This window comes from Hyalella azteca, unplaced genomic scaffold, assembly GCF_000764305.2.
Source record: "Hyalella azteca isolate HAZT.00-mixed unplaced genomic scaffold, Hazt_2.0.2 contig13225, whole genome shotgun sequence".
Taxonomy (NCBI): domain Eukaryota; kingdom Metazoa; phylum Arthropoda; class Malacostraca; order Amphipoda; family Hyalellidae; genus Hyalella; species Hyalella azteca.
This window is the reverse complement of record NW_025943154.1, coordinates 582906-727084: the sequence shown is the minus strand read 5'-3', so window position 1 is coordinate 727084 and position 144179 is coordinate 582906. Positions and strand designations below refer to the sequence as shown.

Below are 144179 nucleotides of genomic sequence, written 5' to 3'. Positions count from 1 at the left end.
TTATAGTGCCAATCATAAGAAAGTACACACATCGCACCAATATTCAAGACCTGCACATTTAATACATAAACAACCTCATGGAAAACGATCGTTTGCGCAACGAATTCGATTGAAAAGATCCTCAGCTCATCACATGGCTCGGGCGGTGGGCAGGAGTGAAGCCAATCAAAAAACAGACGACACATCTCACCAATATTCAAGACCTGCATATTTAACACTTAAACAACCTCATGGAAAACGATCGTTTGCGCAACGAATTCGATTGAAAAGATCGTCAGCTCGAGCGGCGGACAGGAGGAGTGAAGGACTCGACTGGGCGCTGGAGCCGCGACCGGAGACGATGTTCAGCAACAGTTCAGGCGGTGCCCTGCACTGCGCTGGCCGAGGCCATAGCCCTACCGTGACATGGCACTACCAGGACGGTCGACCTGTCCAGGAGGTGAGATCAATATCACCGTTATTATCAAAATATTCGTTTATAGTTATTAGGATGTATTATATATCATAATATATAAGGAAAGTGCACGAAATTCCCTATATTTGTATAGTTAGGCAGAACTTGAATTGAAGACAGGACGATTGTATTTTTAAAATATAAATTCAAGATTCATTCAAATCAATTTCAATTAGAATAACCTTGTGTAATAATGTTACGAATCATGACATACCACATACTTCAACTTCGCAAGGAATTTAAAAGCAAAGAAAACGCCAAGAAAATTCACCATATCGATATTGAAAATGTTTCGGAGTCCAGCTCCATCATCAGTTCGATTAAACTAAAAATGAATAAAATCATCTTATAAGTCAAAATTCAAAGACAGACCTAAAACCTAAAGAAGACCTAACATTATATCGAAATAATCAGGACTAGATTGGAACAACTTAGTCCTAGGGGTACGACAAGAATATAAAATCCTAGCGATTCACTATTTCCAGACTATATGAACTAAACGCACATATGACTTATAAAATGATTTTATTCATTTTTAGTTTAGTCGAACTGATGATGGAGCTGGACTCCGAAACGTTTTCAATATCGATATGGTGAATTTTCTTGGCGTTTTCTTTGCTTTTAAATTCCTTGTGAACTTGCGATATAAGCAGACTGAAGATATAAGTACTTAAATACTTCAATTTTTCGTAATATATTCAAATGCACCGGCATATAATCCACGTTCATACGAACTATTAAAAAACAATTCTCATAAAGAATTTAAAAAATGTCATCGAAATTCATCATATCAAACAAAAATCAAAGGAAAACATTTTTTAAGGAGAATTCCCATGTGCCATATTCTTTGTTTTTAAATTACTTTTTAATTTACAATTTAAGCAAGTAATTTATTTTATTAATTTCCACCAGATTCCCGGCGTGGTCGAGATTCTCGGGAATGGTTCGCTGTGGTTCCCGGCATTCCCAGCTCAGCGGTTCGACGCGTCGGTGCACAGGAGTACCTTCATGTGCACCATCGCTGATACTTCCGGTGCGCTTGTATCGCTACCTGCGCGCGTCGTGGCTGGTCAGTCATTAATTAATTTTAATGATGATTAATATAATTATTATTTATATGTTTATTTCACTTGAGGGCTTGAACAGCAAATTAATGAAAATTCAGAATACATGCATGGCACAAAAATTCACCGGAATTATGTAGAAAAAGTGCCGGAGTTTAGCTTCATTGATAAGTTCGCAAATTTTAGAAAATCGTAGGGGTGGTATCATATATCATACGGATTGATGTGTCATGAAGACAGTTAAAATGAATGAATATAATATAAAAATCGCCTTTATGTTCATAGTGCAAATGAAGCCGACGCTGAAGGGATTAAAATTCGTCTAACAATTCATCCTTCCATTCATTATCCCAAGCGCTAAGGAATCACTAAAATTTTACAGTAAAAACATATACCAGTTCTTCCAGAGTTATACTTTTCCATATTATACCGACTGGACGATCAGTGTTCTATAAATCTATACATTGATCATGTCAATGGTCAGTGTCAATCGAATAAATTGATTGTCAAAATTTATTCTAAAATAAAACTTCTATCCTAATGAATTCGAAAGCCGTAAATAAAATTTAGAATCGCACTGCGCAGCACCTAACCTCTTTGTTGAGAAATTTTAGTATTTTGTCGCTGCATATAAATTATTTGTACGATCTATAGTGGTGGAAGAGCCGTAATATTTTATTTTAATTAATTCGAAAGCGTATATTAAATTTACAATAGTACTGAGCAGCAATTATTGACGTCACCAGATTGTGACGTCACTATCTATCTATGCAATCTGTTTTTTCTGTAATAATTACAACAGAATACTTAGTACTAGACATACTAAAGAAATAAAATAAACTACCAACCTTCTTATAAGCATCGAGGGTCTCGTGGTTGACAGCACCTAACCTCTTTATTGATAAATTTTAATATTTTATCACAAACTATTTGACCGATCTATTGTGGTGGTAGTGGTGGAAGAACCGTAATATTTTATCCTAATGAATTCAAAAGCCGTAAATTAAATTAGGTATTGCGCACCACCTAACCTAAATGTTAAGAAATTTCAATATTTTATCACAAATTATTTGCACCAACTATAGTGGTGGAAGAAACATAAAATTTTATCCTAATGAATTAGAATACCGAAAATTAGATTAAGAATCGTACTGCGCAGCACCTAACCTCTTTGTTGAGAAATTTTAATATTTTTTCACAAACAATTTGCACGATCTAGTGCTGTAACCTCTTTGTTCAGAAATTTTAACATTTTATCGCTAAATAGAATTTTATTTGCCCGATCTAGTGGTGGAAGAGCCGTACGAAGTGGAGCCGCAGGACGCGGTGGGTCGAGTGGGCGGGTGGGCGGTTCTGCGGTGTGTGGCGCCCCACCACCTCACCCACGTCGTCGCCTGGGTCAGGAATACGCAGGTCATCCTGCCTGCGCTGTCACCAGGTGAGCAGGTCATCCTGCCTGCGCTGTCACCAGGTGAGCAGGTCATCCTGCCGGCGCTGTCACCAGGTGGGCAGGTCATCCTGCCTGCGCTGTCACCAGGTGAGCAGGCCATCCTGCCGGCGCTGTCACCAGGTGGGCAGGTCATCCTGCCTGCGCTGTCACCAGGTGAGCAGGTCAACTAAGCAATGCTTGTGCGATGAGGAGAACAATTGAATACTCAATGTTCTCGTAAGGAAAATGAACATGAATTAATTATCTCAATGTGACTAATTCTAAGTCATGTTTTTTATTTTCCGCAATGTGATCGCATTATTTGTCCGAGTAATTTTTATTTAATAGTGTCGCGGATGGAATTGATGATTTTAGGAATTTGTCATATCTCAGCGGGGTTAAATTCAAGCCTTCATTCGTTGCAGGAAGGAAATAAAGGGAAAAATAAAGGAAAGATTTCCTGGTGGCTCCTTTTTACGTTTCAATAAATTTCTACACGGTGTTTAAGTTCAATTTTGACAATCAAATAATTTATACATTATTTTTTAATACACACTATATAAGAAGAAATTTGATTTTAGTAATTCGGAATGGAACATTAAGTCGGAACTATTTTTCTCGCTACAGCTTGATTAAATGGGTGATCTATAATCGTTGGGAATATAATGCTTCGTTTTTCCGGATACAGAAATAACCTTTGCAATTTCGTACTCTGCTCATCCCGAACTGATACCAAATTACGGCCGTTTTGGCGCCGGTCTCCCGTTGATACGGCCGTGTGGGCGCCAGTCGGCCGTTGTTATGGCAGTGTTGGCGCCGGCAGGCCTTTGTTACGGCCGTCTTGGCGCCGGTTGGCCGTTGATACGGCAGTGTTGGCGCCGGCCGGCCTTTGTTACGGCCGTGTTGGCGCCGGCCGGCCTTTGTTACGGCCGTGTTGGCGCCAGTTGGCCGTTAATACGGCCGTGTGGGCGCCGGCCGGCCGTTAATACGGCAGTGTTGGCGACGGCCGGTTGCAGCTCACCAGCAGTTAAGAATTTTTATCCATGCAGCAGATGTCCTTGAGTACAATCACAGTAATACGAGAGACTTTGTCCGAATATCGATCCACTTTTTGCTTTGCTTCCGGGTCAATCTGACCCAGTTTGGTCCAGCAAATGGTCATATCAGTGCTATTTTCGCTCTCTGCCAGTACCGCGAGTAAGAAATTGTGCCATTAGTTGGACATTTCGATCCATTCATTTTCTGAGTGTGTGCTTTATAGAAAATAAAGCGATGGCTTGCAGAGATAGAGTTTTGCGCGTCAAAAATACAAAGGCGTTGTTACACGAACATAAAAAAAATGATTTCGGATCTGATTCATGTTTTCTCGGAAAAAAATGTTATTGGATGGAGCAACGTGCCGTATCGGAATATGGCTTGAGTGCTTTTCGTCATAAATTGCAGTTATTGGAGAGAAAGATTCTATTGACTTGTATTAGTTTGTGAATTTTAGCATCACCGTACGCATACTTTCTTTCTAAGATACATTTTTTTCGATATGTTTACTGTCAAATTTTTGAGAAAAAATAACTCGGATTCCTACCACAGCTGACCACAAATTTACTTTTACAGATTAATTTCTTTCATCTTCGCTCTAATTGAAGCCACATTAAGCGAAATAAAACTTAAAAAAACACTTAAGTAGCAAAAAACTTTCCCTTGAGGATCTTGGGTTTTTGTTCAGATTAACATAGTCCTACACTCAGAGAAATAAGTGAGATTGTCCAAAAAGCGATGCACATTTTACTTTTGTGTGGATTATCTTGAACCAGTTGAGCACTGCAAAAGTTCGTATCATTGCTACGCGACAAAATTATGTCACTTCTTTATGCAGATAAAAAACGAATATACAAAGCGAATGGTTATTAAAATTTCAGGGGTCGTTTGCCAAAAACTGACGACAAAATTGATTTTGAAGTTAAAATTGGAACATAACGAATTCAATTTCTGAAAAGTTAATTAAATTATGAATCGCACTATGCAGCCTCTGAACCTCCTCTTTGAGAGATTTTAAGATTTTGGTTGCTGTGCACAACTTATTTTCACGAGTTATTGATTAAATGTTTTGATTTATTGCTGGATCGAAATGAATCCAAAAGCAATTCTGAACTGCGAACCAAACGAAAAACTTGCTGCCAACAACATACGCGACTGAGCAGTGATCGAACAAGTTGTGAAATTAATTTATATTTGAACTGCGATAAACGATTTAAATCTGTGCTGGACCCAGAAATGGACATTTATTGTAACAGAAAAAACCTCCTGTCTTTCCACACGGAATTAAAAAAAATACGTTAGATCAAGCCAGTTAGATCGACAGTAGATTATGCATAATCGGCAATAACTCGACTCTTTCTGTCAGAAACTTTTCATGGAGATGAATTGTGATGGCATAAGATAACATATGATAACATATTTTTATTTTTTCGTTTCTGCCAGTCCCAAACTAATCAAACTGTGACAATTAATCACCCATACGACATTTGTATGGATAACGGTTAAATTGATGTGAGACAGGGTGCTGCGTTTCATATATCTTCAGTTTTAATGTAATCTATACATTTTAATACTGAACACCTCAAAATTATCGTTCCGAGAAATATCTTCTCTCACGATTTCGCAGCCTCATTGCGAATAAACTTATCATACGAATAATGTTAGGGGCCTCGAGGAAGTGAATAATCATCTTTACAGATCAACATTAGAAGTGTATTGAAAATGGTGAAATAAAATTTGTATGAACCACACATTATCTACTAATGTAGCAATTTCCTAACATTTTCTTTTCATACAAGAGATAAAATGAAGTTATTCGGCCTCAGGCTTTCTTTTTCCGGCCGTGAGCTACGCATGCTCTGCTCGCCGCTTTTCAACTACTCTTAAAATAGAGATTTAAGATTAAGCATAATTTGTAGAAAAAACTTATATGTGAACATAACCTACGACTTCAGGACGATCAACAACTCGAGCATTCCTGTAGGCTGGTGCGTTCAAAATTTCTAAGCGGGAGAGGAACTTTTTTAATTTATATTTTGTTTAAAATTTCATACCGAAGATAAGATGACAATATATCCTTTATAAGGCCCTGCAATTGATTATCGATTGCTCAAGCGATGCAAACTTTGTAGGAAAACTTTACATTCTAAGTTTCGTGATGCTCTCGAAAAGTATGAGTGAAGAGCAAAGGGCTTTTGACGAGTTTGCATAGGATCGAGAGCGATACTTTCAGAGATGTTCCTTCAAAAACACGCTTGTTTTCGGCCGTCAGTCATAAACATGTGATGCTTCAGTTCTTGTTAGGCACAGAGCAACATCTACATAATGCTACAGGCCACCACATTCACACGAATATGGCTGAAATCTCGAGGTAAATCCTGCACAAATCAATCGGAGCAGGCACCCAAGTGCGGTATATACAATTATACCAATTGGGTGTGTAAAATGCATAACAATAGACCAGCAGGCGCTGGATTGCACAACTTACACCACAACAGACCAGCAAACACGAAATTTTATGTCATGCACAACAATAAGCCGTCAAACACTATATATTGCACCTTAATGCTTAACACATGTTACAATAGACCATCAGACACTATACACCGCATTAATGCATAACTTGCATTAGGGTACGCACACAGTGAAAGCAGGTTTGCCCGCGCGGGCAACCTGCTCAAACCTGCCACAAGAATGAACATAGGATAAAAATGTAAGTGTTCACAGTGAAAACCTGTACGAATAGGCTTCTGTATTCTATGGTTTCAGGCGCCAGCCTGAGCAGGTAACCAGCACGCTGGCAACCTGCTTTCACTGTGTGCGTACCCTTACAGTAGACCATCAGACACTATACTACGCAGTAATGCATAATTTGCATAATTTTTCAGACACTATAATACGCTTCAATGCACAACTTGCATTACAATAGACCATCAGACACTATATTGCAACTTACTTACAATATACAATACTTACTTACAATACTTACTACTTAACTTACACTATAATAGACCCCGGCAGACCTACAGACCCGCTGCGTGACCCCTCTAGCTGCAAGCAGCTCAGCTCCCAGGCAGTCTCCCACATCTGCAATATATGGAGCGCTCGCCCCTCTAAGCAGCTTACCTGAATAAGCTCACTAGCGTAGGATTGAATCCAGGCTCCTAAATGCCCTCGTAGTCGCCAAATCTACAGCCTGCGCTGAGAAGAAGTCCGGGCTCATGGACGTCTCAGCGCATGAGAATGATTGCGCTGCCTTAGAGGCTTTACCGGCCTGAGGTCATGAAATGTTTTGTGCAGCCAGGATAAGGTTAACAGTAACTAGGTTTTGTTGACATTAATATCATGTATAGGTTATAAATAGGTTGACCGGCCACAGATCATGAAATGTTTTGTACAGCCAGGAGGAGGTTAACAGTAACTAGGTTTTGTTTCAATTAATATCGTGTATCGGTTATAAATAGGTTGACCGGCCAAAGATCATGAAATGTTTTGTGCAGCCAGGATGAGGTTAATAATAACTAAGCTTTGTTGAAATTAATATCGCGTATCAGATATGAAAAGGTTGAAATTTATTTATATCGAGTGATTTTGATTTCTTTGCTGAAATATAAGAAACTAGACTTTGAAACTAAATAAACTATATCAAAATATATATTATTTTATAAGAGACAAATAAGAGACGAACCCCAAAATTACAGGCCGGTTACATTAACATCACACGTAATCAAAGTATTTGAGAAGGTTGTTGCCAGAAGGTTGGTGCAGTACATGGAAGACGCTGACCTTTTCAACAGAAGGCAACACGGTTTTAGACGAAATCGTTCCTGTTTACCTCAGTTACTTCAAGGGATCTAAGAGAGGGGGAGTTCACCCTGGAGACCTTCAAGAAACCGCTAGACGTGTTCCTGAGCACAATTCCAGATCGACCTCCCCTGCAACACTACCAGCGGAGAGAAGCAAGCAACAGCATCGTGCATCAGATGGCCCAAATGAGGGCGGATGAACGATAATCAGAGGCGGCGATCCATCGTGGCCTGGGACTGCTGTGTCCCAAACAAATACTAAGGATACTAAGGATTTGGCCAATGGGTATGGGTTATACTGTAATTGACCAATTTCTAAGTTAAATATCTTTGGACATGTAAAACATTTTATCATATTTACCCATGAATCACACGAGCATCATTTGATTTTGTGTTAATGCTTTACCTTGAGCGATTTACATTAGACAGGTTCATTGAGATAGGAGCAGACAAAAAACTATTTGATGAATTCGTTGAGAAGTACAAATTTTTCATGATGTCGCTCCGGAGTTAGTGGTTTTTCACACATTATTTAATTAAGCTATCTTTAAATTATAATATAAAGAATTATGTACTTTTCGTTAGTTCAAAGTGGTCTGGGATTAAAAATGAAACCGAAGTAGTCTTTGGTTTACAATTAGGAGCTGCTGAACTAATGAAAGTTGCGCATTAAATACAATCAGGTTTACGAACCTGCATGGTTTGACCTGCTGTTAGAACACAGACAAAAAACATTGCAAATGACCGCGTTCCCTACTATACACATACAAACAGAAGAGATTAGATTTTTTAATTAAAATACAGCTTGTATTAGAAAACATTTAATTAGAATACATTTTCTGTATTAGAATACAGGTCGCATTAGATTTTCTTCGGAATAAGGTTGCATTATTAAAAAGTTATATGATAATATAGTTTTCGTTATTGTTTTAAAATAATACGGACTGCATTAGTAATAGTTTTAAAGGAGACAGGACCCTTTGGAAATTGTTTTATTAGCAAACGGATCGTATTAGAAATAGTTGTAAAGGTATACGATTCGTATAAGAAATTGTTTCATTAGAAAGTAATTTGCCTTGGAAATTGTTTTAAAAAATACGGGTTGAATTTTATATTGTTTCAGAGGAATACAAGTCGTACCAAAAATGGTATTGATAGAATACGAGTACAGTTAAAAATTGACCCATAATAATTCTATAGGTATAGCTATACTTTACGTCTGAAATATAGCTATACTTTGACTATGATAAAATGAAACTAAATTGCGAAGTTCTTAATATGCAGTTGACAAATCATACGAAATTTCAAATTTTTTTATCATATGAATTTGTTCACAGATTAATTAGGAACATTTAATATTTGATCTTCATGCTATTTGAATCGAAAAAATCCCTATTGTTTGCAATGGCTTCGTAAAATAAAATGACGCGTGTAATTGAATTCAATGCACCCGACTGCATCCCATTCACTGGTGGTCATTAATTAAAATTGTGCGTCAGATACGGCGAAACTGCGTACCCTGTAAATTATTTTCTATATATTTGGTCCTTCATTAATTGGAACATGTCTGTTTCTGTCCGTAACATATTTTGTCTGTTTCTGTCTGTAACAAATTTTGTCTGTTTCTGTATATAACAAATTTTGTCTATTTCTGTCTGTAAAAACAATCCGTACTTCCGTACTTCATTAGATCGTATTTCCCAATCTTGATTTTGAACTTTGACCAAGAGTTCTTCAATCCAAAAAGCATTATTTTTTTATTCGGCAGGAGCGGCTCACTTTCTGTGTGCCTACAGCCAGCGAAGCGGACGCTAAACTTATACTCTCCACTTTTGATTCGGCAGGAGCGGCTCACTTTCTGTGTGCCTACAGCCAGCGAAGCGGACGCTAAACTTATACTCTCCACTTTTGATATGCTGCTGCTGTATAATCACGTACAGGGGGGTTTGAGGTCAAAGTTTTCACTCGAGCCGTTTTTCCCAGGAGCTCAAACGTATTAACTGCTGCACGAAGTCTCGCAGATATCCACATAAGTATTTACTGCTGTACGAAGTCTCGCCAAGGCATTAACTGCTGCACGAAGTCTCGCAGATATCCACATAAGTATTTACTGCAGCACGAAGTCTCGCGAAGGCATTAACTGCTGCACGAAGTCTCGCAGATATCCACATAAGTATTTACTGCAGCACTAAATCTCGCCAAGGCATTAAATGCTGCACGAAGTCTCGCAGATATCCACATAAGTATTTACTGCAGCACTAAATCTCGCCAAGGCATTAAATGCTGCATGAAGTCTCGCAGATATCAACATAAGTATTTACTGCAGTACGAAGTCTCGCGAAGGCATTAACTGCTGCACGAAGTCGCGAAGGCATTAACTGCTGCACGAAGTCGCGAAGGCATTAACTGCTGCACGAAGTCGCGAAGGCATTAACTGCTGCACGAAGTCTCGCAGATATCAACATTTATTATTATTATTTAAGTATTTACTGCTGTATGAAGTCTCGCCAAAGCATGAACTGCTGCACGAAGTCTCGCAGAGGTGCACTGAGGTAAGGGCGCTGCAGGTTTCAAATTAAGGGACTCGGAGTCGCGTTACAATTAAGTCGACGAAGCTCTGGCTCAAGCGTGGACGTCAGAGCGTATAAGGTGCAAGACAACGCCGGGCTAATGCTCCATGCGCCTAGGCGCAGCGAATGCTTCATGCGCCTAGACGCAGCTAATGCTCCGTGCGCCTAGGCGCATCTAATGCCCCATGCGCCTAGGTGCAGCCAATGCTCCGTGCTCCTCGGCGCATCTAATGCCCCTTGCACCTAGGCGCATCTAATGCCCCGTGCGCCTAGGCGCAGCTCTGGAGGAAACGGATATTGAGATGCATAACATCTCGTCTCGCGCCTCCGGGCTGGTCGTCGGGTTGCAGTTGAATATAATGGGACTCGTGCGAAACGCTGACATAACGCATAGACGCTGCAAATTTGAACGGAATGGAGTCGTGCGTAGGTTCATATGTTGCTTGGATGCAAGGCAAGGCAATATACTCGTCGCTGTGTCCTGGACCATGTCAAATGCGCGTGAATTCTCGTTACCGTGTTGTTGTCAGACTGAGGTCTCATCGCAACATGTATTAATTTCAGTTAAATTTAGCTCCTAGGTCTTCATAAGCCTGAGATTGCACACCGTGGCATTGCTTCAACTGAAGCACACGTACAAATTACATGACATATTATGGTCTATACTCTATTATAATTGGATATGAGGTCCAAATGTAGTTTGATAATTTTATCTAACATTGCAGCATCAAAGAGTTAAACACTTTCAATGCTGACCGTATAGTTATGAGCATCTCTATCGCTTATCCAACAGTGTGTTAGTTTCAGCCAGCCAATTACAAATAAATCGAATTAAAACTTTAAAATATCTCATTAATATTGAGTTTTATTGTTGCTTTCGAATCAAAGCCTCCTGAGTACCTCGAGAAAAACTACTTTAAATTTTAGCCGATGAGCATCTAAAACTTGTGTATAAAAATGTGTATACCAGTTTTACATATAATCTGTGGGCACTTTAGACATTTAAAATAGATTTGTTATGCATTTCATTCATTTCTATGTTTATTTTTAAATTTTAAAAATCCAAGAGAAATGGAACTTCAAGATTTCAATACCACCCGAAGACAATCGTTTCTCTCAATTAATTAAATAATCATTCCATATTCCATGCAAATGCATCCCGTGACTTGTCACACCCATCTGTATTTTTACTTATCGAAAGTGCATATAAGGAATCATTGTGTGAAGAATTTTGTTCAATTCTCCACTCGATGCGAGTAAAAATAATACTGGTCACGAATAAATTGATAACCAATTTAAAGGTATCCATGCGTCAGTGTTTGAATGCAATTAAGTTTATTGATATCTAATTTATTTCCGAAATGAAAACTAACCTTGGCACTTTCGAAATGAAAACTAACCATTAACACTGAGTAAAAATAATCCTGTTCATTACTCGGTTTTTCGAGCTCACTTTGACAGCGCCGGCACAGCTCGCGCTCACTTCACCACTGCAACCAAGATGAAGGTAATTCAGCAGGCTTCTTTATTACTGTAGGCAAGATGAAGGTAATTCTGCAGACTTCTTTATTACTGCAGCCAAGATGGAGGTAATTCTGCAGACTTCTTTATTACTGCAGCCAAGATGAAGGTAATTCTCCAGACTTCTTTATTACTGCAGCCAAGATGAAGGTAATTCTCCAGACTTCTTTATTACTGCAGCCAAGATGAAGGTAATTCTGCAGACTTCTTTATTACTTCAGCCAAGATGAAGGTAATTCTGCAGACTTCTTTATTACTGAAGCCAAAATGAAGGTATTTCTGCCCAGCGTCATTCCACTGAGCAGAAAGCGTCAATCATTCCTCTAATGCATCTCCTGTTTGTGCACTGAAGCACGCGATCAAGCAGCCAATTTACCCGGCAATGTTTGTTCAAAATGCGATATTGATTAGAACTTGCAACTTGCGAATCAAAAATATCACGAGTCGCTAGTTTAGGCAAAGTTTACCGACATCAAAGAGCGACCCGAAACTGAAATTGCGCTGATGTTGCCCGTCGCTTCCATTGCTCGCTCAAAAAACTATGTAAGACTTTGTCCCAAAAGCGATGCATTTTTGCACTTGTGAGGACCATCCTTTCCAAGTCTGGCCCATTTAAAGGGTATATCAGTGATCCGAGTAGTTAGTATGTCATTATTTGGAATTTGAACCATTTATTTTTCTGAACGCAGTGCCGTGTTGACCAGCATTGACAACTGCAGGAGCTGTGGCCGCTTGCCAATTCAATCATTCAGAAAATTCATAAATAATTTGTATGACGTCCAGTAACAACTGATAAATAATATTACGTGCATATTATCCCTAGAATTTCTCACGGACGGTGGGTAGTTTTACAAACGATAAAGTATACAGCATTTGTCCCTAAGATACCTCGACTGATCTGTCGCATCATTAAAGGGCACATCATAACTTTAAAAGTCATGTTTCGTTTCCTCTTCAAAGTTATTCCAATATTAAATAAAAAGGTAAATTAGGCGTTTCATCATTACCATAATCGATGTCGTTCGGATAAATAAAGCGGATCTGTAATTACTTTACGGGGCTACGTTGTCATAAAACCATGCAACCGTTACAAGTAATATGAGGTATTACTGTAACCCTGCAGCCGTCTTTAAGTAGACCAGAGTATTACTGTAATTAACCCTGCAGCCATCACAAGTAGGACGGGTATTACTGTAACCCTGCAGTGTCTTAAGTAGACCAGAGTATTACTGTAATTAACTCTGCAGCCATCACAAGTAGGACGGGTATTACTGTAACCCTGTAGCCGTCTTAAGTAGCACAGTAATATTTTAGACGAGAACTCATTACTGCGTCATGACCCTCGAAATCATCAAGTTGTGTTCAAGTGAATACATATATTAGTTACGCTGTTCCTAATCTTCATCCTTATAGGATAATAATCCTAATCCTTGTAGGAGTCCTCGCCCGAACTATCAAGTTATATATGAGTTATATGAGGCTGTTGAAGCTTTAGGTTGCTGAGCTGATGAGGCTAATGGAAACACTCCTTAAGCGTGCTTAGCTTCAGAGAGATTAACTATCAAAGTTCCCTACATTAACATGAAATTTAAATATTATGTAGTTCGATGTTAATTATTAATCATTTATGATTATATCTGTATATGAATATAATTTATTATTTATTCAATTATTGTTAAGGTTACTTGCTTACAGGTGAATGGATTTCGACATAAATCGATGCAAATGAATTTGAAAGAGAAAAAGAAGAAAAATATTTTGCTTTATTTAAATTATTATCCAATCTGTAAATTCCCTATAAGGAACGTAAAGTACGAATTAGTTTATCAAATACAAACGAGTTATTTACCTTTCATATTATTCTAATACTTTTGTATCCGTTTTGCATAATAATTACGTAGACCGATCTATGCACGGAACTGCACTGGCTTTCAATAATAACTTTTGAAGAAATCCAATACGATTTGGGAAGATGGATGGACACGCAACACAGTTTCCCGTCTGTAGCTAATTAGGGGATCTAATTCTCTAATAATCTTATAAATAATAAGTATGAGAAATATTTTCTTATTTCATATGCATAGAATATACCTGAACCTATTTTGAATATCAAGTGAGTTTGAATCTCAAGCTTTTTTCTCACTTAAAAATCAAGTGAGAAAAATCGCCACCTGGCTTGATAGAAAGTTGGTCAGATTTGGTACTTATCAACATCTTGATTTGTAATAATTACAATTCAACAAAATATTATCAACAATATATTATTTAATTAAAAAATTTCATTCTTTGAATTAAATTTTCTTCTCTTAATAATCATGTTCAATTTCCCAATTATGAAAATAAAAATGTCATTCCTTGAATTCAATGTTATTTTGTTGAAATTTCCAATCATAGTTTTCTCCCCTTGTTCTTCGTACACCATTGCATTTGAAAAATCTTCCAAAGAATTAAAATTATTCCAAGCTCCTAGAATCACCATGGTTCATCATGAAGTCCTTAGAATCACCATCATCCGCTTCATTCTCCATCCATATCATTATTCCCCGCCACCAAAACACATCATCACACTACCGTGCAAATATCATCCTCATCATCACACTGCCGTACAAATATCATCCTCATCATCACACTGCCGTACAAATATCATCATCATCATCATCACACTGCCGTACAAATATCGTCCTCATCATCACACTACCGTGCAAATATCGTCCTCATCATCACACTACCGTGCAAATATCATCCTCATCATCACACTGCCGTGCAAATATCATCGTCATCATCACACTACCGTTCAAATATCATCCTCATCATCACACTACCGTGCAAATAGCATCCTCATCATCACACTACCGTGCAAATATCGTCCTCATCATCACACTACCGTGCAAATATCATCCTCATCATCACACTGCCGTGCAAATATCGTCCTCATCATCACACTACCGTGCAAATATCATCCTCATCATCACACTACCGTGCAAATATCATCCTCATCATCACACTGCCGTGCAAATATCATCCTCATCATCACACTGCCGTACAAATATCATTATAATAAAGCTAAACCCAGGCTGTGGCTGCTGTTCTAATTGCTTCACTGTAAGCACAGCTAATTTGTTCGCCCCACCTTCATTGTTTGACCTGCACCATTGTTTGTGATGCAGTCGTATTGTGTTGCAACCTTGCCTGTGTTACCTCCACACAATAAAGCAGACCTGCTACCATAATAATCTATGCCACACGCACCTGCACTCATCATTATGGTATCTGCCCATAAAGCAAGAGGCGGCTTAGGCGCACAAAATATGGTTGTTTGTCATGCAGCCATAAGGAGCTTGCAGATTCTAGAGGCTCCGGTTTGTTATATCAGGTTGGGGATTAGGATGGGAATGTGTAGAGTTCCCGAGGATTTTCTTTTGTGTCATCTTGCATTCAGTTGTTTTTTAGTTTCAAAGGAGCCTTATATAAAACTGAGCTCTTTACTGAACTAAACTATTGAATTAATAATTATATTATATATGTAAAGTGCGGAACTGTACTGCCTTCAATACTCTCTGCTGGATCCTATCAAGGCTTATATTTAGACAGTATTAAATATAAATTATTATAATATAAATACATTATTTTTCGTACGGCGTGAAATTTTTTCTTAATTTCGTAATTTGTGCGTACGTTTCGTAACTTTACAAGCAGGTTAACCCAGCGTTACCAGACGAGATATGCCTCCTGCAATTTGAGAATCTCATTGAGAATTCTGTTATTCCAATCTTAGTCAACATGGAACTCAACATCGCGAATCCTGTCATTCCAGTGACGTATTCCGGAACGTATACGTTTCCTGGGGCCATACTTTCAAAACTCGCTAAGTGAACGTAAGTACTTACGCTCTACTTTCTTGTCTATGATTGGTGTATTTTGCTTGAAAGGCCGTCAATGATTGGCTGATGAACTTACGATCTCATAAGATTTTTTGAAAGTATGGGCCCTGCGCAATATATTTCATAGATTTAAGAATCACGTTATCCTGATCACTTTTATTCATTTATTACTTGAGTTCCGTCATTAGTAGGTCCGTTAACGCCAATGATAACGTAGATACGATGTAAATACTATTTTAAAAGAAAGACACTTTAAAACACCTCACCTCTGTTTGAAATTTTAAGGCATCTGAACTTTTCCTTTCTGAATAAAATATTCACTTACAAAAGTTAGAATCACCTTTAAATATTTTAATCCACCTTCCCCACTCCCACTTTTGAATGTCTTTATATTTTCAGTGCAAAACTTCAAGCTCTCGCTCAAAACAATCAGCATAAATATTTCATAGATAAATGCTATACGAATGAACATTTCATTTTCATGACATATTATAGCCATTTCCTGATTTTATTTATTGTTAGTAATCAGCGACATCAATTATTTTATTTATTATTATCCGAAAACGCGAGAGCCCGTGCACTTTTTGGAATTACCGTCCTGCATTCATTCCATTGGAAATTTCCTGCATTTATTTATACAATGTGTAGAAGGTCTGCAATTTACCGAATATTTAACTATTTTTCGAGCACTCCGAGCAGACGACGGCAGCCTAGCCAACGAGATGGCAGCCGTAGCAGTGCAGTATTGTTCTCTTATTGTGGCACATCAACGAATAATTCTGCTGCTTGGGACTCGGCGCAGACGATGGCAGGCCGGCCAACGAGATGGCAGCCGTAGCAGTGCAGTATTGTTCTCTTATTGTGCCACATCAACGAATAATTCTGCTGCTTGGGACTCGCTCACAAAGACCTTGCTGGCATAAAAGAGCCTCCGCGCTTTGGCCCGCCAAGCTACAAATAAAAACGACGACCTGTGCGCCCGACAGCCGCCATGAGAAACGTGCGCGCTAACAAGAAGGTAATCTGCAGTGCGCGACGCTGCTCGCGGCCCTGCCTCGGTCGGAGTCGAAAATTTTTTGCGGAATTTTATTCAGAAATTCAAAAAATGCCGACTGAATACAAAATTTAACTAAAATTAGCAAGAATTTGGTGATTCTACGGTAAAATGAAAATTTAAAGTAAATTATTTAATAAGCATTCGGAAATTCTAACATCGGATTATAAGTAATTGTTACAGTAATGTACAGTTAGATTAGTAATTGTCAACATGTGGACTAAATTCAGAGGCATATAAATACTTTGCGGACGAACAGGAAGTTATAGTACTCATACAAGAACTTAACGAGTTTAATAAAGTTAGCATTGGATCTACTTGAAGATAACTTGAAAAATTTATTTGTCATTTACATTTAAAAAAATTGATGTGATTACTAATGCTAATTAAACTAAACAAAACATGAAAAATCTTCATTTGATCGAATTTTGTGAAATATTTGGGTTTGTTCATTTTTTGAAATTTCAAGAGTTTAGTGTACGTGGGTTTAAACGGTGCTGAAATTAATATTTATAAATTAAAATCTCAAAGCCTAAACTGTCATGTTCTGAAATGAAAATTACCATTACTTCTCTGTTGAAATTGATACTTTCGAATCGGTCAAATTTCACGCTAAAACTAATTAACAATTTCAACAATTTCACGCTCTCAACTCCTCGATTTATCGATATTTACTGAAAATTTGTTATAAAATATTAAACTAATATTTTCATACAGCAGAGTTCATCATTTTTAAAGTTTGTTTTCTGACAACATGAAAGAATGAGTCCGACGTGTTACAACAGAATTCTAGGTATCTTACCTGCTGAAAATATTATACCTTACACGGAACAACAATATTTAACAGCCAGGCAAAAAAAGTTCGCGACAGGCCGCGTCAACAAAAAGTTTGCATAAGGAAAGCCTTTCAAAAACTTCAATTATAAGAATTTTTGAGGGCTCCTCTTGATGACATTCTTTATAGAATTATTATCAATAGATTCTTGCTACGCATCAAACAGTTTTTTAACTATATAAATGCCTCGTGCTTCTAACACTTATTTATGTTAGCTAATGGTATCGAAGTGAACGTCTTTGAAAGATTTTTTTTTTAAACGTAAGTACTTCAGTATACTTCGAACTTTTGTTTTCATCGTACATTAGAACATCATAAGTTAATTTAAATTTTATTTCATATTCTTGCATTTAGCACAGGTGCTCAACCGTGATCTAGTTGAAGGAAAGCAGGTGAACGCATTGTAAGTTTAAAAAAGAGGTTAAAAATTGTATATCTACTTACAATATTATTTTGGCAGATGCACAGATTCGGTTACAATTTTATTAACAGTTTAATCGTTAACATTAAACGAATAGAAATTTATGTTTCACAATTTCTATTTTTGATCATTTAGCAATCAGAGCTTAAATTAGCCTTATGTATGCTTCATATTCTACTACACACACTGTGAATAGAACAGTGGACAAAATCAGATTTTTTTTCCATGTCGTTCGCTGGATTTCAAGTATTGGTTCCGTGACAACTAACGCGCCGAAAATGACCGGAGAAAGTTAAGGCAGAAGAACTTTTGATGTACGGAGACGTCCAAATGTAGAAAAAATATAACTCAGTACTCGCTGCAGTCAGTGACAGAGAGCGCATTTTCTCGTCGACGAAAACTTGAGGTCACGGACGGACGGACGGACAGACAGACAGACGGACATGGCGAGCACAATAGTGAATTTCTTCCATAAATGAGAAAATGCGCTAAAAATTAGCAGAACTTATATGGGTATATGGACAAGCATAAGTGTACAAAAACGCAGGAATTTTCCTGTCGAATGAAAAAGAATATACTGTACAAATTAATAATGGCCTAGAAGTATAAAACGTTTAATTTTCAGAAAACCTATGATTATATGGGAAGAATGTTATAATTTATTCATAAGAATGACATTATTTATTGATATGAATGTTACTATTTATTCTGGGTTGATATTGGTAGTATCTCATTTGCTATCGAATGAGAAATGACCGGATAGTGTCTCAGGATAACTGATGCTGGATAACTATTTCGGAAGTTCTTGGCAATGAAGTTCTGAACGATGGCGAACGTGGTTGGCTTATTGAATATATAGAGCGAACACCAAGCCCACATACTTTTGTTCCCATTATGCTGGATGATTTCAAAAAATTTTCGGCAGTGAAATTCACTTGATTTGCAGCTGTTCATTGGATATTACTCGACCCAGACAGGAATCCAGAGTTTCAGACTGAAAAAAAAAGAATAAAATGAGACGGATTAACGATTGCTATTTTTATAAAAAAATATAGTTTGTTTCAAACCTAAGGCTTAAATATTTTAAAATGTTTTAGTGCAGGCGACTTTCGCAGATTCTTCTCATGAATTCGGGACCACCAATTTTCTAAGCTGAGATTCTTGGAGGAGAGCAACTCCGTTGCAGATCTTCACAAATGCAAGATTTATGATCCTATCTGTCATCGTGAAAATACACTGTACATATGTTACATTTCATCATTGGCAAGCCCTCAAATGTAGAATTTTCTACAACGTTTCGGTTGATCAAAAATTCAAGATCACGTTTTGGTCAAGACAGAATTTTCAGGTTTTAATTGTATCAGTTTTGGCGGGTACATTCAGTATCACTAACGGCAACCCTTCGTTGGCAATATCGTTTCTATCCTCGTAGTAAACATTGTTATTAAGAACTATTTACTGTAGTCTGACAATTTCAGAACATTCTTTGTATTTTTAGCGCATTTTCTCATTTATGGAAAAAATGCACTATTGTGCTCGCCATGTCCGTCCGTCCGTCCGTCTGTCTGTCTGTCCGTCTGTCCGTCTGTCCGTCAGTGACTTCACGTTTTCGTCGACGAGAAAATGCGCTCTCTGTCACTCACTGCAGTGAGTACTGAGTTATATATATTTTTTTAATTTATCTAAATTTGTTGTCCGGTATATCTTTTTTGACTGTTGATGGGACTTGGCATTTTTATCTTTGGGGAATGGCAAGGAATTTAACCGGCGATGAACATCGCCGACCAACGTTACTCATAAATTTCAGGTTAGGTGCTGAATTTAAACTGCATTCTGGAAAATTTAATGAGGATTAATTTCTTGTTACTGTATGTGTATAAAGAAAATCATTTTTAATGAAATATTTGTTAATTTTCAACGGGAGATAATTTGAACATCATTTAGCTAGTGTAAGCTGGAATTGAATATGTTTGTACATGAGTTATACAATATCATTTCCATGACAATCGGTTCAGAAAGTCATAGTTTCAAATTAATAAATTTTAAATTGAAGTAAAGTTATTTTCTACTAAATGTTATTTCCGACGAAAAAAGAATAGTTTGAATCGATGTTAGCTCACGTCTTCATGAAAGCAAGCTTGTATTTGCATCAGTTGTTTTAATCGAAATAATAAGTTTGTTTATAAAATAAGCCCGCAGCTAAAGCTCAAGTCTGCTGGTTATATTGTTTACATGGCAGTAACTTGCTTCTCGATGTTTGCGAGCTGTTAATATATTCATATAATACATATTTATAAACTAGTTATTTATATAGCTACTATGTAAATAAATAGAAACTAGTTAACAGATACTTTCTATGCTTGGTTCTCATGGAAGACAGTTAGATGAAAGTTACTAGGACTCTACCATTTTCTAGGACTCTAGCACTATAGGACTCTACCATTTTCTGGGACTCTAGCACTAGGACTCACTAAAGTCACTCCCATTTTCGCTTTTTCCGCAATTCATGCAAGACTCACTATTTTTAGCGCATTTTCTCATTTATGGAAAAAAATGCACTATTGTGCTCGCCATGTCCGTCTGTCTGTCCGTCTGTCCGTCCGTCCGTGACCTCAAGTTTTCGTCGACGAGAAAATGCGCTCTCTGTAACTCACTGCAGTGAGTATATATACTGAGTTATATTTTTTTGCTCACCTTTTCTCGAGGCAATCAATCAAAAGGAGTGGGATTTCCTTCCCAGGGAGAATATGCAGATAAAATATAATGTATCTATGTGTCCATCTGAACGCTTTTAATTTCAATACCTTGATATCATTTACTCCTGCGGAAGTTTAAAAGTGTGAAAGCAATCGGTGTCAAAATTTCGAGAAAACAATAATTTATCAAAAAATTTTCGTTTAGTTATAAGCGGGTAAAATCGATGAGAAACACTTATTGACAATTTTATATCAGGCTAACTCATTATTTCAACAATTCCTCGCAATTATCACCTAATTGAAAATAATTAATATCAGCGAAGGCCTATAATTTTATTTTCAATATGCTACAGAGCGTAGTCATATATTATACGTAAATCTAGTAAAATGATTCTATTGAGATAACTGATAACACTAATTGATCATATGCGGACTATTGTCGTACATAATAATCTTCGTCGTTATTAAATGCAATAATACAGTTTATTAAAACACTTTCCATAAATCATCTGCCTCTATATGTCAATAGACTGAGACCAATAAGAACATTAGCACGTCGTTCCAAGTAAATGCTGCAGCCTACTCGGTCGAAATCGTCCCGGCCGATTGGGAAGCCATTTTTCGAATGAAGTTGTTCAATAAAAACAAAGTTTGTGTTCAGTTCTGGTCAAAGCAGCGATTCTTACCCGTAATTTTATCTGTAGTTGTGTCAAACTTGGGGCTAGCGTTTCAAAAAACCCTGTCAAAAATTTCTCTGTACAGCCAAACACAGGCCCTATTATCAAGCAACAAACATTGAAGGTAAAGTTTAAGCATAAAACAACTGCGGGTTTGTAATGTAGGAAGTTTTGCGTTGGGATTTGGCGTCACACTTTCGATGAAGTCTTGGAGTTTCCAGACAAAAAGTTGGTTGTAATAAGCGCTGAGGAAGTTGCCAACAACGCTCCTAATTAGCAGCTGTAAAAAAAATCCCAACCAGTAATTCCAGCTCATCGGCTCAACTGTGCCTGTAATTGAAGGTTATAGAAATCACGTGTGTTTTATACTGCCCCTTCTTTTCCAGTAATTTCAGCTCATCGGCTCAACTGCGTCTGTAATTGAAGGTTATAGAAATCACGCATGTTTTATACCGCCCCTTTTTTTAGCCTGGAGTAAATTGCAAATTTGCAATATTGTGCGCGAAAAATTAATTAATGGCTAACCCGGATTTTAACATAAAAAATGTGTTTAGAAGTATTTTTTAATAACAGTATGAACAACAAATGGCTCAATCTGATCTTTAATTTTACGTTCCAGTGCTTTTTATTAAATTTTTTCCTATAATGTTGTTTCTTTAGCGAATATTCTTTCAAGACGTTAAAACTCTCCCAGAAGTGAATATAGAACATCTAGTCTCTGACTCAGTTTATCTAGCCTTCTCACTCTCCCAGAAGTGAATACTGAATAGAACATCTAGCCTCTGACTCAGTTTATCTAGCCTTCTATCTCCCAGAAGTGAATACTGAACAGAACATCTAGTCTCTGACTCAGTTTATCTAGCCTTCTATCTCCCAGAAGTGAATACTGAATAGAACATTTAGCCTCTGACTCAGTTTATCTAGCCTTCTATCTCCCAGAAGTGAATACTGAACAGAACATCTAGTCTCTGACTCAGTTTATCTAGCCTTCTATCTCCCAGAAGTGAATAGAACATCTAGTCTCTGACTCAGTTTATCTAGCCTTCTCACTCTCCCAGAAGTGAATACTGAATAGAACATCTAGCCTCTGACTCAGTTTATCTAGCCTTCTCACCGCCTAAATCTGAGCTGCATTAGAGCTTTTCGGTCACATCGAAGCCTCTCGATCACTTCACACGGCAAAAGCCTCATACGTCACGAAGATTTTCCAGGATGTGGGGAAGCCAAATATGAGAGAGTGCAAGCGTGGTATCGGCTTTCGATACGCCGGCGAGCGACTTACACCCGAGCTTTTGCCGGGGCTTCACAAATGCAGGCTGTTGATTTGTTAGTAACTTCCATATGGCTGCAAAAATATGGTCTCGACTTCTTTAGATTTTAAGAACATGACATGGAATGTTGTAAGCTTTTGAATAACTCATATTACTCAATTTTAATACAAGTTTATAATTTAAAAATACATCAACAAACATATTAAAATGCAGATGAACCAATGAATACAATTTTATAAAATGTTGAAAGGCTAATTGTAAAATATAAGAATTAAAGCGGCAATTTCTATTACTTCTTACTTCAGCTGAAATAAATTTATAACATGATCACTGAAAAATAATTTCTAACAAGAAAACCCTCTCATTGAATGCTCTATGATACAAATGACTGTAGCGGTGACATAAAGAAGAACACTCACCGTGGTCACGGTTACGTATTCATTATAATGCCTTTAAAAAGCCCTAAGTGGATGCATGCAATGGATTCTTTGAAGTTCTCGTCAACTGCGAAGCTGAGCATCTAAATTTTAAAGCACCAAAGAGAATATATCATAGCTTATCATTAGTTCATATCAACGTATGTTCATATGTCATATCATCAGTTCATATCATCGTATATGTTGTATACGAAGCTGTTTCCTAGTGATTAAATCGTACACTTTATTGAAAATTTATCACATGACAAATACAATGATGCTGCATGTGCAATTTTTATCTGCAAAAGGCGCATTTTAAAGTTAAATAACACTAAAAATAAATAGCCTCCACTCAATTTTATTTCCACGATGAGTTCTCTTATAAACTTTTACGAGCTCCAGCAAAAATTTCCATACGGGAAAGCTATGATAGGACAATTTCAACGGTAACTAACTAATGATATCTTTTCGATTATTCAGTGTGATTTATTTTAATTTTTCACCATGAGCCGTTATGTTTTAAATACAGTTAAATTAGTCTCATTTATCGCTGAGCATGAATTGATGATAAACAAGATTTCCAACAAAATTAAGTTAAGTATTATTTAAAATTAATTATATTTAATTAACAACTTCGATCACTATATTTTGACAAGATCGCAACCAATCACGCAACCAATGCACAAAACTTGTATACTTAAATACTTAAACAATAAATACTTAAATAATTAAATACTTAAATACTTCCATATCTAAATATCTTAATATTACCGGCTTCCATCATCACTCGTTATGAGCCCAGACTCAGAAATTCCTATGATAATCTTCAGTCCTATGCCTGGCTTGCTTCTGCTTCGGGCGCTCCAGCCTGCGCAGGACGTTTGTCCTGACTGCCGTGAATGCCTTTAAGCCAAATTCTTGGGAGTTTATCTAGAACAAGAAAATTCCATGACTTCCATGATTTTTCAATTTAAAGTTATTAATCATTCGCAAGCCATGGCTAAAATTTTGTGATTAATATAGCATTTGAATTTTTATTTTTAGATTTATAATTGTTTTTAAACTTTGATATTTTATTTTTAAATTTGGCGTTATAGTCAAATATTGGTTAATTTGACACCAAGATTTTGTTGTGAACAATACTATTTAATTAATGTTTAAATCTGAAGTCTGTTAAAGCCATCCCATTCTCGTTCCTTAGTTTTTGTGATCACTCATAGTCTTCGTTGTCTTTATTTCAGTTATAAGTGCACGTTTGCTCTTAATTTGTTTAGAAAAGGGAAATTCCTATGGAATTTATAGGACCTTGTTCTATTGCGTGACCAACTTGACTTCATTGCTTTTTCTAGATGATAACTAAACATTTCTAAATGTGAGGTTAATTTCTAAATTGAAATTCTTACCTTTGTCGGAGTCAGTCTCTCATTAATTTACCTGCTTTTCTTTATTGGCTTCTTAATTGCCTCTTAAAATTGCAGCTTAATGGCAAGGATTTTAAGGTGGGTAAAAGCTGGAACTTTGCCGAGTACTTACGATGATATATTAAATCGTGCAATTAAAGTATACTCCCGTGTATGATTTAAGCTTAAGCTTACATGGAACTGCATTGCAGTGAACACGTCGGGACATACAGGGATTAGGACGAGATCTCTAATGTATTAATTTTGAAATATTTATTGTGTTTTCTGGTGTGTATTCTTCATTGATTTAGTTTGTTCTTTATACATTTGATATTATTGTATATATTTCGCCGTTCGTTTATATCATACTCATACTCAAATAAAGTTGTTGTCAATGGATTTAGTCTGCTCCACAGCTATGTTGGACCGAGTATACGAAACGTAATACGCATACTTCATCATAGGATTATGCTTTAAGATTTATTACGTTCCTGCAACCAGTTATAGGAGTTGTAATACTCATACTTCATCATAGTTATACACTATAAGATTTATTACGTTCCTACATTTATGTTAGACTAGTGTATAGTAATCAGGTTGCACAATTGATATTCTCAAAACAGAAGTTAAAATGCAGTTTATTACTCGTATTTTATTTTTTTTCTAATCTTAGCTGAAGCTTGAATATGATCAGTGTCCGGTTTTTTAATAAATAAATGGCATTATACAAAAGTAAATGTTTTTGTTTCTATGAAAATAGACAATGAAGACTCATTAGAAATTTCAGTTTCTTGTCGAGTTGTTAAGATAGAGTTGTTCGATTTAAGTTGTTAATTTTAATTTGATTTTCGTCTTAACATTGGATTTTATGCATTCTGGTTAAGTGATATGATAATAATATGGGCTTGTCCGTCGACGATATTTTTAATGTAATATAGAAGCTCTATTAATATGATTGTTGGTAGTACAACACATTGAATTACATAACTGGGATTTTCAACTTGTGACAGTTAATTATCTTTCATCATGTTTAAGAATCATTGCATTTGATCGACTGTTGAAATTTATCAATTATTTTAAAATACATCATCATGAATAGAGCTGATCTTATCATCCTCTTACACTAGCAACATTTTACTGCATTCATGAATTTTTTTGTCCATTTAATTTGGGAGCATTTTTCAAACTTGTGCAAGCGTCAGGATAATTTTTGCGTGCATTAGTCCCGTGTTTTGCGGCAGTTTGCCGGATATGTAAAGGAGTTTTTATCAACGCTTTGTTTTTTATTATAGGCAGCGCGATATGTGGAAGTGATGGCCGGCTGTGGAAGTGTTCAAAACTGGCATAGAGCATGAATAATGTAGCCTTATATATAGCTGCTGCATCATGATGCTGCTGCTGCAACGATCTAATTTGTTCTCAGCTGCTGCAGCAACACTGTAATGCTACATCTGTGTTCTCAACTGCCACCATATCACTGTAATAATGCTACACCTTTGTTCTTAGCTGCTGCTGCTGTAACGCTGTAATGTTACACCTTTGTTCTCTGCTGCCTCGGTATCACTGTTATAATGTTACACCTTTGTTCTCAGCTGCTGCTGCTGTAAGGCGGTAATGTTACACCTTTGTTCTCAGATGCTGCAGCAACACTGTAATGCTACACTTTTGTTCTCAACTGCTGCTGTAACATTGTAACGCTACACCTTTGTTCTCAGCTGCTGCAGCAACACTGCAATGCTACACCTTTGTTCTCAGCTGCTGCAGCAACACTGTAATGCTACAACTTTGTTCTCAGCTGCTGCAGCAACACTGTAATGCTGAACCTTTGTTCTCAGCTGCCGCGGTAACACTGTTATAATGTTACACCTTTGTTCTCAGCTGCTGCAGTAACACTGAGATGCTACACCTTTGTTCTCAGCTGCTGCAGTAACACTGAGATGCTACACCTTTGTTCTCAGCTGCTGCCGCAACACTGTAATGCTACACCTTTATGAACTGTTATCCCAGCTCCTATCCTCCGTCTATAATAATTCGGCGATTAATCCCCACCTTCCATATTGTCACCATCTCCACAATCTATATTTTGCATCTCCGCCATATCTGACCGGTAGACTTCGAAATTCAGAGTCGAGTGTCCAGATTGAAGATTAAATAAATTCACTCTAGTGCCACAGTATGATTGCAAAATTGCTGCTATAAAAACACCATTCCGATGAAGATTAGAAATAGACATTTTATGATTCACACATTCGTAGACTACATACGTAATTGAATGAAGATTTACTAACATTTTAATCGAAATGCGCAAACAACATGTTTAATAAGTTCATATCTTAATGAAGATGTTCATTAGCCAAATATAGCTTGAAATCAATACCATATCATTTTACAATTCTATGGATAATCCAGAGAGACGGGCTTCATTTAGTTTGGATTCAGAAACTGGGATTAAGTAAATGTTGCTTGATCGTTTGTTGAAAAGTGGTTTGCAATCAATGCTAAATTCTGATTTACGTAATTATAGCGAGGTACAGATAAATAAATAATATTTTCGTAGCCTGTACGTGCAGTGACAATGCGAAGATACTGTGAACATCAGCATTATTAATATTTTTGTAATACTTAGCGCATGGGCTGCTTATTCTAGTGCATTATCTCCATTAATTCTTTGATAACATCCCTTACACTTTACATCCTCGGTGATCGTTAACACCAACTTCATTTGATTTGCAGTGACGACCACCAATGTTGAACCAATGCACTTCTTTTCAATAATTCTTTTGTAGATTTTATCGGTCAAACTAAAGCGTTGTCTCCGTTTCATTTATGAACCAATGCACTTCTTTCATTCATTCCCTCCAATTCATTTATATGAACCAATGCACTTCTTTTCAATAATTCTTTCGTAGATTTTATCGCTCAAACCAAAGCGTTGTCTCCAATTCGTTTATGAACCAATACACTTCTTTTCAATAATTCTTTCGTAGATTTTATCGTTCAAACCAAAGCGTTGTCTACGATTCATTTCAGTAACTCTGCATATTTCGTCTCACTGAAATCCAATACAGAATACATTTGAAGCTAACGCCGTGCATTTTTCGTCACGAAAAGCTCCGTCTGTCGGGCGCAAGTGGCATTAGAGCAAAAAGCGTCGACGTGCAAACGGTTGCTACTACAAACGAACCTCGTTTAGAGATCAAACAAAGACAAGCAACAAACCCTCTGACAATTCTGTGTGCCCTCATTTATGCCCTCGCAGTTCACCCTCGTGTCAGCATGCAAAACCTTTCCCTTATTCGCAAAAATAATCAAGACGAGAGCCAGCATTGCCAGGGAATTTACTGTTGCTCCCTAGCACGTGGAAAAAAAGTAACGAGCCAGACTTTAATGGAGAGAAACTGCCGTGAACATAAAGCGTTTTATAGGAAAAATCTTGACGCACAACACACCTAGCGTGTAAGGAATGAGAATACTTTTTACGTTGCACTCAACTGAAGTCTTTCCAGTTTTTTGAATGAAGTATGTGGAACTTGTTCTTTTCAGCAAGTATTAAAACAACAAAAAAAGAAGAATAGCAGCAAAAAATGTAACAACAATTAACAGTTTAATGACAACAACGTACCATCATGTTACTGAATGGACGGAATAAATACAAGTGTCGGCTGACATTCATCATGTCACCTTTCATTTGATACATTTTGTTTATATTGCATCTCAATAATATTATTCATGATGGCCATTACGCCTAAGCATAGTATTTCATCATTAGTGCATTATAATTAATATTTATATAGCATAGATTAACTCAATGACGATTGAAGTCATAATAAATATTCATCTCTTTTCACGACGCTGCACCACAAAATTATATAATGTTGAGTTTCAGCCAGTTTTTCTCAAATGTTCTTTCCAATTACAGGAGACGTTAACATTCCCACATCTTGTTCGCCCTTTGATATTATGCCTATTTTTCTCAATTAATTTTTAGCGCATTTTCTCATTTATGGAAAAAAATGCACTATTGTGCTCGCCATGTCCGTCTGTCCGTCCGTCTGTCTGTCCGTCCGTGACTTCACGTTTTCGTCGACGAGAAAATGCGCTCTCTGTCACTCACTGCACTGAGTACTGAGTTATATTTTTTCTACAGACGAGAGACACGTGATGCTCCCAGGCGGCGAACTACTCGTGTCGCCTGTGGTGGCGGGCGACAGTCGCGCGCTCTACGCCTGTCGCACCCGCGACGCTGTCACAGGCGACACGCGCGTCTCGCCTCGCACAGCTCGCATCGTCATCGCCGGTGAGTACGGCAATGTTGGGGCTTTTATACTCTTGATAATAATAATTAATATAGTAATAGGAAAGACAATAAGAAGAATAATAATAATAATGATAATAATGATGATGATTTATCGTCATTTCGAAATCGAGAAATTATTATCGGATAAATTTTCGCACTGCATTTATCTGCTCGAAGTTGGAGCGCTACCCTGCAATTTTTACGAAATCTTTGCTTGCTGATTTCCCACCAAAATCTCAAATAGCCTCAGAGAAGAATAATATTTAATCCAAAAACTGATACGGTGTTATAAAATTTCAAAACAAGAAAAGCTTTGATTAGTCTCAAGGGATAACAATTAATGTCATACATTGAGTACAGGGAGTTGATTTTTAACGCATTTTTATTTTTTATGTCCTGAGGTTTCCAGGGAAACATTTTCAGTCAAATTGTTCACATCTATTCAGGAAACTTGCATAACCTATTTTTTACAGTGACGGTATAATACCTTATAAGTTTTATTGGAAATATCATTCCTTTGATTTCGACAATGTTACCTGGTGCGAGAAGCAATGATGGATCTCAATGATGCCAGCATCAAAGAAACGATATGTTCTTTTGAAGCGCGCCGGTGTTCGCGACGATTTCGGCTCCGAGAATCGAAGCTTTGACACATTCTGTATGCATGACAATATTTCCATGCATCGCGTGTCTTCATTTTTAATTGCATTTTATCATTTGTGGAAAAATGCACTATTGTGCTTGCCATGTCCGTCTGTGCGTCTGTCTGTCTGTCCGTCTGTGACTTCACGTTTTCGTCGACGAGATAATGAGCTCTCTGTCACTCACTGCAGTGAGTACTGACTTATATTTTTTAAATTATATGTCTTCTTGAAGAAATATGTAGGCCTTGAGTCTATTTCCATGTCACAAACCATTTCACTCTCTGCGTTGTAAAATATGAAATTTTCTACCTCGTACCGTCAGCCATGCTGCTCTTGATCGTATTACTGTATATGACTATCTACTACTTGTGCATAAATGAGTGAAACATTGATTTCAAAAACGTCACTAATGTTTATAATTGAGAAAATGTGCAGAGTTTTTAATGGACTCTAAAATCTGAGGAATTGCCATTGCATGCATCTTCATATTTTTTCCCTGAATAATGCGAACGTCAAATGCATGTTAGAATTGCTGCATGTTTTAAGAGTGAACGCCGAGTCATGACTGCCTCCACTCACTATTGATGTCTTCAGTGGCTTTTAAAACAGCATACAAATCGTGTACTGTAAAACTCGACGCAAGGTTCTAGATGCTGCCAGACATATTCCTGCTAAGTGGACTACTAAGTCTTGTGCTAATGAACTTAATAGCCTGAAAGCTACTTAGAGAATTGCGTAAATTTGCTCTCTATGTGGAACATCAAACAAACTTCAGTTCTTTTATGATGTAAGAGTCCCACACGAAGAGCAAGCTACTCTTGGCGCAGAAATTATTTGTAGAAAATTAACGTAAAGATGATACGATGCTTCTAACCACTGTCAGGTTGCGCTCATACTAAGAGTGAAGGTGATTTGAATTTATAGTAGTGACTTTTGCCTCATAAATATTACAATGCAACAATATTTATGAATTTCATGCGAATTGTATGTAAGTGAGTAGCTTGCGCAAATTTCATTTTCGTATATGTGGAAGTATAAAATCGAGCTCAAGCAAAACAATTTATGTTAATATTTTTCTTTGTTGGAATTAACTCCAGTTCAAAAGTCTTGGGAATACACCAGGTATAAGGGAGAACTTTGAGTACGTTTTAAAACGAGCGTCGAGCCGAGAGCCGTCCATGTTGCTGGTGCAATATCAGAGCAAAGTTCATTAGGAGCCGACACGACAACGCTGCCGTGCTACCAAGTCTCCAGCATTAGAAATATTTGCCTCGGGCCCACAAAAAGCTCAGGCAAGGAATGCTGCTCGAGTGTTTTGTTGTGAGGCGCGGATTAAGTTTCGTTAGCGGAGAGCCCGGCCTCATTGTTTTCTGCCCTCCGTCGATAAAGAAATCTCAAATAAATCTTCTTGACATGCAACGCCGGGAAAAATGAACTAAGAATTTCCAAAGATGTCTATTGAATTTCAAGAGAACGGCCGTGTATTTTACGAGCTAAGGAAAGAGTGCCAAGTATCGCGCTTCCGAAGTCGAGCTCAGCTAGAACTTGTTTGTCGTACATCCTTTCTCGCTGGTTAGAACTTAAGCCTTTAAGACACTGCAAATAAACAAGCCAAATAAAGCAGAGGCTTTGCGCTGCAGTCTTAAGACTTGCACTATAAAACATCGCAACTCAAGGTGTTGTGTGACCAGTCCTGCGACCAGGGTCGTAAATAACGAATTTGTTCCCGCAAGAAAATGGAAACTGAAAGTTTCATAGAATTGTAATATGGCAGCCCGCACCAACGGAACACATTTTACACTTTAAACTTTAAAGAACTTCTAGAGCAGAAGTTCTCGCGCATGTTCACTACCGACTCTGTTGCTGAAATTTCTTCGAAATAAAGAGTTTTTACCGTGTTTCTGTACGAAAAATAATTAGTCAATGGCTAACGCTACGTTTCCTGTTCACTTCTTTTGAAAACTTACAATTTTTGAATTCTCATACTACAATAAATGCTGAGTCAGATATTCAAGCCAAATTATTTTATCTGAAAATTCAACTTTCGAGGAAACACTACAGGTGCTCGTTTTGTGGAACCATCCCTGAGCTATATTAAATTAATGATTACTAAATTTGGACGACCTATATTAAAACATGTTTATAAAGAATCCAGACACAGTTTAGAACTGATATGAAATGAAGCATACTAAATTGACCCATGCAGATAAGAAGCATCACGTATTAATAATCGATCGATTAATATCACGATCATCGATTAATATCACGTATGCGCTGGCCCCACAATCTTGATAGAAACGCTGCAGTTTATTCAGCTATGAACTGTAGGCACTGGCGAAGCGGTCACATTCGTTCAGGCTGCCAGGCAATCAGTTTCGAGATTTCGGTGGATCAGCCAACGATTTCGAGGTCTGCAGTTGTCAGAGTTCACGAGAAATGCAAGAAATTCAGCCCCCGTTTTGTCCTTTCACTTTAGCCTTTTTGTGGCAGGTAGAAATTTTGAATAAACTTAAACTCCACATAAATTGAAACGAAATCAACTCTTCGGCAAATAACGATAAAACAGTGCACGCAAAAATATTCGCAAAACACAAAATAACTTTCCTGTTTTTATGCTGAACTTTTTTCTGAATTTCTTTCTGTTCAGAATAAACCTGCATAATAATATAAATTCAGGAAAAAATTCGTATTCAGAAAAAATTCGTATTCAGAAAAAATTCGTATTCAGAAAAAATTCGTATTCCGAAAAAATTCGTATTCCGAAAAAATTCCTATTCAGAAAAAATTTCTTTAGAGACAATTCGTGGCAGGAGCCACGACTTTCTATTTATTTTTTCTGTTGGCTTGTGATTGAGCTCCTGCCTCGGCGCATTTGCTAGCAAGTCCGGGCTAAGTTGCCCCGATATTTCCATGGTCACGAATGGTCTCCTCATAAGCGCTGGCCTCCCGTATGATGTATTATAAGCAGGTCAGGCTCTGCCCTTTTATGCCTTAGCGGCGCACGAATCATTGCTCTTCTCTGGGAAAAGGAAAAAAATAGAGAGGCAAGACGCTGCCGAAAGTTCCATTTTGAGCGTAATTCTCTGGGCATTAACGGACCATCACTCATGCGGTCATCCAAGAGAAGGGTGATGCAACTGTGGTGGTCTGCTGTGGTGTGGTGAGGGCTGTGGTGATATGGTGCAGTGTGGCACCACGGTCCAGAAAGAGTAATTGCTGCAGAGAGCAAAGAGCTTAACTAAAGGAAAGAATAAGAGTCGAGCACCAAGGGTAAGACCAATTCCCTATGGTGCAGAAAGCGCTACAGTGGAAGACTGCATGCAAGACGAGCCGGAGTGTTTGCTTATTCTGCCTTTACAGATAAGTGAATAGTTCCTATAAAAAACTTTGTACAGCTGTTGCATCGCATTACTAATTGTAGATGGTTAATTCTAAAGTTCAAGAAACTTGTCGTGATTCATCAGGTGGTTTTTGGAGTCGATAAGGTCTGATTTTACACAATACTCGAATAAAAATCTATTTGTGAGACAAATTCAAGCTTTTGATAAGGTCTGTTGACAGATGCTTCGAAAAAACTTAATGTAGAATGAATGAATGAATATATAGTACTTTATGCATCTCGTTACACAATTCTTAAAACTCTGCAAAGGGTATATCGCAATCAACGTAATCACTATGAATTAATATTCTTCATGTCGATGAAAGATATACTTCGAATAGAATTAATAACTTTTAATTCGTTCTAATGGATTGTCTTTGTAATATGCCCGACAAATCTGGGGATCAAACCTTTTTTATGAGATTACCAGGCCGCATCACTAGCAACTCGACTATCGAGACTATGCTGGCTAAAATTTAAATGTTGGCTTTATTTTTCCCACAGTGTTTTACCGCCAAATTTGTTTATATTACAAGCGATTGTTAAGAGTTTAACAACTCATACGAATGATGACATACAATGTGGGAAGTCATACGGTGTGTGAAGGCGTATACGGTGAGTGATGGCATACAGTGAATGATGGCACACAGCGTGTGATGGCATACGGCGTGTGATGGCGTATACGGCGTGTGGTGGCATGCGGTGAGTGATGGCATCCAGTGTATGATGGCATACAATGTGTGATGGCATACAGCGTGTGATGGCATACGGCGTGTGTTGGCATACGGCGTGTAAAGGCGTATACGGTGTGTGGTGGCATGCGGTGAATGATGGCCTACAGTGAATGATGGCATACAGCGTGTGATTGCATACGGCGTGTAAAGGCGTATACGGTGTGTGGTGGCATGCGGTGAATGATGGCCTACAGTGAATGATGGCATACAGCGTGTGATTGCATACGGCGTGTAAAGGCGTATACGTTGTGTGGTGGCATACAGTGAATGATGGCACACAATGTGTGATGGCATACAGTGAATGATGGCATACAATGTGTGGTGGCATGCGCTGCATGGCAGCTATCGTGGAGCGAGAAGCGTGCTGCTGTCGCTCGTGAGCTGCCGCGGCCGTTCTTTTGTCGTCACTCAATTGAAGGTAAACACGACGCCCGTAGCAGCCGTCCCGACTGGAGTGGCTTGCCTAAACCTGCCCAAGTTTACCCCCAATATTGAAATGGTGGGAGCGAACGTCAACACCAGGCCGTAAATATTCTAGGACATTTCATTTCTAGCCGGAAAAAATAAAATTTGATTGTGCTACACGTGTGCAGGGTTATCACGATACGAAAACAGAAAGAAAGGAGTGTGTCATCCGGTCGAAATTCGCATGAAATGTAATGTTTCCACACTGTCAAGTCAAGGTTGACACCAGTGGTGCAAAAATATGCAAACAATACACGAGTTATTTACATATAACGGGGAACTAGACGTCGGTCTGCCGCATCATTCTTGATTTTTTGTTGAAACTTTGTACTCATGAGGAGTAGTTTTGAAAATAACATTGTTTTTAACACTGCATGCTATAGCGGATTAAATGAATATGAATTTGAGTTCAAAATTAAACTATATTTCTGCAATAAGCCATTAATTATGGTAACACACTAGTTACGCTCAAACTTTCCAATACCCAAATCATGTCCCGCTAAGATCGTGAAGCGAATTTTCATTCAGATGGCATATCAAGCATTCTTGAAAATTTAACTCAACATTGATGGATAAATTGTGTCAGGAAAAAATTGCTTCATGCTTCTTTAATTATAGAATATCTATGTTTTATAATGTCTTCTAAAAATGAAAGTTGAATGCTAAGTCCCGCTTCCGTAGATCATTTCAAAAGTTCAATGTAGCTTCTCAAATTATTCTGCGTTCAAATGGTTTGAGATAATAAAAAAAAAAGTGAATGAACATTTGCATGAGCATGATTGTCAAAAACCTGTAGTCATCATCAAACCTGCAGTCGCTTAACCTACTATTATATATTTAGTGACCAGTTGAAAAAATTTCAGTGCACCTATATTATATATATAAAGAATTGGTAACCCAGACTAAAACTGTATTGCAGTAGTCAGAGAAAGCATGTCACACGTTACGATGGTGTAAGGCTCGAAGTTCTTGCATTGAATTTGTGTGCAATTAGCCAGTTAGTGTTCAAAAGAAACAGGAAAATACTCTAATTAATTCATTGCTGAATTTCAACGATGACATAATTCACGTTTATGTAAACTATACTGAGCTGAACACACATACTCTTTCGTAAGAGTAATTAAGCTTCAAATTAGTTAGTTATTATTTGCCAACATTGACACTTTCAATCATCGCCAATCTAATAAAGCCTGCCAATCTAATAAATATAATGGCTTCGTTAATAAAGCGTTCAGCGTTGAGTACATAAACTTTCAAATTTATTTGACAAACAAAAATAAAAAGGGTATGAATGCATTCTCCACAACATTTACTCATGCAAATGTAACGAAAACTTAAAGGAGAGTAAGACGCCCGAGGAGAATATACGGCTTCTAGAAAATTCAAAGTTGAGGAAACTCACTGTCATCAAGCGCGTATTTTTGAGCAAGTAAGCTGGATGTTTTTGTCCGTTTTTTTACGTAGCCAAGTTGTGTATTTTCGAGATGGTTTTTGGCGAGCATTGAGCTCTGTTTTGGTTGCCATCTCATCAACTTTGCGGCCGTAGAGTTTCGGTTAGCTGTGACTGGCTGCAAACCGTAGCGCATCTCGTCTCTCGACACACTCTCGCCGGGCGTAGAGTTTTGGCACTTACCTTGATGAAATAGTCGCCCCACGGCCGCCTTACAGACGGCCGCCTTTCTGTCATCGCCTGGGAATATGCATGCAAACTCCCGTCGGAACAAAAGTGACTGGTTTTTATCCGGTAAATAATTTGTTTGCTGAAAAGTTCGCGATGTACTTCCTGTCCCTTCCTGTCCTTCTCCCACCCCATCCAGTCTTTTTCTCCGCCTGACCACATCCTTTTCTCGCTTATTTCTATCAAAATTTAAACTGTACGTCCTTGCCAGGAAGGCTAAGGAACTAACAGCGTAATTTTTGACAATATACAGACATGAATAATGATCAGTTTTGGAGGAAAAAAAGGTTCAATCCTAATCCAGAAAATCCTAATGTTCAATCCTAATCCTAATCCCTTTTGGACAAATTTCTGCTGCATTGACGGTTATTTCAAAGTGTATTGCTATCAGCTCCAGGGTGAAAGGCAAACTTCGCTGCAAAAATAATTTAGGCTTCGGTGAGATATGAAATTTGGTTGCTTATTACGCCGATTTATCAAGGAATCTTCTATTGATGTATCGATAATTCGTAGGAGAAACAGGTGCGTAGAATGAACGAATTCTTTGAATGTAAATATACGAGATATTTTATTATAGTCTACTATTTTGAAACTTTTAATGTTAACTTTCAAAGCCTCTACCCACGGTAATTGAAATGACCTCTACACGAACACGGTAATTGAATCCATTTAATCACGACTTGTCTAGATTTGGTTCTTGTCAGATCTAAATTTAGAGCCATTCATTCCCCATTTGAATTTGGATATATTACTCTCTGGCTCCTGGAGGCTAAATTGAAAGGTTGTCATTAGTAAATTGGATCGAACAAGACGTCTGACAGTGGACGCTCCGACGCGCGTTACTGGCCCTGAACTTACGTACCAAGCCGACCCAACTTCAGTAACAGTGCAAATTAAATTGACTGTCAAGTGAACGGGAGACTTGCCCTCTGCGTGCCATCGAATATAGCATAATAAACGTGTCTTTCTTGACATTTTGACGTAAAAATATCATCAATGTGTGTGTGTAGAATATAGTGTATTGTAGTTCAAATCTATACAAGATATGTTAAAATACTTTTACTCGATACTTTTATATCTGGTATCCTACTATACTGGGATACTTTTGGGAAATTACAATCATAACCAAAACGTTGGAATTACATTTTGGCAATACGTAAGGGGTACATCATTATCGAGTGAAATTAATTCACTAAACAAAATGTTCGTCTGTACAAATCTATTTCCTCCATCACATTGCTAAGTTGAAAACAAGAAATTGCTATGCTACAGCAGACGAAAATAATAATCCATCAACAAAAATCAATTGTATTTTTATAAAAGATCTAACACTCGATATAATTCACGATGAAACTTCAACTTGATGGTCAAATCTTTCTTCAAAATGAACAAATTTTCTATTGATTTTCCTTCGCGCCGATTACGGCTGGAATCGCGTCGCCAGAGCTTGATAGTAATATAATAATATGCATTTAAGAAGCATTTTTTAAAGACCGTGTACACTTCTAAAGATGCCGGTGTCTCCGATGTTACACACGTACAATGAATTTCTTATTATATTTTTAAATATTAAAAAATTACATTTTGTAATTTTTTAACTGACTCATGCATTGTGTTCGATTTTACGCAAGTGTGCAAAATTTCCGATCGAGTGGACAGGTAGAAGTGTGTTAAATATCGTTTATAAGATTTGTAGCAGACGAACAACAAGAAGTAAAGTAAAAGCGAAAATTTGGTAAAATAGAGAAGAACCCGCTTCATGTGAAAAAAAATATCCGCGGAATTTAATATATTTTTAATAGCACATTACTCTAAACAAGTGGTTAGGAGAAAAGAGCTTTAGTGGGTAATTATTTTTAAAAAAAGCCAAAGGATTTATTCGTATGATGCTTCCCAACTCGGCCAGAATTAGTATTCATGTCACCATCCCCGTGGCGCTCATCACAAGTCTTTGTTGCTTCTTCCATTTAACCTCACGACCGTAGAAATTGCGCGTTAATTTTGTCGCTTAAATGCCCAATGCTATACGGAGCTCGGCGTGCCTAATCGTCCGCATCTAATTCACTTCAAATGTACAACCCAAGTTCTTTTTGAACGTCGCTGCATAAAGGGGCCTGTAGATCTGGCCAGTAGACGAGACCCAACAATGCCTGTTTGTGAGGTGCCGTCCTGCAGCCTCGTTCTGTTGTCCTTATCACGCATCCGGAATGAAGATATCTCTTAAAAATTCACAAAAATGTTGTAAAAAATTAAAAGAAATAATGAGCTTAGAATTTTGTGAGTATTTTTATTTTATGCTAATTTTGGCCCAAAATGATGCTAAGTAATTATTATCCAATTAATCATTCAAATATTTTGAAGAATACTAGTTTAGTTTGAGATGCAACGAATATTTTGAACAATTTCAAGCCTCTGTGTTTAGACTCGGTCGTGTAGTGAAAAAATTTTATGTTGGCAGTTTTTCTATTGTGGCTGTCGAGGCAATGTATTCAGGTGCTTTAAAAAAGAAGTCACGGCATTCATTTGTTTTAGGCCTTTGTTAAGGGCTGGACTACAGGCAATTGCCTCGTACAGTTTAGGTCGCAGCTTAATGAACTCTCCGCAAACGACATCACCTTTCCATGCGATGGTCACAGCGAAACTATTCCAGCTTTTGCTTAGCGTTCCCAGTGAGCGCTTTTTGTTAGAATGTTCCGCAAGGTGAAATGTGAAACGATATCTTCCTGTCCCTAGAAGGGATTTAGATCGCAAGATTTTAATTCAGCTAAACTATTATATACGTGAACATCAATTTTTCTACTATGCGATCCTTATAATCCTATGCAGTGAACTCAAATCGCTCTTGAATGAGTGACACCTAACTTGATGCCAAAAATAATATGTAATCGTATTATCTACGTTAGTTTCTCCTAAGTATAAGCACGAAGATAATTATTAGCTTCAGCCCAAAAAAATCTCGCAGAAGTCATGAATATGGAGAAAAATATCTCGCAGTATTAGACACGCCCCTATAAAAACTACGCGTAATCGAATTAGGTGAGGATTTTTCCAAATACGTACGTGGATATGCAATTTTTTCCCTTAATTGGGTCATTCTGACCCACTTTATCCAGAAACAGAAGCGTACAGTGCTACGTGGAAAAAGTGAGTCGCTGTATGGAACTTTTGACCCGTAGATTTTTCTACGGATGCTCATCCTCTACTCGTGGATATGAATGAGCGGCGACGAGCGCTGCACTCACGGCTCATTAGGAGCTGAAATGCAGCGCAAAATGCGATGGAAATCTCACTCAATATTTGCATTGATTTACTTCCTATAATTTTGCGAGCTCGTCCCTAGAGTTTCTATGATCAATTATGGAGTAGCTAATCAGGCCCAATATTAATTTATGCAAGCAATTAAAACCTGGATTAAAATAATAAAATGAACATTTATAATAAAGTCAGCGACGTAAACAAATCCAATTCTGCATATAAAGTTTTCGCCAAATAATGGAAATTGAATTTCTGCAAGCGATTGGAATTCAATCAGTTAGAGCAGTCCCGGCTAATTTCAATTCGGGTTAAATTTCAGGCATGTTAGCGAGAATTTAGTTGCACCAAAGCATCAACGATTATGCAATCAATTTCCAAAATTTGGTTTTGACAATTAAAGAACTAAAAAAACATATTAATCTACAATCGCAATTATATTGAGATGCTTCGAATCGCATGCCTTACCCACCTCAGTTTCCTACTCAAACATCAGCGAAAAAGATATGCGCTGAAGCTAAAGGGTTTCTTAAGACTCATGTTCACGCCCGCATGACATCACACTGGCTTGGTTAGTTACTATGGGATTCCTTTACTAAGTAGGTTCGGCCCAACTCAAGTCGTACAGAAGATCACAATCTAAAGTTCTCAGTGCTTATTCAGCTATTAACTTGGAATAAATCCACAGTATTTGAACTATTTAAGACACATGCAATTATGAAAAAACATAACTCAGTACTCACTGCAGGGAGTGATACAGAGCGCATTTTCTTGTCGACAAAAACGTGAAGTCACGGACAGACGGGCGGACAGATGGACGGACAGACGGGCAGACAGACGGACATGACGAGCACAATAGTGCCTTTTTTCCATAAATGAGGAAATAGAAAATGCGCTAAAAACAGGTGAAAAGAGATGATCATCTTAAAAACAACCTCTCTTTAATAAAACCCGTGCTACCAAAGATAACATCTCACTAATATACGCTCATGAGAGGAACTTTCCCATGTGAGAACTGAGCACGGATTTCATGACGAATATCCGCTCTCTGACATCCCAGCTACGTGAAGTGAAGTATTAAAATATTAGGAAGTCCTTCGTTATTCATTATTACCAATTCGTCCTAGAAAGTTGCTGATTTCAGCTCAGGTTCGATGTTAGGGAAGTGCATTCATCAGAATTCACCGATACGCCAAGCAAGAATAATTCAAAAGACAGCTAGCACGGAACTGGCACGGAGCATTTATGAAGCTGTGGTCTGTAGACCATATATAATACAGTTAGATCAAATGAGTATATTTTCGTTTGAATTCAATATACAGTGCACCATTTAGGACCGTTTACACTGTATCACTTATCCACACACTCTTGCAAATAATATTAAAATCCAAAACAGGTGATCTTCTAGCCTGAACTTTGCTTGCCTCGTGACTTGCTTATCATCTCCGGACTCATTCCCTCAAGCACAGCCCGAGGTGGAAGGCGTGATCTGTATGCTGGAGCGTTACTCGGGATCTGATTCTATCTCATGTCCGTGGCTTCATCTTTCCACCCTTTCTGGGCCCATACTTTCAAAAAAGTTAAGAAATCGTAAGTTCATCAGCCAATCATTGACGGCCTTTCAAGAAAAATCCACCAATCATAGACAAGAAAATAGAGCGTAAGTACTTACGTTCACTTAGCGAGTTTTGAAAGTATGGCCCGTTTGGCCATGGATGCGCGAGACGAGATGGCCATGGATGCGCGAGACGAGATGGCCATGGATGCGCGAGACGAGTTTGGCCATGGATGCGCGAGACGAGATGGCCATGGATGCGCGAGACGAGATGGCCATGGATGCGCGAGTTGAGTTTGGCCATGGATGCGCGAGACGAGATGGCCATGGATGCGCGAGACGAGATGGCCATGGATGCGCGAGTTGAGTTTGGCCATGGATGCGCAAGACGAGATGCACGGCTTGCGCTCCAGCGTAACTTGCGTCCCAGATTCCCAGCGTTTATTTGGATGCGCGAGACGAGATGCAGGGCTTGCGCTCGAGCGTAACTTGCGTCCCAGATTCCCAGCGTTTATTTGGTGCACGCGTAAGACGTCAAATTAACGTCAGCCATGCAGGGGTTGCTGCTGTCTTATGGGCTGCTATCGACCCCTGGCTGCACTTGCCCAAAACTAGCGACTCACTCCGCACAACTTTCTGACCTACTGCACCAGCCTGGTGCCAATCTAGCAGAAGCCTATTGACCGAACTTACTATATTCCTGCTCCTATATTGCAGAAAGTTACTAATATTTAACGTGATGCTTCTTTATCCTTAATATTGATCCTTCGCTTTTATCCTATATGCTTCTCCCTTGCGTCAATGTGCTTTCATTGTGCATGGTAAACCCCTATAAAAATAACTAATTTTAAAATTTCATTAACAAAGTTTAGAAAAAATTTAATTAACTTTTGCTCCTTCTTTCGTTTGGAGTCTTGAAACACTTGACCAACAGCAAAAATAGCAAAGCCGAAGGGTGATCAAGCTGAGAGAATCATTCTGCTTATCATTTGCTTTCCTAACTACCAAATTCCTCCATAACAACGAGAAAATGTGTAATAACCTGATGCTTGGATTTGTTTTAGGATCGAAATTCTATTACTCAAAATGGACTCCTGGATCACTCATAAAAATTAAGGTGTCATATATAGTAAAAATATTGACACACTTTCTTACCCACTGCACGAACAGAAAGCAGAAGTCGCACTAGCACACGACATTTTGCCGGGTCAAAGTGAGTAATTGCATGACACATACAAGGGCAAAAATGTGCATTGCATTTTGGACAAAGACTGGCTCATTTTGTTGAGTATCATTTTGAGAACAAATTTGAACAAATTTGGAGCTTTGAAAAATTGCTGCAACATGTCGAAATTGAAAACAAATCTTAGGTACGCCATAAAATACTAGTAATATGGATATAAATCGAGAAATATGTAATCTGTCGTAAATTATCATTTAATAATAAATACTTGGTATTCAATAATCATTCATTTTCCCCGTATGTTGTTCATCTCAATATCCGAAACGTGTTGAGATGTTATCAAACATGTACGTATATTCAGCTACGACAGACGACGTATCGAACATATAGCTACGACAAACTACATATCGAACAGGTAGCTATGGCAGACAACATACCAAACATGTATAGCAATGACAGACTACTGTAAATTTAATTAGAAGCAACCAGTCAAAAGTCATTCAAGTGCGTCGAACGTATTTCCGATCACGGCGCTCGAACACAATGCTGCTTAGTGAAAAGTATCAATTTTGTCATCGTTATTAGATGCATCGTAGAATCGATTTCCAATACAAGCGTCAGGGCCGTGAGCAGCGACTATGACGAGCGTATGAGCAGCGGCGGTAATAGAGTGGTGCAGTATTGGAAATTGGTTTGTTCTGGAGAATTTGGCAGTAATTGAGTAACGTAGTAATATTCGCAAATTTTTTATACCGAATTTTGGCAGTGATAAAGTGGTGCAGTATTGGACATTGGTTTGTTCTGGTAAATTTGGGTAGTAAACGAGTAATAATAATATTCGTAGATTTTTTATACCGAATTTTGGCTGTAATAAAGTGGTGCAGTATTGGACATTGGTTTGTTCTGGTAAATTTGGGCAGTAATTGAGTGACGTATAGTAATATTCGTAGACTTTTTATAGCGAATTTTGGCAATAATAGAATGGTTTAATATGGCACCTATATATGTTCCTAACGAACCATGTCAGTATTTGAATAGCGTCTTTCAGATTTTTCCTATAGCAAATTTTGGCACTAAAAGAATCGCTTACTATTGAATCTAAATTTTTCTTAGAGATTGTTGACAGTTAAAGAGTCGTGCAATATTTAATCTAGATTTGTGCAAGCAAATTTCGATCATTGCTACGATGATATATAAATTTATGTATAGACGATAAAACTTGGGTTGTTTCGCTCTTCGACAAACAATTTTGGTGAATTTTCTTCGAGAACTGAATGTTATTCTAGCTCGCTCTTTAATTCCATATTGAATATCAATTTCTCTAGTTGAGATCTTCCGAATAAGAATTTCAGAAGTTTCAAGAGTATTAAGGCAACGGTATATTACATTAAGTGATTAAGGCTCACATGGAAATATTTTTGTCGTTGTTACTTGTTTGTAAAAACAGCAAAAACTGCATTGTTTGTACCGATGAATTATCCGCTCGTGCTGCTTTGGGCCGTTCAGGTATTGAAGGATTTTAAAGCAATATGATTATAATTTTGTAAATACTATCATCCATTTATTCATATTACGTCGGTTCGGAGTACGGCTTAATACGATATTTTAAATTTGTTAGACGCTATTACAAGCCATTAAATACAGTATGGTCTACATTCAGTTCAGTTATTAATATTATTTTAACATGACACACTTTTAATACGACACACTCATTTTTGATTAAGTCCGGAGTTGTAAGTACACATATTGCCGCTTTGAGAACAATTAAATCGCAGTTTTATGACGTGTGTACACGTGGTCTCAATTCAATCATCCACACCGACTCCCATGCACCAGATCACCTTCACATTTTGTAGCGTCATATGAACGGAAGGATTCCAATAAGCGGATGGCCAAAATTCCAGTTTCTAGGGATTAATTACGAGTAGCTATTATAAATAACTGCCTGTTTTATGTCACGTATCGGTGCTTTATTAGTCACTATACAGACTTGCTGCAAGCATTCTCAATATTTCTTGGAATTTATATATAAGAAATTCTCGTATTGTGCGAATTCTCATTGCAACGCCTCATGGCACTCACCAAGCCATGAGTTCGATTAAATAATTCTCCTCTGATCCCTTCTCCATTTAATGAAGTTCTTTATTCTTCACCTCTCTTTCTCACTGAATGAATAAAAGTGAGTTAGACTAGGAATTTTTCAGTCTTCTTCAACTGCGTCGCGCATTCAACGGCCCAGTCTCTTCAATGGCTTCAATTTTGTAGGGCTTGCCGCTTCTGAAGAGCGAGCGCCAGACTTTCAGCCTTCGCAAATTAAGTACAAATGAATTGCATCTTTTTCAATGCGTTCTAATGAGGAAACTGTAAATTTTTTATTCTGCAAATTGCCTCAGTCATTTGAGTATGAGAAAATTTTGTCATCCCCTACTTTAATATTTTATAGTTATTTTGCAAATTTAGTGCTTATTTAGCCAATATATTTTTGTTTCTTGTTGCTTCAAAGAAGCTTTAAATCTATTTACATTTTCACGCATTCCAAATGTATTTGCTGCATTAAACGCTGCAACGTTTCAACATTAATTGTATCCTATTACACTATTATTTTAAATTTCTCAATTTAAGGTAATAGTGTCTAAATATTTAACTAATACATTACAAATATTGGTTTTCAGACCACTTCCACTTGAAAAAATTTGGTTTTGATGCCATAAGTTCACGTAAGAAGCAACGCCAACAGGAGGCGTAAGTGTGAGACCCAATTCCTACACGAGACGTCAGTGTAAGACTCAATATAAGGCGTCAGTGTAAGACTCAATACCTGCACGAGACGTCTGTGTAAGACTCAATGCCAACCTATACGAGATATCAGTGTAAGACTCAATATCAACGCAAAACGTCAGTGGAAGACTCAATACCTACACGAGACGTCTGTGCATGTAAGACTGTATCAGTGTAAGACTCAATATCAACACAAGATGTCAGGGTAAGACTCAATGCCTACACGAGAGCTCAGTGTAAGACTCAATATCAACACAAGACGTCTGTGTAAGACTCAATGCCAACCTATACGAGATATCAGTGTATGACTCAACATCAACAAAAAACATCATTGTAAGACTCAGTACCTACGCAATTCAAAATAATTCTTTCCACTAAGGTATATTGCTCCGAGTTTCGCTCCAATACTTTAGTACTGCAGCAAAATAAACTCATACTCCGAGTTTTTATTTTGGTTTCGCGTCGAAGGCCTCATTCAATTAGAGCAGCGAGCTTCACTATAGCAAAGCCTACACTCGGTCCAAGTTTTATATCGATATCATTGCAAACAATTCGTAGACTAGAATATTTCTCACAGATAAAAGCCAATTCGTATTAATTGCTGATAGTTGAAAGAAACATGTCCTGATACGGAGCTTCTATAAATCTTTGGTTTTATAGAGACTCCATTGTTGCTTTCAAAAATTTTTAGGAATTTTTATTTCTGGCGTTTATCATCAAAGAATGAGTTGTCTACGGAAGTGGAGCCGTTTGGAAGAAGTACATTGTTTTACAGGCAAGGAAAATATTCACCGATAGATATTATTGTCTTTCATGTTGTTGAATGGAAAATAGACAGTGGGTTTTTCTTTTGTGAGAAATAACCGATTAATTTTGCAGTGTTAAATACTAAGGGAAAATGTAATTGAGATATAACTTGGTTCGTAAAAAATGCACTGCAATGTTGTTCAATACCTCTCTGCTAAATTGTAGTTGTACAGTAAACATTAGTTCAGTCCATCCAATGCTTATGATTGATTTTTTTAAACTTATCATTTGTATTGCAGGGTGCAACAGGCAAATACTAAAAAATTCATGCATAAATGTTGCAAAAATTTTGAGGAATATTCACGAGAGATAGAATGAATATATGATATAATTTTCGTCTATTATGAGACGAACAATATGAAGCAGAACAAAATCAAATCGAACAACATACATCATAGATAACACACAGCGTTCTTAATGCATATGTAATAATAACATGTGATAATACCTCATCTTCTGTCAGCTGAGAGTTAACTCTACCCCTTCCTAATAATTGAGAACTTTCCTGTTTTTTTTTTACATTCAGGTTGTTGCACGTTCAGTCAAGAGACTTTGAAAATATTTATTCAAGAGATGGAGCCCTTTTTTCTGTCCTAAAATGGCATGATTTAGTCTTAATTTTTACCCATAGCTTTGAACTTTAAATCTAGTTTGACAAATCGAACTTTCAGGGCATTTTATCAAATTAATTCCAGATAAAATTAATTTATTTTAAACAAATAAGTAAATAAATCTAATTTAGTGATATAAGGTCCCCTTCTTGATTTTAAAAGCGATCTTACAGGTCTAAGGGAAAATTTATCCCATTTAACTGCTGAATATTTTTACGAATTGTACTGGTATTCGTCTGACGAACCAATGTGAATTCCATTAGCCGGCTGAACTCGAGTTGGATTTTACGGGTCGGATCAAATGATTTTTAAAAACAAATTAATAAATTAGAGATCAGTATAGAGTATAAACTTTTGCCAAATTTACTATCGTATTTTTTACCTTTCCATTTCATAGACTTTAACACGGAACATCAGTTCAATCATTAAAATATTCTTTTTCATGTGAAAACTCACAGATGCTGCGATTTTTTACTTTTTTCTGAAATGTTTATTTTTCGGCTACTCTCGCTCTGTATTTGTGGAAGTTGGAGCGGCAGCGTTGTTTATTAGAGCGTTAAATTTATTGCTTTATAGCCTCGTGTATCAAGGAATTATGGCCGGGAAAGCACAGGCGTTCAGCAGCTATGAACACTCAATGAAATGATACTCCCTCGATTCGAGTGTCGTTAGCAGTGCGATTTTTTAGTCAAAGTTAATAGGATATTTCGGAGGATTTGTTTGTTCGTTCCTATTATAGAAATTCATATGACAGATAGAGACATTTGTGAGCTTTTTAGTTAAACTTTTTTCTGTTTTATTTCATCGATTCTTACTAATTGGTTCATTATTACAATTATTTTGACTCAGCATTTTAAACCACGATTGCTGAGTTCGAATTCAAGCCTCAGATAGAATTTGGAAATCATTCACCATATAAGCATAATAATTCAAACATATATTGATCGTTCTTATCTATTTTTTATGGAAGCTATATACGTTGAATATCTCTTTTCATAGCTCATCGCCTGGAGTCCAGTTTTAACTCAATTTTCTATTCCTTTCACTTATTCTCTATTTCACTCATTAACTTCTATTCACCCATGCATCAGCTCACGATGTAAGCCTCATGAATGACGTTCACTTGCCTTTCATTATCAACAATCGTGGTCCAGTATAAATCATCCGTCGACTTCACCTTTAATTAAATGCAACTTTACTTTTAAATAATGGCCATCGCACCAAGGCGGCTTTGTGATACAGATTAAATTGCAACGTCCGCCCATCCAAAGATTTTTATCATCACGTAACATAACGATAACTAAACTGTGGTTATATGCAGTGTCTTGCCACCATACGGGCACGTAACTATATTCCTACAGCGCCGTACAACCACACGGTCCCGTAACTATATTCCTACAGCGCCGTACAACCACACGGGCACGTAACTATATTCCTACAGCGCCGTACAAACACACGGTCACTTAACTATATTCCTACAGCGTCGTACAACCACACGGTCACGTATCTATATTCCTACAGCGCCGTACAACCACACGGTCACGTATCTACAGCGTAGTACAATCAAACTACCACGGAACTAGAAACGCGTAAAAAATAACATAAGCGGCAAACTATAAGCGCCCGTGCTACGTCGTATCGGGTATCTGCGCGTGCGGTACAAAGAACTGAAACAAAATTGCCTCTGTAATCGCGATAAATTTGAACCGATGCTAAATTTGAATTAATCGCGCCCGAAGCGCGGTTTGCGTTTCACAACGTAAAATCATTGGTACTAGAAATTATTGATGGCAGTAGACATTTAGACATTCGTGTCTGTTGCCGTACAATTTGGACAGCGCTGCACGTATAACCTCGTGTTGGGTGACCCATGTCTTCCCTTTTGTTGGGTCAGCGCCATTTCGGGATTCGATTTTATGGCGATATGGCGATATCTTCGATATATGGCGATATGGCGATTTTTATGGCGATATTTTTTTTTATTCGATTCATTCACATCGCGCTGAGTCGGTGCACCTTCACATTGTGCTGCTGAGTCGGTGCACCTTCACATCGTGCTGAGTCAGTGCACCTTCACATCGTGCTGAGTCAGTGCACCTTCACATCGTGCTGAGTCGGTGCACCTTCACATCGTGCTGAGTCGCACTACACTCATGAGTCGTGCAGACATCACATGTGCTGCCATCATTACCGGCTGTGTTACTCCATTACCTTATTCTCGGCGCCAAATAATGTCGTGGGCCAACATATAACATCTATACGACCAGACCACATTATACGCTCCCATTATCATAATGTTGGTGCAGCAAAACGGCGCGCACTGCTGGCCCTGTATTGTTGATCTTCTACTGATGATATCTCAGTTCTGCGATAACAGTTATACTTTACGGTGAACTTGCTGGCTAATTACTCGCATTGACTTGATGGCATGTACCCTTATAAATAAAAAAATTAAAAGAATGATATTCAACGCTGCATGATTTTGAGCTGCAAGCTCAATAAAAGGCTAAACGGCTTACATCGGTTTCGATGAAATATAAATAAGGTTTTTATATTATATATTATTTTCAAAATCACGAACGGATTCTGGGCGGTGGTTCCTTAAAGCAGAAAATATGCTCCTACACGTGACTCAGGATATTGCTTGCACTCAGAGATGAGAGTGGGTCAAGACAACCATTTGAACGCGGCAACAGAAAATAAAATAAACTCTTAGTGGTCAATGGGTCCTGAAAAACCAAGTGGGCGTGTCAACGACTTGGGCAAAATTGTCCTCACCCAGATAAAAGGACCAACTCTCCGTGATGAAGGTTATCCTGATGAAGGTTATGAAGGATATCCTGATGAAGGTTATGAAGGTTATCCTGATGAAGGTTATGGAGGTTATCCTGATGAAGGTTATGAAGGTTATCCTGATGAAGGTTATGAAGGTTATCCTTATGAAGGTTATCCTGATGAAGGTTATGAAGGTTATCCTGATGAAGGTTATCCTAGCCATGAGTCGTAATGGGTCGAGAATCATCTCGACCCATTCATGTCCCTGAATAAACAAATCTCATCCGCGTGTATTGCAACTACACATGTAAAAATATACCGAAGATGCTCCGACGAGGCTATCAATTTTATATTACATTATGAACGGAATTAAAAACAAAAATTCAATGTCATTTCAGCTTCTGATTCGATGTTGCCCTGTGGGCCCAATTAGAAGCATGGAAGCCGAGCCCGAGTATATATCACAGACCTTAAATCAGCCGCTGTTAGGAAGCTGGTGACATTCGAAATGCCCTCCCGTGGGGCGGCCTCTGAAATGCCCTCCCGTGGGGCGGCCTCTGAAATGCCCTCCCGCGGGGCGGCCTCTGAAATGCCCTCCCGCGGGGCGGCCTCTGAAATGCCCTTCCGTGGGGCGGCCTCTGAAACGCATTTCAGCTTGGAGTGACTAGTCACGAAATTAAGAGTTTTTTAACTTCAATATTTACACGAAACTGTGAGTAAATATGCTTCGGAACTATTAATAAAGGCTCTTATTAAAGAATATTTCGCTCTTTAGGTTCCAGCTCCAGTAGGTGGAGGAGTGAGGGCGGCGGAAATGGAACATCCACGAGCCGCGATCCATCATCGTGTTTTGTGCGTCAGACGTGCGTCAAAAGATGGAAATAACTGCTCTGCTATCATTGATTCTACCCGTATAACAGACACAGATTTTCCTGTGATTATTAGGTGGAATGTGTGATTTACTGACTGAAAAGGCAAGAATAAATTGTTGATGGGAATGTAGATTTATGGCCCGTACAGTAAGTTCACGTACTAGCTTTGGTCGCACAATTTTGAAAAAAATTTCAGTCATTCACTCAGTTTTCTTATATAATTGAAATCTTGTACGGATCATAAAATAAAATAGTTGTTTACTAGACTTTCTAGATTGCTTAATTAAAATAGTAAATAATTCAGTAATTTTGTACCTCTGCCAAGAGCAGAAAAAATTGTACATTTTTTGTGGCTTATTAGCGAGTGTTTCGGCAGGAGCAGGTTCGAGATGATAGCAAGCGATGTTATTACGAAACTGGAGTCATGAAATATACAATTAGATATCATTATATATTATTCCTTCAATTCCTATTTACCCGGAAAATAATTTAATTCGCTTATTCACGCTCAAATTACCCATAAATAGCGAATGAAATGAGGTTCGTGTCCAATTTTTGCACAGCGAGTCAATTACGAAACAATATGAACGAGTTTCACCAATGTTTTAAAAGTTCCATGTAAATGATTGTCCACCGCACTCGCAGCAGTCACGTACAAGGGTCACTAATAATGACACTTTTCAAGCCCGAACAACTAGAACTCGACTGCGTTGAATTACATCCATCGGGGCACCGGAATTTGAGATTCAAACCACACTCCGTAGATATTTTTGACACTGACTGTAATTAAGCGCTCAAAGGACCCAAAAATACAAGCCTACTCGGGCCGGGTTGAGCGACTGTGCCATGTTTCTGTTGTGTGGCTTAAAAGACTTGAATAACAACTGCGCTTGAGCCACCGTGGCGCCTGCGCGTCGAGATGCCGAAGCGCGGGGACCGTGATTATTTCCCTGAATTTGCCGAAATGGGGAGCGGAGACCATGATTATTTCCCTGAATTCGCCGAAATGCATGGGGAGCGGAGACCGTGGTTATTTTCCGGATTTAGCCGAAATGGGGAGCGGAGACCGTGATTATTTCCCTGAATTTGCCGAAATTTGGAGCGGAGACCGTGATTATTTCCCTGAATTTGCCGAAATGGGGTGCGAAGACTGTGATTATTTCCCTGAATTTGACAAAATGGTGAGCGAGACCGTGATTATTTCCCTGAATTTGCCGAAATGAGGAGCGAAGACCGTGATTATTTCCCTGAATTTGCCGAAATGGGGAGCGAAGACCGTGATTATTTCCCTGAATTTGCCGAAATGGGGAGCGCAGACCGTGATTATTTCCCTGAATTTGCCGAAATGGTGAGCGGAGACCGTGATTATTTCCCTGAATTTGCCGAAATGGGGAGCGGAGAGCGTGATTATTTTCCTGAATTTGCCGAAATGGGGAGACGCGAGCACGGAAGTTGAATGTAATGTGAGGTGAATTTAAGGCTTCGGGTAATGAAGTGTTAACAATTTACTGGTGAATCTATATTTTTACAATAAAAACTGGCAATTTCGGTACACACAGAGGCTTTCATTGTTATAAAGTGATAACATACATTATGCAGTTGGTAGCGGTAAACAAATTCTCAATACAATAAAATGACGGATAATTTGATATCCGGTGCTTTATTGTGCCGCTCATTATTCTCGTAGGTGAAGAAATGCTAAGAATCGGGGCATGTGTCAATTCAATAAAATAGAAAAGCATTAGAGCAACAAATCTTGGGTGTATAAATTATGGCGATCATGACAAGACGAATTTCTAATTTAAGCCACCACAATTTTTCATACGGAAAGAATTCAGGTCTGAGAAGACCTGAATTCTGTGCCGGAATCAAGCCTCACTGGCGCTAGAAAAATGGCAATGGATTTCTGGTGTTACTGATGAAACTTTCAACCCAATACGAACCTCGCGGTACAAATTGTTTTTGGTGGAAACGGTAAGTGCGTTCATGAAAGATTTTGCGTTGAAATTATGCATGTTTCTGACCATCGCTATGAAAAGGCTTTGGGATGAAAAGCCTTGGGTAATCAGCTTTGTTAGTAATTAAGGACTTGAAAATGAGCTGCATTGTAAAGGATTAAGATTGCGGTAGAATTCTTGTAATTCAGGGCTTTGATTCACCTATGATGTGACCTCGTTAAGACGCGTTTTGTACTATGTGTCATTGCCGTGTGATTCACCACGGAAGTACGTGTTTTATTAATTTGGGCTATTCATTTGTGATAATCATTAATTATGTGTCCATTCGGTGTGGAGTTTGTTATTGATGATTTGGAAAGTATTATTTATATTTATGTATTGTTTACTTTATTAGAATTTGCGTTATATTCTTCTTTGTTTGGTTAAGGTCATTAAAAGTTTTGTATTTTTTTAGGCATTTGCAGAAGGGCTCTGAACCTAAGACTTAATCACTGTTTAATAAGCAAGAGTCAGGCCGAAATGGGAGATAGGAAAAATAGGAAGACACACGGTTTATATTATCATATTTTACGTTTTTTCATTTTAATAGTTTCCATTATTATTTTTATTCATCCTACAGTATTTGTCTGTACGACCATTTAGGCTGAGTTATATAGTGTGTCTCGGTGACATCAACAGAATTCGAGATGTACGTTCATAAAAGTAATGAAACATAGGAAATTTCGATTTCAGGAATATATGGTAAGGTATAATTTTATTTTAGTGAAATATCCCTTGAGACAATTGTTTACTTCAACCCTAGAAATTATGTATACGTAAGGTAATTGCGTTTACGTATGATATTCTGTATACGTCCGTCCATCTCCCAAATCAAATTGACTAACATTATGCGGCGCTCAAACCATTTTTCATTAATTTCAAACAATTTCTTATTTATTTCAGCTGGTAAACTCCAGTTTCTTGGTCAGAGAAGTAATTGCATGAGAAATCTTTCCTATTCCCTCACGAAAAATACTGTCAGACCATCTCCTTTCACTTGCCGCAATTGTGCAAAAAGTATCGGAATATTTTACCACCTCAGTTTTCAGCTACCCTCGCTTTGAGCCCTCGTAGAGGGAGCTAGGGCGCCGTTTGCATTGCATCGGCAAACCCTTATACATCAAATTCAGGCGTAGGAAATTTGTGGTTTGTAAACAGTGCGAATAAAAAGAGCTTCTCAAATGTTCGAGGGGAGGCTTTAATACGAGTAAAAATATTTTGTACTTGTAATATTTGGGGGCGGAGGTAGGTAAACTTTAAAACGATTTGAACAAAATTAACAAAAGAATTGGGCAGAGTATGGATCTATATTTTGCATTTTTAATAGTCGTCTCAAATTATTTGTGTCAACGCTTTTCATTTTACTTATTCTCTACAACCTCGGCATCAAAAATTCTTACCTATATTAAATTTAATTTTGAATCAGTCTGGACTACCTCTGCATTTAAGACGTTAACTTCGATTTTAACCCGTGGTTCGCCTGACTGTACATCAAGGATGTCAACTTTTCATAGCATTCGTTACAAACCGTGACTCTACCACCTCTGCATCTACGATGTCAACTTAACTATTTTCTAAACATTGCCGCCTCAGCGGGTAATTCATGTCTGTCGCTCAACTTAACTATTTTCTAAACATTGCCGCCTGAGCGGGTAATTCATGTCTGTCGCTCAACTTTACTATTTTCTAAACATTACCGCCTCAGCGGGTAATTCATGTCTGTTGCTCAACTTAACTATTTTCTAAACATTGCCGCCTCAGCGGGTAATTCATGTCTGTCGCTCAACTTAACTATTTTCTAAACATTGCCGCCTCAGCGGGTAATTCATGTCTGTCGCTCAACTTAACTATTTTCTCAACATTGCCGCCTCGGCGGGTAATTCATGTCTGTCGCTCAACTTAACTATTTTCTAAACATTGCCGTCTCAGCGGGTAATTCATGTCTGTCGCTCAACTTAACTATTTCTAAACATTGCCGCCTCAGCGGGTAATTTATGTCTGTCGCTCAACTTAACTGTTTTCTAAACATTGCCGCCGTGGTCCCCGCCTCAGCCCCGAGGTAACATGTCTGTCGCTGGGCGTTCATTCCACTCGCTTGGAGTTTCAGAATTTCTGCTCGCTGGCTTGGAAGTGACAAGCAAGCACGAGATTGTGCGATTGCCGGGCCCGTCGAGATTGCCACTCTTGCATCAAGTCAAGCGACGCTTGACTCGAGAAATTTGCAAGCATGACTTGAAGGCAACCTAACCTTCACAAGCTGTTCATTCTTGCTGATTCGAACTAAGTGTTTCACTATTCTCCTACGTCGCGAATGTATTACAAAGAATAAATAAGATTTTATTTACACTTTTGAAAAAGAAAGTTGCATTAACTTACATGATTTTTGTGCTCAAACTTACGAAACTTAATTTTAAAAATATATGTACTACGAATTCTCATTTCAGCATTTGTATGTAATATGTATTCTGAATAACAGAGAGAGTGTTTTTCGCTAACTGGTATTTAAACATTTGTTTTATCATAATTCGCTAATAAATCCTTATATATAATCTATGTGAACAATATAGCAAGCGCTGACATCTATTTATGCCTTCATTACTGCGACTGCGGGGAAAATCAAGCCCTTGATAATGATATAAAGATATTAAATTAGTTGTAAAATTTAGAGGGGAAAATATTTCCTTATAAGTTCGGATCGAGCTTCACATGATGAATAAGATGAAGTTCAGTTTACAGCTTTCACAGCTGGTCTACTCTGACATTGCATGAATATCAATTGTTCATTTTTGTATACAACATTCATACGACACGTACCAGTATTTTTAGCGCACAGCTTCGTACCGCATTAGCCTGACTCATTTAAACATTCCTGGTTAACATCCCTGGTCACTAAAAGCACTGATCGAGGACTAATCTTGTTATCCTATATCTTGGTATCCTATTATTTGGCCACGGTGGAGTGACGTTTAAAAACCAGCCCGCGGATTTCCCTTTCATATGTCCAATTTAATTCATCGCGCTTGCATGGAAATTAATACTTGACTAACTTTATACCTTCTCATTTTTCACGTTCTTTTCGCAGCTGTGATTGCAGATGCCTTATCAGAAGAGTTATTAATTAGCAGGAAATGGTTTAATTCCATAGGATCGGGAATGTCATGTATATCTTAGAGGCACACACTGAATATCGTTGCATTGTTGAAATTAAAACGTTTAACTTATTCCACATCCCCTATAATTAATATATGAAACAAGAACCAAGTGGACGAAACTCAACAAACATTGAGGTAGGACAGGATTTGAACAAAAATTCCTTCATGTTTCCTCAATCTTACTTAAATCCTGTTAAGCTCACTGCAGCCGTTTGTCCCGCTGACCCCTGAACTGGAACCTGTGAATTAGGAAGATAGCAATTCCTACTGAGAATACTCGTTGTTTTAGACTTTTTTCTCGTCAATAAAATCACAAAAAAATATTCAACATTTGAAAAACTTGCGAATCAGCCAAAAATTATCTTTCCTCTACTCACGTTGCTCTCCCACGGGTGGGAAAACATTCCTTCCCCCCGACGCGTTTATAGGATTGGGATCCTGAGGCAGTTCCCTCAGTATATAGGAGTGTCCCCAACAAGAATATTGCAGCTCTGCTCCGACGCACCGCAAGAATTTCGAAGCAATCATGAAATTCTGTGGAGCATTAAAACCCATGTCGCGAGATCCCCATGGATCTAGGATTGCTTTTCGGGGGGAGAAGTAATCCGTAATTCTGATCAGACGATCAAAAGCTTCTGCATTCGAAGTTAGCTTCTTGCATTCGCTTCGAGACTCTGAATCCCTGAAGATTTGTTTCTTCAACTGAAGATTATGAATTGTGCGGTCAGTAGATGGTAGTCTGAATTGAATTCTATATCTGGATTTGCCGACGTCGCAGAGTCGCCGAGACCACATTAAATTATGAGAACTAATCATTATTTTAATTTTGATAGTTGGATTAAAATAAATAATTCCAAGTGATAATTTTTTGGGCATTTCAGGCAGTGGTTCTATCACCGTAAAAATTTATTTCCGTAAATATCCCAAAGCAGAACTTAAATTCATTATGTTCCATTCGAGAGCAAAATAAGTTTTTTTTATGTACCTATAATGATTTATGTACCTATACGATTTTTATGTACCTATAATTAAATAATTACATTTCATGACTATCGACTAGAAATATTATGACTAACCGCACACTGAGAGGTGTGCGGTTTATTTTGGTATTTGCCGTGTTTATCTCAATAATTTTCGATATTTTTATTGTTTTGTTTGGTTGAAGCTTTTACTTTGTACGTTGTATTGTGTTTATCATAATTAACACTACTGATTTTTTCTCAGTCATTGTACGGTACAAGTTTTATTAATTCTTCGTCATCGATCTTACTTAGTTTCTTCGTTCGAAAATCATTAGTACTTCCAGGGCATCAAATTTATCTTTTGATTAGGCAACGTAGTTGCCAGAGGCGCGCACTGAACGAGTTTGAACAAAGGCACTACAGGAATAAATCACGGCAATTTGAGTGCATGAGGGTCAAAATCAAACACTGCATAGAAATGGTCAACGACTCGAAATTTCTCACGGTCGTTGACGCTCGAAACGACCAGACTCACACCGGCGAAGCTGCAGTTTGTTTGAGCTCGCACGGCAATTGGTCTTGGGAACAACACGGGCTATAAATTTCGATTTATTAAATACGTAGCCGGTATAACCTACGTTTTAGGTAACCACTGCGCGCCTCGACGAATGTTTTGTAAGGTTCATCGCAATAAGTTAGGCGCCGTTCGATGTAAACAAACTCGCTCTGACTGTGCCGCATTCTGTCATCCAGCACACACTCTGCTTGATCTAGCATTAATAAAGATATTAGCACTAGCACTATAATTGTCAATTGAAGCTATAATTAAGTTATTTATTAATGTACCTTTAAACTGCGCTCAATGTACAACTGGATTTGCTATCATTTATTCAAGAGAAATTCACATTTTGCTATATTTTCCAACCATTATCATGTAATTATTACAAATGACATTTAAGAACTATTAAAGGCTTTCATCATTCACTTTTTTACATCATAAATCTATAAACCTCTGTATTTTACTAGAATTACGAAAAAAGTCGAAAGCTTTAACAAAATTCTAAATGCTACTCAAATGCTAAATGCGCATTTAGCTTGCAATATAACAGAACTCTAAATTATTCTAATGAAGTAAAGTTGTCTCAATTCAAACCAATTTACATTCAAGACATAAAATCGTAACTCATCAATAAATAATTGTCCCAATTGTGAGACCTCTCAGTTGCCATAAATCTCTCCTCTCCGCAGCAATATGTAAGCTAATGAATTATAAATAATATAAAATTATATCGACCTTTCTTCTTCTTCACAGACGGCGGCACCGACGAAGGAGTCCGCGTGCTGCCTTCGCCGCCGCAGACAGCGGTGGCCGAGGGCAGCAGCGGCGCCCTGCTCTGCCTGGCCGAGGGTCGGCCGCCCCTCACTTATGTGTCAGTCTCAATTATTGCTCTACTGAGTCTACTGTGTTAGAGTATTTTAATGTATTTCAGTGCTAATGTTTTAATGTATTTCAATCCTAATGTTTTAATGTATTTTAATGGTAATGTTTGAATGTATTTTAATGCTAATGTTTTAATGTATTTTAATGCTAATAATTTAATGTATTTTAATGTTCAGATTACTTTAATGTATTTTCGCTGTCGATTGATAGTAATTTTGTGGTATGTTAAAATTTTTATTTTGTAATTTGCATTGTGTTCCTTGTTAATTCTGTAAATTCTGTTGTTGTTTCTTTTTTATTTATTATTTTTTTTCTGTAACTTGAAGCTTTTGTTTGGTATTTGCCACGTTTATCACATTAATTTATGATATTCTTATCATTTTGCTTGGTTGAAGCTTTTCTTGCGTTTATTCATAATTGAATATTTAAGAACGTGAGTTTCCGTACGCTTGGATTTGAACGCGAATATTCACAGCACTAATTTACAAATATTTCCAAGCGTTTCATTATATTTTGGCATTAATTATAATTATAACACTTCTCTTTAACTTCACTTCTTGTTTGTCTGTCTGCTACAAATCTTATAATAAATATTTAACACACTTCTACCTGTCCAATAGATCTGAAATTTTGCACACTTGTGTAAAGTCGGAGACAATGCATGTATCAATAGACAGAATAAATAATTTATGAAAAATTTATTTTTATATTTTAAAAATATAATTTAAAATTTATTTTTTTTGATATTTGATAATAAAATTAGAAATTCACTTTTACAAGTATAACATCGGAGACATTTGAATCTTTAGAAGTGTTGTCTATAAAAGGTAATTTAAAAAAAAAACGTAAAAAGTAATTTTTAAACGCATATTATTTTCGTGATCAGCTGGCGTAAAAACGGTGCACCGCTGCACTTCGATGAGCTGGGCAACCGCGTCCACCTTGTGGGAGGCTCACTGGTGATGTCATCAGTCGGGAGTGATGAGGCCGGCCATTACTCCTGTACTGCATCCAACACTCACGGCAGTGGCACCACCAGCACCACTCTCGTGGTCACCACACCACTGCATGTACAGGTACTTCACAATGTATATAGGAAGATTATGAGCCAATAGTAACTACTAGAACCACGAGAACCCGAAATTTACCATTGATATTGGAAGATGGTGAGTCAGTGAGAACCACTAGCGACACAATAGAGGTCACCACGTCAGAAGAATTACCGGAATTATTCAATGTGGATAAAGGGAGATGGTGAGCCTAGCAGTACTACTAACATCACACTCGTGGTCAGCACACCACTGCAAGTGATGTTCTGACCACATCATCACTGCGTTGTTGTCACCCAGTTTTGTCTCCCACAGACTTTTGGTGACCACTCCCAATGTGGTCCCCCTGTGTTGTCACTTGTATTCCGTTATTGGCGCAACGGGAACAACATTGTGATTTGTGTACATAATATCTATTTTCTTCACGATACCTTAACTAATGTTCGATTTTTATTATTTTATTCAAAACGACATGACATTGGCTCAATATCGTGTTGACTCAGGCACCCTAGAAAATGAATTGCGTGAATATCTAAAGCCAAGAATAATGAATTGCAATCCCGCCTCAACTCTGAATAGCACGAATGTCAAATTTTGACGATTGTCAATCCTGTGAGTGCGTCGGATAATTGTTAAAAATTAAATAGTCATCAAAAATAATTTCTGTCACTAAGTCCCGCTGGTCAAATTAGCTGTTGAAATTATGAAACAGCCTCCGCTCTCCTCCCGCTCAAAAAAGGCAAATGGAATGATTCGATCAAGGCCTTCCTACCTTCCTCCTACCTCAAAAAATGTCTATTGAAATTTTGAGGCCCACTTTGACCTACCCGACACTTAAGCTATTAAAATTATTAGCCTTGACCACCCCTAGGCAGAAAATCTGTTGAAATTCTAAATAACTATATCCCCTCTACTCCGTCTCCGTAATAAAGGTAAAATAATAATAAATATTTAGTGAAGGTAAAATAATGTTGATGATTGAAGGTAAAATATTTCCCCTCGTATTGTGCCCTCAGGTTCGCCCTCAGATGACGGCAGTGAGACCCGGGGACGCGCTGGAGCTGCAGTGCCTCGTGACGGGCGGTCCCGTCTACTCCCTCGCCTGGTATAGGGACGGGCAGCTGCTCAGGTAGGGACCCGTGCAATGGTGGGGACCCGTGCTATGGTAGGGACCCGTGCTATGGTGGGGACCCGTGCTATGGTAGGGACCCGTGCTATGGTAGGGACCCGTGCTCAGGTGGGGACCCGTGCTCAGGTGGCGACCCGTGCTATGGTGGGGACCCGTGCTATGATAGGGACCCGTGCTATGGTAGGGACCCGTGCTCAGGTGGGGACCCGTGCTCAGGTGGGGACCTGTGCTATGGTGGGGACCCGTGCTCAGGTGGGGACCCGTGCTATGGTGAGGACACGTGCTATGGTAGGGACCCGTGCTATGGTGGGGACCCGTGCTCAGGTGGGGACCCGTGCTATGGTGGGGACCCGTGCTCAAGTGGGGACCCGTGCTCAGGTGGGGACCCGTGCTATGGTAGGGACCCGTGCTCAGGTGGGGACCCGTGCTCAGGTGGGGACCCGTGCTCAGGAAGGGACACGTTACCCGTGCTCAGGTGGGGACCCGTGCTATGGTGGGGACCCGTGCTCAGGTAGGGACATGTGCTATGGGACGGAAACTTGCTCCGTTGAGACAAACATTTGCTCCGCAGGAAACTAAAAGCTTATAAATTATTCCCTTGCTTGAGATAGCGGGACAAAAATTAAGATTTACAATCATTGTTAAAAATACACTAGGTTAAATTTTGTTTTGTTTGATAATTTGAATTAAAATTAGTTTATGACTTTTTTTGACGTAGAAGAAACATCTAAAAAATATAACTCAGTACTTACTGCAGTGAGTGACAGAGAGCGCATTCGTCTCGTCGACGAAAACATGAAATCACGGACGGACAAACAGACGGACAGACGGACGGACATGGCGAGCACAATAGTGCATTTTTTCCATAAATGAGAAAATGCGCTAAAAATTCTTCACTTAACGCGCTATACTGGCAATTTCTCAATCGTACCGCATATGAATACAAAGACAGCGAAATTCAAACTATCGTAAAATTTTACAAGCAAGAATAATAATATTTTTTATAAATTAATTTCTCAACTCAAGACAATGAAGAAGCAGTAGTAGCAATTCACCAGGCGCCGTGGCAGAGGGCTTAGCTGGACTGCGGACGAGTGATGTTCGTACAAGAGAGTCCTGAGGGACTCTTCTTTCTTCCGAAGGTAGCATCTTCTTGGCATTATGACCGGCGAAATAATGGCGTTTGCTCTGTGCCCAACTTAGATAATTAAATTGTTTTCTATTATGCTGAACACATTTGCGCTGCAGAATTCATTTCAACAGTACAGCGTTTTCACTGAGAGTCGCTTCTACTTGACCAAATGAAAATTTTGAAATGAAATTATTAATGAATACCAAATGAAAGTTATCTCGTATATCAATTGATGTTAACCACTAAAGTTTTGGTTAATTCACGATTCATGATCAGTATGAAGAAAATTTTTAGTAGATAGATATATTTGCAACTGAGTGTACTACTTTTGAGACACAGTGAACAGTGCTTGCAATGACCGGATGTCACTGGTCAACAAGAGTTATCTACATACAAGCGTCGTTTCTGCGATAAGATCCCAAGTAAACTGTTGTAATATAATATATCCTTAGCTGGCCTGTTTCTGCCTAAACTTATCTTATCCTTAATTTTCGGTTCCAAACTCCTGTTCGGAAGCTCATGCCTAATTTGGCAATTTCAAGCTCTATATAGGCCCATTTATTACAACGATTATATTACACGATATTTTTTCAAATTTTTAATGTTCGAAGTGTATATTTTGATTTTTTAAGTTTCATGCTCATTTGATCAGTTGATTCTTCAAACTAGTATTTTGAATAATTTTATAGACAATTTATTTATACATTTATTTTCATTTGAGAACAATTTTATTACATTTATTACGAATAATTTATTCAAATGATAGACCCGTGAATTCATAAACTTTCTTTCACTGCTACGCTGTTGAAATCAATCAAATGATTGATCTTTTTGAAAATGTTCTCTGGCATCACTACGCCCAAAATTCCCTTATATCTGCACATTTGTGCACTTCATTGCACTAAATGACCAATATTATTCATAATTTTGGCAACATGGGTGCATTTCTCAATATAACAGTTGTACGATTGTTACATTACTTGCCGAACTTTATAATATGTCATTATATAAGCTGGCCATATTTAATTAACTTTTGCAAGGTTTCCTCCTAGTTAGTGCCGGAAATAATTTGCATGTAAACTTCTGAGCGCAATCCTACTAAGACTACAGTTATCATCAACGAGAGATGCATTTTACTAGTGAGCCTTGGGGAGCGGTCTGGATTTTTTTTTATGGTTTCAATCGTCTTCGGGTTAGGGACAAAAATATCCTTGAAGATGCGAAGCTGCCGTGATTATTCTTACCGAAGATCAATCAGCAAATTGTTGATGATTATTCAGCAGCATATTATATTCATTTAGCGGCAAGTGATTATTAAAAAATTCAGCAGCAAATTACGAATTGGTCCAATCAGCACATCACGAATTGGTCAAATTTTTTTTTCCAATATTTTTAGTGAGTTAATGAATTATCTTTCAGTTAATTTCCACTCGTGCTTTCTGCGATGATTAAAGAAAATCTATAAGAAGAATGGACATGTCTTCAATGTACTCTTTAGTTCATCCCCAAGGTGGGAATATTTAATAAAAAAATTATTTCTACAGGTTTTCTGTTTATAAAATATACTGCTAAGAACATTTTACTGCACTTCTGTCTGCCACTGAAGGCATGCATGCAGACTATATATACTCGACTGAACTAAGCTGCAATTAATAAGCTCATTAAGAACCATGATTTATTATGAGAATAAAAATGCTCGGGTATTCGAGATATTAATGAGCTCGCAGTTTCTGTGTGAAATTTCTGCAACGATTTCGTTGTAAAAACTTGCGGAAATCATGTAGAAATTTCGGTATATTGCGGTAAACGAGGTATAACCGTACTAAATTCATGTATTTATTTTCAGCACGAAGTTTGCATTAATTGGAATTATGGTGAAATTATTTGAAATTTATTTTGCTATGTAGTATTCCGGGTTAATTTGCGATTTTTTTAACGTAATGACATAAACGTTAAAATAGCTTAATGTCCCGTGACTTACACAAATTGTGCAAATCCGTGTCCACACATCGCCCGGAAAATTACTCATGAATTCTTTTTTAAAAACAAAATCAAGGCTTATACCGGCGATCACCCTTCACTACCTCCCGCTGGTAAGGTTTCATCTTTAATTCTACTGACGATACCACCATATTTGGTGACTAATGAAAGGAAAGAGAGATGACATATAAAAAGAGTTAACGTGGCCTTAAGTTAAAGGCTTATTTTTGGCAGAACGATACTATGCCAATTGTATAATATACTAAACTCCTCATGCATTACAGTGTATTTCTGATACCTAGGGTTGCAAATTTGTAATTGGAAATGCAATGAAAAACAAATTCGTCACCCGCAGCACGCAGAAAATGAATGGGCCACGTTATTCAAATTGTGACACTCTTTCTGATTCTACCAATAATGCGCTCTTTTTGTAGACTCAAACTGACCCAACGGACCCAAACAACGGCCAAATATCGTCTCACCATTTGGACAATATTTCACTCATTTCTTTGAGTACGTATTTTTCTACAAATAATACGCTCTTTTATATACTGACCCACACAACGGCCAAATAGCACCTCGCTAATATGACATAATTTCACTTATTTCATTGAGCATGCATTTTGTGTCCAGGCCCGGAGGTCGCGTTGACATCTTGCCGGACCGGCGTCTGCTGATAGCCCCGCTGCACAGCGCAGATTCGGGGCAGTATCAGTGCCGCGCCTCGGCCCTGCATTCCGTCGCCCACGCTCATGCCACTGTTGTGCTCGGAGGTTAGCTCGGTAGTCGAATGTACCCGGTAAAATTCCGGTATAGTGTAAATTTCAAATAATTTTCCATAAATATCAATTGATAATTACTAATTTTTACTAATATAATTACTAATTTTTAATAATAAATTACTAATTACTCGCGGCCGTTTCAAATAAATCTTCGTTAAGATCAATAGAGATTTCCTAATTTTAAAATAAGATTGACTTCGATTGCTTTGTACGTCTAATAACTGAGATTTGGTCTCGCATTGACATTTATTTCTAGAATAAATTTATAGTAAATTATAGATATAATATAAATAAATTATAGTAAAGAGCAAATGAGATTTACTAATTAAATAAAAAATAATATGGACTAAATACTATGGACTTCTATTGCCTTGTACGTCTAATAATTGAGCTTTGTGCTCGCATTGATATTTATTTCTAGTATAAATTTATAATAAAGTATATGTAAAGATCAAATTGAGATTTCCTAATTTTAAAATAATATGGGCTTAGATTGCGTTGTACGTCTAATAACTGAGCTTTGTGCTCGCATTGATATTTATTTCTAGAATAAATTTATAAGAAATATTGGTAAAGAGCAATTGAAATTTCCTAATTTTAAAATAATATGGACTTAGATTGAGTTGCATTTATAATAACTGAGCTTTCATCTCGCATGTACATGTAGTTCTAGTATAAATTGATAATAAATCTTCGTAAAGATCGTATACGATTTCTTAATTTTTGGTTAATAGGCTAATAACCTGAGATCATGTCGCACGTCATGTATCATTCCAATAAGCATAGGCAGAGCGTAGAACTAATTAAATTTTAATGCAATGATTAGTTTAAAAACATTACAGTAATTTGATGTTTCACAGAGTCTGCTCCGCGATTGCTGTACCGCTTTATCGCGCACACTCTGCAGCCTGGACCAGGCGTGTCTCTGAAGTGTATAGCAGCCGGTGCCCCGACCCCTCACATCGTGTGGCACCTCGACGGCTACCCTCTGCACCACACGCACAGGTAGGATGTGGTGACATGCCCCTGTGGTGCCCCGACCCCTCACATCGTGTGGCATCTCGATGGCTATCCTCTGCACTACACGCACAGGTAGGATGTGGTGACATGCCCCTGCTGTGGTGCCCCAAGCCAACACATCGTGTGGCACCTCGATGGCTACCCTCTGTATCACACGCACAGGTAGGATGTGGTGGCATGCCCCTATGGTGCCCCGACCCCTCACATCGTGTGGCACCTCGACGGCTACCCTCTGCACCACACGCACAGGTAGGATGTGGTGACATGCCCCTGTGGTGCCCCTCACATCGTGTGGCACCTCGACGGCTACCCTCTGCACCACACGCACAGGTAGGATGTGGTGACATGCCCCTGTGGTGCCCCGACCCCTCACATCGTGTGGCACCTCGACGGCTACCCTCTGCACCACACGCACAGGTAGGATGTTGTGACATTCAAGCCTACGCATCACACACATAATTACTAAAACTAAAAATATCATTTTAATGCTGATCAACACTCTGGTACAGGGTTCAGGTCGGTGAGTACGTCGCGCCTCATGGGGACGTCATCAGTCACGTTAACATCAGCTCGGTGGACGTAGCAGACGGTGGAACGTACCGTTGCACGGCCGTCAACAACGTCGGCGACGTAACACACTCCGCGCGTCTCAACGTCTACGGCCCTCCCATGATACGTCCAATGAGCGACGTCACGGCAGTCGCTGGAGAGACGGTCGTCATCACGTGTCCCGTAGCGGGGCATCCTATAGAAGAAATTACCTGGATGAAAGGTAGTAATATAGTAGAGGTAAAGAGGTGGGCAGTAGCGCGCTACATGTAGAGGCCGCTACATTTTCAGTAGCGGTAGCGGTAGCGGCGCTACATTTAGCAATTGTAGCGGTAGCGGTAGCACCCGCTACATTTAGAGCATGTAGCGGTAGCGCCCGCTACATTTAGAGCATGTAGCGGTAGCGGCCGCTACATTTCAAAGTAGCGCTGCCCAACTCTGGTAAAGAGGCAATAAAAATTAGAGTTTTACCTGAAGTAAAAAACTCTACTTCAACTCTACCTAAAGTAAAAAGTTTCACCTAAAGTAGAGGTAAAATGGCAAGCAAGATTTTTTATTTCGTTGACTACTTTCTATAAAAAATATCCTCGGTAAAAATATGCATCTTTTGAATTTAACTTTAAAAGCAAACTCGGACATCTTTTCGTTCAAGATCATTTATTTCGTTGACTACTTTCTATAGAAACCATCATCGGTAAAAATATGCATCTTTCTTAATTGACATTTTTAAGTAAACCCGAACAGCTTTTCGTCAGAGGACGTGTAAAAAATTTTCAACACAAAAAATTATTCTCAACGAGTGAAGTCAAACAAAACTTGATCCGTAACTGTTTGTTACATAATACGAATTTTTTTTCAGACGATATCGAACTGCCATCAAGTCACCGGCAGCAGGTGCACAGCAACGGCAGCTTATCGCTGATGTCGCTGACACGTACAGCTGATGAAGGCCGTTACAGCTGCACGGCAGTTGGCCGACACGGCAGCAGCGTGACTCAGCATCTCAGGCTGACAGTGGCAGGTCAGTTGACACGGCAGCAGCGTGACTCAGCATCTCAGGCTGACAGTGGCAGGTCAGTTGACGCGGCAGCAGCGTGACTCAGCATCTCAGGCTGACAGTGGCAGGTCAGTTGACGAGGCAGCAGCGTGACTCAGCATCTCAGGCTGACAGTGGCAGGTCAGTCTCTTATACACATCTTGCTATGGTAGGGACCCGTGCTCAGGTGGGGACCCGTGCTATGGTGGGGACCCGTGCTCAGGTGGGGACCCGTGCTCAGGTGGGGACCCGTGCTATGGGCGGAAACTTGCTCTGTTTCCGCCCATTCACCAGGCGCCGTGGCAGAGGGCTTAGCTGGACTGCGGACGAGTGATGTTCGTACATGAGAGTCCTGAGGGACTCTTCTTTCTTCCGAGGGCAACGGGTTCTTGGCATTAAGACCGGCGAAATAATGGCGTTTGCACTGTGCCCAACTTAGATAATTAAATTGTTTTGTATTATGCTGAAAACATTTGCGCTGCAGAATTCATTCCANGTGGTGCACGGTGAGGTGGAGTGGTGCACGGTGAGGTGGAGTGGTGCACGGTGAGGTGGAGTGGTACACGGTGAGGTGGCGTGGTGCACGGTGAGGTGGAGTGATGCACGGTGAGGTGGCGTGATGCACGGTGAGGTGGTGTGGTGCACGGTGAGGTGGAGTGGTGCACGGTGAGGTGGCGTGGTGCACGGTGAGGTGGAGTGGTGCACGGTGAGGTGGAGTGGTGCACGGTAAAGTGAAGTAGTGTCATAATTAATACAATTCCCTATTAACCTAGTTCCTAAATTCATTTCACGGTCAAAATATGTTAAACCTCGCATAAAAATTACTGGCTCTGACTGTCGTCAACGAAAACTCCCCTCATCAGTGAGGAACGTTTCACTCATCAGGTTTATTGGTGTTTATATATTTAGCGCCGAAGCAGTAATATAAGTATAAGTAATAAGTATAAGTATATATTAGTGTCGAAGCAATATACTGGTGTTTAGATATTTAGTTCGAAGCAGTAATATAAGTATAAGTAATAAATACAAGTATATATTAGTATTGGAGCAGTAATATGAGTATAAGTAATAAGTATAAGTATATATTAGTGTCGAAGCAGTAATATAAGTATATGTAATAAGTTTAATTATATATTAGTGCTGGAGCAGTAATATAAACAGCAATGTTCGTGTGCCACGACAGTGCCGCCACAGTGGCAGGACGAGCCTCACGACGTGAGCGCTACACACGACAGCGCCGTGAGAGTGCCGTGCTCGGCCCAGGGGTCCCCGCCCCCTGTCATGGCGTGGAGGAAAGAGACGGGTGGGTTAAAAAATAAATGTAATTTATTTATTTATATTATGAATATTGAGGAAAGAATAACAATCTGAACCCGCTTACCAGGCGGCAAATTCAGAAAACTTTTTGCCAATCCTCTTCAAAAACATTAGCCCAATAGCAATGAAGGCTTAAGTCTTCCTGGACCGTAGGTTTAAACGTAAGTTGGATTTAAATGAATTATGGATTCCTTTGCTCTCTTCAGCAAAATTCATACCAAAGTCGTATAAAAAAAAATTTCTTTGACCCCACTCTTTCTTTCACATGCGTTTCTTTCCTGAGGTGATCGCGCTGTACAAAACACACTAAATTAAATTAGTTTCAGTTAATAAATTGAACTAAATTTCTCGTTCACAGCAAAGGGAAAATGGGCTCCGGTTCACGCCATTAACTCGAGCGCGCGCAGCTTCAGTGATCCAGAGACGATCTGGGCTCCTCGCTTTCAAAACGAAAATTGGCAAACATCCAAATTCCACGACAATTTTTCACGAAGACGTTATTTCCTCACCCAGTCAACGGCAAACTCCTTCTCGACGTTACACCACATCAATAAAAAAATGGATACATCTAAAAAATCCTTTTCTAAGCGAGATTTTCTTCCGAGAGAAATGGAGAACTCGGCAGACACAAGAAGCTTGTCTGCGATCATGGGAACAGATGCCGAGAATTCTTTGTTCTTCAGCGCCATCAAGAAGACACACGAAGGGAGGTATCTGTGTCAGGCTACCAACGGTGTCGGTGCAGGTCTCTCCAAAATCATATCCGTCTTGGTTCAGGGTGAGATTTTTGCTATTTTCCGTAGTAAGTGTTTATTTTATTTTTGTATACTTTTATTTTTCTGCCCGTTAATTATTCCCAAGATCAAATCACAAAAAGGGAATAAGTCGGCGACCTCAAAGTTCTAGTAACTACTGTAACCATTGGTACATCAAAGAAGCGATTTAACTCGTAAATGTATGTACTCTATGTACTCTATGTACTCGTAATTGTATACTCTACGTGACAAATTTCGAAACTAATTACAGTGAAAGCGTTACAATATGCGCGCCCATTACACTTTCCCTATGACACTTGTGTATTGGTTGTTCTTGTTTTCCGGATAATTAATTTTACGACGATAATTATTTCAATTTATGGAATTTCATGAAAATTTTGTATTAAATGTTTATGAATACGCTGTCCCTGATGCCGAGGTCCCTACCGTGTGTAATGTCAAAAATTAATTAATCGCAGCATCAACCTATTTGCTTAAAAATTTATTTTAAGTGAATTATTGTTTATAAGTTATATTCTCTCAATTATACTAATAAATTTTTTCAACATCTTAATACATAAATATATGTCTCAAATAACTTCCAAGTTAAATTCTGTGACGTAGACGTTCGCGATTCAGATTAAAACCAACTTAATTGTTATTAATATTCACATTTGTTCAGTATATATCATCTACCTTATTCAACACTATGGCGGTATTTATGCTTCTCAACAAAATTTTCACCTGCTTGATATAGAAAACTGTATTTTCGAAATGTCGCAATCTATTCCAATGTCTTTTTTATCTCCCGGCGCCAGCAAAAAATTTGGTTCTACTCTTTGAAAAGACGAACAAGAAGATTATTAATAAAAAGCATGCTCTGGTCTTCAATCAAACTTGCATAAAAGAGAAACTTCTGCCGAACTACACCAATTCTCAACAAAATCATACACCCTCCTTATGCTCCATAGAACCTCCCCGGTTGAGTTCCGAGTCGCCCACGGTCGAGGTACGGGTTGGGGCGGCGGCAACCCTCAAGTGTAAGGCGTTCGGAGACCCGCCCCTCAGCCTGCGCTGGAGTCGAGACCAGCGAGAACTCGCCTCACTTTCCAGGTCGAAAAGGGAAATACGTTCATTACTTCGAGCTTACTTCGTTCATTATAAATATTTCATTCAATCAAATTGAATTGAAATGAAAAATACGACCTGATCACAATGCATTCCTTTGTAAATGAATACTGTAAAAATGAATACTTTTCTGTATTTGTTTGTAAATGAAAGTTTATACTGCAGGTTTATCGTTGAGCACACCACGGACGTCAAAGACGGTGGCAGCGCCGCCCGTCTCACCATAGAGAAGGTTGGCCTCCAGGACTCGGGATCGTATCGCTGCGAGGCTTCGAACCCGCACGGCTCACGGACAGCCGTCTTCAAACTCTTGGTCGAAGGTTCGAGCTCGATTATAAATCAGGGTTGCCAGACGGTATTTTTTCGGAAAAATTCCGCGATTTGTTTTTTAGCACATTTTCTCATTTATAGAAAAATGCACTATTGTGCTCGCCATGTCCGTCCGTCTGTCCGTCCGTGACTTCATGTTTTCGTCGACGAGAAAATGCGCTTTCTGTCACTCACTGCAGTGAGTACTGAGTTATATTTTTTTTCAATTGCGCTGGCCGGCTGAAATTTATGATATTGGTACTTCCTAAATAAATTGTAAAAACTGTAAAAAAATTGAATTTTTACACAGAAACTTACAAATATACTAGTATTTATTTAGTTATAGGCTTTTTTTGGCATTTTTTTCTTCGCGGACTTTGAATTTCTCTTTTTTGTTCGCGGACAGTTGAATTAATTTTAGGATCATATGAAATGATTTCATAGAGCAATAATTATGCTGTTCAGTTTTCCAATAGTTTTTCAAATAAAAATAATTGCGATCTCGGCACACAATGAAACTATCTCGATTCCCTGAAATTCTCTCTTGTTTAACTAATTATTTACACGTAAAAACCAATTTTCTCGCGTAGTTTCTTTTTATTTACACGTAAAAAACAATTTTCTCACGTAGTTTCCTTTTTATTTACACGTAAAAACGAATTTTCTCACGTAGTTTCCTTTTTATTTACACCCAAAAACGAATTTTCTCACGTAGTTTCCTTTTTATTTACACGCAAAAACGAATTTTCTCACGTAGTTTCCTTTTTATTTACACGCAAAAACGAATTTTCTCACGTAGTTTCTTTTTTATTTACACGTAAAAACCAATTTTCTCTCGTAGTTTCCTTTTTATTTACCAACATAAACGAATTTTATCACGTAGTTTCCTTTTTATTTACACGTAAAAAAACAATTTTCTCACGTAGTTTCCTTTTTAGTTACACGTAAAAACAAATTTTCTCACGTAGTTTCCTTTTTATTTACACGTAAAAACAAATTTTCTCACGTAGTTTCCTTTTTATTTACACGTAAAAACCAATTTTCTCACGTAGTTTCCTTTTTGTTTACACGCAAAAAACAATTTTCTCACGTAGTTTCCTTTTTATTTACACGCAAAAACGAATTTTCTCACATAGTTTATTTTTCTCGCAGACGTCCCCGGCGAGGTGCAGGCATTGCGCGTAGAAGAGTCTGGGTCTCGGCACCTGATGTTGCGGTGGCGTCCGCCTACAGAGACCGCTGGCAATATCACCTCCTACATCGTGCGCCACAGCCTCCAGCAGGAGGGTAAGTGTCTGGGCCCTATCAATAAATTTAAATTATCTAATTATTAATAAATTATAATTATTGATAAATTATTATCAATAAATTACTATCAATAAAGTTAAATGTTTTTGACTTTACCAGTCAATAACCGAAGGTTTTTCAAACTAAACCCACTAATCACACACGAGAAATCGGTCACTACATCTACCTTGGCCACACTTTGTACTAAAAAGAAGTTCGATAGCACGATCGTTAGGTTTACATCTAGGTTGCCCTCTCATGGACGAACTTGACTACCATTGTTTTGTTTCGGAAGTTTTCTACCTGCAAACCACGGAATTGCATTATCGCCCACTGAAAAATTATTTAATTACTTTTCCTCTATTCTAGATTTTGATTTTTCGGTACTTACCCTGAATACTTCCCCTGAAAGAAATGATTAACTTTGAAGTATCTCAACTTAACTACCTGCAAACCACGGAATTGCATTACCGCCCACTAAAAAATTATTTAATTACTTTTACTTTACTTTAGATTTTGATTTTTTGTTACTTACCCTGAACAATAAATGATAAACTTTAAAGTACCTCAACTTAATATGAAGTCTTGGATTGCCCAGTGTCCTCGACCACCCCGACGGAGGTGCACGTCCAAGGGACCACGACGCACACAACACTAGAAGGACTCCTGCCGGCGTCGTGGTACACGGTGGCCGTGGCCGCCGCCAACAGGGTGGGGCGGGGTAACTTCAGTGGGGCAGTGACCCACCGCACTGAGGAGGAGAAACCCAGTGGTGCTCCGCGCGACGTCCAGGTGGGTTCAGTACAGTTACATACTTGTTCGAATTGAACATGTTATTTATCGAATAACAATCTGTAAAATAAAGGAATTATTACTATTATTTCAATATGGGAAATATAATACTATTGTTATTATTATTATTCTCAATATGTATTATACTTATTATAAATTTGAGAACTATATGCGCAATTCAATACACTTTTTATTTTGTAATGAGGTTAAAAATTAATTATTTCTCTCTATATTTGTTTTTTTTTTCACGTCATTATACCCTTGTTAGATTCAGGCAAGTAATTTATGCAAGTTGAAATGAGCGCTTGCGGTCTAACAAAACAACTCATCACAAAATATTTTCTAAATCTACACTGAAATTGGATAACAAAAAAATTATATTGGCTTAGCAATCGAATGACTTTCCGAATCGGGGGGAATAGCATTTCCGCAGAAAACTGGAACATTTTCGTCGATAAAAGAGCTAAGTTTGCAAATTGTTGCAATTTTTATCATGTAATATTTTTATTTCAGGTAACTGCGGCATCGTCTACCAGCCTCGCCGTGCGCTGGGAGTCGCCTTCGCCGGAGTCGCGGCACGGACGCCTGCTTGGCTTCTACCTCGGCATCGCCCGAGTCCGGTGAGTGGCGCTCGAGGTGCTCGCTGAGTCCGAGCCAAACTCATCCTATAGGCATCGCCCGAGTCCAGTGAGTGGCGCTTGAGGTGCTCGCTGAGTCCGAGCCAAACTCATCCTATAGGCATCGCCCGAGTCCAGTGAGTAGCGCTTGAGGTGCTCGCTGAGCCCGAGCCAAACTCATTCTATAGGCATCGCCTAAGTCCGTTGAGTGGTGCTTGTGGGTTTCGATGAAACCGACCTAAACTCATCCCCTTTTGCAGCCTATTTAAATTTTCTTTCAATTTACCGCAATTAAATTGGACCTCAATATTTACTGCCATTGAGCTACATTGAACCTTACTTTAGTTTGATGTCATCCTTCTACATAGAAAATACATTATTCCATTTGTTGCAGAGATTCATCACAAGACGATGCGTTGTCTTACAACTTCACGACGGTGGGATCAGGTGGTGACACTAGTCATCACAGTGCAGTGTCAGGCCTGGTGCCCTACACTAGTTACTCCGTCGTGGTGAGAGCCTTCAACGCTCAGGGGGCCGGTCCACCCTCTGAACCGGTCACCACACGCACACTGCAGGACAGTGAGTTGAACTCGGCATTCTGGAATCTTATTGACTTTAATAATTTATTTAATTCGTCCAATAACTTCTGCCGACTTTTGAAACTGGCCGAGCAATAATTGACCAAACGATAATTAATTTTTTTCACTGAAGAGAAAGTTCTATGTTAGACGTTGTGTAGGAGTTATCGAAATCACCATATTTGACTATGTTTTTTGCAATCATATATATTACAAATAGTGAACAGATAAAGATCACTAGAAATCAATACCACATACTTGTGGTCACTTCATTGTAGTCCCTTTTCTTCAAGGACCCAGCAGCCCCCCTTCAGGGGTGCGGTGTGCTGGTGTCTCCCCCACGGCCCTGGAGATCTCCTGGCAACCTCTCCCTCAGGACGACGCGAACGGTATCGTCGTTGGCTACAGGGTCACGTACGTTCCAGCTGTCCAGTCAGGTGAGGAAAATACTTAGTTGCTCGAATACGTATTTAATGCGTATTAATATAATACATAATAATATAATATATATAATATTATTAATACACAATAATACGTACTTTCTCGAATACGTATAGGAAGGGTCTGGCTGATTTTTGGCCCCCCTTAAATTTTTTAATTGACCGGTTATGTCAGTCTATAAGGTTTCTTCACCGGAAAAAGCAATAAACTCTTAGTCTACAAATGCAATAACAGTAATCGATATTATTCGTCGTCAGTAATAGACTTGCTTACTATAGTTAACCTCACTAGACAAGCTAATGACCCTTATGCGCAAAGTGATCGAGATAATTTTGCTAGGTGAAACCGTGTTAATATGATACCATGGCTAAACAAATTCTTCATTTTTTTTTTGCATTTAAAAAATTCCTCAAAAGCCATGCATTTAAATTTTATAATTTCCTTTCAGAATCTTCACAAATATAATTTCCTTGCAGAATCTTCACACATAAAGGACGGGAGCAGCAGAGTGTCTCTCGGTGCCTCTCGCACCAACATATCCGGCGTGGTCGAGACCCAGAACGTGACCGCGAGCATCGACGGTCTGGCCTCCTGGAGCGCCTACAGCGTCCAGGTCTCTGCCGCCACGCAGGCAGGATACGGCAGCCCTTCTCCTCCGATCCTGTGCACCACCAAGGAAGGAAGTCAGTTATAACTTTAATTTAGGCTAAATTATTGGTCAACATTTAAGTAATGATAGGTGAAAACACTTGACAATTTCTCCTCCGCTCCTGTGCACCACCAAGGAAGGAAGTCAGTTATAACTTTTATTTAGGCTAAATTATTGGTCAACATTTAAGTAATAATAGGTGAGAAAACTTGACAATTTCTCCTCAGCTTCTGTGCACCACCAAGGAAGGAAGTCAGTTACATTTTTAATTTAGGATATTATCGTGGTGGACATTTAAAAAATGATAGTTGAGAACACATGACAATGTAAAGAATACTTTTATGGTGAACTTTAAGTAATGGTAATTGAGAAAACTTGAGAATTTATAACTAGGCAGTTTATAATCACAGATGCATAGGAAGAAAATTCGGGATGACGAAGCATCATTTAATATTTTCTTCATTACTGGTTTGATGGTTTTTCCTTTCATGTTCCTAATGGCAAAATTGGAGCAACACTAAGCTAGAAAACGAAGCCCCTAGCAAACTAAGACCTATATTGTTTTATTGTAGTGCATAGATGATCTCAAGTCATCATTAATTTTTGAACCTTTCGTTGTTCATTGCGCATCGCAGGGACACACGATCTACCAAATGTTCATGTCGATCATGCAATGTTATCGAACATCAATTACTAATTTTCTTCACATATTCATCGTGTTTATTTCACATTTACGTAGTTCCGGACGCACCGCACCGCATCCGCGCCGTAGCGTACGACCGTAACTCCGTGGTCGTAAGTTGGACGACTCCGCGGCATCCGCGCGGACGCATCGTAAGTTACGTCGTCAACTGGCAAGTGGACGGCGTCCCGCATGACACTGGATCTCACCGCACCGGCGATGGCGAGACGCGATACTACAAAATAAGGGAACTACCTACGCATACGCTCGTCAAGGTAAAATATTGTGTGTGAACTCGTAAGAACTTACTAAGAACTCCTAAACTCCTATGGAAGAAGTTGCTTCTACGCACCGGCGATTACGGGACGCGCTACTACAAAATACGGGAACTGCCTCAGCATAAGCTCGTCAAGGTAAAATATTGTGTGGAAACTCATAAGAACTTACTAAGAACTCCTAAACTGTATAGAAGAACTTGCTTCTACGCACCGGCGATGGCGAGACGCGCCACTACAAAATACGGGAACTGCCACAGCATACGCTCGTCAAGGTAAAATATTGTGTGTGAACCTCTAAAAACTTACTCAGAACTCCTAAACTTCTATAGAAGAACTTGCTTCTGCGCACCGGCGATGACGAAACGCGATTCTACAAAATATGGGAACTGCCTACGCATGCGCTCGTCAAGGTCCATAACTTCTTATTTAGTAGTTCAATCTTATTTCCATTCTTTTACATGCCGATCGACGATTCATCGGCCAAAAAATGTATCATTTCCATACGCTCAATAAGGTAGAATATTGTGTGTGAACTCCTAAGAACTTACTAAGAACTCCTGAACTTCTGTAGAAGAACTTGCTTCCATAGTAGTTCATTAGTTCAACCGCAATGCCTTCGAATTTGTGGCACGCGAATGTTCATTTCACGGGTAGATATATTACTTTTAGAGCATGACTTGGGGCCTCAATTCAGTGAAAATTGTGGTATCGAGGAATCCTAGCACAACTCTGATCTATCATCTTATTAATATTCACGTTTTTAAGGACTGATCAGTGATTATCCATCCTTGATCAGGTTAATCAGTGATTATCCTGAATCGGTGCAAATTTTTTCAGTATGTACTATGAACTCTTTTATTCAAGTACACTGGAAGCAAATTCACACTTAAACAATAATTTCATTGTTTTTCAATTGTAAGCATCAAAAATAACTTTTGAATTTTCATTTGTTCTAATTTTACTGATTACCGTAAATATTACAGTTGTGGGTCCAAGCAGAGTCTGCCGCAGGGCTGAGCCCAGACAGCCCCATAGCTTCTCTTACTCTCACTGAAGAAGGTACTGCAAAATATTTACCCTTACTTTCTTCCCTCTATCGCCCACATTCGTACTGTTCCCTAAAATTTGATTCAAGAATGTAACGTGATCAAAATATCTGTTTATCATTTTCATGGTCTAATTCCGTGTATGTGGGGTTATAAGTTCCGTATAACCGCAACAAGCTGTGGATGTTCTGTGATGTTAAGAATCGGCGACAGGCCTATGGCCTAATAAACCCTGAAACCACTATTATTATTATTATTATTATAATTGTTCAAATTTAGAATTGCCCTATATGACAGTTGGTGCCGGCATATGGTCGGTTGGGGGCAGTGTGAGCGCAGCCTGGCGCACAGACGTGCTCCTAGAATGTCGCACGGCCGGACAGCCTCAACCGAACGTGTCTTGGACGCACGACCACCAACTGCTGCACAGCAAAGGCGGACATGGACAGGCCAGAGTCAGGTAGCCGCGTTTGTTTTTTCCGTTTTTTCTTTTCATTTTCCGCTTTTCCTCTTCATTTACTCTCAAGCCACGTTTCTCGCCATTCTAATATTCGTAATTATATAGTTATATGCTGCCTGATTCGCTTTTCTATGAAAATTCATCAAGTTACGACAATCTGCAATAAGTTTTCAACATGAAATTTCTGTCAGGTTCAAACAATATGAAATTTTCAACATGAAATTTCTCCAGGTTCAGACAGTATGACATTTTAGACATGAAATTTCTTCAGGTTCAGACAATATGAAATTTTCAATGTGAAATTTCTTCAGGTTTAGACAATGTTAAATTTTCAAAATGAAATTTCTTCAAGTTACGACTCGTTTCCTGGCTCACAGATGGCAGGTGACGGAGAACAATGCTCTGCGTTTGCTGAACGTTGACCGGAGCAGCGGTGGCCAATATCGCTGTACCGCCGCCAATCAGTTCAACACGGACAACATTCACTACAACCTCACCGTGCTGGGTATCATACACATTCATTCCAAGTGAAATATGACTTAATTATTATTATGGGCAGGATTCACTACAACTTAACCGTGCTGGGTACCATACACATTTATTCTCAGTGAAATACGACTAAGTTATCATTATAAGCAGAATTCACTACAACCTCACCGTGCTGGGTATCATACACATTCATTCCAAGTGAAATATGACTTAGTTATTGATTTTAACACTGGCAGCATTCACTACAACCTCGCCGTGCTGGGTATCATACACATTCATTCCCAGTGAAATACTGCTTAGTTATTAATCTTAACATTGGCAGCATTCATTACAGCCTCACCGTGATGGGTATCATACATGTGCGGGTTATTATACATATTCATTCGAACTGATGTGCAACTTAATTATTAAATTTAACTCTAATAATATGTACTACAGCCTCATCGTAGCGGGTTTCTTACATAAACATACGAAATGAAATATGGCAAAAAGTAACATGGCTCAGTAGAAACTGCTTCCACATAAAAACCATGATTCTCGGCATTTAAATCAACGCAATTTGAAAAAAATTCCGTAATCTTCCCGCTAATTTTACGAAAACGATCAAGTGTTTTGTTCATATAGCACTTTACATTCGCGAGGTAATCTCTTACATCCTCAATCGCTTGAAAAACATTCTGATGAATATTTAGTGATGAACAATAATAATATTTTTATATTACACCTCTAACAAAAAAATTATAAACTAAATTGGTGTACGAAACATGCAGCGAAAAATTTTATAAACTAAATTGGCTTACGGAACGTGCAGTGCCTCCATCACCGCCATCGTTGCACGTCACCAAAACGACGTCGTCGTCTGTTCGTCTGCAGTGGCACGTCACAGACGACGGTGGCTCGCCTGTGACTGCAGCCACCCTCTACTACAGGTGACCTGCCTGCCTGGATATTGTTAACCTGACTAACCTGTGAGTGCAGTCACGCACAATCATTTATTTATAAAAGGCTGTCTCACCTTATTATGCTACATTGTTTTCATTTCTCAAATCGGATTTGATTTGAATTTATCATGCCATTCATCAATCCATAATTTATTTCCACTAATATATCATAACTTGGTACCTGTGAGTCTATTAATTCATGAGTCCCTCAGGACGGAGCTCGGGGACACAAAGGAGACGTCGGTGAAGGATTCTCACGCAACCCTCGCAGGACTGGAGTGTGGCAGTCGCTACAAACTCTTCATGATCTGCCACAACTCTGTTGGTGAGGCAGCCTTAATACTCATAAAATGTTTTATGTTGCCATAATTCTCAACAGCCATAATACTCATAAATGTTCTTTAACTTGTCATAACCCTCAAAACATGGCCTTAGTGTTGTCATCACGTCAATAACTGTAGGTGAGGCGGCCATAATACTCATAAAATGTTCTCTATGTCGCCGTAATTCTCAAAACATGGCCTTTGTGTTGCCATCATGTCAACAACTTTGTAGGTGAGACGGTCATAATACTCATAAAATGTTCTCTATGTCGCCATAATTCTCAAAACATGCCCTTTGTGTTGCCATCATGTCAACAACTCTGTTGGTGAGGCAGGCATCATGCTCAAAACATGCCATCATGATAGAAACAAGCACTTCGAGTTGCAATCGTGTCAAATAATACGATGAGACATGCCCAATGCTCGACGAATATTTTTTGGCGATTATCAATGGAAGTAACAAAATTACGACTATGGCTGATAAATAATTATTCTAATCGATTTATGCACACGAATGTCAAAAGGTTTTTTCTCGAAATATTTTAATATAAATTAATGAGCTTAATCGAGTCGACCGCCTCCAGGCAGCAGCGACTCTTCACCCGTAATTGACGTGACCACAAAAGGCAGTCCTCCAGAAGCGCCCCCGCAGTTCCAGTTCATCACCCAAAACGGCACCCAAGTCACCCTTTACCTCGGGCTCTGGCAGTCTGGCGGGTGCCCCATCACCCACTTCACTGTCGAACGCAAGCTCGGAGACGACCACTGGAGAATGGGTGAACAATATTACATAGGATCACTTCTCGAATAATTTTGTTTAGGTATATTTGTTCAGTTAATTTCAGGAAATTTTATCCCAAACTGCCCATTAACATTCTCATTACTCTTATTGAACAAGGATCACTTATAGAATAATTTGGTTTAGATATATTTGTTCAGTTGATTTTAGGCAGTTTTATCGCAAACTGACCATGACATTCTCATTACTCTTACTGAACACCATTTTATTTAAGCATTCATTTTATAGAGCACGATTTTTTATGAAAATATCTCAGAATGAATTTTATACTCTAAATCTATTTGTTTACTTAAATTCAGAAAATTTTACCATTCCAATGATAACCTATCTTATCGTTCTTGCCTACATAGGTCATTGAATTAATATTAATTAATTCATTTATTTTATGCAGTTGAAATTTATTATTATTCGTTGAATCGAAATTGTTCATTGAACTCTTACTAATTTACGCAATTAATATTATTTTAATTTCTAATTTACTTATTGATATTATGAATTGAACTCTCTTAATTGTAATTAATTTTATCGACATTAGTCATTGAACTCTTTTTGATTTCCGCATTTATTACAACGTTTTTCTTAGTTTCGTTTCGTCTCTTTCTGTCATAAAAAATTCAAACCTTAATTTAGAGCACTTCTGAAGATCCTAGAAACTTGAAATTTGGCGTGCATGCTTATGCTGCCTAACAATTCAAGATTTGATCATCAGAAGTAATAATTAAAAAAATTTTGCCACGTTTTTATCATCAGAAGTAATAAATATATAAAAAAATTACCACGTTTTTACCAAGTTTTTTTTATTCATTGAGATATCGTTATTAAATTTCAGTAAACGCCGAGGTTGCGCCTACGCGCACGCTGACGGTGGGCGGCCTGGAGCCCCTGCATACCGTGCGTCTCCTGCGCGTCACGGCCCACAACTCGGCCGGCGCTACGGCGGCCGTGTACAGCCTACAGGCCGACCTCGCTTTAGGTCACTCCTCACACGGCAGTTGCATGATATCCATCATAATCATAATCATCATAATCATTTATAACGAAATCATATTCATTATCGTGACGAAAAATCGCCGTGTTCAGCCTACAGGCCGACCTCGCTTTAGGTCACTCCTGACACGGAAGTTGCATGATATCCATAATAATCAAAATCATTATCGTAACGAAAAATATCCACACTTTTTCTGATAGTGAATACCCAAAACACTGCAGAAAGCTACATTCTGCCATAAAGCGTCATCGTTTAACAAATAAAAATGGTTGCTGCAACTTAATTATACCTAGAAGCGATTGTTCAAGCTGATTACTTAGGAAAAATAATTGTTATCATTATATATCATATATTATTATAATTATATATCAAAGATATATCATATATTATATCATATATATCAAAGATAAATTTAATCACAGGTGTGGACAGCCCGTGGAGCCGCGCCACAGCCGGTCAGGGCCCGCACACGGCCGCGGTATGGCAGGACATGCGCGTCGTAGCGCCGGCGCTGTCGTGTCTGCTGCTGCTGCTCGGCGCCGCGGTCAAGCTTCTCCTCTGCATCAGAAATCGTAATTACTTATTGATATTATGAATACCTTCGCAAAATCAGAAGTCGTAAGGGCTTACCTTCGCAAAAAGCTTAAATATATCAAGATCCTATATTACTTTTTAGTCCAAAATTGATCCAAGTCTTTCAGCTTCAAGAAATTTTGACTTTTTATTAGTAATTTTCAACATATAGAAACATTATGCAATTTTTCAATGCAAAAGAATTAGAGCATATAAGCGACTACTTCGGCGAAATCAGGCAGGGTAGCTTCGCTTTTACATGAGATGCCCGTGTTATTTCAACTAGTCAGATCGTGTTATCTATCCAGTTGAAATATTGAAATGTCATAAACACATATCAATTTGTAAACAAAAAGTCAGCGTGTAAGGAGATTCTGCGCTTAGCATTTTGTGTGCATTTTTTTCTTACGATTACCAAAAAAGGAATCTAGAGCCTTAAATTTTTTTAAATCTTATTGAAACATTTGTAGGCTTCTTCTTAGTGAATTTCAAGCGTATAAATGCATAATTATTTGAAGAAAGAAGTCGAAGAACTAAATAGATTTCCTTCTTTTCAAGGTCGGTCGCGTTTGGCGACCGCAAAGCCTTCCAGCAACGGACTCAATAGTTACATCTCCTCTGACGTTATTCAGAATGACGTCAAAACAGACGACGACAACTTTAAGAAAAAAGTCGCCAACACCAGCAGGCATCACGTCCGAGGAGTAGAATCCAGTTAGTAACCCACTAATCTTGTTACGTTGAATCAACAATGTTTAAAACGTCTTTTCATTGAATCAACGTTACGTTGATGGGGACTAGTCAATAAATAAGCATACCTAACTATCGATAAAATTATTATATTTACAGGCGGTCCCTAACAACGTTAACGTTGTTTCAACAACATTTGCCTGATGGTTATTATATAGCCAGTGAATAACGGGCTGGTAGCAGGCGTCTTCACCATCGAGTAACGAATGCTACGTTACTGTCATTTTTATAACTCGCGAATAACGACGGCCTTACCACTACCATGTTTGAGGATCAAATATATAACAAATTTATCCCATAAATTTATCATGCACGTCCATTTTCTAGTTGCAAATCTGTTTCTCTTTCGTTGTTTAAAAGCTACACTCAATTAGTTGACTCATCTCACTACTCGTACTTGAATTGAACCCTACTCCAGCCTATAAACTGCGCCATCAAATTGTCTACGTTTGACCATACTCACTAGATTATAAATTGATCACTTGATTGATAAACTCACTAGATTATAAATTGATCACTTCTTGCGCACGCCGTTCCCAAGCGTACCAAAACGAAAACTGTGACATCAAATTGTCTACTATCGCTTGGCCAAACAATATATTATTTTATCTTCACCTAAAATACTTTGCACGCTACATCTCATCTTTGCTAGTTGACATTTAACAAATAATTTGTCTTTTCAGGATCGTCAGCTGAGGCTGAGTATCACGCGTACGCAGATGTCTTGTACAAACATTCTGCCTCTTCAACCTATGATCCAGAGGCAGAGCATCGCTTCCAACATCAAGAAGTGACCACTGCATAATTATTTACCAGTTTTGAAGTTTTTAATCAATATAATGTTAGAAATATTGATAATTTTTAATAATGTTTATATATGTTGACGTGTTAATAAGAGACGTATTAATCAAACACAGCATCCTGAGGCGGCGCTGAAGGCAGGGTGTGGAGACCAGCAGTTCTACAGCGTCGTGTACCGGCAGCCACTGCGCCGCGCTTACCCTGATCAGGTCTCTGCTACACTCAAAGAAATGAAATTAATGAGTCATATTGTCCAAAAAAATGACACTTTTTTCCTGCAGCACTAGCTGAGTGCGGACGTAGCACTGATACGCCCATAGCCGAGCCAAACTGAGGCAGGATGACGCACAAAACAGCAAATAGTGCATAGCTAGTGGATGAAGCCTCACTCCATTCAATTGACTGTTCCATTCATTTTTAAAATTTGCATAAATTCATTATGAAGATTATTCATTTATTCGTATTTTTTTGGTCGGTCATGCCAATAGTTATCATCAAATTTATTATTCAGGTAAATTACAAGTTTAGCATTAATCTGACCATACTACATGTAGTGATATCATTAAAAGTCATACAAAATTTAATTTGGAAATTTCTTATTCGTTTTCAATGCTTCCAATGCATTTTATTGATAGAAAACTTCTTATTATTAATGCCTTTACTAGGATCATAGCCGTAAAACCCGCAGCCGTAAGCCTGTTGCAAAACAGCTTGCTATCCTTAATATAATTATGCTAAAAAGAACCAACATTTATGATGTGTTTCAGGCTGCCTCTGCGGTGCCCAACGATGGATCTGTGGTCATCCAAACTTACAGACGCGAGAAGCCAGGGCGGAAAAATTCGACGATGGTAGCAGAGGTCCAAGATGTGAAAAAATCAAGATTCCTAGAGACATCGACTTCTTTTGAGGATCGGGAGATTTATGATCGCGATTCACGAATGAAATAATGTATTCATAGCAAGTGATGAAAATCCTATATAATGGTCTAAATGCATTGTTGTCCGTAGGGTATAAAAAAATGAATTTCCGAGAAGTTGATAGCGGACGGAAAAAACATTCGTGGGTTTCGAATGTTACCCCTTAAAACGTTTTGTACATACTTTCATTGAATTCTAATTTAATTTTAGTTTTGTGAATATTACATGTCTGGTGCTCCTGGGATGTACGTACTGCTCCAAACTGTACTTCTGTATTCATGTCAATTGTATTTCTTGCAACGTTTCAGTAAATCACCAGTCGCCAATATCCTGTTGCAACTGATACCAAAACATTGCGGTACGTTAGCAATTGGCTAAACTTGATCTTAACTTGTGCATATCGATATGTTCTATTTTTATCATATGATAATATATTTTAATTTATTAGGTACATCATATTATTATTTATACTATTATTATTATCAACATTTTACTTACTTTAAGTTGAGTGTTATCAGTCAATGAAAACGGATACGGTTGTCAAGATCGTGACATTTCTTAACCACATATATTGAAAAACTGCAACAATTTACAACGACTGAAAATTTTTATTTCCGGAAGGAAAGAATTAATTAAAAATTTTATCTTTGAACCTTCATATACGTCTGTGTTGTCTCTTTGTTTCGTAATTCCATCGGTCGTTTGTGTAACTGAAAATAGAGACAATTTCTATTCTAGTGACTCTGTTTCTAGTAGTAATTAACTACTATAGATCAGAACTGCGAAGAAAATTTCTCTGTATATCTCCTGCCGTACAACCTCCAAAAGCCTGTATTATCTTAATGAAGAACTATCAATGTCGACTATCGCTGATATCATCTGACGCTGATGTCAACTGACGCTGATGTCATCTGACGCTGATATCAACTGACGCTGATGTCAACTGACGATAATGTCAACTGACGAAAATGTCATCTGACGCTGATGTCAACTGACGATAATGTCATCTGACGCTGATGTCAACTATCGCTGATGTCATCTGATGCTGATGTCAACTGTCACTTTAGTCAACTATCTTAATGGGCAATGAAAATTAGGTAAATAGTATGTCGGGTGAAAGCTGAATCTACAGTCTTCTTGAAGCGGTTATAAAGATCATAGATCATATAGGTATCTGGTAACTTCAATCTATGCATTTTTTAATTCTTTCACAACATCTCAATTCATTGTTATTTATACTCTCGTTGATGAACCATTTTCGTTGTTTCTTTCAACAGCAAATCTAACTCCGTACTAATTAAAAAATATATACGATGTTGATTGGAATTGCGAGCAGGGCAATGTTAGATGTGAATAATAAATGAATAAATCCTATTTGTTTTCATTTCAAAGCTTTTTTTCACATTTCAACTGGCTTTCACGGGAAGAAGAGAGATCAGATACAGACGATATACGAGAATAATTGATATTTAGCAACAAAATTTCATGGCGAGATTAAAATTCTGCCGGTCTAATAGATGCGCTTTTTTTTATCTTAGAAAGTTGAACATAAAGCTATAAATCGAATAATATGCGAAATTTTTTTAGTATTTAGTAGGAAAAAGCTAAGATCTACAAATTTGAAGTCGTCAGCTGCAACACAACGCAGTAGTCGACGATCGATAGTCCCAATTCGTTTGTTATATTCACTTAATTAAATTCTAACGTCTCGCAGACTGGACATCAAACTTTTCTCGATTTGTGCTGCCTCTGAATTCTCTGTTTCTCAAGACGGAGCGTCTCAACCACGAATTTGATTTTACTCTTCATTTAATAATAAAGTTTCTTATGCGGGAAAATTAATAAATAACGCTTCTTCGACCAGATTGTTTGAAAAATAATTTTTATATATAAGGTATAAAATAATTTAGCATTTCTCTATTCGTGATATACGAAATTAAGAATAGAAGCTTGGACAGCAATTCTTTAGGCACGGAAATCCTAACTCAAATGAATTCTAACAGAGAAAAAACATTTTCTAGCATTTTCTAGGAATCGTGCCTAATCTATAAGTCACTCGTCGTGAATTATCAGTGCGCTAGGAAACGTGCACGATTCAAAGCATCCTCTCGAAGTCAGCCATGAACTGAAGGTCATCCTGCCATCTTAGTATTTTAATGTAACACTTCTTCTTGAAATTTAATTTCACTTAACAACAGCGAGTCTAACTCCGTACTACTTTGTTGCTGTCAATATCATCATTAATATTGCATTTAATGACGGTGATGCAGAGTACTCATTCAAATCAAAATATTGTGACAAAGCAAAGCAAATTAACCACCATAATCAGAGCAACGAGAAACACTGTTTCAGTAGTGCATACAGTTTACATTGCGTGCTCAACCACGCATTCATCGAACGAATCACGCATTCATACGAACAACACATGTACAGTTACGAACACGCGTCGTACAGTTACGAACAGCTAACGTCGTACAGTTACGAACAACGCACATCGTACAGTTACGATCACACGTCGTACAGTTACGAACAACACACGTCCCACAGTTACGAACACACGTCGTACAGTTACGAACACACGTCGTACAGTTACGAACAGCAAACGTCGTACAGTTACGAACAACACACGTCGTACAGTTACGAACAACACACGTCCCACAGTTACGAACACACGTCGTACAGTTACGAACACACGTCGTACAGTTACGAACAGCAAACGTCGTACAGTTACGAACAACACACGTCGTACAGTTACGAACAACACACGTCATACAGTTACTAACAACATACGTCTTACAGTTACGAACAACACACGTCATACAGTTACTAACAACACACGTCCCACAGTTACGAACACACGTCGTACAGTTACGAACAGCACACGTCGCACGGTTAGGAACAGCACACGTCGCACGGTTACGAACAGCACACGTCGTAAAGTTACGAACAGCACACGTCCCACAGTTACTAACAGCACACGTCGTACAGTTACTAACAGCACACGTCGTACAGTTACTAACAGCACACGTCGTACAGTTACTAACAGCACACGTCGTACAGTTATTAACAGCACACGTCGTACAGTTACGAACAACACACGTCGTACAGTTATTAACAGCACACGTCGTACAGTTACGAACAGCACACGTCGTACAGTTACCAACAATACACGTCGTACGGTTACTAACAACACACGTCGTACAGTTACTAACAACAGACGTCGCACAGATACGAACAACACACGTCTTACAGTTACGAGCAGCACACGTCGTACAGCCAAGAACAACATACGTCGTACAGTTACTAACAACACACGTCGCACAGTTGCGGCACATGTCGTACAGTCACTGTTGATTCAGGATACGATAACGTCTTCGTCGCATCCAGGATACCTTCGTCAGTACAGCTACGTCCCCGCCGGCAGTGCAGCTCATGCAATCCTAGGAGCAAGACTGCCAAATCACCTGCAGAAAACCTGTGTAGTTAGTGTAGTGAGTGCGCAAGTACTGCAGGAAAAGTTGTATACGTTTGTTTATGAACGTGTAGGAAGTTTAAATTCACAAATAAGCCCTAATTTTGCTATCTTATTGCTGTAGCTTCGCTCTAATTCCCTGTTGTGCTGATGCATGTTGTCGTCATTCTGTAACCTTGATGACATTTTTGAACGCCCATCGAACTTTTCTAAATGGCCGAGTAATTTGCTTGTAGTTAGTCAAGCACAATTCAGAAGCTGGATGATAGCATTAATACGCATGTTCTTAATGATTTAAATATTATTATTCACTTTGGTTATTCATCTCTACAAATTTGTGAAATCGGAGCCATCGGATGTGTCACAAATATTAGATTTTTATTCTATTCACGGTTCACAAATTCTATTCACTGTTCATACATTCTTTTCACAGCTTACAAATTTCATTCAGAGCGACTTTATTCTCAAATTGTCTCGATATTGCAATTTTTACATTTAAATTTGATCTCATTATAAATAACCCCTAGCTAGGTTAGAACTTGTAATTTTGTCTAAAGAGAATGGCAGTTGTGAGGCTAAAACCATTACTTTTACGTGTGGTGCTCGTGTCTTCGTTAATAACCAAGGTGTTAGCCACTACAAATAACGTTGGTTGGGGACTAAACGAAGAAACTGATATTGAAGAGCCTAATGTAGCTTTAAACACCGGCCAAAACGCTTTAGTTTCCACGTTCCCTACGGAAACAACTACTGTCGTGGCTGGAGAAACAGCCACAAAACCGTTTCAAAACACGGCGGTGGACAAGAAGGATGAGATTGAAGCGGGAAGAGAACCTAAAACCCCTGGCGAGGTTGAGGTTATCGATGGAAAATACTATGGAATCGTTATCGAAATTAAAGACGATGTAAAAGAAGATGATAAACTCATCGAGGAACTGCAGGTAATATAAATATGATCGATCCCATTTGTCTAAAGCATTTTCAATGTGTCGTGACTAGACTCTAATGGGAAATTAATCGCTGGCGTCGAAAAAATTCTGACTCAAAGTGAATTACGCGATATAAGAGAAGTCATTTTTATATCCAATGTGCATGTTTTAATGGAGCTGAACATTTTTAATCGTTGCATTAAAATTACATAACAGCAGATAGTTTTCATCTAATCAACCTCAATTATTTTTCTTTTAATCAACCAATCCTGAAAATAAGCGCATTGCATAGTGCAAGATTTTAGCCCAGGACCTGCACAGTTGTTTACTTGACAAGCGCTAATTATACAGGCTTTACGCACAGCAAACTTTTAGCCTTGTGTATTGTTCTTATCTGTGTGTTGTATGATGTTCTCAGTGGCGTTATGCGTGTTGTTCTCAGTGGCGTTATGCGCGTTGTTCTTAGTGACTTGTTCTTAGTGGCGTTATGCGTGTTGTTCTTACTGGCGTTATACGTGTTGTTCTTAGTGGCGTTATGCGTGTTGTTCTCAGTGGCGTTATGCGTGTTATTCTCTGTGGCGTTATGTGTGTTGTTCTTTAGTGGCGTTATGCGTGTTGTTTTTAATTGTGCACGTACTTGTTTACTTGACGTCTGCTAATTACGTTAGCTTGACATCTAAAGAAATCTAGATCGGTTTGCTTAATCGATTCATAACATCCTGACATCTATTTACTCTAACATGAATAATCAGCAACTGTACATAATACGAACAGACTTATTCTTTATATCCCTCTAAAAGCAGGCTCAAGAATTGTTTTTTAGTTAAATGTGAATAAGATCAGTTCGAGTCGTGCAAATTGACGTCATTTGCTTTAGAAAGAGGCTGTTGCCCTATCCATGTGTTAGGTTATCGTAAAATAATTTGTTTCAACAAAAATAGCAAAAGTGATGTGAGAAAGTCGTGTAAACTTTAATTTATTTCAATAAGTAATTAATATTTATTTTTTAATGAGTGTTTATTAATTTTCGTTCTATTGGAACACTTAATATTTCTTCCAACAAAATTAAAAAAAAAAGTAAAAAGAATAACGCTGTAGGAAAGATAAGGAATTCAAAATTTCAAAATGCGGAAGGTGGTTTGGGTTTAACTTTGGAACATGACGACAAATTATATTATCAATACAATATATTTCATCAGTAATAGCTTCAAATCAATAAATATTCTAACACTTGAACATTCATACGAAGTACCCTCTCATACAGAATTAAATAGCATAGGAAAGAGCGCCTAAATTCATTATGAATCCATCGAAAACATTTTGATGAAGATATTATAGAAGCTATGAAATTAAGACGTCAAGTGTAAATTCTTAACCTCTATGTATTTGTGTTCTTTGGTCCAATAATTATTTATCTAGGATTCAATTTCTTTCGTTTAAATTTGCCTTCTCTCTTTTGAGTGTACATGTATTCAATAAATTTTTTGAGTAATGATGGAGCCGGAAACGTTTTCAATGAAGATGCAGTTATTTTACTAATTTTTATATTTACCATCAAGTTCTCGGTTAACTTACAATTTAAGAAAAGCAAAGACATAAATTCTTTTACTCTAAAACAAAATTATTCTTGAATAATGTCACGCATTGCTTGCCTTCTCAGTCGCTGGGATGATAGATTAAGAAACTGAACTAAGAAATAAAATGCGTTTACTTCTACTCAATTTGTTCATACATGGATCATACAAATACATGGATCATACATAGATCATAATTAAATCAAATTAGAAGGCGACTGGCAGCTCTCAAGTCACGTTCACGACTGAGAACTGTTCGTTGGTTTCTAGTGTTGCAATTATTGATTCATAAAAATAAATAAATCTTTAACGTCATATAACCAATATAAAGGCAATTATAGTTACCGGTCCGTTGTTAAGTGACGCGTAACTTACTTACAAGACCCTAAAATTATGCGTAACGATCTTTAATGCAACTTAAACATATATTCCAAATTCAATTAAAAACTAGAATAAATGCCGTTTACAATTAATTCTGTAACGAAATCACACGTATAACGACCGGGATATCAAACTTGAAGAAAATATCCACGAATGTACAAGTATTTTGAACTGTAATTACACGCGTTTAATAATTCTTCGAAATTTTTTCGTATTAAGCCTCACAGTAGCTAGAGATATATATTTTTGTGTGTTATATCATATATATCATTTGCAGATAATGCTGAATTTATCATCCTCTGTGCTGAGGGAGCTCACAGCGGACAAGGCAGGCACGAGGCCTCTGGAATTTGGTGAAGTGACCATCAGCATCCCACACCACTGGCAGCGTCAAGAACCTACCCTGCAGGTGAAGGTTATCTCCATTACAAGATCATTAAGGCGAAGGTAACCACCTTTACAGGATCATTAAGGTGAAGGTAACCTCCATTACAAGATCATTAAGGTGAAGGTAACCTCCATTACAAGATCATTAAGGTGAAGGTAACCTCCATTACAAGATCATTAAGTAGAAGGTAACCTCCATTACAGGATCATTAAGGTGAAGGTAACCTCCATTACAAGATCATTTATGGTGAAAGTAACCACCATTACAAGATCATTAAGGTGAAGGTAACCACCATTACTGGTAACATCCATTATAAGATCATTAAGGTGAAGGTAACCTCCATTACAAAATCATTAAGGTGATGGTTACATCCATTACAAAATCATTAAGGTGATGGTAACATCCATTACAAGATCATTAAGGTGTAGGTAACATCCATTACAGGATCATTAAGGTGAAGGTAACATCCATTACAAGATCATTAAGGTGAAGGTAACCTCCGTTACAAGATCATTAAGGTGAAGGTAACCTCCGTTACAATATCATTAAGGTGAAGGTAACATCCATTACAAGACCATTAAGTAACCTCCATTACAAAATCATTAAGGCGAAGGCAACCTCCATTACAAGATCATTAAGGTGAAGGCAACCTCCATTACAAGACCATTAAATAATGATCCATTGCAAGATCATTATTTTCTGAAATTTCAAATTTCGTCACTCAATCCATCAATACGAGAAGTAATCAACACGATCCACTGCTGAAAGATTATAGTTCGTTAACAAATCTTGACTCAACTTTGAGGAGGTTTAATATTTTTTCTATAGAGTTATAAGATTAATTTTTAACACTTCCCTTTTGTGTAATATTCTTATGTAGGCCATTGTTAAAATCCTCGTATTTTTACATTCCAAATACACCAGATATGGGACTACTTAAAATTTTGCGACGAGTGAATAATTCATGAATGTTTTCTTCAGGTCAATTGTGTAACATTCAAATTGAATTATATAATCCCATTTATGTTGCTGCGTCGGCATCTTGACAAAGACCGACACCTATAGTCTATTGATTGAGCCAATTACCACCAAATTAATCCAAGTAAGGTATAAAAATTAGGTATAAATTAGTTGCTACTTCTGTTGGACCGCGAATAAGGCTACCCTAAAATGCTCGTTGACTGGTCCAGGTTGCGGTGCAGTCTCCGTCGGTGGTGGTGTCAGCGCCAGACCCTCAGTACGGACACATCCCGTACACCCTGCAGCCTGGTGGATGTGGAGAAGAGGGACTCTACATCCACCTCACCCCTGACTACGTCAAGAACATGCGGAGTATTTTGGCCACGTTGAAAATCGGCGCCCCTAGTGAGGACTGAGACCGTGCAAGCATGTAGAGTTCTGTTCATTTCGTGATAAATTTCGCGGTGGAAAAGAATTTAGGACCGTAGCATTCCTCGCATAATATCAAAAGCTGTTGACAGAAGCAAATGCACTCGAAAAATGCAAAGGTTAACTGCTTATGATGTAGTGGTGACAGGTTTGATTAGGCCATGTTGCCCTGTAGCCAATTTTTATCATCCGGCCAACTTGCCGTATTCGGATCTAAATTTCACAACTAAATGTGGGCTGAAAACCTTCAACTCTCTGCTCTAATCGTTATGATCTTAACCACTCGGCCACTCCGAGCTTAAAAATTTGATGAATGGAGCTGGAAATCTGGTTACAAAATTGAACAACAAAAACTATCTAAGACTGACGCTAAATTAAATGTTTCTAATTGCCATAGTCAGAGAGAAAGTGAAGATAAATATGCTTGTTAAAAAATATGAATAATATTTACAGTAGGCCACAAACAGTGACCCTCATAAGTCATTCAAGTTTTACTCCAGCCTGAAGGATTATTTTTATCAAAATCCGAAGTTTTCACTGCTATTTTTGTAACCAAATGTAGTCTATATCAACGGTGATAGTCGGTTTCTTAAAACGATTAGTAGATCAAACATTATTTGCTTTTAATGTAAGTCTAACAATTCGAAATAAAGGATGATTAAAAAGTGACCTATCTCCCACTAGGGAGAGTATTTATTCACGAGTGGGCTCACTACCGCTGGGGCGTGTTTGATGAATACGTCGACTCGCCCTCTCGCAGACCGAATGATGAATGGCCGTTCTACTTGGACGATGATTTACAGGTAAATGAAACCATATTTGTTTCAGAGGATACCTCAGCGAAATAAATACCTCAGGCAAGTAAAATCATGATACTTTTATTGTTTTCTGTCATTGGACATGTGTTGTGCATTCTACGTAACAACAGAATACTCGCTCTCCTGACGGCATCTTTATTAATTTATGAAAATTTTCAAGCCAATCTTAGCTCTCAAATTCATACGTTTCTTCCTCCTCAGGCTGTTATGGAAGAAAAACATGAAGTTACTGTAAATCATCTACGAGCGACGATTAACATTTCTATGTAATTAATATTGGACTCACTTTCTACTATACAAGCCTGTAGCACTAATAATTGAGTCTTGTCAAGTAAACTAAAATGTATTTTATAGATTAAGCATGCACAGTTTAATGCGCCCTTTATTTCTAATAATTTATTTCAGTGAAGTGGTAAATCTGATTCAAGTCTTTACCCGAACAATTTTTTCAAATTACCTGAGAATCTGCTATCTAATTAAATTATTTTTCCGCTGTCGTCACAAATTCGTCTATTTGCAGATCCGAGCTTCAGCTTGTCCTAGAAACACCACAGGGTGGATTGCTCGCCGCATCGATTCTACAGCGTCCTCTGTGATGTTTCCACTTACGAATGTTACTGTTCAACCCGAAAGGATCAACTCTGCACTAGGGCTTTGTCTAGCTAGGAATAACGAGAGCCTGCCTCCACAAGACTGCTTTTTCTACCCAGATCCTGACCAGGCGGTGGTTAGGTCCCTGATGGGCTACTTAGGAGGCAAAAGGGAGGTATGGAGCAGCCCGGGTCTTTACTTCCAAAAAAAGTTAAGAGATCGTAAGTTCATCAGCCAATCATTGACGGCCTTTCAAGCAAAATCCACCAATCATAGACAAGAAAATAGAGCGTAACTACTTAGGTACACTTAGCGAGTTTTGAAAGTATGGCCCCAGGGGGCCATCAGAACGCAAACAAAATAATCTTTTTACTCTTCAAAACGCTTACAGTGCCTCCAAAAGATTGCTACAGTCGTAATGCTCTGATTGGTCCTAATTCAGCTGTCACATGGCGAAAACTCAGATATTATTCGAAAACTCAGATGAGTTAATTTGTTACATTTATGAATCTATTTAATAAGATGCAATATACGTGGCCACATTTGCATTTACCTGGTATTACTTCTCATAATAAAATGAATAAATTTAATAGTGAAAAGTGAGATAAATTCTCAATCTTTTCACTAAACTAACCGAAAACCTTAAGATCCAATTCATGATTGTGCGCTCATTCGAGAATTGAAACATAATATACGCTGATTCGCTTATAAAGTTTAATAAATTGTTATCTAGTATGTATTTTATTGTTATCTAGACTAGAAAATTATCTGGTAACTCTAAGTAATTATTTTATTAGATAGAGGAGATGATTGATCGTTTCTGCGGCACCGCCCGAGTGCCCCACGACCCAGAGGCCCCGACGCTCCACAACTTCATGTGCGCGGGACAGTCGGTGTGGGAAGTCATCAGTTCGCATAGAGACCTCGCCCCCAAATGCAGCAACGACAGCCGACAAGAGAAGTGAGCTGTGGTGGTGCAGTGGTGAGAGACTCTATCTCTCGCGCCCAGCTCCCGGGTTCGAGTCCCACTGAGGACAAGTTCTTCTAGGAAGCTCCGCTCATGGTCAACTCAGCCATTCATCCAACTCTGGTTGATAAATGAGTACCTGGCTTGTCCAGGATGTTGTGTAATGCAATAAAATGGTTCTGTCGGGTCAGCGAGCCAGTGATGGTCGTGGAACTACCAGTGGCATATTAAGTGCCCGGAAAAACTGGCCTATCACCCCCTCCCTTACCTAGTTGCCACTACCAGAATGGGAAATTACAACAAGAGATCTCCCCCTCCCGTTTATATTTTACAAAAATATATTTTTAATGACTAATTAAAGGAGTTTTTCGGCATAGTTAATAGCAAATTGATTCAGACATAATTTTTGACTCAGTCATAATATGTAAAAAAAAATTCTAATTCAATTCGTTCCAACACAACTCATACTCATTCTTGGTTTTATACTCAACAATTTTTGCTTCCATAATCACAGTGCCAGTTTTACAAACAGTATCCTAGAATATCTCTAATTGTTTTCTAATTTTCAGGGCTTCTCACTCTTCCGTCAGCAGTAAAGTCAAGTTTTACGTACGAAAAAGATTTCATTTCACTACCCTGGCTGTCGTACTCGAGTGTTCGGCGCCGCAACTGCAGCTCATTTCCGATCAGCTGGAATTGTGAGTGACTTAAAAGTTCTCAAGAAGTAAAATTTGCTGGCATTCAAGTAGGAGTTGCTAGTGCCTAGGTAGGAGCTGTTATAATAGGAGCTGAGTATTCATGCATGTAGGAATTGCTAAAATCACAGTAGGAATTGCTGGTATCCAAGTAGGCGTTCTTAATTGGTATGCAAGTAGGAGCTGCTACTATTTAAGTAGGAGCATTTATAGTAGGCCTTGCTAGTATCCAAGTATGAGTTGCTGGTATCCAAGTAGTAATTGCTTGCATGCAAGTAGGAGTTACTATATAGTGTCCAAGAATCGATTGCTAGGAGTTGCTAGTATAAAAGCAGGAGTGTTTTTTATCCAAGTAGGACTTGCTAGTATCAAAGCAGGAGTTGCTATCAATAGAGTAATTATTCGCATGATGTGCAAAATTAACGCCCCATCTTTTCCGCAGCAGAATGCATTCCGTGTTATTTCATATAGGTCAATAGTTCATTTTTACCAGAATAATTCCGTGATGATAACCGTGATTTTTGGATAATTAAATCATTTCTGTTTCAGGTTTCAAAGCACAGTTTCAACGCCAAACCTGGTCGTGAAAATAATTTTCGTACAATCGGACAGACGTCCCGACAATTACTCAGCGACCCAAACATCCGTTGGTTCTTCGACTGACCTCAGTGAAAAAATGATGCCCCCTGTTGACCCGATTCATTTGTATACGACTAATTCATTTAATGAATCCATTGAAAGAAACGAAAGTGAAGCTTATCTTGGATACACGCTTATGAATTCAAGTGGATCAAGCAGTTATGAGACCAAATATCCATCATCAAACGATGTCATCGCGGAGTGTAACGCCTCTAGTCCACTCGTAGAGGATGCGCTGCAGGTTTGATTGCCAACTTACAATTGTCCAATCCATCACCACTTAACTAAAGTCATGTTAATCTGACGTATTGAGTAAACATTAATTAATTAAACATTAGTCCTTTATGTTTAATTTTAAGCCCTAATTAATTTAGTCCTAAAGTCTTTTTATTTGATTAGTCATAAACTCGTATTATTTAATTAGTCCTAAACTCGTATTATTTAGTTTGCATATTCGATGGTTGTTTTTAAAACCGTAAGTTTGTATCATATTTTATCTCATAAACTTTCAAAAAATCTCCTGGGAAAAAAATCGCCATAAGATGATTTTACGCTGTGCAGTCTCTGCTGTCGGAAAATAATTCTCTCGTCGTGGCGGTGGTTGCGAAGACTGACGACCTCGTCGCGCGCGTCTCTGCGAGCGTCAGGCCAGAGACCAGCAGCGCTCTGCGACTCCTCTCTGCTGCAGGAGACTGTACACGTGCAGTGAGTCTGGCAGGAGACTGTACACGTGCAGTGAGTCTGGCAGGAGACTGTACACGTGCAGTGAGTCTGGCAGGAGACTGTGCACGTGCAGTGAGTCTGGCAGGAGACTGTACACGTGCAGTGAGTCTGGCAGGAGACTGTACACGTGCAGTGAGTCTGGCAGGAGACTGTACACGTGCAGTGAGCCTGGCAGGAGACTGTACACGTGCAGTGAGTCTGGCAGGAGTAGACTGTACACGTGCAGTGAATCTGGTTCCATGCACACGCGTATCTATAGGCTTTGATTCAATGCACATGATTCTCTGGGTACGGTTTTGTGCTCATGATAGGCGTAAATTTTCGCACAAATTTGATTTCTTTAGAAATCAATGTGAAAGTAATTTCTGAATTAATTTTAAGGCAAATTACCGTCCTTCGACCATCTTATCATGGTGTCATAAAACTTTCAATATTAAGTCAAATCAAACGAACTCGGAGATCTCGATCTGCTCGAAGCATCACATCTAAATCAGTAAGCAATTGACAAAGCGAAAATTAATATCTAACAAAATTAATTGGACTCACTCACATTTTTCTCTAATGCAGCATTTGTAAACGATAATTTCATCATCGTGTTGATGGACTACATCAAACAACATCCTGTCACAAGTGCACCTGCATTAAAATAACAAGATCAATTGCAGTTCATTAGTTTCAATCATAGCAATTATTCTCACTAAACATTAATTCTAATTTTATTCGTTGTGCTAAAACTTTCTGAATGAAAACTTTCTTTTTATGCTACAAACTTTCTTCTTTCGTTCTCCCATCAGAACGATCAATGTCTGTCGTTCGACCCCGCAAGCATGGATTTAAGCGAAATTCTCACGTCACTTCTTCGAACGCTCAAGTTTGAATCGGACGCCATAAAAACTGCATCGAGCGACAGACAAACAAGTTATAACATCGCCAGGCCAATGGCTTCGAATTTGGACACAATTGATAACAGAGACATGAAGAACAACGGCTCTGTTCGCAACAGGAGGGATGACAATATGGGCGGCAACAGGAGGGATGAGAACATGGGCGGCAACAGGAGGGATGAGAACATGGGCGGCAACAGGAGGGATGAGAACATGGGCGGCAACAGAAGGGATGAGAACATGGGCGGCAACAGGAGGGATGACAACATGGATGCCAACAGGAGGGATGACAACATGGATGCCAACAGGAAGGATGAGAACATGGGCGGCAACAGAAGGGATGAGAACATGGGCGGCAACAGGAGGGATGAGAACATGGGCGGCAAAATGAATGATAACAAAATACGAGTCCACAGGACGGATGAAAACATGGACGGATCAGGCCACAAAAACGGAAGGTTCAACGCACGCTCCGTCCTCAGAGAGATGGTGCGATCAAAATTTTCTCTGAATTATTCTTGGGCATAAATTATTCAATTAATCTGACAGAGGAATACATAATTTCGTGAGAGAAATTAGTTCTGTGTTTTTAGTGTGAATTCTAAAATTTCCAAGCGATTTATTTAAGTCACTGTTAACCTAGAGCCCTCTTTAGGTCAGTTATATCATCATTTCTTTGATTAAATAAAAAAAATCCTGAGCAAACAGTTCGATATATTTCATAGGTAATTTTTCTCAAATAATACATAATAAAATAATTTCGCAGAAAACAGACTAGCAATAATGACTTTTGAATGAATCTTTCTCATCCCCCCCCTCACCACACACCCCCTCACTACACCCCCTCACCACACCCCAATAGGTCTACTCCAAAGACCTCATCATGGCGCCCGGGTCCACGATGTGGTCCGCGTCAGATGTGGTCTTCCTGGACCACTGTGTGGGCCACGCGGTCCTGCTGCTGCAAGGGCCGCCGCAACTACACAGGTTCGCAGAACATTTCATTTCTGCCCCTGTATATGCGTCTAAAACATTATTTTAGACGCATTGTTTGCAGCTTTAACTATAATTACTTATATATGGCTAAATTTAATGCACACGTATTCCACGATTAAAAAAAAGTGTATTCCTCCAATATATAATTTTTTCCTTGATTATCCAATTTTATAAATTATAAAATTGATATTCTTTAATAATCTAATTTTTCCTGAATTCTGCATTGTATATTCATAAGCCGATGTTGGACTTGTATTTTTACAGCCTCCATCTCTCGCTGTCTAAGCCCGGGCGCAATTTGTCGTTGACCGCTCGGCCGCTCCAGCGCAACAACAGCAGGAGCAAAGTCTTCCAGTTGCACTGCACCGAGGTAAGTAACTGCTACTTCTGCTCATCGGTGAGAGAAATATTCTTTTGTATGTTACTTACTTTGATGAAACTTCCACAGTTTCTTAGCTGCAAGGTAAGTAACTGTTACTTCTGCTCATCGGTGAGAGAAATATTCTTTTGTATGTTACTTACTTTGATGAAACTTCCACAGTTTCTTAGCAGCGAGGTAAGTAACTGCTACTTCTGCACATCAGTGAGAGAAATGTTCTTTTGTATGTTACTTACTTTGATGAAACTTCCTCAGTTTCTTAGCAGCGAGGTAAGTAACTGCTACTTCTGCTCATCAGTGAGCGAAATGTTCTTTTGTATGTTACTTACTTTAATAAAACTTCCACAGTTTTTTAGTAGCAAGGTAAGTAACTGCTACTTTGCTCATCAGTGAGCGAAATGTTCTTTTGTATGTTACTTACTTTGATGAAACTTCTGCAGTTTCTTATTATGGCAGCCAAAAATAAAAGTAATGGAGGCGTGTAATTGTACTTGGAAAGTTTTGAAAGCTACATATGAAAATAATTACGTATATTAACAATTACAATTTTTATTTCAACGCAGGAATTGCGAATATCAACTTAATTGGAACATGGTTGTTCTAATCAACGTCATCAGAAAATTTATTAATTTAAATCTACCCGGAATTTTAGTGTGAATTCAACAAATTTTATTATTGATAAAAGCTCAATAAATATTTATTTTCTGTTTCATTGTTTCCGTCAATATCAAAATGTGATCTCAGCATTCGCGGAACGAATCAGACTAAAGAACTCTTGTCCGATGTTATATCAATATAAACATCAAGCGCCCATTACAAAATGTTTTTCACGCTAAATATTCTTTAGATAATTTATCCGGCTTGAAAATTTATCCGTGATGTCTGTAATATCCAATCGTGGGAGCCTTTCCGCAGTGTCTGCTAAGATTTATTTTTATTAACCTTCGTTATGGCATCAAGACATTTTTTATTATAAAAAAAACTATACTGATTATTCTATCCGAAGCTCAGGCTTGAGCATTGTTTTTATTGCAGTTTCTTCGCAGATGTATCACAAATGTGCATAATTACCAGCTGAAGTTACCGTTTTCTTCACTGCTTCAATCCTAACTCACAACAATTCTGAATCAAATACCCTTATCTCAAAAATGGCACTCAACAATAATTTAATGCAACTCACCCCTTCAATTTAATAAAAACCTGATTAATTTCTTCCATTAATTAAAAAAAGCGTTCAGGTTTTCCAGTTGGATGTAAATAAACGTGGACTTACCATTAGGCAAAAGCCAGCCGTGGCAATTTAGCTATCCACAGAGTAAACGGAAGATGCAGCACTAATTTTAAAACATTGAATTTAAATTAATTACAAGTGCAGGTATCGTCCGTAATTCTAAGTGGTTTGTTGTCGCCAGAGCCACGGCGACATACGTGTCACCGTCGCCGCGATGCCTGTCAACGCTCTCCAGTTGCCGTCTCCTCTGATTACGACGCTTAAGATTTTCCAGACGCTGGATGAGAGACTCGCTCTCAGGTGGGAGCTTTTGAAAATATCTCTCGGAATTGAATTCCGTATGTTGGACATGCATATTATATTATATATAATAGTGCATATAAGCGACTCCTTTCTCACAGCATCATGAAGCTAGAATGCTCATTAACTTCAAATCTTGTTGCTTCTAATAAAGTGTGGATTATGCAAATTATACGGTTTCTCTCTCATTTGAGGTATTGGTATCCACGAGCACTGAAAGTGATTGCCGCGCTACACGTGCAAAAACACTGAGTTAAATAATAAATCTACACAAATGAAAATATATTAAATTAAAAAATTGAGATTTGAATTTACAATTTTAACTAACTTGAAATTTGATCCTATATCCAACTCCCCACAGATGAAGAAATAACTTAGAAAGTATAGAAAAACCTTAATAAAACCAAATGAAAACTCCAGTCAAACAAACAGGAATATAGGGAAACGGGATAATAGCAGGAATTTAGAAATATGAACTTCGGTGCAATGAACAATTGCCACATTGTAGATGTTCCGTTCAACTTTAAGCTGTTTTGCTCAAATGGTGAATCACTTTACAAACCTATTGAGAAATTGTTGATATTAAATACGAAATCGCCGAGACTACGTCGTAACTTGCCCAGATTCTGTCTTTAACATATATTTTTCCGACTATATTTCTCCTTCACCAGCACCACACACTCACAATTCACACCTATTCATAAGCCGGAATCAGAATAAAGAAATCATTGTAGACAATCTAGAATTTGTGTACAAATTAATGGTGACGAATGTAGATTTTCTCGCACTCGATTGCGAATCAATAGAAAGATATTAAAATACAAATAAGACAATATTATTAATAATATAAGTATATCTATGCTCTTTGGGGGATTTCTCATTTATGGAAAAAATGCCCTATTGTGCTCGTCATGTCCGTCCGTCCGTCCAGCCGTCCGTCTGTCCGTCTGTCTGTCCGTCCGTGACTTCACGTTTTCGGCGACGAGAAAATGCGCTCTCTGTCACTCACAGCAGAGAGTACTGAGTTATATTTTTTTATATTCTGTTGTCACTAGAACTGTGTGAAGCTGCGCGTAAAACAAAGTCCCAGTACATTTTACCCATTGTAAGGTTATTTATCATGAGTTAAAATTGTTGTCTCAGCCGATTCAAACATTAAACTTCAGCGTACATTATGAGATATTTATTTATTATTATTATTATTATTATTATTATTATTATTATTATTATTATTATTTTAAGCTTGGTTTTATCTATAGAGTTGAATTGTGACTTATTCGCAATTTTTCCGTTCTGATTTATACCGAAATCCTCATCCGCCTAAAAAGTTCATTCGTACTCCAGAGTAACATTTGGAAAGCTCAAAACGAAAAATTTAACCAGTTTATCACTGCATTTTATAATAAACTACTTACATGCATTTTTTATTTTACCAGCTTTTTTTCAGCACAACTGAAAATATCAGGTGTACTGGATTCTCAATTTTTATTGTCCCTAATTTTTTTGTAACGCAACTTTGCTAAGACAAATTTGTTCCAACGTTTGTTTATTCGTGGTTGTCAACTGGTGCAAGAATTGTGTGTAATCTTAACCCCTATATGGGCCCAATACGTAATTGACCACCTTAATTATAAATTTATACACCGCTGAATTTTAAAATTCTAATTTTAGGCTAAAAAGTTTGGAATCTCAATATTGAAGGCATTTGAAGTTAATTCAGATTTTTTTCCAAGAATGTTGACCAAGTTATTCGTGACGAACCCGGACGAAGTTAGCTGCCAAAAGAGTGGAGAACAATCGGTTGACACCACGACTGCGTCAACCACTGAAACTTCGCCGAAAAATATCATGCCCGAATCCTCCACTGAAGCGGCAGTCAGCAGTGCTGGAAAATATGGAACTCTTGCCACAGAAGAATCGTTTACGGGATCAACGAGCTCTGAGCTTGAGGCGGTTCCGTATTCTCATCAGCATGCGTCACGGTGAGTATCATAAAACCTTCGATCGTCTTGTAATTAATCAGAGAATTATCATTGTAGCGCATCCTCCATACGTCATTTTCCTATACTATTATGCTTTAACTTCAAATATGTAAAGGATTCGAATTTTGACTGGGAATTGTTCATTTCAAATCATTTTTGATCTTAATCATCCCACAGCTTACATTTTCTGGCCCCGTCCGTCACTAGATAAAATTAAAGAATAATACGGGCTCCAATTTTCATTGCAAACTAAACATTTATTTTCTGACAATAACTAAATTGTTGTTTTTACGAAATTTTCATCTGAAGAGTTTCAAATAATCTTCTAAGACAAATTAGAAAGGACTTATTGCACTAGAGTGCCATTGAAAACATGGCCCAAAGAACCTTCCTTGTCCCGTGAAGGATCAGGCACAGAAGTCAAGTGCGGTTGGTGACTGTACTGACACAAGGACGAGGCGCCCCGATCATCGGAGCCAAAGTGGAGGCCGTCATCTCTGGCCCCAAGAACTTCACTGCTGTCATTGCCTTGCTAGACACAGGCGTCGGTGAGTCACTCCCTTCACTGCAGTCATTCCCCTGCTAGACACAGGCGTCGGTGAGTCGCTTTACTTAAGTCATTCCTTTGCTCTACACTGGTTTCGGTGAGCAGCTGAAGTCTACATACTTCCATTAAGATTTCCGACCGCTTGTTCTTTGCTCGTCTGTATAGGATTGCGTATGTAATTATACTGCAATTGTCGTAAAATTTTTCTATGATGCAGTTGACAGTAGATTTTTAAGGTATAAATCCCATCTATAACCACATCGTCGAATATGTGATATTGTTATTCGGACAAAGTCCCCCTCATCTCCCCGAGTGTAGCGGCAGATACGGTGGCCGAGGACGGCGCGTACTCAGGGTTCCTGACGGGTGTGCCGGGGGACGGCCACTACACGATCTCCGTGCGCGCCCGCAGCTCCCCCAACTCCGCCCGCATCTTACCCGCCGCGCGCCCACACCGCTTCTGGGAACCCAACACCGCCAACGGCTCCCCGGAAACAAGGTTGGGCAAACGCTGATGTTGCAAATGGAAAGCTGGAGCAAATGAAGCTCCAGTCTAGTAATATTTTTAGTGCATTTTCTCATTTATGGAAAAAATGCACTACTGTCCTCGCCATGTCAGTCCGTCTGTCCGTCCGTGACTTCAAGTTTTCGTCGACGAGAAAATGCGCTCTCTGTCACTCACTGCAGTGAGTACTGAGTTATATTTTTTTAACTATGGCGCCCCAAAAACTAGGTTTGGCGTACATTGAAGAGATTATTTAGAGCTCCCGTAAAAAAAATATTTCTTTTTACCAATAGCGACCTGGAGACTAGGTTTAGCGTACACTGCTGAAGGAAATTTAGAGCTCTATTCCAGGAATACTTCCTTTGACCAACGACGCCCAGTAAATATGGTTTGGCGTACACTGATGAAAAAAACCTTGAACTCCAGTCCAGTAATATTTCTATCCTACCATCATCATCCTGAAATGAAGTTTGGCGAACACTGATGGAAAAATGTAGAGCTCAGGTCCGGTAATATTTTTTTCCAAGAAACGGTCGTGGAAGCAAGGACTATATACAGTATATGTTTCTCACAACAAACCCCAATAGACAAAATAAAGAACTACAGTCCAGGAATATTTTTTTTCCACTAACACTCCCGGAAAAAGATCTGGCGTTTAAATGACAGACTTTAATATGTTGGGAGGTGATATATAGAACTCCGGTCCAGTAATATTAATTTTCTAACAACGGCTTTTCCGAGAGAAAGTCGGGCGTTCACTAATGACAGACTCTAATTTTGGAGAAGGGAAATATAAAACTTCAGTGATATTTCTACGATGTGTGTCACCACCAGAGATGACTAGGGTTAAAGTATCCACTAATAAATAAACAACATGATGTCCGACTTGCTTCAATATATTTCAAGCATCGAAAAAGCTCGTGCAGATGAATACGATATGAAAAAAGTTTGTGAATGATAGAATATGGCCTCGTCTGTTAAATTGAAAGAATGGTGGGTAAAATTTATGAATTTACGATGAAAGTAGACTTGAGATTTGAGATAGAAGTAAATTTTATGATTTTCTACTAGAATTTATCCTGATTAGGATTTTGACATCATTGGGAAACAATATATTTTACTGCTTGCGCAATACAGTGAATAAGAGAAATCATTGCACATGTATTCACAACTTATAGGCTTCATGAATGATCAATTATTATCTATTACTCATGCAAAAATTATCACTTAGTATTAGCGCATTTCCTCATTTATGAAAAAAGGCGCTCTGTGCTCGTCAACTCCGTCTGTCCGTCTATCCGTAACTTCACGTTTTCGTCGCCGAGAAAATGCGCTCTCTGTCACTCACTGCAGTGAGTACTGAGTTATATTTTTTATTCATCGTTTACGTGATTATAAAGCGGCGTTATCACTCGACTGATGTGCAGTGTAGGCAAGTTTGACGTCTTGGTTGAGTGCCCGCCTGGAGACGCGTGGAGTCCCGAGGACGTCTCACTCATCATCGTGGATTCCGGCAATGCTTCCTTGACTCACATTGAAAAACTTAAACGGGTCATGTCAGGTAATATTATGCTTAACCCATGTTTTATGCTTATTATGATAAAAGTGTTCGTGAGCATGGCAGTATATCAATAATCAATCATTCTTCCAATATAGTCGCCAGTCTCGTACTTATGTTTGATCTTAACTAAACCAACACGAGAAATATACCCTTTAATACTTTCATTGGTGTACTTATATTATTTCGATATGCAAAAAAATTAATTGCATTAATTTATTAATTTGTGGTTGGTTTTTCCATACACAAGCTTCTGACGAGTCTGCGACGCAATACCGTGGCAATATTACCATTCTCAAGCCCAGCAAACTGATCGCCCCTACTGACTGCCAGATCGTCGCAACTACCCAAAGTTAGCATCTTTTTAGACGTCTATTAAGGATACTTGTTGCATGAAATTTTAATATTATTTAATATTCAACTATGGGACAATTTACCAAAGATACACTCCAATTTATTTCGAAGGATATATGTGACATTTTTCATTTGTTTTAATCGATCTTGTGAATTCTTAGTTCAAGGACGACAATCCAGGACGTTCCTCAAAACGCCAGCCTCCTCTGCACTGTTGCTTCCTCAAGTTGATTCTCCTCGGTCGCTCTTCAATGTTGATGCTACGTCATCTTTCCCACGCACTACCTCTCCGCTCCCAACTACAGATGGTAATAATTGTATCCTCCCAACTACAGATGGTAATGGTAATACCTCTCTGCTTCCAGGAAGATGGTATTACCCCTGTGCTCTTTATTGTACAGTAGCCTTTGCCTCTCTGCAGAGTCATATATGGTATTACTTATTTGTGTCTGTTCTCTAGTACAGATGGTATTACATTTCAGCTTTACAATATACCTCAGATGGTATAGTCTCTCTGCTTCCGACTACAGATGGTATTACCTGTCTGCTCCCTATAGTATAGATGGTTTGCATAGTCGCAAGTGCGGCACATTTGTGTTTAGACTGGCAGAAAACTGTAAACATTCTTAAACTTCAAAGCGGCACTTCTTCTGTTAGCAAAATTTTATTTGATAAAATAATGATCCATAGATACAACGTATATTCTGTTAGTCATTTGTTATTCCATAACTTGAGCAAAAACTTAGATTTATTGAACTCCGACCATTTTCTTTCCATAAGTCTCTGTTGCTGTATTCCATTCAGGCAATTTTATCATACAAACATGTCCTATGGTTTCATTTGTATTGCTCATCAAAACAAAAGATCCTCTTAAAAACTAGAAGAACGTCCGAAAAAATGTGTCCACAATGTTTGGTCCCCGTTCTTGCAAACTTATAAGATGACTATGATTGTATATCATTTGATTAAATTTGACTTATAATGTTTGACTTATTCAACATGTACAGTTCCATCAGCCGTTCAGACCCCAAACGATGTTCCTCCGACAGAAGAAAACGCAGGAAAGACCGATTTACGCATCATTATTGGTACCGGAGACTTTAAAATCGAGAAGCCTGTCGAGCGCGTTGAAGTAAGTTTTTATATGGCATAAGAATTTTCATTGAAATTGACTATGATTTGCAAAAAAAGGCATGCAGCTGATGTTGCAAAAAAAAGTTTTTACAAATGCAAAAAGATGATTTTTTTTGCTTCACCCTAGAAAAACACATTTCGTGTATATCAGCATTGAGCTTACTTATAATTTGGTATAATTCATTTTCACGTCAGTCACAATCATTGCTAATCTGATTCGTATTGGCTACTCTTAACGCACACGTTTAATTTTCTCAGTTTCATCAAAATTAGAGGTCCATTTCTACCCTAAGGTTGTTCTTTATAGGTAGTTTAGTACTTTGTACTGGTGGAGTCCTTACATGATAATGAAACGTTATTGGTAGTTTAGTACTCAGTACTGGTAAAGTACTTACAGGCTAATTATTCTTCATAGGCGGTGGAGTAATTAGTACTGGTGGAGTACTTACATGATAATTAAACGTTATAGGTAGTTTAGTAATCAGTACTGGTAAAGTACTTACATGATAGTTATACTTTACAGACGGTGGAGTAATTAGTACTGGTGGAGTACTTACATTATAATTAAACGTTATAGGTAGTTTAGTACTCAGTACTGGTAAAGGACTTACATGATTATCATACGTTATAGGTAGTTTAGTACTCAGTACTGGTAAAGTACTTACATGATTATCATATTTTACAGGTGGTGGAGTACTCAGCCAGAGACCTGACTCCGCCGGGACGTGTCACCGACCTGCGGGTGACGCAGGTCTTCTACAGGTCCCACAGCGGTGACCCTGCAGTCAGCCTACAGTGGACCTGCCCTGGAGATGACTTGTTCAGCGGCACGGGTTTGTTTCCGTCTAATTTGATTAAAAACAACTAATATCTTTTATTAAAAATAACTAATATCTGTTAACACACGAAAGCCTAACCTAGAAATCGTAATCTCTGCATAGATTGTCAAATTCCCGCCAGACATCTGACAAGGAAATAACGTTGATGAATCGTTGTTTCAACGGAATAAACTCGTTATCAACGTTGTTATTAAACGTCGTTTGCCTAGATGGGCGACACTCGAAGGAATAGTGAATTCCTTCGACACTCAAAGGAATATAACGCTGTTATATTTTACGGTTAGATTTTGTGAATCTACAGGTCACAAGAATCATTGAATATTTTAATTTCATTACGCTAACAATTTAAAAATACAATAATATAACTGTAGGAAAAATTTCACACTACTTTAATGAATACATTTCTGTGTAGTTGCATTACAAACATAAGTATACAACAATAGTATAAATTGTAAATTTAATGCAATTACAAATTTTTGTATATAATTTTTAATATTTAATAATTACTGACTATAAAATATATTGTTCAACAATAATAATTATTCAAATTAAATCTAATAAATGAATGCCCTGGCCCCAGCATGATAAGAACAAACGCATGTCGACAGCCGCTGAGCTTGGGCTACGCGACTTCGTCCAACAAATTTCACACTTCCTTGACAAATACGTTTCTGTGTGCTTTAAACTAAAAATATAAGTATACAGCATTAATAATTATTTTAAATCGACTATAGAATTATTAATAACCCTGACCACAGTTTAATAATATGAACGAACGCGTGTCGGCAGCCGCTGAGTTTGAGCTGAGCTACCACCGGCAACAAATCTCCCACTACCTTGACAAATACTTTCCTGTGTACTTCCAATTAAAAAATAAAATAATACAGCATTAATTATCATTTTAACTCGACTATAGAATTATTAAATGCCCTGATCTCAGTTTAATAATATAAACGAACGCGTGTCGACAGCCGCAGAGCTGGAGCTACGCTACCACAGCCAACAAATTTCACACTACCTTGACAAATACATTTCTGTGTAATTTCAACCTAAAATAAAATTATACAACGGTAATAATTATTTTCAATTGAATTTAGGATTATTAACAACCCTGACCTCAGTTTAATAATGAACGAACGCGTGTCGGCAGCCGTGGAGCTTGAGCTGCACTACCACCACCGACAAATTTCACGCTACCTTGATAAATACGTTTCTGTGTACTTCCAAATTAAAAATAAAATAATACAGCATTAATTATTATTTTGAATCGACTATAGAATTATTAACAACCCTAACTCAGTTTAATAATATGAACGAACGCGTGTCGGCAGCCGCGGAGCTAGAGCTACGTTACCACCGTCGCCAGTCGACGCTGCGACGAGAGTTCCTTCGCACGACGCGCGTCCGCGAGGGTGAACACGTCCAGCCTGGCGCACTCACTCCGCTGCCTGCGAACTCTGTGCAAAACCTCACCGTCATCGTAAGTCTTTCCTTCAGTGCAAGACCTCACCGTCATCGTAAGTCTTTTATTCATTGCAAAACCTCACCGTCATCGTAAGTCTTTTATTCATTGCAAGACCTCACCGTCATCGTAAGTCTTTGATTCATTGCAAAACCTCACCGTCATCGTAGTCTTTTCTTTCACTGCAAAACCTCACCGTCATCGTGAGTCTTTCCTTCAGTGCAAAACCACACCGCCATCATAAGTCTTTCCTTCAGTGTAAAACCTCACCGTCATCGTAAGGATTTTTTATTATCTATATAATCTTGTCATAGTTTGTGTGTTTTATGTGTCCTAACGCCACAAATGTAGAGGGCAATTCGGGCCAAATCCAGAATAAAAATCGTTTCATGATTTTGCTAGAACCTAAAATTTAATTGGATAAATGAAAGGACTAATGGAAAAGCTGGAAATTTTATAGGTGATCGAAAGTTTAAATTTGATTTTGCAATCGGGTTTACAAATTTATATACAACGCAACATAATTCTTTTCATATTTTTGTAAAGAAAGTGAAATAGGAATTTATCTTATTTGTAAAATTTGAGTTTGTAGGAGTCTTTTTTTAATTATAATGTCTAAGTTTCACTATCATTAACGGGATTAGTAATAATATCACTCGTTTGCTCGAATCGCAAATTCACTAAAAACTTAATAGCAAAGAAAACTCCACAAAAATTCATAGTATCTTTAAAGAAAACGCTGCCGACACGTTTTCTTTAAAGATACTATGAATTTTTGTGGAGTTTTCTTTGCTATTAAGTTTTTAACGGGATTAGGTATTACGGGAATGACGGGATGGGGATTCCAAAATTTCAAGAATTATCCAACCCCGGCGACGCCATGAAGGCTAACCTGTTGCTAACTATATTAGAAAATAAGCTAAGTTTGATGAACTTCAAAACGGCCGCTACTTTGCCCAACTTGTCCCTAAAAGACCTCACAGTCATTATAAGTCTTTTCTACAAAATACAACTTTTTATATGATTTTTTGCAACTTGCTACGTAAATCAATAGTTTTTCAATACCGTCCTGTTTTAGATCAAATAATATGCTTTAGTTTTCTATACGTTCTTTCAGAACTCTGAGCTGTCTTTGTTTTTACATGCACCCGAACGTTAAAAATGTATAATCAGAGTACCGATGAAGGGACGAAATATTAGGTTATTAGCGGATGAAAATTTTGTTTAATTATGTGAATGATTATTGGCTGGAAATAAACAAATTGCACTTCATGAACTTATTTGCCCAAGATTAATTTGCTTGCAAGACTGTGTTTAAAGTTGGCCCAGCTGACATTAATTATTACTTCAAGTTGAGAGGACAAATGAGTCAAATAAATATGATTATATTACATATATCACAATCACCTTCATGTATACTTGATTGTAATAATTCATGTATATTTGACTGTCATGTATATTTGACTGTCTTAGTACAAAGGTCACCAAATTGTTTCATGAGCCGTCGAAAAAATTCGTCATCGATTCATATGTATTCAAGTAACCAAATATTTTGCGACGTTGAGCTGAAAGACGCGTCACTGCTGGAGATGACCGATGACCAGATGCTGTACTTCGGCCTGCGCGCGTTGGACGAGAACCGCAACTATGGCCACGTCTCGAACCTCGCGGTCGCTCACTTCAGCATCGCAGTCATGAAGCAAGAGTTCCAGGTCAGAGGCCAAACTTTCAAAACTCGCTAAGTGAACGTAAGTACTTACGTTCTTTTTTTCTTGTCTATGGCCTCGCAGTCATGAAGCGCGAGTTCCAGGTCAGAGGCCATACTTTCAAAACTCGCTAAGTGAACGTAAGTACTTACGTTCTTTTTAGCGCATTTTCTCATTTATTGAAAAAAATGCACTATTGTGCTCGCCATGTCCGTCTGTCTGTCCGTCCGATGTCCCTGACCTCAAGTTTTCGTCGACGAGAAAATGCGCCTTCTGTCACTCACTGCAGTGAGTACTGAGTTATATTTTTTTCTTGTCTATGATTGGTGGACTTTGCTTGAAAGAACGTCAATGATTGACTGATGAACTTAAGGTCTCTCAACTTTTTTTGAAAGTAATAGGCCCAGGGCAGAGAACCATGTGCCATTTTTAATGCGCTCAGAAAAATTTGTGACCCATATTGTCTATATAGCGTCCGTAGCGTCATCATATTGATGGCGAGTTATTCGCCACTAAATATTAGCCTTGCCAGATATATTGCACTCTACCATTTCCTAGTGTTTCTTTAGACAGTTTTACACAAAAATATGTTTTATCTCCTTTCTATAATTCTTTTGTGGTTTTCTATAGTAAATTTAGACGTATCTCCCCAATAAATAATTCAAATTTGCTTAACTGATGACAGGCATCAAGCAACAAGTTGACCTTGCCACTGATGTCTGTGATGCTGGTGTTATTCCTGGTCATTCTTCTCCTAGTGGCCTACGTGAAGATCAAAAATCATCTTAACAAACGTAAACAGAACAATCTTCAAGACATTTCCTTTGATCTTAATTCTGAATACTATACGAAATTTGGCTCCCAGCCTCGCAACAAAAACGGTCACGCCAAATTTGGGCCGAGGCTATCGTCTCTGCGTGGCTCCCAGACACTCAATCGCACGCGAGACCGAGCCAACGCCAAAGAAACTACTAATTATTAAAACAAATTTAGTTATAAGTTTTATCAGTAATATTCCAGATTATCCGTGTTTTTTATATATATTATATATCTGTCCGAGATTGTGTGTTCCGCGAAATATATATTATCCGGATATTGCCTCAGCCTGAAATTTTATTTTTAAATGAATCATGAGGTTTTGTAAAACGGGATGAGTGGATCAGATAAAAAATTACATTCTGTTCTGATTTGTTATATTTATATTATTTTTTATAGTTAGAAATGTGTTTCAGGATTTAGGATTGATTGACATATTTCGGGAGGACGGCATTCAGGGTAACAACACTTTAAATTCTAAGGGATTATCTATTCAGAGTACTGCGTGATCGGGAAAAGTTTTGACTAATCTTAAAAAATATAGGGCAAAATTAATACAAAATTCAGAAATTTTTCAGAAAAAAAAAATTGGATAAATTTGGGACGAAGCTTGGACTGAGGTAGGATAAAGTTCGGACAAAACTCTGATAAATTCTTTAAACTCTTTAACAAATATTAGTCGTATAACTTTCTTTAAGTAAACTAAATAATTCTAAAATTTGTAGACTGGATTCAACATGACGTTACTCGGTATGCGAGATTCAGTTGGAGAGATTAGATTCTCTGATATTATTCAATTCGGAATGACAAGATTAAAGATTTTCATATCGAAGGCAATTTTCATATCCCTAGTAATGCAGAGTTAACCTGGTATTTATTAATATTTTAGTATAATTACCTAACAAATCCAGGCGATCCCAATGAGTCGCCTAGACTCAAAGACGGGGTTAACCGCATTAATAAATTTATTAACATTTTTTTGGAGATTAGCTAAAAAAAAAATTGAGTCTCCTGTAATGAGACAGAATTTGGAGTGGTCACAAATTTTGAGTGATATTCTGTCGAGTACACAATAACAAAAATAGTTATAAAATTACTCTGATTTAAATAACGGCAGTCGGTAGTTACGACATAATTCTAATTTATTAATGTCTCCGGTATCTTAAATTGAATAACCTGAGGTTATTTTATTAAAGACATTTTGTGAATTAACTACCGTGATATCCGTAATATTATTGCGTTTGCAGATGTATCGCTGCAGTGTGTACTGATGTATCGCTACAGCGTGTACTGATGTATCGCTACAGCGTGTACTGATGTATCGATGCTGCGTGTACTGATGTATCGCTACAGCGTGTACTGATGTATCGCCTGTCTCTTATACACATCTAGATGTGTATAAGAGACTCGCTACAGCGTGTACTGATGTATCGATGCTGCGTGTACTGATGTATCGCTACAGCGTGTACTGATGTATCGCTACAGCGTGTACTGATGTATCGCTACAGCGTGTACTGATGTGTTGCTGCAGCGTGTACTGATGTCTTGCTACAGCGTGTACCGACAGATCAATAAATTTATGCAAATCTGTAACCTTTGGGAATATAAACTTTTTAAAGCCTTGAGCGTAAAACGCTCATCATTTTTCCAAGACAACCTCAAGATTTTTTTACATTTTAAAAAATTTTCTTACGATGTTTAATTCTGTTCGAGCTGCTAACAGTAACGTTAATGAACACCTACGCTCATTACATTATATATCTACTCGCAAAAAATTTTATGTATAATTTATATAAAATGAATGAATAAAATATCACAAAAACTTATTTGGGGTTAAATGTTCATTTCCTTGCAGCCAATCTCTGGTTAATCATTAATCCAGCAAAAAAATTCATTATATTGCAGCAATGGTAATAAAATATCTGACAAGTGTTGATTGGCGACTTGATGACAGATGCTAAAAATTTAAGCTGGGGCTTTAATAATGCCAATCAGTCGAAAAAAGTCATATAAGCTAATTTTCATACACAGTTATCAAGCTAACATGATTTAATCTAACTTCAAATAAATACTATGATATTGCAAAAATTAAATATGAATTTCAAAAAATATCTATTTGAAATTTCTCGCAATCAGTATTAAGGAAACGCAAAATTATAAATAATACTTTAAAATTGCACGTATTTATAATCTTTTTATTCAATTTCATTTGTGTGCCCAACAGCCAGCACGATAGAAGGTCGTTCGTAACCGACTCTTTTCAAACTATTTCGCAAATTTGCCGTTCAGAATTCATATTTTACCGAGACATTAATCAAACGAATTTCGAATTCAGCAATATTCCAAATCTATTTTATGACAAATATTTTTTTTCTTCGCCGAACGTTTGTAGTTTAGGGATACTAACGTAAATATTTTAATTTTGATGGGTTTTTTGAAAGCTTCAAGGCTGCTCGGTTAACTACCTGAATGGTAATCTGCATAAAATAAATACTGGACCGTAGTAGGTCAATCGACTGACGTTAAATGTAAAATGGCGATCAGCCGAAGAATTTCATCCAATGTAACTATAACTATTTGATTGTTCAATTTCGACGCTGCTTTAAACGATTATACCTACCATTATAACGACCTTCACTTTCTAATAATTTAGTTAGAAAATATCTCGACTTTTTATGATAGGCAAGGGGAATTTGTGAAAACTCAAATTTCACGAATACATTTCAAAATTTCACGAAAATTCACGTGAAATTTGAAATTTCACGTGAAATTTCAAATTTCACGAAGTATCTGCTGCTGTAATATTTTGAAGGAATTTTCTATAGGTAAATAGTTAAATGAAGCACTCAATATAATACATACATACACGCATATATATTTCCTCTTAACCAATAGGCAATATTTAGCTTTAACTGCCATTGTGTCCGTGAAGAGGAATAATGTCGTACGAGTCTACGAGATTAGAGGTTTTCATAACAACAAAATTCAAACAAATTTCTTAAAAAAAGAGAAAAATCTTACTAAAACTGTTTCATAAATATTGTCCAATATTAGTTCAAAATTGTGCTGCAAGTATCCGCGAAAAAAATCAATGTTTCGACAGGATATACAAAAATAAAAAGCATTGATAACCTTTATTAAATCGAGAAACAGTACAGCTTCCGCAGCATCTCGAGCACACTTCAAACTATTTATTCCAATAAATATTGACAGATAATAAGTTTTTTATTTATTGATATATAGCTCACAGATAGAAAAATACTAACACGCAGTGAGAAATAATCTCTTTACAATGAGTGGTGATTTTGAGACAAAAATTTATTCACTAGATTCAGGTTATGAACATATCGAAACAATCAATTTTTTCCATACAAGTGCAATTGCGACTTGTGTGTTATTATTATAGTTTATATGTGTATTAAACATTTTTTTTGTAAATTATCAAGGGTATAACTATTATATATTATCCGAATATTATAGATTGTTGATCAGGAAATACGAATGTTCATCGAATTTTATTATAGATTTCGCTCGATTTTCTTGCGGATCTCAAACAACTTATTTTTTACATTTAGCTCTTTGCGATTTTCCTTCCCACCATTCAATCTAAACAATTCAGTTCAATCCAAATGATCGCAAAATTTAAAATTACTTGATATGATTTTATCATAGTTTCCAATGTGGCTATATTAAAAAATTAAGCGCAATCTACTGAAACGAATTCTATTTGTTAACAGTGTATTATATTATGAACAACAGATTAAATAATGCAAACCTAATGAAAGAAAACACCAAATGCCCAGAATTTGGCAGAAGCAGATATTTTCTGCGAAAAAATATGCGAATATCTGAAATATGCAAAACTTATTTTCACGTTCACAAGCGTAAACAAAAGATGAATGTTAACAAAATCTTCATGCGTTCATTCCCTTGCATTGCGAATACGGGATTCCAACAATATTCAACACAAATTTCAGCGCAATTCTTGGCGGTGTTTAAATCTTTACATGTCTTTGCACGTCACGCCCCGCAGGCTGGCAACGAACCAATTTTCAAAAGCACTCCAGAAACTCAAAATTTAGTTCACATATACGAATTCGATGCGTAAAAAATCGAAATTCCCGAGCATATTATAATAATGTAAAGATATATTTATGCAAGAAATTAGGGTCAAAATATGTGTACTAATCCTAATGTCTTTCAAGTACATGATATCAATCATGCATGATCTTTAAGCCTGAATGCAATTATTAAATTGAACTAAACTGATGGTGAAGTGAACATTTGCATGTGTTCGCATCTAGTCCTAAAAAGTGTGATGAAATCGTGCAAACACAACGATTGACATTGTTTTTGTTTCATAAACTCAATTGATATGTAGTTTTTATCAATGATATGAAAATAAACTATCTTTAATCAGAGTCTTCAATGCTTGAAACTTTATTCGGTCTCATTCACGAATTTCCCTTTTACATTATTAAATGCCATTAAGTTCATTGCTACTTAATCTATTGTATCGTCCAGAGAGTGCATTCATAATGTTATACGGTCACATGTGGGAACGGGAAACTTGCATAACATTGAAGTTTATTGTTCTATGTTAGAGTTTGTGGTATGATGTTTGAGTACAACATAATATTAAATATGGTGACAATCTCTGAATATCCTAGTGAGTGGGTTAATTATAGACCAGAAATGTTTTAAGATATTAGTGTTCGCGCTATTCTGAGCCGTACAACTTCATAAAGTTAGAAGATATATCCGACCACACGGCTAATAGAGGCTTGATGGCATCGAGAGGGGTTAACAACCGGTCATAAACTACTCGTATAACTCCACTAAATCTACTTGCCTTTGCGACGAGCTCGCCCACAATATCGGGAGGCAGGATGGTCCAAGCGATGACATGAGTAACTTCACTTCCCTTCTTTGTTGTTCATTGCCCTGTTCTATTTTTGTAACTCTAATTTTATTTTGTTGGTCAGTATCAGTGTACAATATCCGTGCTTATATATTAATAGAAAAAAAGTCAGTTTTGTTCTCGGACATCATTGTTCGCATTGCAAGCGTTTTCATCTGCAGCATTGTTCTTTATACAAAATGTAATTATAACATACGATCAATAGCAGCTCTGTTGGCTTTCATAACATATATCGGGTTCTCTTTCAAATAATAATATAATTAATATAATGCAAATAATATAATATATATGTCGAAAAATTATTCACGATAATCCGCGACCATGCAAATTGAACACAATTTGACCTTATTCAAAGACAATTTGTAACAAAATTCTGATGATTTTAAGTTGGTGAAAGCAGAGTGTTTTCTATGTTAGAGGCATCAGTTCTGTGACGGATAGTTGATATGTGTTCAAATAACCTTGCCTGTAATTAGTATTATTAATGTACTCATATATTTTATCCTCTATAACGAAACGAACAACAAAGAATGCATTTCTATAAATAAATATACTGCAAAATTATCATAAGAAGTGATGCACAAATAGAACAAATTATTTAATAGGCCCAACATAACTATAATAAATATCTCCTACTCATGCTCCTAGATTTTTGTAAAAAAAATCATATTTTTATCTAGTTAAAACAAACAAAATTAGATGAAAATGTCGCTTTTGTCGAAAATGTCGAAAATAAACAAAATGTCTAAAATGTCTCTTTTAAAATATCAAAACTCCAGGTATTACCTTAGGATAACATAAATTAAAAAATTACACCCAAATGATTGCTACTTTGCGACACGATTTCGGATTTCTAATAGCCTTTATATAAAAATCATTATAATAATTATTCATGGCCAAGTTACGTGCTACTTGAACCACAAATAACAACTTAAGAAGAAAATAATATTTGTTTCATTATTTCCAACAAAATATCCATCGATTTCGCCTGATTTCCTTCACATCAGTTAGTTCTTTAAACAATAGCTATACAATTATTATTTTGGTCTTCCACTCACTAGCAACCCATGTGAATGCACAACATATAACATTTAGGCTCAAATATGAGTTATCATTGTCGGTGGAAATTAATGTTCCCCAGTAATCCGAGATACACGTTATACTGCATTAATAAGTGTCAAGAAACAGCTTGTTTTCCACTAGGTCCGATTGATAAATAATGAATACTACGAAGCAATTAGGTATTTGTTGTCTTGCTAATTAGGGGCTTTCTTGCCATATTAGATAAGATATCGCAGCCAAATTAAACAGATAGAAATCGTAGCTATATTAGATAGTATATTAGATAGGACATTTTTACCGTATTAAATAGAGATCGTATAGCCATATTAGATAGTATATTAGATAGGACATCTTTACCATATCAAATAGAGATCGTAGCCATATTAGATAGGGCATCGTAGCCATATTAAATAGAGATCGTAACCATATTAGAGAGGACATCGTAGCCATATTAGATAGGACATCTTTACCATATTTATAATATATTATATAATGCAAAAATAATGCAAATAATATAATATATTATATAATGCAAAAATAATGCAAATTTTATAATATATTATATAATGCAAAAATAATGCAAATAATATAATATATTATATAATGCAGAAATAATGCAAAATATTAAAGGCAGGCGATTATTAGCGCATAATAGCTTGGTTGTTATTCAACTTCCTTGTGAATGCTGCATCAACGGTTATAATTAATCACAACGGCAATAAAAAATTAATAATTGGAATTTAGCAGACAAGCCTTAAGATTTTAGAGTTATCAGCAAATACAATTTCAAAAAAATAAGAAGAACTGTGATGAAGAGGAGAAACTATGGAGTAAGAAACAATTAAATAAATTTCTGCTTGGACTCCCAAACAGATGATGAAAATATGAGATTTTATTTTGTGGTGTGCCACTCGTGCCACTCAGCTTTCATGAACGAAGCAAAATAATTTTTTTTTGCCTAGCATTAGAATTACAGAACTGTAATCCTAAATGAGTGTTTAAATGCATAAATATTTACCCAATTTTTTAAATCCTGGAGAGTTTCGTTTTCAGCCTCGTGCAGTTTGTTCGACATTGGGACTCGAAAGCGGCTTTTGAGCATTTTTCTCTCTGTTTCACCGGTATTTATATGGAAATTTTCACGCTCATGCCCTGCATCTTGGCTGTCTTGGCCAACGAAATTTTGAAGATCAAGACCAGCTTCATTGCGATTGTTTAAGACCTCTTCTTCCTTACCATCACTAAGCTCTTTGATAAGGAGCCAAGGAGGTAAAACCTGTCTGTTCTCAAAATCCTCTTCACTCTCATAACCTCCCTGCAATACTTGACGATCTATCGAATTCTTAAAGCCTTCCTCGAAGTAATCTACTGTCTGCAATGGATATTCCTCGGGCTGCGACCCAAGTCCTGCACGGTAATTGTAATCGCCAATATGATTAACTGAAGGAATGTCGTAGGATTCGCGGTAGGAGACCAGGGCTTCAGCCAGCGGCGATGGTGCAGAGTGGGCGCCGCTGCGCTTGCCGTGAGCACCGAAGCATGAGTGGCCGAACTGCGAACACGCGCCTGCCGAGGAAACGAAGGATGTTATTTAAGTTAATCAATGCAATCGCAACGTGTGTAATGGATGAGTTAAAAGTAAACAGTTCAAATATTTTAACCATGGAAGCTTTTTTCTGTGAATGTTTTATAAAATAATATTTTAGAAGCATTATCCGTGTCTTACAAAATTCAAACGAAATGGAAGCGATGAACTAAGGCCCGTTGCTAAATTTATTAAGGCGCAATGTAAAACGCGCGTGTGAGCCACACTCAAACAAGTATTTGTAATGCAGTGTGGCTTTCGTCATGCTGACGCCATCGCAGACGAAGCCGATCGCTGAAAATAAAAATTTACGATAAGTCCATATTTGGGAAGTCGCAAATCAGAGCTGTACAGCCAACTAGTATAGTAGTACAGTCGATGTCCAGGTAGCATGGGCAGAGGTAGGGTGGTAAAAGTTTTGTATTGCTCTCCCTTACGACAAGGCTCGTTGTGACACAGTGACATTACATGCGATAAACAACACGACACAGACATACATTAGTGATATGGTCATTGGGCCCGTGCACTGCATGTATGGTCCTCACTAGTGACACGGAATTATTGAACATGTCCGAATAACACTATTGAAGTACAATCAAAAAGCTAAGCTCTATATAACATTTTGAGTACTGTTAGCAATTTCACTTTGAAAAATTCGGGACACAAATAGCCCCTATGTGTAGTTGTCTATGTTAATGGTAAAATCAAGTTATTTTGCAAGTTTTATGTTAAATTTAGACGAGACTTCCATAAAAGCAATGTTAATTAATGTAAATTAATGTAAATTCTTAATTAATGTAAATTTTAATGCAAGGTTTTCGTAGTATAGAATAATGTTCGTAAAGTCATGCATCAATAGTCACATTATAACAACATGTTTTTGCTCACTAAGCCCAACGCAACCGCATGCCAACAAGTAACCTGCTGTCACAGCTCATCTTAAATAAAAATCACGAAATATTGTGAATCAAACTGTTGCTATTTACAACTGCATAAAAGATTTGAGTTTTATACATTTTTCATACATGCATGAAAACTGATCTGAATTTCACACATTTTCCATACACGGCTGAATTCATATAGGAAAATTGAATTATCTTTTATGCAAGCCACGTCTGAATTGAACATAAACTTGCAATATGACTTGATTTTACCATTAACATATACAAAAATTGTTTGGACTTCTCTAACGTTTTTATTATCTTCGTTAATGCAAAGACCCAAGACGCGTAAATCTTCCTAACAAATTTTCCAATTAAATTAGAAATTTTGCCTACAAACTAAAAAGTATTTTTTTTAATGCTGGAGTGCACCAAATTGTACGAAAGTTATAAATTCATCACCAAAACTAGGCGATGTTACGGCAAGTTTCATGGAACTTTAAAGAATATCTCCCATGAGATCATCTTTTGAACCAAGTTGTGCGGCTCATTGACAAATTTCGTCTAAAGGTTGTCATTGATTGACGCATTTAGTTTTCTGATTAGATTTTGATTTCTAACAATTTTTTTCGTCGGCTATAGGTATGTTGTGATCATCACATGTTGTGATCATCACATGTTGTGATCATCACATGTTGTGATCATCACATGTTGCGATGGAGAATTTTGTTGAATATGAACGATCATGCGAATTACACAAATGAAAGATTACCAATTTTAAATATGGAAGATAATGCTAGTTTTTAAAATGAGCCAGCATGTTTGAAATTCTGAACTAAAGCAATTTCAGTAAGTTTTCTTCACTGTTTAGAGGCGAAAATGAAGTCTTAGAACCTCTTTGATAAGACGACAGATATCGTGTGGGCAATATTCAACAGTCAACACCTACAGCCTGGTCTGATAAGCAGCCTGTCTTACTGTGTATACGCTCCCACTGACGCTGTAAACGATATAAAATATAGAGTAACAATTTGACGGCAATATGTTTAGGCCGTTAAACAAAAGAGTTTAATTTGATGATGAATATTGCAATATCTTTGGAAATTTCCCTGCCAATTTTTAATAGATCTGTAATTAGTGCCCAACCGACTTCTAGGTACCTGTTCAAAAGCAGGGAATGTACCTATTCAACTTTGAATGTTTTGAAACTTATTTGGAAACAACGTTGGTATCTTCATGATAGGTACAATTTTGAGCATTTTCCCGCGGTAAATTCTGTTTTTGTTTCGCCGGAAATCTGTGACTATACGGAAATAATTTTACAATTAAATTGTTATTCTCTGGTAAACCTGTGTTCATCCTTCTGTAAAAACGTAAAATTCTGAGAGCTAAATTATCACATGCGAGTGCCCTTTCACATAATTAAATTAAGGCTTGTAATGATTTGTAATGAAAATAATTCAATAATAGTTACGAAGAGAAACGTGCAGCCACTAAATCAAACTGAACAAATAACTATGAATCTAATGTTAATAAAGAGCGTCTAATGAATATAGAATTAATAAAAACATTACAATTGCAATAAATTTGACACGATTAATAGTGAACATCAAGATCGACTTCTTAAAATGGGCAGTAAAGGTTTGGAAAGCTCTGACCTTGCGCTTGTTAAGCTGATTTGCTTCAGTTAATTGTATTGTAAATGAATTAAAATAACAGATCTATTTAAATTAAGATATCACCAAATACTATTTGGCGTGAATGGCGAACGAACGATTTGTCAAGATAATTAGTACTTTCCTATTCTTGGATCATGTGTCATCATGCATGGCTTAGGATTATTTAATAAAGGAAAGGTGTAATTTTTTATTGTTAGCCCTTCAATATTCAAATCCAATTGACTATGAATTCTTTCTGCAAAAAATCCTTTCGTGAAGCAAAAACAAATATTGTTTGAACAAAATTAGCTTTATTTTGTTATGTTTGTATCGTCTACTATACTTTTTTACACTCAACCGGATGACATGCTTGCTCAAACGGTTTCCTTAACATTACATTAACATTAAATTCTCCAAGTTACATTGCAACAACATGCTACATCTAATTCACTGCTTCTCTTCACAGAAAAATATCCATAACTTGCACCTTGACCCAACTTGCATGGAATATTTGAAATTTAAAAATTCCATCATCCAGAATCCCGTAGTATATCCGTGCCGTCAAACCGAATCCCGTTATATAAATCCCGATATATCAATCCCGTTAAATCAATCACGATATATCAATCCCGTTAAATCAATCACGATATATCAATCCCGTTATATCAATCCCGTTATATCAATCAATCACGATATATCAATCTCGTTAAATCAATCGCGATATATCAATCCCGTTATATCAATCCCGTCAATTCAATCACAATATATCAGTCCCGTTAAATCAATCACGATATATCAATCCAGTTAAATCAATCACGATATATCAATCCCGGTATATCAATCCCGATATATCAATCTCGTTATATCAATCACGATATATCAATGCCGTTAAATCAATCACGGTATATCAATCCCGTTATATCAATCACGATATATCAATCCCGTTAAATCAATCACGATATATCAATCCCGTTAAATCAATCACGATATATCAATCCAATTATATCAATCCCGTATTTCTAATACCCCGTTGTCGAATTTCGTTACTTCAAATCCAGCATATAATGTTAAACTTATGAAATGTTATTGAGAAAATGACCTGTTAATCACATATTCACTGTAAAAATTCTATTCAAATCCGTCTTCAGCGTATGAAAGAAATGTACAATTTTGTTCACGAATTTAAATTCCTCAAAAAGAACACCTGAGGCGTCATGCCTGCAGATGCTGCATATCCATGATATTCGCAAAAATTTTAAATCATGTCCATTAACACGCTTAAAAATTTAGATATATCTGTTTAAAAAATAAAGTAGTTAAATTGTGAAGATAACCATAGCTTGGGGCAGACGATTTTTCTGAAGGAAATGTTATGTATTACATTGAACAGAACTGGCACGCATCCTACGCGGTGTTTACAAGGATTTCTTGTCAATTTTTACAAGGATTTCTTGGAAAACAGAATCCAAATACGAGGCTTCATTCAATATATTTCTCGTGAAATATTCATTAACTGTCAGTAGCTTCGGGGCAGGTGATCGTGCTAGTCTATACTTGGAAATTTTCCACCCAAGATCACAGTATTTTTAGAAATAAATTCCCAAGTTTCAATATATAGCTGCAATCAAAGAACATGATCTTCGTTTTTTGCTATAACGAGACATATTAAATGGGTCTTAAATTTCTTATATGCAGTAAAGCTGTTTACCAGCATTGAGACTAGCAAATGGGAGGGAGTTGATACTTATTGGTAGTGATAGGTACTGCATGAACTCCATAGCAAAATTAGCATTTCGATAATAACTAAATTGTATTGACCGTTAAATCGCAGCAATTTAGTGTCTTCCACTTCTACCCATTCAACTAATTTGTTCAACCAAATGGTTGAACTGTCTATCAACTATCAGTGAATAGCAGTTAATAGTTATCCACTATTTTGGGTAACTAGCACTAACACATATGGATCATGAAGGCAAGTCAAATTTATATTGCGAATCTCACCTATTAAACAACGCGGTGGAGGGCAGTCGAGATACGGTTAATTTTGGCGTTCTCATTAATAAAATCTTTATTGATAAAAAAGAGCTTTGTGATACAGCAAGTGGGAAAGAAATCCATATTTATTACAGGAAGAAAATGTTATTTAGGTAATTTACCCATATTTTTGGTTCAGTTTGAACCTAAAGATTATATGAATGAACCTAAATATTATATGAAAATAATGTACCTAAATATTAAGAAACATTCTCAATATTTAGGTACATTATTTTTCGACGGTCACGAAAATTACACGACAATTAATTATGACAGCTACTGGTCGCTTGCTACTAACACTTGTTACTTTTAACGCTACTGACCGAGTAAGCGACTCACTACATTAGTGAGCAAAAATCCTGTAAAAGTGATCAAGACTTTCTAGCTTCAAATTTAATTGAGACAATCGTAAGCTCTGCAGTTAATCTTAACAATTAAACATGAGATTTTTAACGTATTACTATTACAGGACGTACAACTGTCGTACTCTGCTTTACGGTAAGTGTTAGCTTTAACTTTCAAATTGATTCACTCGTTTGTGAGTTACCGATCATTGGTTCGTAAGATATTTTAATAATCGTTTTATTTCAAGTTGAAATATTCAAGGTTTTGTCCCATGGGTTTGTTCCACGATATCAATTAAATTTGTCTATTTGTTGCGCTCAGGATGAGTTAGTATAGTAATATAGTGTATAGTATCTTCGGCATTGTAGTTTAGGCCTTGATAGGCCTATCGCCGATACTTATTCTTTTCGTGACCAGTTTACAGATCTAAAAAACTGCCTTTTTGATCAAATCTTTTCAACGGACGGTGGTTTGAAATCGTTTCTAGACTTTCAGCATACAAAAATTAAATCGGCACAACAGGGCTCTTCAGAATATTATCACAGGCGTGTCCTGTTCTTGATCCATTTATAAAAATGAATATATCATTTATCCAAATATTGACACACTTCTTAACCACAGTACGAGCAGAGGGTGGACGCTGTATTGCTACATCATTTTACTAGGCTAAGCTGGATCCGGAATACCCACCCATGAGCGAAAATTACATCGCTAGTTGGTCAAAGTTTCGCTCATTGCTCTGAGTGTTTGGTTGAGATACGGCACGATACTTACGATGCTAATGATTTCTGAAAAATTACCATTCTCTAATTGACAATGCGACCAATCTAGAAAATTCCAATTCCTTCTAGAAAATTCCAATTTCTTCTAGAAAATTCCAATTCCTTCTAGAAAATTCCAATTTCTTCTAGAAAATTTCAATTACTTCTAGAAATTTCATGTCAAGCGCGCTGGAAGCCTCTGGGTCTATACTTTCAAAAAAAATTTAAGAGATCGTAAGTTCATCAGCCAATCATTGACGGCCTTTCAAGCAAAATCCCCCAATCATGGACAAGAAAATAGAGCGTAAGTACTTACGTTCACTTAGCGAGTTTTGAAAGTATGGCACCAAGTCAACTCCGGAGCCATTGTATTCTTTAGTTGTTAATAGATATAAGTAGCGCGACGTGCCTGCTCCTATCGTAGGTTGCTTCGCCACATCACCTTCAAGGGCCACTTCAACATCGTGAATCTTAAACTTGCTTTAAGTTGAGCGGGGCACGAATGCGTGCCTTCACGTGCACGTATGCGTGCAGCTGGGTGGGGCACGAATGCGAGCCTCCACGTGCACGTATGCGTGCCTTCACGTGCACGTATGCGTGCAGCTGAGTGGGGCACGTATGCGTGCCTCCACGTGCACGTATGCGTGCAGTTGAGTGGGGTACTAATGCGTGCCTCCACGTGCACGTATGCGTGCAGCTGGGTGGAGCACGTATGCGTGCCTCTATACCGTGCGTATGTGTGAGCCCGTGAGAAGCCGACTAGGACCGTAGACTGCTCAGTCTATATTATTCACGCTACTTTTGTTTATAATTTATTTAATTGTGATCAAGTTTCCTTTAGACACCTTCATGTGTCTAATTAAGCAGTTGCCCACTCACGAACTTCCTCTTAAAATGTTTTTAATTATATTTTTAGTTATTCTTAGTGTTATTATTATTAATTCCTTGTCCATTCCGACAACGGCCTTAGAGGTTGCCCCAACAATGTGTAATTTGAATAATATATAAAATACTATTCAAATATATAAAGATATGATCGATGCGCTGCATTGTTTTAAATTAGATTCCAAATTTTATAATCAAAAGATCATTTTTCAACGAGTTGATTCATTATGGTAATTAAAATCGTCAATTAAGCTATGCGGTGACTTTTTTCACGCTCTAGTATACAGACAGAAAAACTCACCCAGATTACAAGGTCCGCCATATTTATGGCAACGGATGTTTGCTGTATAAAAATAAATTGGTTTCTATGAGATTTTTCTTTTATAATGAAGTTTATTATCATCTATTAATTCATCTATTTTATATTGCAGAAGTCTAAGGTGTCTAAATTTACTATGACCTATGGCAGTAGATAGAAATGCAATTATAACCCTGCATGAAAAGGGCGAGAGTAACTCAGTCATTGCAAAAAAGCTCCAAATTCGTCGTGAAACTGTGTGGAAGGTGGTAAAAAAATTCAAGGAAACTGGTGAAACATGTAATCGACCTGTTCAAGGAAGGAAACGAAGTGTCCGAACAAAACAATTGGTCAAAAACACGAGGGAGAAGTTGAGGAGAAACCCTCGTCGCTCAACTGCAAAATTGGCTGCAGAAGCAGAAATCAGTCAGACATCAATGCGCAGAGTCCTCAAAGATGACCTCAAAACCTCCCCTTACAAGATGCAAACAAGGCATGAACTAACAGACCATCATGAACGAATAAGGCTCGAAAGATGCCAGCACATTCTGGATCTCATTGAGGATGGCACGCTGCCCAGCTTAATTGGTGTTCAGTGACGAGATAAAATTTTACATTGAACAAAGCTTTAACCGTCAAAATGACATAATTTGGAGTCAGGATGGATCTGTGGCAACCAGAACAGCAACACGACGTCAAAATCCCATGTCCGTGATGGTTTAGGCCGCGGTAACCGCCACTGGGAGGTTCCCATTCGTTTTTGTCCCCTCAGGAGTGAAATTAAACAGTCAGCGATACATTTTGGAAGCTGTGTTGTTTACCTTGAGCCCGTAAACATTTCAACGGCTCACCATGGAGTTTTCAACAAGAATCTGCCCCATCACATAGCTCAAGCATGACCCAAAACTTGATTCAATGTCACATCCCAGCGTCCATTAGCAAAAATGAATGGTCCTCATGAAGCTCTGATTTGAATCCTCTCGATTTTTCTGTGTGGGCTATTTTAGAGAGTAGGGTCTGCAGAACACCTTATGATTCTTTGGATAGTTTAAATTCTAAATTGACACGAGAATGGGACTTGATCCATCAAGAAATGCTGCGTGTCTCCTGTGAAGCTTTCCCGCGTAGATTGGAGGCCGTCATTAAAAATAAGGGTGGTCATATTGGATAAATATGTCCGAGAATTGTTTAGGTAATTCTTGGTTACTAGCTCATCCAATAAAAAAGCAATGCAGCTGTTTGTTTCACTGAGAAATTACAAAAAACATGCGTTGCCATAAATATGGCGGACCCTGTATATAAACAAATATGTTCAGTGTAAAACTCGTAATTTGTCCGTGACAGTAAATATAACTCATCTAGTATAGCACATGTTCGTATAGTATACCCAATACTACAAACATTTCTGGTTGAAATTTTTTGTATTGAATAATGGTTCAGGATGAATAATAGTAGGAACTTTTAACTGGTTCACAATCCAAAGTAAAAATCACAAATGTAAATTAATATAGAAAATTTTCATACCTTTTCCCTAAAATGAAGATGGCTGAAAAAAGGTTACTTATGAAATTGTGTCATATGAGCATCGAGTGAAGCAATTGGCACCTACGCGTTCCAATCCACGATTGCATTGCCAGCTTTACTCAAGCCAGTCCTTCGCTTTTTGTTTTACGCTTCTAGTCACTTTTTAGCGCATTTTCTCATTTATGGAAAAAATGCACTATTGTGCTCGCCATGTCCGTCTGTCTGTCTGTCTGTCCGTCCGTCCGTGCGTGACCTCAAGTTTTCTTCGACCAGATAATGCGCTCTCTGTCACTCACTGCAGTGAGTACTGAGTTATATTTTTTATTTCGCTTTCAATGGCTTGACGTCGAAAAGAAGCGTAATAACTTATATTTAACTTATTAGTTCAACAATTACTAATATTGTTATTTATGTGCGTTGATATTTACTCACTAGAGATATGACAGATACATGATACAAGGGCTCACAAATAGAAAATTGTTCTTCCCACTTAAACTCGCTCATTGTTTTTACAAGTCCACTGAACAACAATAGTTCCTCGATCAACAAAGTATCCAATAAGAGTTTTTCACAGCATTTATTTAGTCAATAATTGTTGGTTTCTTTAATCATAAATTGTTATTCTCGCCAACTTTTAACTACAACAAAAGCTTTCTCACGAATTCAGCAGAAAATAATAATTTTTTCTCGTTTAAAAGAATCACGTCGATCGAGTTAGACAATATTTATGGCTGTCAGAGATGCAATTTACGCTCGAAGTTACTAATGGACGTTCTTTACCTTTCACCATATTTCTTGTCTTTGCACATTCTTTTTCGTTGGCTTTGCACAAATAACTTCATTCTAATTATTCAGAATGTCTATAAAACTTATTGTAAAACCTACAACGTATTTACTTGAATTGGATTGACAACTTTCTTCATTGTTTTTGTTAGATATTAATTATTGTTAATATAGATGTTTTCCCACAGACAACCAAATTTTTTCTTTAAAAAATGTGTCCAACAAAATATTTATTATTAAAATTGTGTTAACCCTTTACAGAATTTCTAAGAATCACCCTGTGGGTGCAATACTTATAGTAAGAGAAGAATAATGAAAATAGTTGTATTCACACAACTCAGCCCCGTTGAGGTGCATTGAATTCCTTGGAATGTGGACTGTTCGAATGGCAAATGGGAATGTCGAGGTACCTACTACCTGCATTCCTTCCTGGATTATTCCGGGAATCGTCTTGACAATCTACGTTGCCGGCATTTGTGTGTCAATGCGTCTTTACGTCTACTCTGGAGGCTTCCTTCAGAAACTAAATTTTAGGGAATTTTGTAAATAAGCGAGAAAATAATTTGCATTGTATTATTATTATTATTATTATTATTATTATTATTATTATAATTATTATTATTATTATTATCATTATTATTAAAAGTTTCGCTACCGTAAAATAATTTGCTAATTTCTTATTATCAAATCATGGTATTGAGTATTATAAACTCTTGCAAGATTTTTGATTTTTTTAGACGCGGTGCCACATTCAAACTCACCTATTATGAAACATCTCATTTCATGATTCGATTAGTATTTAATTATTATTATTTTTATTATTATTTATCGCTTAGTATTTAACAAAATTAAATCAATCCCAGACACTTGGCCATTGCACGTGTTTATCTAGATAATAAACACAACTTTCACCTTTCAAGAACAGCAAATCCCGCCTTCAATGACATCTTCAATTATTTAAATACTTTAATAATTTTTTTTTTTGTTTGGCTCCCAAAATTTTTTCACTTTGGCAAAATGTCTCCGATTAGAAGGAATATTTCAATTTTTTTCAGTAAAGGCCATAATGAATTACACGCTTATTAAACATCAATAGTTTTCATTAACATACATTCCTCATTAACCATAATGATGACTTCTTAAATGATAAGTTATCATAACGATAACTTCTTAACTGAGAAGTTATCGTTCTTATAACTTTTTAATCGACATTTTACCATAATAGTAACTTCGACTTGGCGTCGAACTCGCTCATCTTTCAGACTGGATTTTAATTCTATAGAAGATTTTCGCCCGCTAAGAGAAAACTTTACAAACACTTGACACTTCAAGTAATAATGAAGAGGAAAGTTTTATGACAGATGCCATTAACGAATGAAAAGCATTAGTTCTGAGTAAACGAGTTCTCTGATAAATATTGACGAGCGCATACAGTATATTGTATTGAAGCAAGAACACTGTAGACTGTATGCAAGCAATACTGTTACAAAGAACACTGTATAGACTGTATACAGTGAACACTGTATAGTACAGGTATACAGGTTCACTTTACAGGTATCACCTGTACAGTGAACACTGTACAGGAGAACACTGTATAGTAGACTGTATGGGAGCAATACTGTTACAATGAACACTGTAGACTGTATGGAAGCAATACTGTTACAAAGAACACAGTAGACTGTATGCAAGCAATACTGTTACAAGGAACACTGTAGACTGTATGCAAGCAATACTGTTACAAGGAACACTGTAGACTGAATGGAAGCAATACTGTTGCAATGAACACTGTAGACTGTATGCAAGCAATACTGTTGCAAGGAACACTGTAGACTGAATGGAAGCAATACTGTTACAAGGAACAATGTAGACTGTATGAAAGCAATACTGTTGCAATGAATACTGTAGATTGTATATAAAACAATACAGCACAATGTAATGTTTAATTCGTATGTTTTTCATATCATTATGATCAGACTTAATTAAAAAATTCCATTAAACATTTTAAAAGAAAACAGTTACTAAACCCATCAACGACATTGTGCCTTATTTTGTTAGATCTTTATTGGCAATCAATCTACAGACAATTAATGTGATGAAAGTGTCATCTTAACCCTCTACCACCATACATGAGTAACCGGAGCAATATTGTCACAAGCCAACTTCCCTAAAAGGATACGTTCTAGTGAACGCAAAATGACTTGCACTGATGGTTGCCGCCACGTACAACTTTAAAATGTTCTCTGTTGCGTTCAAACTTACTTCCCCAGGTTGCTACACTCAATAGTTCACGTATAATTTAAGTTGAAAGTTATGTTCCCGGAGAGTGACATACGGCGGTAGAGGGTTAAGTTTAAAGTTATGGTAATCATTATGTTAATCATGTTATGTTGACTCTCTACATCATACGGATGTAGAGAGTCAAAACTACATGAAGCCTCATGCCAAGTTCATGAAACAAAATACGTCAGTTCTGATGGCGAGAAATCGCAGTGCCAATGATATTACGAGCCTGCGAAGCGATCTGATGTTTCATGAAGCTTGCACAAACAACATTTTAATTTGCCTTGTATTTCATAGCCACTTAAAACGTTGCACTTTTCGCCATGTATTAGCGAGAGTAATTAATTTTCAATAGAACGACTACAGCGAATGTTAAATTTCCAATCAGGATATATTTTTTGTGTTTTATATATTTTCCATTAACAGACAACAGGCTGCTGGTTGGTCGTTCACCATTTATTTTTTTAATTAGCTAATTAGAGTGGCTTTAATCCGCTCTTTAAAGGGACGTTGAGCCTGAATAAAGCGAGTCAACCAAGTAGACCGCGAGCATTTGGATAAAAGTTTTTGAGGCGACTATGTTCTGTTAATTGATTATGTCGCACTACGCTGAATAAAAAATTGTGTTATATAAAATGTTTTTTGACGATTCTCCTATTTATCGCTCTGAAGTAAGTGATATGTTCACTGCAATGCATATCACCCAAGAGTAATAAAAAATAACATATTTTCATAAAAATATCTTTCATTTTATATATCAAATATAGCATATTTTATCCACTTTAATTATAAGCGTGAAAATATTTCCCGTTTGCACGTGAAGGCAGCGTTGGGCGTCGGTTTAACTTCTGCACGGCAAGACTCAACGTAATATACGAAGCAGGCGTTTTAGCTCGGGTGAAGCCGAGTTTCAAGATCACGAAGTCATCGAGGAGACCAGATGAGGCCTAATTCAGTTATGGCCCAGAGGCCCAGGCCAGCGAAGCGGAGAAAGGTCCCGCGGGGACGGCCCTTGCAAGCAAGGGCTCCTTGCTTGCCAAACCAAAGGCTCCTTGACCCTTGCTTGCACGAAAACGGTATCAATGGCCTCAGGAGTGGGCCAAGTTAGCAGGTAACTTGAATAATTCATTGAGATAAATATTACAAGGATATCTGAGTTTCTCGTTTCTTTTTGTTTCTTTGTAATTTATTATGAATATCAGGTAAATTCAAGTCCGATTTAACCATCTAATACGACGCATGGAAGATTCGGTTAAATTATTTGCGTTTTGTCAGCTATGGTAATCACATTTTAATTAATGTTCTCCATCGGCAATAAACACCTCCTAAGGTGTCTTATTTCTCCTAAAACTAAAAGCCACGGATTCAAACCCAAGACAAATAATTTAATATCCCTTAACCCTAATTGCCTTAACGAGTTGCTCTCAAAAACCGAGTACCGAAAATATGGCTTATGCACATCCTTGAAAAATGGCCCATAAAGGCTTAAGAATGCGGTGATTATGGTGGTCATGACTTAAAACATTCAGAGTCTGGAGGCATTACGCGGCCTTCGTCGTCGTTTCCAGACTCTCTTCAGCATTTTTATTCGTTAATGCTAACAACTTTAAAGACATTATATATTTGCCTTAAGAAATAAACTTTATTAAGTGTAGAAACGTAGTACAGAAGAGAAGGTTTAGACGTGAAACACAACAGTTATAGTGCAGCGTTAAAGCTGGCAGTTTAAGTGGTATTGTATTCTTTTTTTTTGTCCACAGTTACAAACTTAATGAAGCGGCGAAACAAATTGTAAGCAAAAGAAATGTTTAAAAGGGAGCAGATTAATCCATAGTGAATTAAAAGCAAGAAATAAGCTACCGCAATTTAATCAAAAATGAATCCTCCTAAGAAAATACATGCGAAAAAATTAATCTTTTCAGTCCACGATGAAGAAAATTATTCGTAAACCTCATCCCTTCTTTCTTTACTTAGTGATGTTTGGGCAGACCTGCCTCAGCTACAACAAGAGAAATGTTTTGAGGGCTGTTGATGCTATTTTAAGTACTGTTTTAAATTCTGTTATAGGAAGGCTGTTCGAGTCGCTGTTCTGAGGGTTGTTTTCAATGCTGATTTGAGGCCTGTTTTGAGTTCCGATTTTCTTCGCCTAACGTTTACGAAACTCAAGCGTTACCGTAGGGCGAACAAATTTGGAATATTTTCTTACGTTTTTTTCAATAGATTTTAAGTTAGAATTAAGTATAAAATGAACAACGATCTATATGATATAATTCTGCCAGCGACCTCTGCATTAATTTTCGGAGCCCACATACCGTACTGATAATACCTCTCTGTTCCTACAATTAAATTTACCGTACTTATCGTTCATTTTTAATTATCTTTATCTTTAAATTCCTATAACTTGGTTATGTAAGTTCAATCCTTAGATATCTTCGATGAAATGTCCGTCCGTCTAATTGCAGTTGAAACTATTCTCTTTGAACTAGAGCTCAATATTAAGCTAAATTTAGTGCCCTCGTACAACGCAATTTTTTCGGACTAAATCCCTTTTAAATGTCTGTCCTCGCCGGCTGTTCCTGTGATGCAATTTTTCAGTCATTGCTGCGCCAGGATGGCTCGCTTATTTCAATCCTTCGCTGTTTTCTGTAATTTTAAACCTATGCTAAATAAAAGATTGTTGTCATTTGTAATTTTAAACCTAGGCTTAAAGATTGTCGTCATTAACAATTCTTTTGAGGTAATAATTCATAACAGACCTCATTAAATCATTTTATGAGAAATTAGGGTATTTAGAAAGTGTTTCACATAAAAAAGGATCTTCACGACCTACTTAATTTAGCTTTTAGAAGAAACGACTGCAATTTTGTGGTGTTTTTTCATTTAGGAAGCCAGTCTGCCAGCAGTAAGAGTTTCCACCAGCTGTTTTTAAGGAGTTTAAATGTGTTGCGAATAAATTTTCTTATTTCAAGCTAAAGCGTGGGCCGAAGATTCGCAAGCTTAAATTACACCTCACAGCGTATCGCTACTTCAAAAAACATTTACCAAAAAGCTTCATGTTTCTTTAAGCATTAGTTTAGCGAGCTCGACGTGCGCGCCTTGTTAAGTAATCAACGAGGTCGCTTTAAAATGCATTCACTTTGAAGGAGAAATTTGAAGTTTGAATTCAAATTAATTGGTATGAGGCGTTTTATGATAAACTTAAATTGGCTCTTCAACGCTGGATTTCACTTTCTGGGCTATTTATTTTATCTAAATTATTATTTTTAAATTAAGTAGTTTTATTAAACAACCGGTATTCGTGATCACCTTCAACCATATTGATTACTTATAATTACATAAGTACGAACGCAAAATGTAAAGTTTTGAATTAATGAAATATGCACGAATGCAGAACGTAAAGTTTTACATTCGTGTTTACTACTACCCTGTTAATCATCAACATCTACTAATCATCAACATTTTCAACGATTGATTAATTTTCTGTTGGAAAATATTCTCACCAAGCACGGTAATTTGATTGATTAATATAATAATATCAATAATTCGTTGCTTGATCACGCGCGGCTTCTGCTGGGCTCCGAAATTTTTCGAATATAATATATTTCGAATTTCGCTTTGGAATATAAACCTATACTGGGATATTCGTTGAACACTCGGATGGCTTCGAATATATAATAAGTTCTATTAATGGCTTTACAGCCAATTACTTGCCTTAATTTATGTGAATAGAAGAAAACATTCAAGCTTTTTTCGCTCGTAACAATACAATAAACACAGGTTAAAATTTTCAATATTAATTATACCCAGCACTTTATTTTTTCCATTATTGATAGAGACTAATTTTATTTGGGATTCAAGTACAGTAAAACAAAATTTCATATTGTATGGAAGTTTGAATTCAAGTAACGAGACAGTTACCCAATGAAATTTTTCGTGTTAACGAATTCGAAAACAAATGTTAATATTTTCAACGTCCATTGTGCTCAGGAATGAATGTATTTTGGTCTCGTGATAATAAAGACGTTCACTTTATTTGAAACCGTGAGCGCAAGTGAAGAAAAAAATCCGCAATTTTTCGCATTGAATAATGCGATAGTATTAGTTGCGCACTTCGTAGCTTGCACATCGATTCGCTGCCATTTAATTATGCTTTTCTTTTAGGGAGACATCCCAATTTGTTTTCATTTCGATCAGTTCGCCATTCTAAGTTTCTTTCTTTTTTTACAACTTCTGATTAACTACAAATGGTTCAGTTTCATCATATTCAAATCGATTGAAGATAATGATTTATTATAGTTTTCAAACCTATTAATTATAAAGATTTTTTATTATACCTCGTAATTGTTGAAAAGGCTGGAAATTTAGAAGTAAGTATTAGAAGTAATAGAAGAAAGTATTAGAAGTATTTGCCAACTAATATTATTGGTTGCACTTTAGGCAATGCACTGTCATTTTTTTCAGGTGTGTGCAATATTTTTTCGTGTTCAACAACAGTTCATTTCATAAAGATAAAATAGCAGTGTCAATTCTTGAATCGTATTTTCCAACACAAAAAGTTTCATTATGCTGCCGCCATGTCTCCAGTTTCTCATGAATATTATTGCTTTAAAGGATAATTTTGAAACATGACATTTTATTAAGTTCTAAGCAAACGTGAAGTCTCGCGTAATTATTCCTTTTATGAAGTTTTGTTGCGAATACCATCTTATATTCTGGGTAATGTTTTAAGTAATCTTATATTCTGGGTAATGTTTTATGTTTAAGTAACCGCGCTATGCTAGCTTGCTCGCTTTCCATGAGTGAGCTGAGAGCAGCTGTGGTCCATGAGTGAGGTGAGAGCTGCTGTGGTCCATGAGTGAGGTGAGAGCAGCTGTGGTCCATGAGTGAGGTGAGAGCTGCTGTGGTCCATGAGTGAGGTGAGAGCAGCTGTGGTCCTAAGTAAGGTCAGGCCGGTTGTTCATTACATATGCGAGGCAACACTAAGCTCTTTACTTGACGTTTAACTTTCGCTGTCAATTTAAGTTACCGAAGTGCGTTCTTTAAAAAAACTTTATTCTAAAAACTGTAAATCAAATGGACTCGCATCTTCAATCATGTTATTCTTTACACACGCACAGACTTACGAAATATATTTGACATCCTAAGCGAACAATTTCTTGCGAGTTACCAAACAAATCTGACGATTTATTGCTGCTGAAACGCCCGAAAATGAACAAAATGTTCTAATTTATGGGCAATTATATTGATGAACTTCAATACATTTTATTCAGCACATTTTATTCGCGATCTCAGACTCAGGAATTATTATAAGAGCCATTAAATTTTATCTAAACTTATCCTCTAATGCGGAACTAAATACCTGCTTATTTATATATCACCTCTATGAAAATTTAGTGAAAACATATTTTAAGGAATTATCGCTAAATAAAGCTGTGATTATGCACATAAATCGATTATTCATTGTTTTTGAAGAAAAAATAATAATTTACACGGCAAACGCGTCTGCTTTGTGGTCACGTCTTCATATTTGTGTGTTTCTTGCAGAGCAATTAAGTAACATTTATATGAAAATCAGCATTTAAAGACAGGAATTAAGAAGAAACAACCGATTTTATACAGTCAGAAAGCTTCAATCCACTGATCATGGTGATTTCTTACATGAAATAGCTTTTATTTGAGTTGAAATACCAATTTCGCAGTTGAGTTTCGTTCATTATTTTAATATGAAATGTACTCACTCCTTTTTCAAACTATTATTTTTTATTTTCCAATTTTCCCTGCATTACATATTTATTCTAAATAATTTATACTTTATTTACCCGTACGTTGGTACGAGTTGTGGTCTGGACCGAGCAACGAGCACTGCACTTAGAGAAATGTGTAAAGCTTTGTCCAAATAGCTACTCACTTTTTGTCCTGAAGGAGATCATCCATACCCGGAAAAAATGAGTGGTGCTACGTGCAAAAAATGTGTCATTATTTGTACAATTTGTGCCACGGATTTTCCTGAGTGCAGCAAGACTCACTTTTTGTCCTGAAGGAGGTCATCCATACCCGGCAAAAATGCGTGGTGCTACGTGCAAAAAGTGTGTCACTATTCGTACAGTTCGACCCATTAATTTCTCCGTGTGCAGCGATATCAAAGCGAGAGCGATCAAGCCACGACGTCCGGTGTGTTTCCGTCTCACCTTCTGTTCGTAACATCGCAATAGCGCACTACCTTCTGAATAGCAAACCTGTTGCCCAAAGCTTCATCACGGCACTGCAGACCTTTGATCGGATCCTGGGTAAATGCACGCACCAACCGAATGATTATGTTGCGATTCCTAAATGTATTGGTGGAACTTATTAAAGCTAAAGAGTTTAAACTTAGCCGCTGTGTAAATGCACGCACCAAACGAATGATTATGTTGCGATTCCTAAATGTATTGGTGGATCTTATTAAAGCTAAAGAGTTTAAACGTATCCGCTGTGTAAATGCATGCACCGACCGAATAATTATGTTGCGATTCCTAAATGTATTGGTGGACCTTGTTAAAGCTTGAAACTTATCCACTGGGTAAATGCATGCACCGACCGAATGATTATGTTGTGATTCCTAAATGTATTGGTGGATCTTATTAAAGCTTGAAACTTATCCACTGGGTAAATGCATGCATGCACCGACCTATTCCTAAATGTATTGGGGATCTTATTAAAACTTGAAACTTATCCACTGGGTAAATGCACGCACCGACCTATTCCTAAATGTATTGGTGGATCTTATTAAAGCTTGAAACTTATCCACTGGGTAAATGCACGCACCAACCAAATGATTATGTTGCGATTCCTAAATGTATTGGAGGAATTTATTAAAGCTTGAAACTTATCCACTGGGTAAATGCACGCACCAACCGAATGATTATGTTGCGATTCCTAAATGTATTGGTGGATCTTATTAAAGCTTGAAACTTATCCACTGGGTAAATGCACGCGCCGACCGACTGATTATTTAGCGATCCCTGACACTATTTGTGGATATTATTGGAGCTAAGGACATATATTGATATTTCAAATGGCTATATTGATCAATTGACAATATAGCAATTTGAACCACATATGCCTTTTCGCTCCCATAGATGTGCAGCCAGAACTTTAAATCCTACTAAACGTATCAATAAATTGATCGAGTCAGCACACTAATTTCTAGGAGAAATTCACCCTGTTATAAAACGACAAAATTATATTTACCTAATATTGATGTTGTGTTGAGGAAATCCTTGCTTCAAATTTACTTATCTTCAATGATTTTTTCCGATATACCAATTTTATTGGCATTATCATATATACGATAATATCAATAAATTGGTTCATTGGTGAATCCCTCGTAATCAACTCATGATTGAAGTCAGCAAGATCCTGAACAAAAAGTCCGACTTCGTTGAAATGACTGGATTTTGTTTTAATGAGATGAAATATTTTTATGACCTTGATTTCTCGTTAACCATTACTCGATTTGGACACAGCACTTCAGCAACGTAAATGTTTCGTAATAATTTCATGCGTTGGCAATAATTGAACACATTTGATTTGTTGCTTATTGTTGATAATGAGCGATTCAATTAACATTGAATTGGTACCTGCTTGCAGTCATTGATAAGGCTTAATAAATCCAAGCTCAGAGCATCATCTGTGAAGCCTCATAACATTATTTTCATTGAACGAACAAACCTATTAACAGATTGCGTGAAAGCGAGCTTGATTGGAAATTTAATACATGGATACGAATTTTTTCATATTTAAACATGTGAATATCAAATAAAAAATACTAATCACCCTCATCACAATGGTTAATACACTTTTAAAGTCGCCATACTTTAGGAGTTAATACGTAACTGAACTCACATTCCTAGACATTCATATATCTTATTCATTCAACATTAATATAAATGTTTGAGGAATCCTTGCTACTTTGCAAATCCTCTGCAGGAAAATTTAATTTACTGAATGCAACCCTCCGTGTTTTCGAAGCTCGTAATGCGATGACGTTTGGTAAAGACGCAACACGTCTTTATTATAATTAAAATAATTCAATATTCAACACGCATTCGACTTTTCAACCTACATCTCATTGAGAGACGCTCTCATCCGTCTCCTGGATGCTTCATTTATGTTCTTCGTCTCTTCAATGACGATGCAAAAATCTCAACTAATAACTACAACTTGGTCAAATCCTACAGAATTGTTAATTTCGCATGTATTTATGAATGATTTTATAGGTTTATTTCGCAATAACATATTGGAATGAGAACGGATTTTTGCTAATGTGATAAATTAAAAATTTCTGATGTTATTAATTAAAATGAACGTAAATTGCAATAATAGATCCTTCAGTGTTGATGTGATGCAAGCCGGTAGCCCAGATTCAAATTTTAAATCGGGTCCTACAGGAAGGTTATTAGCTTGTTGAGACCTAGAACTGAAATAGATCCTCCTGCGTGGTGAATGAATAAAGTAAAGAATGATTTTCGAATTGATATTGATAATTCTTATGCTAATCATTGCTCCTTATTATTGTCCGAAGACGTCACGAGTGTTTAAAGTATCCGTTTTCTCAACGACTATTTCAGATTCGACGATAATTAGAATAATTTATTATAAAATGTTTAAAAAAGTGTCCAGAGTTATTGTTATTTTGTCAAGGCAAATTTCTAAAAAGTGCTCCGTAAAAATCGCCTCCAGATTGCGTGAGATTCATCGTGGTTTCATGCAAAGATCGATCGCTTCCACGAAACGAACGTCTATCAGTCCCCTAACAAAATTTAGCGTCGCCCCAGCTTCTGGTACTGCAAATCAGAAGCTGACGCGTCTGTAAATTTTCATTGGATCATACCCTAACAAAATTTAGAGTCGCCCCAGCTTCTGGTACTGCAAATCAGAAGCTGACGCGTCTGTACATTTTCATTGGATCACAGGTTACCGCTAGAGAATAGGTCTTATACCAGCCTGGCGTCAGTCGTCTGCAAAACTGCAGCCTTTACCCCGTCATCTCTTGCTAATGAGATATGAACCTGCAATAAAACTGCACGTGCCGAGCTCGCCACATAAGATTGCCAAATGAACCACCAGATTCACATCGTTAATCACGATCGAATTTTCGCTCCGTGTATAGGTTTGGTACTTCGTTGTACGCCAATCAGTCAGTTTCATAAATTTTTGAGCGTTTTTGGATACGCGGAAATATATTGATTTGCAAAATAAGTTTTATACCTATAACTAAAAGAAGTTAGGAAGTAATAAAGCCGAAATGACGAAAAATAAGAAACGCAAAAAATTAGCTCTATAGCTGTTGAACAAATTAGAATGTCGAGCTTGCCCGTGGTTCTTGTATTAATTGAATTCAAATTTAAAACAATGACTAAGTATAGGTCGCTAAACAAGCGACCCTGCTTTTACGCATTGAGAAACAGCGTTCCGAAGCCACGAAAACTCACTCCATTCATTCAGATATCGGAAAGAACAGCTTACTTGTTCTGCATAAATTACGAAACTCATTCCCAATTGTAAATACTGTGAGTTTACTGTATCTATAAGTGGATATTGATATCTTTTTTCTGGTGGCAAATGTTCATCCCTGATATTATAGTGCACAGAGGCATTTACAAATGGACTAACAATGTACCTGTTCTAACTTATGCACACTGATTCACGCGGCAGTATTATGAGTCATTTAACGATACCGCAACGTTGTTCAGTCCACAGAAATTTTCGGCCATAATTACTATTCCATATCGCAGTTTACTTTACAGGTAATCACATTGCGTGCACTTGAAGAACTATCAGACAGGCACGAAGCTCTCTTCTTGCGCCACTGATTTTGTCCAGAACAATGTTTGCCCTGCACCAATTACCAGCTAGCGATTCAAGCATTGTTTGCCTTTATAGATTAAAGATAAAAGACGACATGAACTACGCTATTTGCAACTTCGCTTTGCCATGCTCTAATCGAGCGATCAAACATACATGACGTCCCGGGCTTTGTATTGAAATCTTAAAATCTATAAGTACTTCTTACAATCTCATATGCAAACCAGGTTTTTCAGTCTCATCTCGAAGACTTGTGTTATTTATCACGTAATTCATTGTGCCAGGATTGATTCCTACGATAAGTTCCTCTTTGTGAATCCTTCATCAACCATTTTATGTGAGTAAATTAAAGCTTTCCTATTCTAATTTGAATACTTTCTTGAACAATCTAATGAAAATACTTTTAACCGTGAACCTGAAATCTGGACAACGAAACACCATGCTTATGAACACGTTTGCACAAACGTGGTTCCTTCATGTCCAAATAATTTTGTTTTCACGCTGTAAGTGTGAAAAAGTGAAAATAAAGTGATTCGCTGGCAAAATTAAATTCTCATACAAGCGATGCAGTTAGCTAGAATCACGTCAATTTGTTAAATTGTTAAGAAATAATTCTGCGTACGGGCAATGAGTTCCAATATATTCAATTCCGTACATCGGTTTTGAGACTAAAAATTCAATAATACCTGTATGACGATTAGATATGTTTTTCTGAGATTTAACTAATAGTTGAGTGTAATAACGGATAATTTATAATTTTTATAACAACTCAAGACATTAGAACGCATGCACTATATAATCAATGCGGTACTCACCGTTGGCGCCGTGCAGCTCAGACGCGACAAACAACAGCAGCGCGGTGAACGCTCTCAGCTTAGACCACGGCAGCATGATGACGCGTAGACGTGGTAGATGATAGACGTGGTAGATGACGTTTATCTTGCACAGAGAGTAGACGTGGTAGACTATTTATACTTCGCACACAGTTCTGCTATGGTATTTGACGAATACCTTGCACACGTTGTTGATGTGATAGATGACGTGTGTTTTGCACACGGTGTAAATGTGGAAGATGACGTACAACTTGAGTTGTAGACCGTGTTGCAACACGGTGTTGCAAACGCGGCTGCTAACTTGTATCTTATATTAGGTGTAGTAAACGTGGTAGATAGCGAATCTTCTGCTCTATGTGAAATAGACGCACTAGATAATATTTTGCAGTAGACGCTGCAGATAACGAATTTATCGCTAATCGTACAAAAAAACGCTGTAAGTAAGTTTTATTTTACACTAGATGTAACAGACCTGGGGGATATATATTGTTTATCGTACACACGGTGTAGGCTTAAGATCAGTGGATTTTACAATCGATATTAGCCGAGAACTGCTTCATAAATTACAAATTTAATCAGCACAATGAAGAGATGTGAAGCTAATTGACGAGATGTAAGAAAGAAGTAGATATTGCTATCCTTATAAGAAACTGTTAGAATGCGGTTAATGCCTCATGGAGCCCCAAAAGCAAAAGTATTGCAGGTGAAGTGGAACAAGATTATCTGCAGATTAGTTATATAATTGGATGATTTCTATCTTTTTTAATCTTTGTGACTGCAATATTATTGAGATACTTATTACTTATGGTCAATATCTTAGTAATGTTTACTGTAATTCAGTTATTGAGTCACAGTGACTTCAAGAAGAGAAGAACAAAGTTTGTCGGCTTTGCTTCCTTTGTTCGTTTCCGATTTAACGTGAAATTTGAGGTAATTTCATAAGAGTCAATTCATGGTTAAAGAATTTGAAGCTGTTCTCACTATATATTAATAATTATAAACAAAACGTCGTTTTTAAATTCAAATGTAGAGTATCAAGACTCCAATTCGTCAAAATCGAAGTTTGTAACTTGCGTAATCCACTGTATATATTACGTAATTAAACTGTTCTGTATTTGTAGCAGTCGCTTGTCCTAATAATGCGGTCTTTGTTATGTCTATGTTTTAATTTAGCTCGAAGATTGTATCCTTCTGCTGCTGCTCTGGAAAAGATATAAAATTTTAATTAGTATTTTAATTAATTTGCGATTATAATAGTATCATATTTATGATATTCACCAAGATCATAGTATAATAATTGATTTGACGTGGTGTACTTCTTTACATTTTTTACTATAATAGATCATTAATAAAAATATAGGTATACAAGAAAAACGGCTGGAAACACTATACCTCCTGATAGCACACCGGGGACACCGAAGTGTCAGTAATAATAATAGGCTTAATTAATAGTTGTAGCAAAATATTTGATTGTAAAATACTATTTAATTTTTTTTAGAACATTTCCAATGGCTAAAATAACGATTCCTATAGGCGTCTCTACAGATAACTAAAAGATTAGGTAAGATTTACTATCTTTACACCAGGCTCGTTTGAAGTTACTCGTGATTGCGATGCTGGCTAAAGGCAATTTTGAATGTCTCTGCAGCATGTGTAACAAATATTTAATTTAATAAGTTAAAGCCCTGTGAATTAAATCCTGGAGGACAAAGACCACATTTCTATATAAAATGGATTAATTGACTACATGGCATTATCTCATCAGCTCAAAACATATTCTTTATTACTCTATTTGATTTATGCTTGTGAATTTTTACCTAAATTGAAAATATGAAAACTCTCAAACGTCATCTTGCTAAAGTTTAAGAACGGTTTTTACCATGCCAAGCGCCGGCGGGGGCAGTGTTCGAGTAGCGAATTGTGGGTCGGAGCTCCGTAGACTTTCCCTCACGAAGTCCTGTCGCTGAATGATCGCTCACCGACCGCGTACCTTTCATATGTGCGGGGACTGAATGAATAAATGGAGGGGGCGGACTCACTACTGTGCCCACTGACTGTACCTAAAAATGTCACTGACTGTACATAAAAGTGTCTCTGACTGTACATAATGAACGCTTAATGAATATAAATTAATATTTTGCTGGATAACTAAACAGATAAATTTCACGATTCTCCGCGTCGTACAGCACACATTTTCCATGCACCGGTTCTTCTCTGCCAAGCATTCTTCTCAGTTAGATTAATATTCTCGTCCACGTTATTAAATTGTCTGGCATTGGACATAATATTTTCATTTATTTCATCTCTAAGACTTTTGTTTCGGATGAACAATAAATGAGGGAATTTTTTTTTCATACGCTTTTTAATTCATAATATTCTCCAGTAATAAAATTTATGAATATTTGAATCGAAATTCATTTTAATTTTTTCCGAACTTTATCAATTAAATTTGAAATTATTTTCGTAGCCTAAATGAATCTCAATTCAGCTTTCCATATCAATTCACTGTTAATTATGCCTAGTAAAACTACTCATAAATAATGTATTTCACAGCCTTCATTTGTTTACTTAAGTTAAGAATACGTTGAATAAGTTGAGTGAAAGAAATAAACCTTAAAAAGAAGACACATTAAAGAGAAGAGACAGTAAAGGAAGAGACACAAAAGAGAAGGGATATTAAATGTTAAATTAATGTTAAATTGTCATAGACATCAAAGAAAATATTATCAATATGTATTGATACTGAGTATGAGAATTCCCACCACCAAGTAAATGTAATTACATTGAGCTTTTTTTGTGCTTTCAATATATTTCTTATAAACAATTGTGTTAATAGTACTGTTAAATTACTGCATAAAGGTTCCTCTTAAATAACTTAATGTAACATGATTAGTGTTGTAATAATAAATCTTACCTCTTTTAAAGACTACTTGGCGTCTGGATGCTAATGTCATAATTAGATTTGTAATGTATACATATAACTATAAACACTTTGACATACATTCATATTCTACGTGCATGTTCGCTTACGCAGCCTCTTAATTAGAAGATCCACATGAATATGATCAATTGTGTTTACTTATAACAATACACATCGTCCCAAGGCTGGCCGCGTAACTCCCACGTGCCGATATCTAAAATACCTATAACAATAATAGTCCAATCTGTTGACATCAACAGGTCTGGAATATAGAACACTAACACTACGTAGTCGGCTGTGATAAACGCTTTCTCACGGCACCGAATAACACAAATAGTTATTTTGAACAGCGGATATTAATTATGCATAATCATTCAGTAACGTCAAGGTCGTTCGATTCGTCAATAATTATGTCAAACCGAACGTCCGACAGCGCTGAGCATCCCTGCGCGAAGGTCGCTATCACCCAACTCCAGAAATTAAGGGTTTTAGTATTTTAGTATTTTATTATTTATATATTTTATATTATTTTATATTATAGTATTTTACTATACATTTTTTTATTTATTTTTAGTATATTTTTAGTATTTGTTAAAGTTTAGGCATGTAGCCGTCCCGTGACTTGTTGAAGAAGCGAGCAATAATTATCCAGAACCATGATGTACGAAAATTATTTATTCCAATAAATGCGAGTCGGAAATCAAACAAACAAGCCAAAGAAGCATGGGACTACAAACCTATATATAGTACGGTGATTCCTTATTTGAAGTTCATTCAAATAGCACTCACTTCATTCGCGTGAAGCTGCGATGACTTTTATCTACAGGGTAAGCTGATGGAAAGGAAACCCGAAAAGAATATTCTTTGAAAATTTAATCTAATTCAAATGCAAGTAATTTTTCCCTGTGATGTTTTGCATACAAAAGGTGGGATGTAAAGGCTTTTCTCACTTATATTTTACTGAATAGAAGGATAGAATAGAAGGATATAATCATTACCAATTGCTTTTAACCGAGCAAATGGTAATCTGAATGTAAATGGTTGGACGTGGTTGGACGTTAATTTTGTCAATAAATTATCTTGAGTAACATCATTGAATTCAATATTCTAATAAACATCTTTAGCTTAAAATTGGTTTGAAGCTCACTATAGTTAAAATTTTTCAATTTTTCAAACAAATTTCTTTTTGTTTTATATTTCAAAATGAGAATAACTTTCTGAAATTGACTAACACAACTTGGTCACCGAACTCTTTTATAAGAGATGCGGTCGCAAGATCTAAGAAATATTTTGTTTAAATAGAGCGACGGCCAATAAATCCTACCAGTGATGTACAGGCACAAGAGGTTTATAAACGAAAATTCATCGCACATTTAGGATGAATTTTTTTAAACGAATTTTCTTAGCCTCTTTTCCACGCACAATTAAGTTTGTTAAATCAACACCGATCTTGATTTAATTGCAGACAACGCTACCGTCGTAGGAAGGTTAGACTTTAGGCGTTTAGACGATGTGTGATATTGGCGAAGATTGGAGCTCCTGAGGTGACCAATTTTTTGACTACTCAATAAGAAAATTTCAACACTTGA

General features: G+C 37.5%; 6 protein-coding genes across 7 annotated transcripts; 5 read left to right on the top strand and 1 right to left on the bottom strand.

Moving 5' to 3' along the window:
• Positions 1–48635: 48635 nt before the first annotated feature.
• On the top strand, positions 48636–48920 carry LOC108664994 (protein SRC2 homolog). The gene has a single exon (XM_018151704.1). It carries the CDS (start codon positions 48636–48638, stop codon positions 48918–48920), a length of 285 nt encoding a protein of 94 aa, XP_018007193.1.
• A 1859-nt stretch (positions 48921–50779) lies between these two features.
• Positions 50780–66104, top strand: LOC125178842 (Down syndrome cell adhesion molecule-like protein Dscam2). Its single transcript, XM_047883549.1, has 9 exons — positions 50780–50963; positions 56984–57101; positions 57999–58188; positions 59178–59290; positions 63036–63175; positions 64045–64189; positions 64714–64976; positions 65613–65774; positions 65977–66104. The coding sequence occupies exons 1-9, from the start codon at positions 50780–50782 to the stop codon at positions 66102–66104; spliced, it is 1443 nt and encodes a 480-aa protein (XP_047739505.1).
• Positions 66105–66408: 304 nt separating this feature from the next.
• LOC108664992 (Down syndrome cell adhesion molecule-like protein Dscam2) lies at positions 66409–84080 on the top strand. The gene is made up of 24 exons (XM_047883548.1): positions 66409–66415; positions 66973–67092; positions 67465–67884; positions 68833–68974; positions 69155–69309; positions 70451–70585; positions 71184–71377; positions 71891–71997; positions 72389–72576; positions 72869–73012; positions 73493–73699; positions 74405–74622; positions 75609–75684; positions 75969–76131; positions 76509–76636; positions 77432–77549; positions 77774–77886; positions 78469–78660; positions 79513–79656; positions 80094–80243; positions 80803–80958; positions 81678–81784; positions 81912–82004; positions 82563–84080. Exons 1-24 carry the CDS (start codon positions 66409–66411, stop codon positions 82743–82745), a joined length of 3660 nt encoding a protein of 1219 aa, XP_047739504.1. The 3' UTR covers positions 82746–84080.
• Positions 84081–86617: 2537 nt separating this feature from the next.
• On the top strand, positions 86618–98124 carry LOC108664991. Its single transcript, XM_018151702.2, has 13 exons — positions 86618–87128; positions 89349–89480; positions 90650–90824; positions 91533–91651; positions 92187–92432; positions 93055–93218; positions 93794–93922; positions 94469–94799; positions 95120–95263; positions 96076–96654; positions 97028–97152; positions 97426–97531; positions 98104–98124. The coding sequence occupies exons 1-13, from the start codon at positions 86748–86750 to the stop codon at positions 98122–98124; spliced, it is 2652 nt and encodes an 883-aa protein (XP_018007191.1). The 5' UTR covers positions 86618–86747.
• An 832-nt stretch (positions 98125–98956) lies between these two features.
• Positions 98957–110803, top strand: LOC108664985. 2 transcript variants are annotated; one of them, XM_047883555.1, is made up of 12 exons: positions 98957–99071; positions 100805–101053; positions 101459–101601; positions 101919–102099; positions 103533–103666; positions 103914–104015; positions 104179–104325; positions 105067–105149; positions 105837–105984; positions 107322–107470; positions 109018–109164; positions 109844–110803. In XM_047883555.1, exons 1-12 carry the CDS (start codon positions 98986–98988, stop codon positions 110138–110140), a joined length of 1866 nt encoding a protein of 621 aa, XP_047739511.1. In that variant the 5' UTR covers positions 98957–98985; the 3' UTR covers positions 110141–110803. The 2 variants fall into 2 exon arrangements, with proteins under 2 accessions (XP_047739511.1, XP_018007184.1); XM_018151695.2 differs by having other exon boundaries at positions 105025–105149.
• A 5795-nt stretch (positions 110804–116598) lies between these two features.
• On the bottom strand, positions 116599–139879 carry LOC125178841. Its single transcript, XM_047883547.1, has 3 exons — positions 139653–139879; positions 117101–117523; positions 116599–116642 (listed from the first exon to the last, which is right to left on the bottom strand). Exons 1-3 carry the CDS (start codon positions 139726–139728, stop codon positions 116599–116601), a joined length of 543 nt encoding a protein of 180 aa, XP_047739503.1. The 5' UTR covers positions 139729–139879.
• Positions 139880–144179: the final 4300 nt, after the last annotated feature.

Coding starts and splice junctions, on each gene's coding strand:
- LOC108664994 (XM_018151704.1), top strand. CDS start 48,636: ATGGGTCCTGAAAAACCAAGTGGGCGTGTCAACGACTTGGGCAAAATT.
- LOC125178842 (XM_047883549.1), top strand. CDS start 50,780: ATGAGGAGCGAAGACCGTGATTATTTCCCTGAATTTGCCGAAATGGGG. Junction 58,189..59,177: donor CCACACCACTGCATGTACAG/GTACTTCACAAT, acceptor TTGTGCCCTCAG/GTTCGCCCTCAGATGACGGC. Junction 65,775..65,976: donor TCTCAGGCTGACAGTGGCAG/GTCAGTTGACAC, acceptor ACCCGTGCTCAG/GTGGGGACCCGTGCTATGGT.
- LOC108664992 (XM_047883548.1), top strand. Junction 67,093..67,464: donor GGCGTGGAGGAAAGAGACGG/GTGGGTTAAAAA, acceptor TCTCGTTCACAG/CAAAGGGAAAATGGGCTCCG. Junction 71,998..72,388: donor CTCGGCATCGCCCGAGTCCG/GTGAGTGGCGCT, acceptor CATTTGTTGCAG/AGATTCATCACAAGACGATG.
- LOC108664991 (XM_018151702.2), top strand. CDS start 86,748: ATGGCAGTTGTGAGGCTAAAACCATTACTTTTACGTGTGGTGCTCGTG. Junction 92,433..93,054: donor ACTTAGGAGGCAAAAGGGAG/GTATGGAGCAGC, acceptor TTATTTTATTAG/ATAGAGGAGATGATTGATCG. Junction 94,800..95,119: donor TCGTAGAGGATGCGCTGCAG/GTTTGATTGCCA, acceptor TACGCTGTGCAG/TCTCTGCTGTCGGAAAATAA.
- LOC108664985 (XM_018151695.2), top strand. CDS start 98,986: ATGCCTGTCAACGCTCTCCAGTTGCCGTCTCCTCTGATTACGACGCTT. Junction 102,100..103,532: donor AACGGCTCCCCGGAAACAAG/GTTGGGCAAACG, acceptor ACTGATGTGCAG/TGTAGGCAAGTTTGACGTCT. Junction 105,150..105,836: donor AGCCTGTCGAGCGCGTTGAA/GTAAGTTTTTAT, acceptor CATATTTTACAG/GTGGTGGAGTACTCAGCCAG.
- LOC125178841 (XM_047883547.1), bottom strand. CDS start 139,728: ATGCTGCCGTGGTCTAAGCTGAGAGCGTTCACCGCGCTGCTGTTGTTT. Junction 117,524..139,652: donor TGAGCTGCACGGCGCCAACG/GTGAGTACCGCA, acceptor TTTCCTCGGCAG/GCGCGTGTTCGCAGTTCGGC. Junction 116,643..117,100: donor CCAAGATGCAGGGCATGAGC/GTGAAAATTTCC, acceptor CCGTTGATGCAG/CATTCACAAGGAAGTTGAAT.